The sequence below is a fragment of the Pteropus medius genome, unplaced genomic scaffold (assembly GCF_902729225.1).
Source record: "Pteropus medius unplaced genomic scaffold, Ma_sr-lr_union100, whole genome shotgun sequence".
NCBI classification, from domain to species: Eukaryota; Metazoa; Chordata; class Mammalia; order Chiroptera; family Pteropodidae; genus Pteropus; species Pteropus medius.
This window is the reverse complement of record NW_024355205.1, coordinates 9,859,302-10,003,480: the sequence shown is the minus strand read 5'-3', so window position 1 is coordinate 10,003,480 and position 144,179 is coordinate 9,859,302. Positions and strand designations below refer to the sequence as shown.

At 32.1% G+C, this 144,179-nt stretch overlaps 1 pseudogene; it reads right to left on the bottom strand.

The window, feature by feature from the left end:
* Positions 1-77,429: 77,429 nt before the first annotated feature.
* On the bottom strand, positions 77,430-77,548 carry LOC120599143 (uncharacterized; annotated as a pseudogene).
* Between the last annotated feature and the right edge of the window lie 66,631 nt (positions 77,549-144,179).

Below are 144,179 nucleotides of genomic sequence, written 5' to 3'. Positions count from 1 at the left end.
TTGTCTGCATTTTGTACTCGTTTCCCTTATCTACACAATCCATCTTGGTGAATAAGGAAAGTTCTGTCCTCTTTTATAATAGTATCTGAACTACAGTCATGGAAATCATCTTAAAAAGTCATCTTGTCCTTCTCTTGATCTCTAGGCACCATATATTTGAAATTCTATTTTTAAAAGATTTCCACAATTGCAATGTTCTGGAATCCCTTGGGAACCAATTGAGCAGTCTTTTACATTATCAAAAGCTTCTTTCTTTCTTGCCTTGTTTGCTATTAAAATTAATTTTTGTATGTTATATTTTGCACAAAAATTAAAATAGCTGTTTACCACAATCTGTGGAATAATCCTTTATTGAGTACCATTAATAATGACCTTACAACCAGCTCTTCTGTATACTAAATAATATATAAATCTTTTTAATCTTTCTTGGAATTCTCATTTTCTAACTTTTCAGTCCTTTTTCTTCCTCTATCTTGAACTTTCTTCATCCTTCTTAAGCTCTAAGGTGTGAAACTAAACACGGTAGGCCCTCACCAGTGCTGAATATAATAGAGGGATTACTTTGCTGTTCTTATTTACTCTACTCTTATTTATGCATCCTGTATAACTCTGAGAGGTACAGATAAGATGCAAATGGGTGTCCTGATGCTTATGGTCTTGAATAATTCCATAGCACTTTTTATAAAGATATGGATGTTATACCCAGGAACCCGGGTAGTTTGTACCATAGGTAATTACTTTCTTCTGCGTATCTGTGGCATTCTAAGTTTCACTTAGAATTATTCCTCACTTCCACTGGTAAAGCCATTATTGCAAAAAAAAAAAAAAAAAAAAAAAGTTGTTTGAGACAAATAGAACAGTTTTGTAATTTAAAAGAGAGAAAAGGGGCCACGTTACATCTAACCTATAAAGAGGCTAGCATTTCTTAGGGGTATAAAATACAGTAATACAGAGTTCTGCTTTCCCAAGCTAATGCACACAACCCAATATGCTCTTTATATTTTTCTTTTATATCCTTATCTTGCTTAGTTGTCCTAAATCTTGATAGAAAAAAAATTAGCTTGATAATAGGTTTCATTCACCAATTTCAGTGAAATTTTAAGTAAATAATGTTTCAAATCGAACATGAAATTGTCAAAGGTATAAGTCAGATTTATGCTTGCTTTACTTAACTAAAAATGAAGAGGACTTATTTTTGTTTTTGCTTGTTTTTTATTGTCTTGTTCCATATTGGAAATGGCCGATGAAATTATATATTCACTATCCTATAAAAATATATCAAATACTATTGTGTTAGACGTGCAGTTTAGGTGTCATCTGAAGATTTAAAACAGATTAATACAATCTATGTGTTTTCTCTCTTATTTTCTATTGAAATAGGATATTTTTTAGCCTTTTAATTTAAACAGTTGTTTTCAGTATTATCTCGTTTATTTGCTTCCAAGACTTTTCTTTTTTAATTTCTCCCACTCAGCCCTAAAATTTCATGTCTTTGTTTTAACTCACTTCGATCTGCATACAGTCCAAAGATTCTTGGATATAAATGAAGACCAGAAAACATGTGCAGCCAGTTCTTGTTGCACAGAAGGGTAAACTCACTATCACATTCTTATCATATCATTTCTCAACTCTTTCCCTACAGCTACATTCTCAAATTGGCATATGGGAACTTAGGGAAGTTTCATGAAGACGTTGAATGTTTGAGTTGCATCTTAAAAACATAAATGTCATCTTGCTATTCCCATGCCTTTAGCAAAATCTGTTGCCTCAAGGATAAAATCTACACTCTTTTGTATGCACTTTATAATTTGACCCCATTCTATGCCAAAATATTCTCCTTTTCAGTTTTTCTGCCCTCTTCCACACACATCCCCAATCTTCTATTTTCCAGTTTATGCCACTATCCCCCTTTTGCTCTTAAATAAATGCTGGTAAGGATGAAAAATTATATAATTATCGCTCTATTAAGGTGCAGCTCATATACTTAATGCATTTGTAAAACTTCTCTAAATTTCCTTTCACAGAACTTAATGCATTTGTAAAATTTCTCTAAGTTTCCTTTCACAGAACTTTTCTTCTTTATGTTCCTATAGCAGTTTAAAAAAAAATGTTTTCTATAACAGTTAATGCTTTTATTAGTTTTTTATTGTTATTTAATAACCTTTGCTCTAGAAAATGTGCTTTTAAATGCCAGGACTATATAATCGTTCATTTATTCAACCTTTTGAGAAAGACTAGAAGTCAGGCACTATTTTGTTTGATGTAACACTGATGAAGAAATCAAACAAGGGCCATGTTTTCATGGTTCTTTCATTTTTTTTTTCTTTTGAGAGGCAATGGCACATAAATGAAAAAATAAGTTATTTCAGGTTGTGATATCAAATAAAACAATAATATAACAAAAAAGATTTCAGATTTTGTATAAATTAAGGAAAATGTTTAACAAAATCATATCTAAAGATGTGATTTTTAAGCTGGGACCTGAACGACAAGAATGGCTTAGCTGTATTAAGATATGGGAGAAGAGAGTTCCAGACAGAAGATTAAGTATATACTTTGTGCCAAACAGCAGGAATCAGCATGGTGGTTTGAGAAACTGAAAGAGAGCCAATGTGACTAGAATATAGTAAAGATGGAGGAACATAGAGGTAATATGGGAGAGACAGTCAAGAACCATATGCACTATGTTATTAATAGAAATTCTTCAGTAAATTTTTTTAAATAACAGTATTGTAATTAATATTAATTTAATGTGTTTTAATTGTGTAATAAAGGCTTCTGGATGAAAAGGAAATGGATTATTAGACTTATATCCATAATCTTTAAATATTTCCACCCAATAATGGCCAAAGCACTATTATATATAGTATAATATAGTATACTATGGCATAGTATACTATATCCATATATTATAAGATAGTATATTATATTACATATAGTATAGGATAATATGGTATATTATATATAGTATAGGATAGTATGGTATAGTATACATCAGAGACAACATACTTTTTACACCATAAATTTTAAAAAGTGTCTGAAGCTATACAAAGTGTTACTGCAGACAGTTTAGTTATACACAAAAGGACCTTTGAGTCGAAGGAAGAGATACACTAAAGATGTGGCAACACTGAGTAATTCGTGAATATAAATCTTTGTATGAATATGTTCAAATGTAGGAATTATACATATTTTGTTAGTCTGTATAATATTTGAATATCTGCTACATAGATATTTGATTAAACAAAAATCTATATACCAAATTATGTTTTGTTTCACTTTTGTTTGCTTAAACAATTAATTTTATAAATTTTATAAATCTCAAAGACTTTTTGTTTAATTAGTCTTCACAGTAATGTTAAATAATTTTTACTATTTTTCTATAAAATAGATTTTATATCAACTTCAAAATTTTGTCCATTTTTATTTTTCTTTTATAGAAAAATAATAATTGAGGATGACCTATCATAATTAATAAGCAAAAAATCATGAAATAATACTCTAGAGACAGAAAAATTTAACATTACAAGATTGTTTTCTTTCATGAAGCATTAGGCAGATGGTTGAGATCACTGTGGTTCTTGATGAGTGGGAAGTAGCAAGATCTCTATGCTGTACTACTAACAAACGTCAGCTAACAAGAACATTTTTAGTGGAAAATTTGATACAACTTAACGTTCCACTTTTATGATGAAGTGTTTGTGCTCAAATAATCCTCATTTTGAGATTCTCTGATGATGCCTGATCCATATCAGAGGCTGGGAATACCCTGCAATATTTCATTTGGCTTGTCAACCAAATCTATTCATAAATGAGAATAAATGAGCATGTCAGCATAAGTTATTGTGGTAATTTGTGAAACTGTTAATGAGATATTTTCAAGGATCATAAAAGGGAAGAGCTATGTCATTAAATTACTGCACAATAATTTTGTTTTGATACAGTAAGTGAGCCAATGTTTTATCAAAAACGACACCCTGATGTATCGGTGAACTGAAGATGAACAATTAAATGTTCCAGTGAAAGAGGTCTTATGTTATTCAGAGTTAGTTAAGACTTACAAAGGGATATAGAGTTTTAAAAGTGATTATTTTGAACTAATTGGATATGTTTTTAACTTTTGGAAAGTAATTCACGAATATTTTGAAACAAACCGATAATAAGAACTATCTAAATTTATTTAAAAAAAAGATACACTCATACATTTTACAGTATATCAAGTAGGTGGTGTTCTTGAATATTGACCCAAATATTAACTGTTTACAGAATGGTCAAGGGATAAACAGATCTTACTAGTGACTACATAGGGACAGTCAGATAATTGTGGCTATTAATTTGGACTTTGTAGTGCTCTCCTGTTGGAAAAGGACATGGAGGCAAGAGAAAGTAAAACATGTGAGTTTATCTCAATTTGGGCAGTGTTTAAAAATAAACTGTATAAGCGCTCTAGTAGAAAATAGAGGATGGTGATGTTGGCAGATACCACAGTGCATTCTGTAGGGAGGAGGGAGAAATGGGCTATCGGCACGAAAACAGCCCCACCTGAGTGGAGAGGAGGGAGCATCTGTGGTTTCCTAGACACTGACAATAGCTATATTCTAGAGTTTATGAAGAAACCAGTTAATTAAATGTGTACTCGTCAACTCTTTAGTTTCACCTCTGAGGTATCCAGAGACCCGGTACAATTTTTGTGTGCCTTTAGAAGCATTAATTCATCAAGGTTAGCACATCTCAACAGCAATACAGAAAATATTTACAGCTTCCATATGTGTGTTATGTGCTTTTGAATCAGTTTTGACTCTTGGAGACCATATGAATGTCCACAGTGTGCTGTCCTCAACAGCCCTGCTTAGCTCCTAGAGATTCGCTCTTATGACCTCTTTGATGGAATCAGTACATCACATATTTGGTCTCCCTCTTTTCCTGCTGTCTTTTATTTTTTCTGGCATTATTATCTTCTCCAAAGAACCCTGCCTTCTCAGGATGTTCCCGAAGTAAGATAACTTCAGTTCTGTCACTTTTGCATCCAGCAATATTTTAGGCTTATTTTGCTCCAGGACCCACACATTCATGTTTCTGGAGGTTCAGGGTATGCATAGAGCTTTCCTCCTTTATATTTCAAATAAATCATTTTTTTCTCTATCAGCCTTCTTCACTGTCCTACCTTCTCTGTACACAATAAAGGAATATGAGGGTACGGATGATCTTTGCCTTGATTTTTAATGACACATCTTTGCTCTTGCTGATTTTTTCTAATTCTTGCATTGCTGCCCTTCTAAGTCTCAGCCTTCACTTGATTTCTTGGCTGTAGTCTCCATTTGAATTGATGATTGAACCAAATCTTTAACAATTCCATGGTGTCATTGTCTATGTTAAAGTTACAAACCTTTATTTGTTCTGTGGTCATGATTTTTGTCTTCTTGGTGTTCAAATGCAGTCCTGCTTTGGCACTTAATTCTTTCACTTTCATCAGAAGTCATTTCAATTATTGCTACTTTCTACCAGTACAATGGTGTCATCTGCATATTTAAGTTATTGATTTTTCTTGCATAAATTTTTACTTCTCCTTTCTCTGAGTCTAGCCCTGTTTTTTGTGATATATTCTGTGTACAGTTTAAACAAATAGGGAGATAAAACGCAGCCTCCATGTATAAAGACTTATTAGTGAAAACAAGAAAACATATAGATAGATCTACATGATACATTAATGTAAGAATAGTTCATAAATGCTCTGTAGTTTCATTTTGTCTGCTTTAATGTGCCAAGATAAATTAAGACCTTTCTGAAATCTCTCCTACCTGTGGCTTTTATTTAACTCAATAAGAAGATCATTACTGGCTCTGTTCCCTAATAAAAGTTAGATCAGACCCATAAGGCTTAGAGTTGACTAAATTTAAACCTGAGTGATGAACATACTCATCAATGACTTCCTCAGAAAATGTCTATTGTGTGCTTATTGGTGATAGGGCTTTAGGTAAGAAGCAGGGAGATGCACTTAGGTATAAAAGATTGCCTGCCCTGTAGAACCTATAATTTAAGTTTAGAGATAGGAGACACACATAAAAAGAAAAGTGAGTCATAAATGAGTGCATTAAAATGTGCCATAATTCTTTAGGAAGGACACAGACATAGTGGTATGTAATAGTTAAGAAGGTTTTGTGGAGAGGAATGAATTTGGTAGAGTCATAAAGCAAAGACAGTAATCATTTCAGCATGTTTTATGGTAGTACAAAACTTTTACATATTACTTAATTTACTTGTTACAAGAACCATGAACATTGCTAATTTTTTCATTTTTTAAGCTACTGAACCTCAGGGAATATCATGCTAGAATTGGGAGACAAATTCAAGCTTCCTATTTGTTAGCAATTCTGTTTGTGACACAGTGCTATTCAGTCAGGAACTTAGACCATCAGGTAGACCGTTTATGGGAAAGTTCATTACCAAAATCGTGGAGATAGTGTAATAGTAGAGAGCATGGGCTCTAGAGTTTAAATCCTGCCATTATTCTACTTTAGCTATGTGACCTCTGACACATAACCACACTTCATATATAAATCATGAAGATAATATGACTCATTCATAGGGTGATTGTGAGTATTAAATGAAACAATACCTGCAAAATGCTTTGACTAATATTTAGCCTGTATTAGGCTAATAGTTCTCAAGCTTTGTGTTTTAGGGCCTTTTATAAACTTAAAAAATTATTGTGTACCCTAAATAATTTTTATGTGGGTTATAACTATAATATTTACCACACAAGAATTTAAAGATATTTCTCTATTAAATAGTTAAAAAATTAATAAACCCGTTATAAGCTAAAATAAATACCTTTTTTTAAAAAAAAAAAACTCTTTCAGATGAAAATATTTACATCGTTACATTTTTGTAAATCTCTACTATTTGCCTTACTAAAACGGAGATGGATTATTATGTCTTCTGCATGCAGTCTGTTGTGATATGCTGTTTTTGTAGCAGTATATGGAAAAAAAATGGTCTTACATGAATATGTAATTTGAATAGAGGAATGTTTTCAAGTTTTTTTACATAATAATGAGTTTCTTCTTTGATACTACACCAAAAGTTGACAATATGGTAGTTTCTTAAAGGTTAATTGCAAGATGGAACCTGAAACCATATAAATGAACTTTTTGAACACTGTAATATTAGTGTCTACTGACCTATAATGTACTTTAAATAGATCTTTTACCGATGTATAATTTTATAGCATTGTGAACTGCTCATTTGAAAAAAGTTGATTATCTGAAGTGTGCTGTTCTTCCAAATGTTGACACATTTCATTATGTAATATCAGAAAATCACTTTTATTTATGTCACCACACACATTAGAAAAGTCTTCAATTATTGGAAAGATCTCAAGCTTATGATGATAGATGCATCTTATTTTTGCTTGAAATCTTGAATTTTATTACTAACAAATGATAGTTGTTTTTCTTGAAGTATAAACTTACCTTGTTTATTTTTGAGCAAACTTCTGCCAAATAACCATTTGAGTAATTGTAATTTATATGTCAGTTGTTCTTTCAAATAAAAATGATTTTCCAACTAAAAAGCAGCTAATACCGTTCTCAACTCAAATAATTGCACAACCGATTTTTCTGAGGATGACAATTGTACTTTTGTTTGCAACAAAAGTGCTTATTTTTCCATTTTATCACCTGGAAGGTTAAAAAACACATTTAAACATTGTGATTCAATAAAATTAATTCTTGCTGTTTCATGAATATTCTTAAGTGAATCTGACTCTCCTTTTTTTTTCCCTTTTAACTGTATGTGTGGTGGTACAGATTACAGTAATAGTAGTACAACTTGGTGCAACCTACTTGATGTGTGCTGATAACTAGCAGTTTTCTTCACCATTGGTTTTGCACCTTTGGTGAAAATGGCAAACAGCATTTTAGAACTACAAAAAAAGTTTTGACCTCATGAACCCTATGAAAGTGTCTTGAGGGCCTCCAGGATTTATGACCATATTTTGAGAACCACTGTACTAGCCATTTATATTAGCTTGTATTACTATTAAGAAGAAAGAGCCAAGGTTTGTGCAAAGAATTAGTAGAGGAGATAAATAGAGTGAATGGCAGATTCATGTAGAAAATACACTTGGAGATATAAGAGCCAGACTGTTGAGAGTTGTATTCTAGAAGGGGCTCTGTTGTACTAAAATAAAACAAAACAAACAAAACAAACAAACAAACAAAACAAGACCTAACATTTCAGTTTTTTTTTCAGGCTGTCCCCATGAAGCATAGAAAAATGATTCTATCCAAAAAATGTACAGCAGTCAAATGGATATAGGCATAAAACTAAATAGTCCACATAGTATTTGTGAATTTGAGCTGTTCACTATTGTTCAAGTTACTTTTGTGTATCTAGTTTTTTCAGACTAGATGTACATGCCTTTAAATAATGTATATTCTTTATGGAACCCAGCCTAAAGGGGAACTTAATTATATATACTTACTGAATGATTATTGACTAGGGTGCAAGACATTTTTTTAGTCAAACTCTGTATGTGCTTCAGTAACATAGACCCAGGAAGAGTAATTTTATACTTAATAGATATAATTTTTGAAAGTTATATCTTGGTGGCATTTCTTTTATGTACTTTGAAAAAAGAAGTATTCTCTTATTCTTCTTTATGGTCTCTCATTTTCAATTATATTTATTGGGAAAGGAAAATGCATTAAAGTATTCACCTCCATTAGCTTAATGGTACTGAAACCATCTTTAAAATTTGAGTTAACTTATTTATATAAACTTTATATTTTATAGTAAATCTTCTGGATACATCATCCTCTCATTCAATATTCTTAAGAATCCTAGAAATCTGAGTCTTATCCTCATTTAACTGTCTTTCCTAAATGACCCTCACGCCACAAAGCTGAGACTTGATGATGTAGATTTTCTGATTTTTGTTTAGTCCTAAAACAAATATACTATAGTTACCTTCATCTTATATTAAATTATATAATTTATTACACTACTGTAAACATTAAAAAATGTTAAAATCTTGCCCAAAATATACTTTTTATATTTATATCTGGCATGGTCAAATGACATTGTAAAACTACAGTAAAAATGCTTGCAGCTCAGCCTTTGTTTGCCAGCAGAGGTTGCTCTTAGGTTAGTGATTACCCTTAGATCACATTATGTCAAAAATATTAAGCAGCTGATTGGAAGCTACATTATGTAATTATGCAAAAGTTAGATTTAAATTGAATAATAACTACTTGAGTGACTCTCACATTTGAATCTCTGCATCATCAGAAATTATGCTCTGTATAAAGATACCTCTGTAGCAGAGCAAAAAGTGTCATTCTTGGAATTAAGACAGTTTATGGCTTGCCAGGAGCTGAGAATTACTAATTTAGAAAATCAGAAAGAATTGAGGCTTATCAGGATGGATTACAAAATCATACACTTATTCTAATCATAGCATTTATTTGGTTTTCTTTAAAAAAGTGCAAATCAGTGCACATCTGTTTAAATAAATGTAAAAATACAGGTAATTGCATATTTATGAGAAAAATATTTCATTATAAATATTTTTAAAATTTAAAAAATACTTCTCAATCAGCAGAATGTAGCAATGATGTAGAATAGACTATTTTATTTTTTGATAAGTACATGAATGTACCAAGTTCATTTAATAAAGAATTGTAGAGTTTTAATTCCCTTGTGGTAATTCAGATATATAACATTAATTAGACTAAGTACTTCGTTAAGTGGTATTCTAAAAAATTGTTTTATTTTCTTAGTTTTAAAATGGTAGGAAACATTAACAAATAGAATTGTTATCTTCATTGTTAGAAATTTGAATATTTGAAAAAAGAAAAACTTCCTATAGCAATATGATTTTAAAATTTTTTTGCAAATATGCATTTGTAACCAAGAAATATTTAGGGGGTCAGCAAACTTTTTCTGTAAAGAACCAGACAGTAAATATTTTAAAATTTTCAGTCCATATGTTCTCTGTCATAATTATTTAACTGCCATGTAGCACAAATGCAGTCATAGACCATATGTGAAGGAATGAATGTACCTTTGTTCCAATAAAACTTTATTTACAAAACAGCTAGTGTAACAGATTTGGCTTGTGTGCTGTAGTTTGCCAATCTCTGATCTACATCATATTACAGAAAAAGAAAATGATTTTTATCAATAGAATTTTATTTTGGTCATATGACAGTTATTCTATTTATTATATGTTACAATTTGATGTATTTATTTTCATTATTAATATTTTCCACATAATGCCATTGATTATATACTTTTAATATGCATTTGTTTGCATTTTAGTGTTATTACCCTTTTATAAGTAAAACTATAAATAAATTTAGTTTAATTTTAAAATGACACTAGGAAAAAGATAATGTATATACTATAGTTAAAGCTATTAGAAATTGCAGCTCTCATTTCTTCCCTTTTTCTTTTCTTTTTTTTTGCAGCAGTTTATTTTCCCACAGATAGATCCAAGATTATTTTTGCTGTTTTTTGTTACTTTATGCTAATATATTTTAATAGTATATTAAAATTTGTTTACAAATATTGTGAATATAGACTGTTAAATTAGTTTCCTAGAATGTTAGTACTAAGATATTCTATGAGCATATGGATAAGCATTTTGAACTTCACAGAAGAGTTCTATCTTTATTATTTTATTTTAAAAATATACTATAGTTGTATTGGTGTGGTTTTATAGGGCAAAATATTGATTAAACCATTTTCAACATTGCTTACCCAATTGGCAGACCTGACAAACGTTGATAATATGAAATATCATTTAGAAGACATTGTCCCAATTATGTCTACCATAATATTTACTTCTATGACGTCCTGATTTATTGAGTCCCTTACGAAAATGGAAAAAGATGCAGAAAAGTTTGCTTAATTGTTTAATCTACCAATACTATTTATTGAGCTTTTTAGTTGTATAAGGTGGGAACAAGTTATACAACTTGCCCAAAAATTGAGAAAACAGAATTAGGATTCATAATACTCTGCAACTCCAGTCATCTGTGGCTGATCACATCTCAGTTGAGAAATCATACGGGTCTCTAATATGAATTTGTCTTGGTTAAAAACCATCTGTCTTCCAAATCTATACACTAATCCTACTTTCTTTGCTATTATTATCACATAACTAAAACTTTAAACATATACCTACTACAGTACCAAAAACAATATAAATTTAATACAATAGTATTAAATATATAAATAAAATGGAAATGTACATATACATTTATAAGTACTTTTAAATATTTAAATATAGAAGGCACTGGACTATTTTCCAAAGACATTTCTTAAATATAACATATTTAAGTATATGTTTTAATAATACCTTAGAACCAATAAAATTAAAAGTAAGTTAACCTTTTGAAGTGTTTGTTACTAAGCCTTCTATGCATCATGTAAGAATTTTTATATTCCTTGTAAAGAGTAATTGTTAAGTTAGAATTTACCATATATGAAAAAAGTACAGATATTTTTCCAACACAATATTAGTTCACAACAAAAATTATTAATATTGGACTTTTAAAGTAATTTATGTAAATTCAGAACAGTATAAATGTAAAAAAATTAAAAATTAAAATTTAACTTCTTAAAAACTTCTCTTTGGTAAAATGAATGAAAGTTTTCTTCAAACCCTTTAAGTGATTTACACAGTTATCTTAAAATAGTATTTTTCTATGAGTTATTAATACTTAATCTTGACATGAAAGTAATGAAAATTTATTAAGAAAAATAATAATGTGATTATTTTTGGACTTTTATTTCTTTAGTGGAGAAAACAATGTTATAAATAATTTGTAAAAAAATTTAGATTATGATTGGCTTTTCTAACAGAAAATGAAAATAAAATATTTAAATTTTAGCTTCCTGATTTGAATTCAGGATATGCATAAAAGATATGCACATATTCAAAGATATGTAATTTTAATCAAGAATGTTAATATAGGACATTTTGAATAATATACCTTGATTTCAAATTATGTATATTTAAGTACACATGACATGTCTATTGAAATGGCATTAGTTTTGGTCACATTTAAATCTTACCAGGGATATACATGGTGTTTGGACCCATGGGAGCTGTCAGTAGTTGTATGTTATCTATCTTAGCTATTGGTACAGAGAGTAATATGGAGTAAACTTGAGCTTAGAGCTAAACTTTCTCCATGAACGAATGAGTTAAGCTGTATGCATTATGACGAGTCCATGTCATTTGACAGTACTCAGTACTTAAAAGCCCATCTCAAAATAAAAGTGAGCACTTGGATTTGTCTCCTCAATTCACCATGACAAGAATTTAGCACTATAATATCTTTAGTTTGTATATTTAAGCATTATGATTAGACCAGCTTTCTAAGCTATATCTTATGTGCAGTATTTTATTGAACTGTTAACTAGTGAGAAAATTTTAAAAAATAAATAAATAAAAGAGAGAAAGAAAGAGAGAGAGAAAGAAAAAGGAAGGAAGGAAGGAAGGAAGGAAGGAAGGAAGGAAGGAAGGAAGGAAGGAAGGAAGGAAGGAAGGAAGGAAGGAAGGAAGGAAGGAAGGAAAAGAAAGAAAGAAAAAAAAGAAAAAGAAAGAGTGAGTGGGAAGGACGGAGATAGGAAGGAAATAGGAGAGAGACAGAGACAGAAAGAGAAAGAATGAAATCAGTTAGTAGATTTAAAAGTTAAATAATTTGGAGAGTTTAGGGCTTGGCAACTTAATATCTATCATATTCACAGTTACCTTAATGTATTCTAGTACAGGGCTTGGCATAATAAATATGCAATAAATATTTGTTGATTAAACAAATGATTAAACAATACAGAATAATGTATTCCAAATCCTTATAGAAGATTGTATTTTTTTAAATAAACAATAGTTTTTATTGCATGCTGAGCAATTTTCTAAGCATTTTATTAAAATTAATTCTCCCCCAAATTTAATTAGTTAGGCGCCAGTATTACTCCTATTTTATGATGAGGAATCTGGGTTCCAGGGAGATTGGGTAATTTGTTCAAGATCAAATTTAGACAGACTCTGTCCAGTGGCTGTGTTGTTAATCACATAAATAATTCTCCTTCACATTTAGAACCTTGAAATATCTACCATCTATTTTTTCTGAAAAGTCTATTTAAGATTGTGAGATTGTGTGTTTGGATGCGTGTGCATGGGTGAGTGTGTGTGTGTGTGTGTGTGTGTGTGTGTGTGTGATGGGAAGGGGGTTGGTGTTTATAGGTTCTAACTTCTACCTATATCTCAATACATCTCACCTTCCTTTAGCACAACTGAAGAATACAGTACATTTCGTGGATTGAGTAGTGAATACTAGAGGTAATTCTCTCTCAGTAAGCATTTTACTCTCAAGGGAAAGGATAGATATAGTTAGAAGTGTATCTTCCCAGCATACCATTCTTTTAGTTTTCTTTCTCCTTCACGATACAAATATATTTTCAATATTATAGAATTTATTCCTGAATCAAATCCTATATTTAGATGACATTCAGAATCATTTTTACAACTCTGTACTATCTCCTCATATTGAAATATTGACAGATATTTTAAGAAACAAATATATGAAACAGTAATACATTTATTACAGGGACGATGCATCACTAAAAGAAGATATTCAGTCCTAAGTGCCAACAAATCTATTGCTTTTCTCAAACAATTGATATATTTATATTTTGTACATAATGTAAACTGTGTTCTATTTCTTTCTTTGCCCATCATGATATATTTAAAATTTTCAGCTTTCTAAAAATAACTTCATAAACCTAATGACCTGTAAATATCTGGTATTACTTTCTCTCAGCCTTTATCTGCATTTTCCCTTAGTCCTAATTTTCAGTAAATTAATTGTAAGCATTTGAAAAGTAGTCTTAATTTTTTTATTATAATTTATATTTTCAAAATCAAGTGAATAGATCGTCAGCACTGACAGACTCAGCTTAACTTCCATCAACAAACCTTTCAGAAAAATTCCGCAAGTTATCCAAAGAATTAACATAATGCAAACTATCCAAAAATAAAAACAAAATTAAAAACAAAAACAAGATCTACCAACCCTATGTGACCCAAGGTAACAGAAGACAACCCCCAAACTGCTGAAGAGATTCTCAAACCCAAAACAGATACAGGAAAAGGCCTAAATCCAGAGATCCCTGGAGGAGGAACTAGAAATACAGCCAAGCCACCTATTGGGTTGGCTGCACCTGACAGTCACTCCACATTACCTCTGGCATATGCTGTCCCCTTCACCAAGCCAAGACCCAGCAAGCTGAGGTCTACTGATATGCACAGTAGCCTTAATTTTTAAAGAAACATTGTAAAATAAATAAAATACACAAGGTATTAGAAATAATAAAGTAGTCAAAGCAGTCACTCAATTTCAGAACATTGGAAATAGAGTGCTTTAATAGGCAGATAGATGATGGGGAGTCCAGGAACAGGAAGTGACTGATTGTCTAAGTTAGCAGTAAGGCAGTTGGCCTCAGGATGTCTGTCAGCCAGTTCTTAAAAGATTGGAATATGGGGCAAATTACCAAGACAAGCACTTAAACATGTTGGCATCCAGGTTTAAGAGCTAGTACTTAAGCTAAGGGCAGGTCTAGATGAGAAACCGAAGAGTCAATCTTGATAATTCTCTCACCCTTAACTCCTACACATGTCATCAAGTCATTTGATCCTGTCTAGAAAACCTTTTCAAAAGATTTTTTTATGTCCATCTGCTATGGCACCAGTCTCATCTGGAATACCGCAATGGCCTCATATTGATCTTTCTCCTCCTTTTGTTTTTCCTAATGGAAATCTTCACATCTCAGCCAGAGTTATCTTTTTAAAAACCACTGGAATAAATATGACTATGCCACCCCTACATCCCTTCAGTTGTTTCCAATTTTCATTAAGATGAATTCTGGGGATTGGTTTGTCCACCCTTGTTTTCTACTCCCTGCTTGCTCTAGCCTCTTACTTCACACCACTTTGTTGTTTGTTTGTTCTCAGCACCACTCACCTGTCTCAGATTTCTAGAATGAGTCCTTTTCCTTCTTGCCTAGGGCCATTGCACATAGTGCTTTCTTTCCTCTCTCTCTCCCTCCACCCCTCCCTCCTTCTCTAGCTTGCTGTCTTCCCCCTGCCTCTGTGTCTAGTTAATTCTTTCTCATGTTTTGGATATCATTTCATGTGCCACTTCCTTAGTGATTGATGAATTCTCCCTTGACCTCTCAACCTGGCTCAGAGTTCAAGCTGTATGCTGTCAGAGCACACTGTTCTTCCACTGTGTTAGTTGTGTTTGGAGCCCCAGTACCTAGCAGTCTTGGGCACACAGTAATTCCTTCATAAATTGTTGTTTAATGAAGAAATGAATGACTAGCAGCAAGAATGATTTCATACTGATTTACATGAGGCTGAACTAAATATCTTATATCCTTTCTGGCTAAGGTCAGAAATAGCGTTGGTGGCAGAGTCATAGCTGAGCAGATAACCAGTTTTTTCATGATTCCAGACCTTTGAGGAGAAGAAACGGCCTGATAAATTGCCTCTGTATCCACAATGAGAATCCAAATTGTAGCAGATTTCAGATGTGAGGACTCCATGATTCTGAACTATTATGCCAACATGCTGTCCTAGATAACAGCATTCTAGTTAAAAGAACTTGTACAGCTGATGTCTTTCATACTGTACATGTATAGGATCTTTCTGAAATCTTGTAATGATAGTTTGCTTTAAAATATAGCAAAATTATTCTTGGGTCCCCTTTATTTGAGAGAGGGAGATATCTTGGTCATGGAGACTAAGCAATCTTATGATCATCATTTTTCCTCATCTCCTTCACTTAATTTTGGAAGTTAACCTTTGAAATCATATGATTTTGTTAGAAGAGCAGCTAATGAGGAAGTTTTATCTTTAAAGGCCATTACGGTGGGTATGTTGGATTAATTTCTTTGGTATATTTTGTAGTAATCATGAAATAAGATCAAGTCTCCATTCTTTGATTGGTTCAATGAATGAATCAATCTGTTGATTTTAAGGAAGACCATCATGTTTTAATGAACTTGTTTTTATTATAGAAATCAGAGAAGCTTATAGAGAAAATTTGTAAACTTTAGAACACTAAAGTTTACTCCAGCCATTCAAAAATCACTACAGTTACTTTTCTGACATTTTGCCATGTGTCTTTTAAAGGAAAACTCTTAAGCTAAAGATACAAATTCAGAAAAATATAACCAAAGGATATATAAGATAAAGTAAAAGATAAGACAGCTAACAAAAAGTACCTGAGGCTGTAAACTTACTGCTGCTTTGGCAGAAGCTGTGAGTCAGTCGTACATCTTATATGAGAGATAATTTACTGGGATAGAAATGAAAATTTGTTTTGGTTAATGTGAATGAACTTTATAATATTTATTTTCAGTTAAAAATTGAACTATTTAGTCTAAACTGGCACTATGAAAACTACCATTCATATATATTAGTTTATATTTTACAAGGATATTGGCCATTATGAAAACAAAGTCGGCATAAATACAATTGATATTTGAATTGCTAATTATTATTATCATATAGATCTCATTTTTAAAGTTTTCTACATTATTTGCTATCTGTTTTCAATATTAAAATTCAAGATTGATTCCCATCGTCCTTGATAAAATGCCCTGACCCACTTGCAAGAATAAGAGAAATTGCCACATGTCACTATTTAACCTGATAAGAAAATCATTTATGCGTTTATTGATGAGCGGATATTTACAAAATCAGATTACAAGAAAATATAAGGTAGTATTTATATTTAATTTATTATTTGTTTTTGTTTTGTTCTATTTGTGCTACCTTAATGTTCTAGGTGATAGGCTAGGCAAATTTCACATTGCAAATATTATATGCACATCATAGTACATTCTTAGATATTTGAGATATCTAGGATCTGTAGTATTGGAATCGGAAATGTAACTCACATGTCACAGTCTATTTGCACTGATCATTTTGACAGACGTCTTTCTGAAATGAAAAACCCTCTACCCTGCCTTAGTAAGTAGACAATTCTGAATGTAACTTATACTTTTCTTTGTGATTCTGAGTCCTATCTCCTCTTTTCTAGAGAAAATATCTTTATATTTTTATTCTAAAATGTATTCTTTACCATATCCTTTGAGTTTCACTGCTATAATGATTTCCTCTATGGATAGGAATGACGATTTGTTATTATTGTTTTATTCCTAAATATGTTTGTGTCTTCTTCCTCTTCCTGAATTAATCATTTGCCTAGGCTCTCTACTCTCTTCTAACTATTGTTCACTCTCTACCTTTTTCCTTAAATGCCATATCATCCAATAGGCCTCATGTCTCCATCAAACGATTTAGAGTATCTTTTTATTTATTTATTTATTTATTTATTTTTTTTTTTTTTTTTTTTTTTTTTTTTTTTTTTTTTTTTTTATTTTTTATCTCCCCTGTCTGTCTTTATGTTGAATTTTGAACATCAGGAACAAAATCTGGTAATAGGTATGTTTATACAATACCGTTTATGCTATACAACAGCATATCTTCCGAATAAAAGATTTCATAAATCTTATTACAAGCACAAAATGAACAAAGCTATCGTTGAGTTCATCTATACACTCTTATTGTGTACAATTTGAAAACAAATTATAAATTTTACATCGAAAAGTTCAGGGAAGTTGGAGTACAAGACCCATGTACCTTAAACATGTAAAAAAAATATTTGATGAAGTGGCACATTACTGTCTGCAGCCTTATTTTATGCAATTCATAACATTAAAAGATATTTTAAACAAATATAAAGATTTGTTGAATTTACATGGAAAGGTTTCCCTCTCTTGAACTTAATATAATTATTGTACTCCTTCTTTTTGATGTTAAGATCTTATCACTGTATCCTCAGCTTTCTGAAATTCTGAGCTTTTTGGTCTTATTAACTTGCTATTTAGTTCCTTGGAGAATGATGTGACTGTTTCATGGAATTCATATTCCAATTTGGTTATGACTTTCCCTTATGCAGAGAATCCTAGAGGACAGACCTTCCAACCTGGTGCTGTAGGAAGAATAATAGCGGTATCAATGGAAACCAGAAAGGGAGATGGAAGGCTTCTTTAAATTAAGTTCTAGACATAAGAAACAGACGTATGGTAAACTATTCGACACTAATATCTTGAAAGATGTTAGAGACATATGACAAACACTCAGAAAAGAAGTCAAAATAAATATATTTTAGCATTATCAGCATATAACCATTAATAACAATTAAATCAACAAAAGAAGAAATGTAAAGAAAAAAATACTTTTTTGAGTTTCAGGGTATACCCACTTTGGAGAGAATAGTGAGGAGAGAATGCAGAGAAAAGAGTCAAAAGGTAATGACCTTCAGTCAGGCAAAAAGAACTCTAAAAATGCACAGTGTTAGGCAGAAAGATCTTTTTCAAGGATGAAGAGTTGTCAGTGGTGACAAATACTGCAAAGAACTAAAATTTAGAAAAACTCATTCGATTAGTCAATAGGAAAATAACTTGAAATTTAAAGTGCATGTTCATATATTTGTAGGTGAATAAGGCAAATTGAGGAAATTAAGAAGAGGGAGGGGTTAATAAAATAAAAGTAGGTGGCACAGAACACTAAATTGAGAATTTTGTGGAGAAAAGTTTCTGCTTTTGCCTATTAATGCTGAGTATCTCATTAGTCCCAACACCTGATTTTGCTTCATACAGTATCTTTCTCTTCTTTTTTTTCAAGTCAGTATGTCTGATGTGGGAACTCGGGTCACATGCTTGTTTCCTGGCAGCAATATAGGTTAGAATCATAAAGTAAGAAATTCCTTCCAATACATGAAGTGTGGTCACAGGTGCTGGGGAGCTAAAAATACACAAGCAATATACACTATGACAGTGTGTGATCATTCCTGTTTGAGTGAAGTATAAAGCTCATTTTGAGAAATAGTGTAAAATTGTAAAATGTAGCTGACCAATTCAGGAGAATCTTAAGAATTGAGACTATTTGTCAAAAAACATACTGTCGAGGAAGCAAACAGTGTTATAGTGCATTGTTTTCAGGAGACTAATCTGGCAATAATAAACAGAAGAGAAATAAGAGCAGAATCAAGTAAACTAGTTAAGAGGTTTTTGCAACAGTGAAATCAAAATATCTCATGAGTCCTGTCTTTTCAGTCACGGTGGCAGGAGGATTGAAAAGAGACGGGGGATAGGACAATGACATATATACTGTGTAAGTAGATTTTAAAGCATTGACAACTGATAGGAGAGCAAGTGAAAAAATGGTCTAAAAGTTTAGACTGTTTGCTATGTTAAGTATATGAAAAAAAGGAGAATAAGGTGATAAATTAGATTTTTGTCTTAATTGAGTTTGTGGTGGAACATTCAGGTAGACATTCATTTTGGAGAACAGACATTGGTGAGGAAGGGGTTAAGTGTATGGTAAGGCAAGCATTTTAAAATATAGACGTTGGGATTGAAATTCAGAAGAGATCAAATGATGGAGTAAGAGATAAATACTGTAAATGTAGTTTTGCTGAGTTTGAGAGGATATTACCTGAGAAAGTTCATGCTGAGAGTTGTTATTAAAATGTGCTTATATGAATTGAGAATTTTAAAACATATGGGGTTATGTAAATTTTGGTATTGCTTCCGTGGGAGTATGCAGAGAAACGAAAAAAAAAATGTATGAATTAAATAATGCTTTGCAATAGTGAGTTCTCAGTAAGAGATGAATACCATGTTTTTTTTTAGGGGATTTTGACTTCATCTATTTACATCTTTAATCAGCAATAATTCATGTCCTGGGAGCAGAGAAAAGGCAATAAATTCTAGGGAAATCTGAAATTGGAAATATTTGAGGTGGTGGAAACAAAGGTCATGATGAATGCTGAAGCTGATTATAATTAGAGATTAAAGAAATGAGTAATTTGGCAGGGGTGGCTGATACTAAGAATACAAAGAGCAAATTTAGTACACCTGAAAGAAAGAAAAGATAAAGGTGTATAATAGTGGAGAAAAAGCACCTGATTTGAGATTTTTAAAGGTAAAGAAGTTCTGTATAATGTCCATGCAGATGAAATTATGATGTGAGGCTTGAAGAACATGATACGACTATAGTTTTTCATTTGCTCTTATGTCTCCTTTTTGTTAATTCAATTATATCATCATCTTTCAGATTATACCGTATATAACAGATGTCAAGGAAAGAAATTAATAGGTAAGAGATGGATTGGCAATAGAAAAAATGGGATTGAAAGGATGATAGGGAACATGGAAAAGGGGAAAAATAATCTAGGTGTTCATTTTGTTTTAACCAAAGGAGTCACATATCTGAGGGATCCCAGTGTTTAGTAGATGAGAAGGTTTTAAAACCTCTAGAAGGATCACAACTACCAACCTTGAACTTGAGGCCGAAAGGACAGGCTCAGCTTTCAAATGTGGCAAACACACAAGTTTACAAAAAGTCTTAGAGGTTTAAACAGGATAAAACAGACATGGTGAACATTAAGAAGTTATTGTTTTGCACTTTGGGAATCCACCTTTTCTACCCACATCCCCTTTCGCGATATGCCTCATATTGGAAGCCAATAGGAAGATGAGTTTTAAAAAAATTCTAAGAATGCCTATGTATAAAATCAGGCCAATACGCACATATTTACTAAGGAAATATTTTTTTAATTTAGAATATAAGACATTTATATAAACATATATCTTTATTCAACAATTTATCACCCAATCATCTCCTGTACCTTCATCTCCACCTAGTTATCTAAACATACCCAATTCTACTATTTTCTATTTTCCTAACATTTTCCTTTGTGTAATCTTGAGCGTGAACAACCTGTTCATGCTTTTTTCTCTGCTTGATAGACTCCACATCCTTCTTCTCCCCCATCCTAAATGTTGAAATCATAGATATCATTTATTAAAGCTATTTTATTCATTTTTTTCTGAATTCTTCAGCTAAACATATGTGATATCTCTTCCTCTTGATCCCCACTAGCATTTGTCAATATTTTTATACTTAACATATCTTTAATTTTTATACTTACCATATCCTGATTTTTGTGCACTTTCTTCTCTGCATACTGAATTGTAAATGTATTCATCTTTGTATTCCCTGAAGTGCTTAACATAGAATTTTATAGATAACAAACTCCAATATTTGTTTGAAGATTTGCTATTATAGTGACTATTGTTTTTCATTTGATACTGTCTCCTTTTTATTTATTTAACTATTCTTTCAGATTGTACAATATATTCTCCAATATGTTAACATAATGTCATCCATTTTTTTTTATATGGCTCCATAGCTCAGGGAATGTTTTAAATGCAGTAAAGATAGTCTTTGTTCTCAGTGATAGTTACATTAATTCACTGGGCAATTTACATTTTTCTATTACCTGGGGTGATATTTGATAAAAAGAATTGCAGTAACAATGGTGATAATTGTAGTTTATTTTCCAGAATCTGTAGTACCATTCTCTTAAATGATCTCAAAGACCTATGTGTCTCCTCCAACAAATAGAAATATTTCATAAATCACAAACATCTAAAATTAATTCATAGAATATTTAAAAAGGAGAATATGTTCTTATTAAAGAATGTCATAAACATTTGTAATCTAGTTATGTAATGAGATTTTAAAAACATCTAAAATATTAATTACAATTAAAGGTAAACGGTGTTCCTACAATAAAGTAGTTACTGGAAAATGTTGCAACAAAGAAAATTTTTTCATCTAAAAAATTATTTCTGGAAGAAATAACCTTGGGCAAGTTTTCTTTTTCTCTATGCCTCAGTTTTAATATGATAATAATATTATTTCATAGTGTTTGTATGAGGATTAAATGCAAGATACTTTTAAGAGTTTACAATACTTCCTGGAATATAGTAGGTGCTCAATAATTTTAGATTTGTTTAATGTCTAACTAATTCTTCTTCTTAAATACATATACTTTATATATTTTCATGTATTCAGTCAAGATAGAATCAATTCTTATGACTACAGATCCCTTCTGCTTCCTTAAGATAGTTTGCATACCTATGCTCTGACCAATTATTCATTGATATGATTAACAAATCTAATATTTAGAGAAGAATCTTTTTTCCTCACGACTCTCTCTCAATTTAAAATATAGATAAATTTATACACTTTTTAAAAAATGGAGAAATTAATACTATTTATACACAGGCATATAAATATATTTCTTCATGAATTTTGATGTGATCCAGCATACACTGTCGGGAGGCAGGGGCTTACATTCAGGCTGGTTCAGAAGTTCTTCTGAGTAGCAGAGAAATTGTCGAAGCTCACTGTTCACAGCCTGTTGCAAAGTGCTTCCTGCCCAGCATTCTTTCCTTGCTGTCCAGTACCGCTCAAATGTTTTGACATTACCCTCTGTCAACTCATGAGGTTTCTGAGCACTTTAAAAAATCTCTCACAAAACTTTTAAATGAAATAATGAGGCTACTTAAGAATTTTGAGAGGCCTCCAGATGAAAAATCCTGTGAAAAGGTGTCACAAATTGAGCCAAATGGTTTTCAGCTGCACTGTAAAAAATGACTAACAGATTACCATCCTCATACTTTAAATTAATGAACACTCATTCGGAATAATGGGTGACAATCTGCCAAGATTAAATACAGAAATAAACTGCAACCTTATTGAATAACATAAAGGTTTCATGTTTAAAAACCTAAAATTTTAATTGAAAAAGACAGAGAATAATGCAGACAATGCTGATGTCTAATGCTATCTGAGTTTCAGTTGGACATTAAAGGTGATGTTATTTTGTTTAGTTGTGAAATTTATGTTCACCTTTTCCCACAGTCTATTTACTCTTCATATTAATGTTGAATAACACAACTGATTTTTTTATTTTGCAATAACCAGATTTTAGAATAATTTTTGAGCACTTTTGAAATCCTTTAAATTCCTAAAGATTCTTTTCGGATAACCAAGCATCCCACTGAAAGATGGAGTCACTTTACAGTTGTAGGGGAAATGTTTCTGTATAACACACGTGTTTCTGATAACTTCATTGTTTTAAATTTAAAGGTCCGGTTGAGTCCATATCTAAAGACTGTGTTCATTATTATCTTTGGTGAAAGGTAATGAGGCATGTATAAAGATAGTGATGATGATCATGGCAGCGCTTGCGGCAATAAAAAAATAGCTATGAATAAGGTAGCACTTTTTATCATCTAGAATATGCTAAGTAATTAACACATATGTTTCCATTAATTTAACCAACAATTGGAGTAATTTTATTTTCTGCAGTTTTTAGATAAAATTGAAGCTTAGCAAGGTTAAATTACTGAGTGTAATTTAAACTCAGATCTTTTGGACTCCAAAATGTGTGCTTTTAACCAATGACAGTATACTTCATTATGCATATGAAATGAATGAACACAGTTTGCTTCTCACCGTTTATTCTCTACCTTCAAGTTGCGCAGGACCACCTAAATATTAACTGGTGCTAAATACTTTCAAATACTTTGTTTTTTGTCCTCAACCTTGAGAAATAACTTTTATAATTCCCATTTTATAGGGATTATAAATGCTTTCGAGAATTTAATTAAGCATCTAAATGAAAACTCTATTATAATTTCCTGTAGCAGAAACGATAGAGATGTTAGAGTTCAGGAGACTTACCTTAAAGAGCATCTGGTAAGATATGGACAGTGTTTCATGTCACCACGGACACATATTACTAAAGGTTTTCCTATTGCAAAATATGTACTATCTTTATCTCTTCAGCCTCTTATAACAATTTACTAACTGGTTGCCATTCATTTGCTAAACTAATTACCAGAAATTGTAGGCTTTTCACTATGGTCGCACTCCATTTCCAAAACCAATATGAGTTATTACTCAGGGTAGGTTAGAGTATGTTGAAGAAGCAAATAAAACCCAAATACCAATGGCTTAATATTTTAAATGTTTATTTTTCATGGAGGCATCATCCGATTCATGACAGGTGTCTCTGCTGGGTGTCTCTCCTTCAAGCATTGATTCATGGAGTTAAACTGTTTCCATCTTTTAGCTGTGTTCTTGGAAAAACATGCTTCCAAGTCACCATGGCAGGAAAGAAGGCCAGAAGGTGTTATGGGGTGTTTTAAATGGTTACAACAGTGAATTTCTTACATCTCTCCTGTCTGTATTACACTGGCAGTCACATGGCCGACATAATTGCAGGGCGACTAGGAAATCTAGGGTAGCACATAAGAATAGTCTCTGCTGCAGCCTTTTATTAAATGATCCTGTTGAACTTCAAAATCTGATGAAACCCATAAAAGAACTGTAGTGTTAAGATAACTGGAACAATTTTGGATCTGAAAATCTGTGAGAGCCATTTCGTGACATTTTACTCTGTATGTCAAAGTACACAATAACAATTATGTCCTTCTATGCCACTTAGAAGCTGCAGTTACAAGATTAACCTTTATTAAACTGGCTTTATAAAATCAGGGTCTTGAGCTCAGAAGAGAGGGATCAAGGCAGTTTAGTAAAACAGGAATTAGAAAGTTGGGGGAGCTATGCTATAGATCCAGATCTTACTGTGACCTAACCTGGCACAATAAGTAACCTTTCCATGTCATTGTTGTGACGTATAACATGAGGAGGGTAGCTGATATGTTTGTCTTCTCCAGATGCCCTTCTGTCCCTAGAACTCTACGGCTTCAGCTCTCTAGGATGGCAGGACAGCAGTAGTCAAAGGCATAAACTCTGGTGTCAGAATTCCTTGGTTTTAATTCTGGTTTAGCATTTATTGGCAGTGTGAATTAAACCTTCCATGCACTTCAATCTTCTCATCTACAGAATGTTGCTTCATATGTTTCTTGAGAATATTAAATAATACATGGAAATTAGTATGCCTAGAACATAAATATTTAATAATTTTTGCTGTTATTTTCATCTGAAAAAGATCTCTAAAAGAAAACTTGGTGGTTTGTCAGAAGTAACACAGCTATTTGGGAGCACAACTGGAAATATAATCCTTCGTTTTAGTTTTTTCCATTTCTATTAGGCAACATTACTATGAAAAATTCTAAATATTTCCATAAAATGATCACTTCAGGAGAGATTTTTTTCTATACAGGATATTAAAAATAAGAATGCAATCATTCTCATCTATAGGAAAATGTTATAAGTTTTCCTATAATATGTCTGTGTACCTATAACTGTGGAAACAAAATGTTGAGAGCTTCTGAAAAAAATATTATTGAATGCTTAGTGATAACAGTGTTTTATTTCAGACCAAAATTCATTTTAAAAAATGAGATTTAAAATTGAAATATCCAATCCTGTGCATGGTGGCCTGTAAGGCAGTTACAGAGACTGGATAACAGGATATTTTTCTGATTGTGAATATGGCCTCATTTCTTTGGTTTATTTATTTTTAATTCCAGAGTTTTTATAGTATTTATTGCACATTTAGCTAATAAAATAATTATCACTAATAAAACTTGTCACAATTTAAAGCAAATGTACAGTATTTCTTTTACAAGACTTAAAGAGGAAGAAATTTATTTAATGACAGTTTCTTATGACATATTTTTCATTTGCTTTCAAGTTCAATTTTCAGTTAAGCTCAAGTAAGGGTATTATACTCTCTGGTTCGGACAAGAGAGTGAACTCACACTGCTTATATATGGCAGATCCGGAATTTATTCAAGCCCAAATGTCAAATCCTGGGTCAATTCTGCTGAACATCAGCCTTCCTCTCACTGTCCAAAATAACTAGGGCTTGATGGAATAAAAGAGGCATCCTATGATGAATCTGAAAATGTGGGGTCTGGAAATAGGGGATCTGGCTTTGAGGCTTAGATTCTCTCATTGGTCTCAAAGCTGCTGGAATTTTCCCAAAAAGAGAATGATTGTTCTTTGGACAAGAGTATGTGAATAGCTATATTTGGAAATTGTAAAATATCATGCAGATAATGTTGTTATTATTATTATTATTATTGTTGTTGTTATTGTTATTTTAAATGGAAATATAACTGAAATATGAATTTTCCCCATACAGACATTAGACATAATATACTTTCCTTAACATTATCAGATTTACCTCTCAATTATTAAATTTCACAACTTTTTTATTGTCAATAGTCTACTTCTTTGTAGCATTTAATCTTTAGTTCTTTTCAAAAAATTTCCATCTTTATTGAGATATTATTGACATATGACATACGTAAGTGTAAGTTATACAATATGATGATCGGATACACCTGGATAATTGCAAAATAATTACCACAGAAAGGTTACTTAATGCCTCTATCCCCTCAAGTAATTACAATTTTCTGTGTGTGGTGATAACATTTAAGATCAACTCTCTTCACAACTTTCAAGTATAAAATGAAATATTATTAACTATAGTCACCATCTGTGCATTAGGGCCCCAAATCTTATTTATCTTAGACCTGGGAATTTATTTATTTCTTAAAACTCTTTCATAGTGACTTCTTGATGTCCCTTCTTTCTTTGTTCTCTTCCTGCATAGCCCCAACTCCGACGACCCCTTCTTGGTCTCCTGCAACTTTTTCACACTCCTGCCTGCCAGGCTTGGTTGCTACTTCCAAAGTCTTCTCTTCTACCATCCCTTTAGAATCTTCACATTCGGCTGAGTGTTTGGCTCCTGTCTTCTAGTGGCTTTAACTGACAGTCTCAGGTCAATGACTAAACAGTGTATTTTCAGCCCTACCCTCTCACTTAGAAGCCAGCCTTATATTTCCAACTGACTTTTCACACTCTTCTTCACTCAATTTTTCTTTTCTATTTCTCATCTCACATTAATAGCATAATTGTCATCAGTTTTCAAAGTTAAAAAAATTGTAGTCACTCCTAATTTATGTCTCTCCTTCATTGTTTAAATGTATGTCGTTTTCAAGTTCTATTTATTCTAACTATTGTGTAGATTTGAAACCTCCCCTTCCTTTTCATTCTGACTTCCAATGCCTTGGCTAGGGTCTTCATTGATTCTTGTTGGATCTACCACAGTAGCCTTCTAAATGGCTCTTTGCTTCCAAAGGCTTCAGGGCACAAACAGCATCATTAAAATATAATACATTCTTAAAATATAATATTTACCCCCCAAATACTTCACAATATCTAAAAGTCCCTCTCACAAACCTAGAGACATGATACTTAAAAACTGGGACCCTGTAGTAAGAAAAACTTGGGTTAACAACTGGTGCAATGATTTCACTAGTTGTGTGTGATCTTAAACAAGTTATTTATTTCTATAAAGAGTAGGATCTCCATCTATAAATGGGATCATAGAGAAATGTTATGGCAATTAGAGAAAATATATGCAAAACACAGTGTTGGGAACACAGAAAGTATTCAATAAATGGTAATTAAGATCTGTTCTAAAACATCACTGCCCATCCAACCCAGTAATCTAAGCACCGATAAAACAGATTTTCAGCATTTTTGAATGTCTAGTACTTTCTTATCTATTTGCTCATGCTATTAGTCCTGTCCGGGAATATCCTCTTATATGTTGGTTACTAAATAAATCCCTCCTCATCTATAGAGATTATATATCACTGTTTTTGTGAATCATCCTGTGACACTTAGGCAGCATTTGTTTTGCTCTTATTATGGTTTTTGGTCATTTGAATAAATCACTTGGGTAAGGAGGCACCTCCGCCTTATCTCCCTGGCACCTAGATTATTTATATATTAATTGAATATTTGCTGAATGAATGCAATATAATCTTTCCACAAATGCCTACATTATAGAATTTTGCTCCAAATCAATAACTTTCTTTTTTCTCTCCTAATCTTTTACCAGAATCTAGCACTTTTACCTCTTTTTTTTTGATTCTTTAAGAATTCCTCCCCAAACATTTTACCACATTAAAAAGTTCCAGAAATACTGCCACGAGTATAGGAGAGGGTTTTTATTTGTTTGTCTGTTATTTTTAAATGGCAAAATTGATACTTAAGTGGCAGCAAAGAAGTAGAAAATAGTCACATCAAACATAATAGACAAAAATAATGATTTATTATACAAGACAAATTATTGGTAGAAAGAATATAGGCTTTAAAGACAATCTGCCTAGGCCATTTCTTATAATAGATTTACGAATCTTGGTAAGCTTATTAAAACCTCTTCATTTCAGTTACTCGAATGAGATTAATAATATCTAAATCTAAGGTTAATGTGAAGATTAAATGTAAATATGTAAAGTTACTAAACTACTTAGAACAAAGTAGGCAATCAACAATTAATCTCATCCATATCCTCATTACTTTTACTAAAATGGAAACATTTTCTTCAGATTTATAAAAAACACAAAAATTCAAATAAGCAAAGGATAAGAAGATAACTTGCAAAGGATTCATTAATTAATAAATATAAAAATATAGTGTTTATCTTTTGTAAAAACCGAAAATGTAAATTAAACTTGAGAGACCATTTTATATTCATGAAAGTTACAATATTTTTAAACATATTCTAGAATGGTTTTGATGAATATGGTGTACTAATTTATTGCTGTCTGCACCATAAATGTATATAATCCTTTCACAAAGTGCAACATATTTATACGTAACAAGACCTACAATGATATCTATGACTTTTAGCTTGATGTGTTTCTATCACCTTATTCTCATTAAATCATTTAGTAGAAGTAGAAGGCTATAAACATTAAGCTATTCGTTGTGGCATTATCCAGAATTGGAAAAACTTGATAAAATCAGCCAGAATTCCAATGTTAGAATGATTTAATAAATAAATAATACTGCCATGATTTAATATATAGGAATGTTATTTGAGCATGACATGTAAAACATAACTATTACATAGTCTAGCTCTGTTCAAATAAAATATTATGTAAGCCAAATACAATTTGAATTTTTCTAGTAGCCATTATAAAAGAGATAAAATTAATTTTAGCAATATATTTTATTTAACCAAATATTCTGAATATTTTTATCTCAACTCATAATTAATATAAAAGTCTTATCAATACAAATTTTTTTTGCTACCAAGTCTTTGAAATCTGGTTCATATTTTACACTTACAGCACTTTTGAATATGGACTAACCACTTTTCCAATCTCAATAGCTATATATGACAAACTGCTATGCTTTTGGACAAGGAAGATCATAGGTGTTTTTTAAGAGAAATGGAAATATTGACAATGTAAACACTTATTTCAACTATTAATATGAAATGTTAATTGTTTGTGTGCAAAAGAGTAAAAAGAGGAGAATGAGATTATGACTTTTTGCACCAATTTAAATATTTTCATACTTTCATTGTTTTTTTCAATAAAAAAGTCTTAAGCCATCAAACAAGTGCCTAATTTGTAAACTACAGCCATTCCACCTATGTGCTTTAATAAAAAATGATGGTGAGCTTCAGTTCATATTATGTTCACATTTTAACCTTGTTTCTATGGAATCGGTAAGTCTTTCCAATTCAGAGCTGTTTGGTATGCAAAATAACCTGAGCATTGTCATAGAGAGTAACAAATAAATGACCTTTCTGGATTAAGTCAGTCTGGCAGCCTACTATTTTTCACAGTTCCAACAGTCTATATTTGGTCAATCCTATAAGCAAATAAAGTAGGAAAATGTAGTCAGAACCTTACTGAAAAAATATCTAACATTGTGCCTTGCACATATTAGACACAAAATGCATAATTGTTGAATTTAATTGATTTGTTGCTTCTGTGAATTAAATTGGAGATAGATTTGTTGAAACCTTTTCCTTGGTAGGATTTGCTTTTTTCCTATCTATTTTCACTATGATGCCTCATAAAGAAGGAAAGCCAAGAGACATAGATTATAAAAGCGTTGGAACTTTTGACAGCATTGGAGATGAATACGGAATTATTTAACGTAACCATTTTCCACCTAAACTTTTGTACGTGGATGATATATGTCAGAATTTTTGCATTTTTTTTTACCACTTCGAGGTATGATTTACCTGCTGTTCATATTTAATGTATAAAACTGGATGCGCTTAGGAGTAAGTATACACTCCTAAAACTATCACCACTGTCAATATAGACATGAACATTCCATCAACTCCCAAACTTTCCTCCTGCCCTCTTATTATTTTTATTATTTGTGTGCATGCGTGTCTCTGTGTGTGTGTGTGTGTGTGTGTGTGTGTGTGATAAGAACACAATATAAGTTCTACCCTCTTTTAAGGATATAGTACAGAATTGTTGGTTATAGACACCATGCTATATGATAGATCTCTAGAATGTATTTATTTTGAATAACTAAAACTTCATACCCTTTGACCATCACCTCCTCAGTTCCCCTCTCCACTGTCCATAGTAGCCACCATTCTACTCTTTGCTTCTATGAGTTTGACTACTTTAGATTTCACATGTAAGTGCTTGTCTTTCTGTGTCTGGCTTATTTCACTTAGCATGATGTCCTTCAGGTCCATTCATGCTGTTGCAAATGACAAGATTTACTTTTTTAAAGGCTGAATTATATTTATATTAGCCTTTATAATTAGCCTTTATTATAGATATAATTCACATTACATATATATATATATAAAATTCTCTCTATATAATTACATTTTCTTTATCCATTCATCCATCAGCAGACACTTAGATTGTTTTCCTCTTTTGACTATTGTGAGTAATGCCGCTGTAAGCATGGGAGTGCATGTTCACTGGGAGTGCAGTCTCTTCAAGATTCTAATTTCAGATCCTCTGGATAAATACCCAAAAGTGAAATTGCTGGATCATATGGTAGTTCCATTTTTAAATAGAACTACTTATTTTTATAATTTTAAACTTTTGTATTGCTTTTCATAATAGCTGCAACAATTTACACTCCCACCAGCAGTGTGCTAGGGTTCCCTTTTCTCCACATCCTTGACAACATATCATTTTTTTAAATAACCATTCTAAAAGGTGTGAGGTAATACCTCATTGTGGTTTTGAATTGCATTTCTCTGATGATTAGTGACATTGGGCATCTTTTCATATACCTGTTGCTCATTTGTATGTCTTTTTTTAAATCATTTTTTAATCAGGTTACTTGTTTTGTTTTGTTTTCCTATTGAGTTGGATGAGTTCCTTATTTATTTCGATTATTAACCAATTGTTAAATATATGGTTTGCAAATATTTTCTCCCACTCTGATATTTTCCTTTGCGGTGAAATTTTTTTTTTTTTAGTTTGATGTAATCCCTCTTAATTATTTTTGCTGTTGTTGCTGTGCTTTTGATTTTCTATCCAAATAATAAATAAATAAATAAATAACCATCAAGACCAATGTCAAGGAGCTTTTTCTGTTTTCTTTTAAAAGTTTCACTGTTTCAGAGCTTTAATTCATTTCAAGTTGATTTTGTGTATAGTAAGATATGGGTCCAATTTCATTCTTTTGCATTTAGATATCCAGTTTTCTCAATGCCACTTTTTGAAGTGATTATACTTCTCTCATTTTATATTCATGAGTCTTGGTGGAAGATCAGTTAGCTATGTATGTGTTGTCCTTTGTGAGGTATCTATTTTGCATTGGTCTATATATCTGTTTTTATGCCAACAAAATACTATTTTGAATCTCAATCCTTGGTAATAGAATTTGAAACCCAGAAGTGTTATGTGGTCAGCTTTGTTCTTCTTTCTCAAAATTGCTTCAGCTACTTAGAATCTTTTGTGGTTCTACATGAATTTTAGGATTGTTTTTTTTCTGTTTCTGTGAAAAATGCCATTGGAATTTTGATAAGAATTTTGATAAGGAGTGAATGGAATCTGTAGATCATTTTGGGTAATATGGACATTGTAGCAATATTAATTCTTTCAATCTATGAACATGAAACATCTTTCTTTCTATGTGTGTTTTCTTCAAATTCTTTCGCCAATGATTCTTAGCTTTTAATGTACAGATCTTTTACATTCACAGTTAAATTTATTTTTAAATGCTTATTTTTTGATGCTATTATAAATGGGATTATTTTCTTAATTTCTTTTTTGGACATTTCTTATTAGTATATAGAAATACAACAAATTTTCGTATGTTGATTTTGTATCTTGCAACTTTAATGAATTTCTTTATTAATTCTAACAGTTTTTGAGAGTCTTTTTTTCCTTTTCTCTATATAAAATCACTACATGATGGTATGTAGACAGGGTCAATGCTCCTTGAAATCTTTTTCTCCAGTATTTCCTTGCCCAAAGTCTCCCCCAGAGCCATTTAATACCCTAAGCAGAATGCTCTTTCTTCCTTTTTCCCTCAGGAAGAAATCTCCTGCTCAGATAGTCAGTTGACATTCATTTCCAAACTGCAGAGCCAGAAGCGACCTTAGAACCAGAATTCAATGCAGGATCTAGTCCAATTTATACACTTTAAAGAAGAATAAATAAGTTCCGAGGAAGCAGGGCCAAGGTCAGAAAGCCAGTTAGTGGTGGAGCCAGGTCCATGACCCAGGCCAGGCCAAGCCTCTCCATTTGTTTTCATTATTAGAAATTCACCGTATATATGAGCAACAGGATGATCAACTATTCTGGTTTGCCCGAGACTGAGGGGATTCCCAGAATGTGGACTTCCAGTTTTAAAACCAGGACAGTTTCAGGCAGACCAGGACAAGATGGTCACCTTATGTGACAATCATGGGTTTACCTTGACTCCACACTTGGTTATCTTCTTGACAGACTTAAAATCTGAAACAATGAAAGCCACCAGGTAGATGCTCATCTTCACAATGACATCAAAATGGTCTTCTGAGTCCTTCAGCAACAGTCAAAGATTTAACCTAAAATCAGAATAATTTAAATTATCAACTAATCCAATTATCCAGTACATTGAAACATTTTATAAGGAGACATCCTATCTACCTGGCATAATATTAAAAGTATATGAGATGACAGTTGTATAATATTTTAAAACGTCTCTAATATCTGATTGTAATTTAGGTATTAAGGCCCAATTCTTCTATTCATTTTTTTTATTGAGATATGATTCATATACCATAAAATTCACCATTTTAAAGTACACAATTCACAGATTTTTTATTATATCACTGAGTTGTGCGACCATTACCACTTAATTTCTTTTAAATAATACAGATAACTACAAACTGACTCATATTTGGTACATGAGAATGGATAGTATGAATGAGACAAAGCAAAACTGAGATTGCTGGTTTTGCCAAAATGTAGTCTAATTGTCCTTAAATACAGATATGAGAATTATCTGCAAATGCAATGTCTAATTTATTTTCTATGCTGTGCAAGTAGTAACCAAAACAATAATAATAATATAAAAAATCATTTAATATGCAAACAGACAATTCTATATTCTTATTTCAATTTGGATAACTTTTTTTTCTTGTCTAGTTGCTCTGGTTACTTCCAGTACTATTCTGAATAGGAATGGTGAGAGTGGGCATCCTTGTCATGTTCATATCTTAGAGAAAATGTTTTCTGGTTTTCCCAGTTGAGTATGATGTGAGCTGTGGGTTCATTATATATAGCCTTTATTATGTTGAGGTATATTCTTTCTGTACCTAATTTGTTGAAAGCTTTTTTTTTTTTTTAGCAAAAACAAATGTTGAATTTTGCCAAGTGCTTTTTTGTACCTATTGAAATAATTATATAATTTTATCTTTTATTATGTTAATGTGGTGTATTGATTTGTGAATGATGAACCATCCTTGCATCTCAGGGATAAATTACTGACCAAAGTGCATGATCCTTTTAATATGCTATTGAATTCAGTTTGCTTGAGTATTTTTCGAGTATTTTTACATGTATGTTTATCAGATATATTGGCTTGTAATTTTCTTTTCTTGTAGTGCCCTCGTCTAGATTTGGTATCAGGATAATACTGGTCTCATAAAATGAGTTTAGAAAGGTTTCTTCCTTTCTCCTTGCTGCAAATCCCCTTCCATTTCCCTTGCTCCAAGCTGCCGGTAATTGGACTATGCTGATTCTCTCAGTGTAGTAGGTGGGGTGAGACAGAAGTGAGCCTCCTGGGTAGTGCCTCACAATGCTGTGGAAGCCAGGTACTCACTTAGCTCTCACTACTCTCCATAGGAGAAATCACCGGCTGCATGGTACTGAGCTGTCCCACCTTCATGGAGGGATGACACAGATAAAATGAAACTGTTCTTTTTACCTTCTTCCTGCATCTATTCTTGCATCTTTTGCTCTACTGACATGCTTGAACCTTTCAGCTGGATTCCTGGACTCCCATAAAGTTATTCTTGTCTGTCAGTTGTTCAAATTGTTATTTCTGTGGGATGGGGAGGTTGAGTGAGGCTGGACCTTTCTATTCCACTGTCTTGTGACATTACTCTGAGCATTTCTATGCCTTTCCTATTTTATTAATGATTATTTATTGATTTATTAATGATATATAAAAATATTTTTTAAACTGCAGTATAATTCCTGTTCTGTCAGAATTACATTCCCACATAATTTCAATTTGTTTCTCAAACCAAGTTTCAAACTGCTCGAGAACAGGACCTTTGTTTGTTATTCTTTACAACCTCCAATTACTCCAAATAGGGCTATGCCTAATAAAGTCTTCAAAATGTATTAATCTGATTTGATTTATAATCATTAAAGTAAAAGTTGACAAGATTAAAAAATTATAAACATAAGAATTAAATGTGTTTTTATAGATAATGATATGACACCTTTTAAGTACTTTTATATAATAATTGCGCTATCGAAAATGTCTAATAATGAATAATTATACATTTCGTTAAAGAGAAAAAAATGAAAAAAAGCAAAAAGGTGATGATGCACTGTTATGTCATTTGAAAATGTTAATAAAATCAAATGTGTTTCTTTAGATTTCTTTATAATTCTCTATGTAAAAAAAATCTTTTTATCACAGCAACCGATTTTCAAATGAGCTATGTACCTTCAGACCAAGTCTAACTAATTATTAGTGATATTTAATTCTCTCTCCATTAACCTGCTGCAATGATTCGGATCTTTTGAGTCTCAGTTATAGTACTATTTTCCTCTGCTTCTTTACTGTTCAACACTGCTATGTTAGGTCATCATTCAAAAGAGTACTCACAACTGAGTTTATCTAATCTAAAGCAGATTTAGACTGTAAATAAGAATCTACCACAATTTGTAACACACTCCCTGGTTCCAATTTGATGTGTAAACCACCACAGCTATGGCTGTACAGTTTATTATCATCTATAGTATGCAAAGTCAGAATGTGATTACACTTTTTTTATAAAATATGAGCTGAAAACAACCCAACCTACTAGTTTAGTTATTTCCTAGTGGAAACATATTAGTATATATATTAGTGTGTGTATATATATATATATATATATATATATATATATATATATACACACTAATATATATACTAATATATATACTAATATATATCATACTAATACGTATATATATCTCCATAACATATTGTTATATATGTAGCAATTAATTTCTTAATAACTGACTAAATATTATGGTCTTTTTTTCTTACAACACAATCTTTAGTTTCCCCAAGAGCTATGCTAATTTAGGCAGCTTTTAAAATAGAATCACTTCATTATACTTCTTTTTCAGTTGTCTTGGAAACAACAGAATAACACTAGTAAGATGTTTTCTTCTAGAAATGAAAAATAAAATGTTTTGAAGAAGTTTAAGCTGTTTAAAGATCAAATTTGGAGGACAATATAAACTGGTTAATTGATTATGGATAGTATAACAATGCCTAAGTCATAAAAGATAATGGATAGATAGACAGATGCTGATGAATTTTATTATCGTGGATCTACTGGATTTCTATTCAATTGTTTTAACTGCTGAAACAGATTTTCATATTGGAATTTGTCAAATACTGTATGCATTGCAATATTAGCAGAACTTTAAAAGAAATTTCTAAATTCCCTATGGCAATGAAGCGTCTATTCTAATAGACCTCGTAATGTAAAGTTTTGCTTAGTGCATGACCTGCATAACTTGCTGAATTTCCTTGCCTGGATCCCTAGTAATGGTGTTTCAGTTCTGCTCTTTGAAAATCAAGTGCTATATCTTAAAATACAGGGAATTAAATGATAATTCTTTTTAAAAAAATATTTTATTATTAGTTTCAAGTATACAGTACATTGGTTAGACATTTATATAGTTTATGAAAAGATCTCCCTAATTGCTCTTTCTCTCCTCTGCTCTCCACCTAGCCATTACAGTAATGCTGACTGCATTCTCTATGCCATGCTCCCATTCCCGTGACCATCTACCAGCTACTAATATGTACTTCTTTAACCCTTCACTCCCTTGTCCTAGCCCCCAACCCTCCTCCCCTCTGGCTGTTCTTTATAGAAAACAACCAGGGGTCAGAAAACATACAAATCTGAATGATGCAACTTCAGATTTTTGCCTCTCAAAGTTACATACTTTGAGAACATAGTTCCAATATCTGGCTTTGGTCTGATCTAGTAGCTTTTTTCTTTGGTTTCCTCAGAACCAATATCTATACATACATTCTCGGAGGATACTGAAGCTTCCTGAATATTCCCACTTCTCAAGATACAAGGTAATTAAAAACCCTATAAACTTAAATTTTTAGAAAATATATGTATCTCCCAGGGTTTGATCCTAGGTCATACATTCTTCCCTATCAACTTTTTCCCTCTAGGTGACCTAATATCATCTATATTAAATACTTTTCAGCCTTCATTTCTCTTCTCACCTTCAAATTTATATATCTAAACATCTATTTGATTTCTCCACTTGGGTCTCAAAACATAATTATAAATCGTCTTCCTGTCATCCTCCCATTTCCCTTTTCTGGTCTTCCACATCAATACATAGCATCACATCCACTCTACTGATTAAACTAATCTAAACATTATCATTAATTTTCTTTCTCTCAGCTCCCATACCTTACTCATCAGCAAATTCTGTTATTTCTTTCCAAAATACACCTCATTTGCATTGCTACTACTCTAGTCCAAGAAATCTTCATGCATCTAGGCTAATGCAATAGTCTATTTAATGGTTTGTCTGTTTCTACTCTTGCTCCCTAATTAGCCATTCTGCACACAACAGCCAGAGTGATCTTTTAAAATTCATGACATCCTTCTGCTCTAAACCCTCCAATGGCTTCTCACTGCACTTGGACTGAAATCCAAGCTCCATACAATCCTCTACATCAGGGATCCCCAACCAATGGGCCACAGACCAGTACAGATCTGTGTCCTGTTAAGAATCAGGCCTCACAGCAGGAGGTGAGCATCAGAGAAGCAAAGGAAGCTTCAGCTTTATTTGCAGCCGCTCCCCAGCACTGGCATCACCTCCTCAGCTCCACCTCAGATCATCAGGCATTAGATTCTCATAGTAGCACCAGTTCCTGGTGCCAAAAAGGTTGGGGACCACTGTTCTACATGATATAGTCACTGCCTCCCTCTTCAGTTGTATTGCTTACCCTTTTACCTCCTCACTGCCTTTGCTCTAGCCACAGAAGGATGCCTGGAAAACATCAAACTTAACTCCCACCCTTGAAGCTTTGCTACTTTTCCCTACTTGGAGCATTCTCACCTCTGATCTTCACATGTATGCGTCATTCTCTTTTTTATTCAGGTCTCAGCCCAGATGTCATCTTCTCAGAGAGACCATCCCTGACAATCCATCTAAAACTCTGTTTTCTCTATTTTATCTAGATAGATTTATTTCATACATAGCACTCATCATTACTTCAATTTATATTACTTGCATATTGTTTTTCTCTCCTTTAAAATATAAACTCCATTTGAACAGTGAGCTTTTCTGCCCTTTCATGACTCTATCTATCTCTTACTCCTAGGATAATTAAAACATATTAGGTATTTATCTGAGGAAGATATGGATGAGAGGGAGAAGGAGACGGGGGGAAGAGAGTTTGATAGTTTATGTGAAATTTGATATTGAAGTGATTAACATTTAATCCACATTCTTCTTAATCGGGTTTAGATAAATGCTAGTCTAAAAGATTCTTAGGCATAAAAATATTCTTTAGGCAAATGAGTTTGAAAGATTCTATTAGAGATTTGTAAAATTTTTTAGTTGATTATTCTGTAAAGTTTTGCAGTAAGGAAATTTATTTAATTGTATTTAATCAAATAAATTTCAAATTTAGTTAGCCTGGGAAAGATTTTTTTCCCCCTTTGATATATTAACCTCTGGAAATATTACTCTAAATCAAAATAGTATCCCACTTGGAAAATAATTAAAGTAACAATAGATTAATATCTTTTTTCAAAGATGTTTAAAATAAAGCCTCAAAAAATAAGAAAAAATAAAAAATAATAAATAAATAATAAGAAAAATATATTTGTTTTTGAGAATTTGATAGGAAATTAGAAATACTGCATTAAGAGAAGAGAAAAAAATACACTAAAGAGAAAATTTAACATAGAGCAGGTAAGTAACCAAGAATAGAAATCCACAAAACAAGAACAATAGCAAAAATAACAAAGAAAAAAATGGATCATTTCAAATAGTTCCAGATTTAGAAGGGTATTATTGGGAAATTTTGAAAAAAAACTAATGTAGTCAGGAAAAAAGCATAATTATTAAACTTGTTATTTAGAAAGTCTATAAAAAAATAAATGGGATAGCATGAAAATGAATATCATGGTTCCAGTTAGGAAAAGTGATATAAAACCAGAAATTTAAAGTTAACTCAAGGTAGATTAAAGAGATTTAATTGGGAGGAATAAGTCTATGAAGTGTATATTTAACTACAATAAAAAGGATAGTTTTTAAAGCTGCTATTTAAAAAAATCTGATTTCAGCAATATAAAATTTTACCAATGCAGCTGTAGAGCTTTGAACGTTCATCATATATTTATCTTTGCTTGAAGGCTTAGATGAAGAGCAAATGTGTATGTTAAAGAAAAGTTTGTTGTGGATAAGAAATGTATTTTAACTCCCCAAAGGAATATATATATACATGTATATATATAATGGTTTTATATATATATATATATATATATATATATATATACACACACACACACACACACACACACACACACACACACACATATTTAAATTCCCATGTCCTATATACCTATCCTCAGAATCAGTTATATTTTAAGCCTTATTCCTGGAAGCACTGCAGATGTCAGATGAATTTAGAAAGCCAAAGAGTACCTCTGGGAATGACATGGCAGCAACTGAAATAGTATTTGGCCAAATTAAGAGTGTATGTCAAGGATGCCAAAAATCACAGTAACTTGGCAGGTATGCAGCTATGATTTGATTGTATGATCATTACTGGTTTCTCTACTGAAAAACGATTGGCTGTTTATGCAGGGAAATGGAGCCCATGATTTAGGCCCATTATCTCTCTGTTTTAATGTCAGTAGTAGCTGTTTGGGGATTGTACCTACTCACAAAATAGGATTTCTCAAGAAAACCATTAAAAAAAAAAGCTTTCAACAAGTTATAACTCCATTAAAAACAAAAAAAAATGGGAAAATATCAATTTAGGGATTATTTTTGGCTACAGATTTTAATGTTCAGAATGGTGTTTATATTCTGGATTACTTATGTATTTCTTTCTTTCTAGTACCAAACAGAATGGCTTGATCTTAGTGTTTCCTGAGGAATATTTCTACTTTATGTTTATTCTTCTGTAAGATAATAACATAATTATTGTTTTAAATAATTTTCTCCGTGTTTTCATGATTCCTGGATCTCTGCTTTCTCATCTGCATACTGGTCTTGTAGTAAGTGTTGCAATTTAGAAAAAAATCAACTTTCATAGTTCTTAAAATTCCAAATTGGTCAAAGTCATCCAAGTGCCTGAAAATGCAGCACGTGTTCTTAGACTTGGGAGAGTTAATAGTATGTATAAATAGTCTCTTTCTCTAAACCTACATTATTGTTCTCCTAATGGATAGTGCTCAGTGGACTACATTATATTTTAAAGTGGGAAAATGTGCTATTTTGAAAGTGATGGAAGATTTCTATTTCATCATTTGAGGAAGAATTTGATACTAAAGACATTACTTCAACTTATAAATGCATTATCCTGAAAAAAATCAAGATACTAATTTCGTTTTTGTAAGTTTTAGATGTAATCAAAAAATCTCATTACTCATACCCATATATAATGGAAAAAAACATTAAACTTGACTTGTGTTTATATCTTACCTCTTCCAAGTAGAGTCTATTTAGTCAAGCCACTTATCTTAAATTTAGTTCTTTGATTAATAATATAAGTCTAATAACCCCTAACTATAAAATAGTGTTATCTGCAAAGAAATTCAAAGAATTATTACTCTCATCATTGTCACTTCATTACCAATTTGCATCATTACGATTATAATCAAATTTAGAGAAGTGCATGGAAGATTCCAGAACTCCCATGCTCACAATAATACATATAAATCTTAACTCACTATTTATGGGATTACAAGGCAGTATTCAGAATTAATATACCATTAAGCAACAAATATATCTTTAACTATTTTTTTTATCTATTCTATATTTATACTTGTCAAAATTTCTAAATAGCTCCTTTGGACAAATAAAAAAAGGTACAAATTATAAAATTTGAAAGATGCAAATGTTTGATTTGAATAAAATAAATTATTGCATGCTTCTAGGCTGTATTATGACCAAGCTGAAATCATAGAACAGGTTTTGGGCAATCACAAAAAATTGATGCTTTATACTGAAATTTAATCTCTACATTATGTCTTATGCAATATGGTTATATCAGTTATAGAACTAGACAAAGAAATTACATTTGCTAGAGTTATTATAATAAAATAATACTTATACGAAATGAATTATAACATAAAAATTAGTTTTGATAAGAATACTTTATGCCATTTGTGCTGGACAATGATAATGTAAGGTAAAATTAGATTATTAAATAATCTAGAAATTCTCTAATAGAATACACAAATGCAGTGTTCCTGACAGATTTAGTGATCAGCATTTTTGAGGGCCAGCTGTCAATTCTAGGAAGCAAAACATATAAAGAAACAAAAAAAAGCACACACATTTGGCAAATTAAACTGTAAATCTTCTGTCATTCTTTATCAGTTTAATTTTTGTGTTGTATGTTTTCTGAGTTTTGCATTGGTTTTGTGTGTTTTTGTATATCCATTAAAAACATATAACATGCTGTAATATAAATAACTAGGCTTGGATAGTCTGTGGATAGTCTGGTCTTTCATTCATCCATTCATTCACTGAGCAAAAATGTCTGAGTATCTATTTTCAATTGACAATATAAAAACAAAAATAAATGTCATGCTCTGTATCTCTCTCTCTCTCTCTCTCTCACACACACACACACACACACACACACACACTCAGAACATATACAGTATGAGACAAAGAAAAGTGTAATTTTAACTTTGAGACATAAACAAGGAAGTCATTAGAGAGGAAAATCTGTCATAGGTTTCTTCAACTAGATTTTGAAGCCTAACAAGAGGATTTCCAAGCACTTAAGACAGAGTTGTTTACTCCGGGAGGAAAAAAAGATCATATGCAAAAGCAGAGAGGAGGAACATATGGCCCGAGATGAGTGAGGTGGGACAAGATGTATGATGAAGACAAAGGGAGAAACTGAACTATGGAATACATTGTATTTCCATTTAAAGAGTTTGGAGTTTAGGCTATGGCAAATATAGCAGCCTTGATGTTAATATAACATGTGAATAACAAAATCAGATTTTCCATTTTGAAAATTCATATGAGAGCAGTAGGTATCATGAATTGAGTAGAGGTAGAGATATGAACTAGGAGATTACCACCTAGTTTTACAAGGCATAATGAGAACCTAAACTAAGTTAAGTGAAGATAAACAAGAAAATATGGTGGGAAAAACATGGTAGGATATGGTAGTAGTCTATTGCATGTGAAGTCAGGACAGTGAGAGAGAAAGAAAACTTCAAGGTGGTTTTATGATGGCAGGTTTGGATAGTAAGCATATGTAATCTTTTTTATCCAAATCTTTTTTATCCAAATCAATTTTCAAAACTTCTGAAAAATGAAAGGAGGTTCTAAAATAATAAAACTTTTATAATATTAACATTTATTTCTTAATGAATTTGTTGGGTTTTATATTAGTCAATAGATAAAATGCTTCCATTCAAAAGCTATTTTTAAAAATAAAATTATTTATATAAAAAAATGTGTACCTGTAGGCCAGAAATATTTTAATAGAGAAAACTCTTCTGTTTTTTTTCTGTTAGTTGTAAGCTCAATAAATGATCATCTTTATTCTGTGATTTTATTTATATGCTAAATAAATGAATTTTTTTATTCTGTGATTTTTATTGAAACAAAAATTTTAGCACAAATGATTTCACTAGTACTGCCTTTTTACTTTTATTTCAAGTAACCTTTTCAACAAACATTTTTATCTAACAAAATTCATCAAATAAGATGTCCCTATTATTCTTTTCTATGTCTAGTTGAACTTAGATGCTGCGAAAAACAAATTCTTTCTCAATTTCATTCTGTTTTGATAGAGATTTTTAATTTATTCAATTAAAGAAAAGAGAAGCTTCAAAAGATTTTCTCGGAACAAGTTATTCTGTAGTTCAACTATAGATTTTCCGAAATAAATAATGTATCATTTTAGAGCTTTTATCATCTGATTTTCCAAGTTCCTTTTTTGTTTCATTTTTTTTTCTGTATAAAAAATTATTTTTTCTATTTCAAGTTTTGGTTTCAATAATTTCAATTTTCTAAAAGTGTGGAAGTTGACCGTTTTTTGACAATTTAAAAATTTTGAAAAAAAGTGACCAAAATTTAGAAAACCTTTTCACAACATAGTTCAATACCATTGTAGGCACTTAAATTGTTTATAATGTTGATTTCTAAAGGCTAAACATTTGTATAAATTTATTGACGATGAGCAGCAAAGAGAGACAGTGAGAAAAGACTCAATGTATGTGTTTGTGTATGTAAAAATGTTATAGTATACAGGTAGGTCTATTAGATTGGTAAAATAGTACAGATTTGGGGGATATAATTATTAATTTTATATCTATCCAACCAATTCCAAATATATTTAGTCTCCAAATATTTTCTTAATTCAAAAAGAATATTGTCTTTACTATGACTTTATGATCTACAAATGTTTCCATTTTTTCTTTAAAAGTATATCATTTCAATTCTTAAATTTGGAATTTTAAATATGTTGGAATCATAACTACGGTAATCTCAGGTTTTTCACCATAGAACAATTAGCTTCCAAAGCTTTACTTAAAGTCTATGAATTAGATGAGAATATAGCTCTATTGGATTTAATCTTAATGACTTTCTATTTGAAACAACTGTTAAGACTAATTTAAACCACTCATCATTTGATCATTTGCAAAGTTTTTCTTTGGAAAATAAAGCTAACTCATGAAAAGTTGTTGCCATGCTTTTTGTACATACAATCACAGGAAAACTTGTGATTGAAAGAGAGTGAAATTCATTAGAATAGTCAACTAATCTAAAAGAAAAGTCACATTTCACAGAGTGACATGTAAACCTGCTTTTAATAACTGTATTAATTAAATCATGATGTATTGGGATGGATTTTTTTTTTTTAATTTTAAACTAAATGTTTTTGCTTTTCCTGCAGATTTATGATTTTTTCATGTGGTTTATGGTATCACCGTGCCCCACATATGGTGGATGATAACAAATATATTGTGGATGTAATAGATTTTTTATTAAATTTCTATTTCTTGAATTGTTTTTGGTTCTTTACTGCAAAATAGTTTATTGCAAAATGAAAGTTCTAGCAACCAGTGAAATAATTGGTTGTAAATATTCAGCATAAACTATAAGATAAAATCACTATAACAAGTGTATTGAAGTTGCTTCATATTCTATTGCAGAACCCCTTAGTCTCTCTTTTATACATATACTTCTTATACACTTAACCTATACTCACTCACATTAAAACAATGCCCACTAAATGGACAGTTAACAAATTTGTGAAGTTCCCAGACCGTGAGACAGGACATGTACAACAGAGTGGGACACCAAATGGCCTGCAAGAGCAATCATGTCAAATACTTTCACCATCACTTGAAATTAGAAAGAAGTACCTTTTAATGTGTATTGTTTATGTCTAAGAACACTTTGCTTTTATCATGCATATAATACCACATGTAGTTAACTTGTCTCTGAAAAGGATAAGGAAAAGATAGAAGTGTTACAACTAGTCTCTTTTGTTTCCCAGATTAATTACATGTTAAAGTGAGTAGTCTACTTAATTGGTTCTCACACACTACTAGATCACAGCATAACAGAACCTAGAAGCAAAAAAAAAAAAAAGTGATTTACCAAACCCAGATTATTTTAAGGCAATTATTAATAATACTTCTTAAAAATGGAAAATATGTTGAAAAGGTATGACAAATATTAAACTAAATAGGATGCAGGAACAAGATAAACTAATACTAGCTTAAGCTAACCAACAGGTAAAGTCACCCAGGATGTGGGTGACTGGCCCATTAACTGATCTAGGGAAGAAAGAGATACTTTTAAGTGGTGATGCTGAGTTTAACTTAGGCATGATCAATTATTGATGACTGTAGTACATCCAGGTGGCAGGCAGTGCCCAGGAGATATCCGGAAACATTACTTCGGAGTACAGGAAAGTGGTGAAAGGTGGAAATACAAAATTGGAAGTTTTGGGCATATGGATAGTAGTTGAAACCTGTGAGATGGAAGATTACATAAGACATTTTCAGCACTAATATTTGTTGAGCATTTTATTGGCAGTTTCTGGGAATAGGACCAATAGCCTTTGTCTCGATGTTGACAACAAAGAAGAGAACACAATGTTATTACTTTACTCTAAGTGACTTGTGTATTAGTTTCCTATAGCGACTGTAACAAATTATCACACACATGGTGGTTTAAAACAACAGAGATTTATTCTCTAACATTTCTCTTGATGCTGTAAATCCACAATAAGTATCACTAGGCCTGAATGAAGGTGTTGGCACAACTACATTTCCTCTGGGTATTCTCAGGGTGAATTTGTTTCTTGCCTCTTCCAGCTTCTGGAGGCTGCTGACATTTCTTGGCACATGGCCATATCACTCCAGTGTCTGCTTCTGTCATCACATTGTTTACTTATCATCTTCTTCTGTGGTAAAATCTCCCTCTTCTTCCCTCTTATAAGAATACCTGTGATTGCATTTAAAGCCAACTGTGATAATCTAGGATAATCTTCCCAAGATCTTTAATCACATCTAAAAAGGCCTTTGGTGTCATATAAGTTAGCATTCACAGTTTTCAGGGTTTGGGATGTAGTTATCTTTGTGGAGGAGGATATTATCTGCCTACCACAACTTGTGTCAAACCAATCAACATCAGTCTGTGAATTAATCATGTTATCTCTATCATCACCCATGAATTTGGAAGACTTGGTACAAAAAAAGTAATGTAAAATAGTTCATAATTTTTATTGATTGTGAATAAAAATATTTTAGATGTATTGAATTAAATAAAATATTATTAAAATAATTTTACTTTTTAATTTTTTTAATATGGCTACTAGAAAATTTATAATTGCATATGAAATTAATATTACATTTCTATTAGCACTTTTCTAGAATATCCGTGACTCTAAATCTTTTGATTTTCTAGAGAAATTGATTTCTTTTACAAATAAATAATTAAAATTCCTGAAAGCTGCACACTAAATTAATTAAAAGCTCAATTTTATTCTATAGATGTTCTTTGCTCCTTTGTAACCATATTTATTCAAACTGTTTACTACTACTTTTCTCCATTTAACAGCAACAAACGAAAAGCACTTCATATGAAATTACTGACCACCCTGTGCTCCTTCAGACTCCATTAACCTTGAATCTAGGCACCTGAGAGGCAAAGCAAACCACACAGAGGTGGAGGTGCTCACTCCCAGCCCTGATGAAGCGTCTCACAGAGGCAGTCCTGCATGGTGAGTACCGGCTCAACTGGCAATCTCTTAGAACTGAGAGGAAATAATCTAATTTTGAGGACTTTGACATATTTTTTCAAAAGAAGTCAGATTCTAAATGGAGAAGAGTGGTGAGGAAATAAGTGGGAAATGTTTATGATGGGGAGGGATCCAAGAGGAACTTGTGGGAATGGAGGAGTATTCCAGGAAAGGACATTTGAGATTTGAGAGGAGACCTGTATGTAGGTCTGAGGGAGGGTTGGAGACTAGTGATCAGGAGAAAACAGGAGGATCTCAGCCAGTGAAGGTCTGTTGAGAGGGAGAAAACAAAAACACAGTTTACCAAACCTCTACTGTGTGCTGGGTAACTTCCTATATGTTATTCAGAATACATTTATAATATTTATTTTTACAGGCCAAAAATTTGAGGTACAGAAAGATGGAATGATTTTACCAACATAGCAGTTAAGTATCAAGGACAAATTCAGGATCTATTGACTAGTGGGTGAATATTCTTTTAAGAGTGTTAAAGCTGGATTAGAAGGTGAATCTGCAAGAGTAGAAAACATGGCAAGTGATTTGAGAAAATTTGGGTCATTTCAATGATTGAACTCTATGTGTGGTTGGGGTTGAGGGAGAGGAGGAAGCTGCAGGAACACACCATATCTATAGGGTGCAGGAAAAAATGGGATATTGGTTGGCTTTTTAACTAGTCAAGGTTTTGAACTTGACTATTTCCCTAATATCCCATTGTATTTCCGGTAAGTATAGACCTTCAGATTTTTAGATATGAGTTTATAAGAAATATAAGCATATTTAAACTTCAACCTTTCATAGATCTGAGAGAAATAGTCAAAAGACCAGTTCGAGGTTTTTTTTTTTAGTTCATCTGTAAAATGAAGGTATTAAAAAGACTACTGTAGCTCATAATTACTGTATATAATTTAAGGGTACCATAACGCCACCTCAACCTCCAGCATTCCCAGTTTTGTACTTCCAACTTATGCTATGGTCATGAGAAATCATTTCATTTTTATTTTACCCAGAACCTTCAAGGACTCAACATCCTTTCTTCAAATATTAGCTTTCCCTTCACTTTAGTGGACTCTTCCAACCATGTATTCTGAGATAAGTTATTTCATTGATGCCCTTGTCTGGCATACTTTTGGTCTCTATTCACTTGAGCATCTAATCTACAGTACATATAAGTAGATGACAGAGTAGCTGTTGGAGATGAGAGGAGAGGAGGAAAAGTCTACGCTCCAACAGACTTGACTCTTCATAAACTTATGAAGTCTAAATATAACTTTCATGCTTGCTGCTCTTTGGCCATATCCTTTCATTAACTGCCCAGACCTTTCCCATTCTGATTTCTCAATAACCTCCTTTATTTCTAGTTGTTACTCTTGACCCTTATTCAGCCAAAATCAAGACACTTGGTCTAGGCTCTCGCATTTCATCTCCTCATTTCCATTGATTACTATCTCTACATGTAGATCTTGTCATCTTTCCCTGAGGTCTGAGGGGAAAAAGATGCTGTGAAGTGAATATTGTTAAGCTCTATCTCAAATCCTTTTTTGTTTTCTTAAAAAGGTAGCTGTCATTATTTACTTTTCGTCTGTTATCTTTAATTACTCTTTTTCTAATGACTCTTCTTTATGTCCTGGTCATGGCTAACATTTTTAAGTTTGGGTAAATAAGAAAAATAATATATCATTATTTTTTAAATTGACCTTTCTGAATTATGTGATTGAAATTTTAATTGTTTTGCAGTTATTTCATTTTCTAGCCTATGAATGTCATTTAGATATTTCTTCTGTTTATAAATTAGTATACATTTTGCAATTTTTAAAAACTGGTTATGAGTTAATATTAAGCATTTGTCTGCCATGTTTGTGACAAGTGCTTTTCAATGTGTCTTATCAATGTCCAGGAAATGGCAGAAATTTGAATGATTTAATTTTATGTATCATATTGATCACTATTTCCCTTTGCGATAGCTTTAAATGCTTCTATACTTAGAATGTCACTTGCTTTTTATATTTCAGATTAATATATACTTATATATTTTTATAATGTCTCTATTGTATTTTACTCCTTTCAAGTTTTGAATTCATATAGAATTATTTTACTCTTTCTCGTATTACCAATTTATCACAGGTCATCAAAACAGCAAATCATCTTTAACTTGTCCAGTTTAATACCGACTCCAAGCCATTAATTTTAAAGGTATAATTTCCCAAAATTAAATAAAATTTGACAACCTTACTGATTTATTCTATTAGACAATAAGCATAGTAACGATAAAAATTATGTCATATTTGTATTCTTAGAACATAGTATAAACTTTAATGTATTTGTTAAGATTATGCATAATCTAATATAGGCTTTCAACAAATGTTTACTGATTTGGATTACAAATTGAGTTATCATTTTAAGTCAATATCATGTTAATTATTTTATTAATATAATGTTTTGCAAGGTCTTTTTAAAACTACACTTTTAACCAAGCCAACTTATATGTCATTCAATCATCCTCATTTCTTACTTCTAGATTCTTTCTTTTTTCTATCCAACTTCAAATATTGTTGACATAGTTTCCTCTCTGTTCCTTATTCTAGAAATCAGCTGCCTAATTTCAAAGAGCTTTCATTTACCCAGTGTCTCATACTTTCTGACCATTTTGGATGACCGCTCATCTTCAGTCTCTAGGACTTACTTTCTGCATGATCTTTTCTATAGGACTGGCCTTATCCATTCACAGATATGACAGCCTTCATTCTCATTAACTGCAGTAAGAAGAACACAAAGACATAGTTGCTTGGTTAATTGTTTATTGACCATATATTTTATTTTATGAGAATCATTTTGGATAATACTAGCTCTAGCAAAGACCAGAGTGTTCAAGGATTCCTAATAGGAAATTAAGCAGATTGCTTTTGTTAATAGAACTCCATAGCTGATACATAAATTGTCTTTAAAAAAGCAGAAGAAAAGAGAATGGCAATGGAATAAAAGCAGACAAATGCCCTGGTATTGTTTTTCTTAATATTGGAAAACAGATTCCTGAGTAGTCAGATGATCATACTTTCTGAAAGGATGTAGATTATGTTCATAGTTTAAAACTTTTTGAAGCAGATATAGAGGATGGAGAAGAGGCACAAACAAAACTGAATGCAAAAACTGAACAAGACAATTGTATGACTATCTTAATAAAATTAAGCACCTAGGTTGCTTCCATAATTTTTTTTTAAAAAGTAGACTTGAAGAAGAAAAAGGTATACATGTTGTTTTAAGTCTAGTGAGAAGAAAAATAACAAGTCAAGTACTCATTAAAAACTATGTGGGTGAGCCATAAAACAAGGTTTGAAAAAACACCTGGGAGTGTGAGACTTCACAGTTTTGCCTAAGGCCACCTCTATTCATTTCCATCCATGTACCAAGCAAATAAAAGTAATGTGGAAATAATTTCCTATCTTGTATAACTCCATAGATTCTCATTTTGTAAAACTATACCATAATTTTTTTGTAGGAACTATAACATAATTTTAATGTTTAATAAGAAGAAAGTTATAGATTTATGTCTCTCTATGTTTCATTAAAATAATATTAACTGATATTTATTAAATACTCAATGTATGTCAAACACTATGCTAAGTTCCTAAATCATGTTTGAAATTATCTTCACAGAAACCCTATAAGGTACTACAAGTGTGATACACATTTTACAGATAGGGAAACTGAGGTTTAAGGAGATGAGATAACCGGTTAAGGTCACATAAATATAAATAGCAGAACTGGGAATTGAACCTAGGAATCTGATCACAGAGCTACTATAGAAGAAAACACCAATATTAAGTCACACAAAATCGAATTTCCAATATTAGTAATATCAAAATTACTAGTTGTGTTAAGAATATTTGTGTCCCTCATCACTTCAGTTTACAAGCTTACTCTTTCATCTATGGATTTAGTAATTGTATTTACAAAATATATTACATATTTGTTGCACTAATAAGTGGTATATTGATAACAATTTACATTTTTATTTATGATTCGGGGTTCTGACAAGTCATTTAAAATGATGGAAGTGATGTAGTTCATTGAATTAAATCTAAGCATAAAAGGTCATATTCTCTTTCTGGATCTCATGAATAAAACCATAACCCTTTCAATAACCTTCTTTATTGTAAATGCAGGAACTAATAAGCAATATGTAATTGAGAATCTTTGTGAAGAATATTGAATTAAGACTGAGACAGCTGCCTTCTGCAGTTTGTCTTAGTAGTAATACTTGATAATTCCAAATTTTAAAGGGTAGATTATTTAAATATAATTCTATTCTTTTTGTCCTTTGAAGATTTTGAATAAAAGAGAGGGCATGGGAGAGAACGGAATGTATTAAAGGTGAGGCAAGTTTATGGGGATGATAAGGTTTTAACAAAGGAGAAGGGCAGATTTTATCAGGAAAGTAAATTTAAAAATTGCTCAGGGAGGAAATGCGTAAAAAGAAAGTAGGTAATGACAAAACAGTTTTGTTAGTTTACTTTTGTTACACTAATTTTGACATGCCAGCTAGGAGTAACCTTACAATTAACCTATGCTCCCTTGCTGCTATTCACAAACCTTCTAGATGGCCTTAAGGCTAAAGATTGCTTCTAATCATCTGAGACTGGGGAAAAGAGCCTATTGTAGTCCCTTTGAGGATACGATTCAGTTTGAAAAAGAAACCCTAAGAAAATCTTACTTGATGTTTTCCTTTTTTTTTTTTTTTTTTAGCGTGGTAACATACACATAACATTATATGTACTATCATAATCATTTTTAAGTGTACAGTTCAGTGGTATTAAATATAGTCATAGTGTTGTGTTATGCAAACATCACCACCATCCAATTAATCTACATAACTCTTTTCATCTTGAAAAAGGGAAACTCTATGCTTATTAAACAATAACTCTCCATTCCACTTTCCCCTACCCTCTGGGAACCACCATTGTACTTTCTGTTTCTAAGTCTACCCACTTTCAATACTTAACATTAGTGGAATCATGCAGTATTTACCTTTTTATGACTGGAGTATTTCATTTAGCATAACAGCTTCAAGATTAATCCATGCTACAGACGTATTTCAAAACTTCCTTTCTTTCTAAGGTTGAATAATATTCCATTGTATATATTACCATAATTTGCTTATCTATTTGTCCAATAATGGTCACCTGGGTTGCTTCTATGTTTTAACTATTGTGAATAATGCTACTACGAACATGGGTGTACAAATATCTTTTAGATACTGCTTTCAATTCTGTTGTATATATATCCAGAAGTATAATTGTTGAATCATATAGTAATTCTATTTTTAATATTTTTGAGGAACCACCATATTGTTTTTCACAGTGGCTTTACCATTTTACATTCCTACCAATAATGCAAAAAGGTTTCAACACCACATCATCACCGATACTTACTTTCTTTTTTTTTTCAATAATAGTCATCTAATGAGTATGAAGTAGTATCTCATTGTAGTATGATTTGCATTTTCCTAATTGTTAATTTGAACATCTTTTCACGTACTCATTGGCCATTTGTATATCTTCTTTTGAGAAATGTATATTTCAAGCTTTTGTTCATTTTTAAATGAATTGTTTGTTTTGTTGTTAACTTTTAGAAGTTCTCTATATATTCTGGATATCAGTCTCATCAGATATCTGATTTGCAAATATTTTCTATTATTCTGTGGCTTTTCTTTTTACTCTGTTAATGGTGTCTTTCTATGCACATTTTAAAAAATTTTCCTAAAATCCAATTTATCTATTTTTTCATTTGTTGCCTGTGCCTTTAGTGTCAAGAAATTATTGCCAAATCCAATGTCATTAAGCTTTTATTCTATATTTTCCTCTAAGAGTTTTATAGTTTTTCTTTTACATTTAGGTTTTTGATTCATTTTAAGTTAATTTTTCTATGATGTTAGTTAAGGGTTCAAGTTTATTCTTTTACGTGTGAATATCCAGTCTTCCCAACACTTTATTGAAAAGACCATGCTTTCCCTATTGAATGGTTTTGGCACCTTGTCAAAAAACATATATATGAGGGTTTATTTCTGGGATTCACTATTCTATTTCATTAGTTTATATTGTCTTAAGAATACTGAGTCTTCCAAGTCATAAACATGGATGCATTTCCAGTTATTTATATCTCTTTTAATGTTTTTCAGTAACATTTCACAGTTCTATTTTACAAGTCTTTCACCTCCTCGCTTAAATTAATTTCTACTCATTTTATTCGTTGTGATGCTATTATAAATATAACTTTTTTTGTAATTTCCTTTTCAGATTGTTTATTGTTATATATAGAAATGCAACTGATTCTTGTATATTGACTTTATATTCTACCACTTCACTGAACTCACTTATTAATTTTAATAGTTTTTTTCCTGTAAAATCTTTAGAATTTTCTACATATAAGATTATAGGAATCATTTCACTTCTTTTCAAATTTGGATGCCTTTTTTTCCCTTGTCTAATTGCTCTGACTAGAACTTCCAGTATTACGTTGAATAGAAGTGGCTAAAGTGGGCATCCTTGTCTTGTCACTGATCCTTGCAGAAAAGATTTCAGTATTTTATAATTGAGTGTGGTGTTTTTTTGGGTTCTCCTTATATGGCTTCTATTATATTGAGGTGATTTCCTTCTCTTCCTAGTTTGTTGAGTGTTTTTATTATGATAGAGTATTGAAATTTTTAAGTGCTTTTTCTGCATACAATGATATAATTGTGTTTGTTTTTTTTTCCTTTCTGCTAGTGTGGTGTATTACATTGATTTTTCATATGTTGAACTATTCTTGCATTCCGTTAATAAATCCCACTTGGTCATGTTGTATAATCCATTTAATATAGTGCTGATTTGATTTAGTAGTAATTTGTAGAGTACTTTAATATCCATGTTCATAAAGAATATTAGGCCATAGTTTTCTTTGTTGTAGTATCTTTGTTTGGCTTTGGTATTAGGGCAATTCTGGCCTCATAGAATGAGTTAGGAAGTGTTCAAATTTTTTTTTTTGAAAAGTTTGAGAAGGATTAGTACAGTAGTCCTCCCTCATTTGAAGTTTTGTTTTCCCCAATTTCAGTTACCTGCCGTTAATCGTGGTCTGAAAATATTAAATGGAAAATTCTAGAAATCAAAAATTTGTATGTTTTAAATTGTACACTGTTCTGAGTAGCTCGATAAAATCTTCCATTATCTCACTGTGTCCCACCCAGGACATGAATCATCCCTTTGTCCAGCATATCCACGTTATAAATACTACCTGCCATTAGTCACTTAGTAAAAATCTTGGTTATCAGATCAGTCAGTTATTAGAGAGAGAGGGACCCCACATTCACATAACTTTTATTACAGTATATTGTTATAATTGTTCTATTTTATTATTAGTTATTATTGTTATTCTCTTACTATGCCTAACATGTTAAACTTTCATGGATATGTACATATAGGAAAATAACATAGTATATATAAGGTTTGGTACTATCCAAGGTTTCAGACATCCACTGGGGATTTTGAAACATATCCCCCACAGTTAAGGGGGCACTATTGTATTCGTTTTTCAAATATTTGGTAGAATTCACGAGTGAAGTCATCAAATCTTGGGGGGCGGTTTGTGTGTGTGAGGAGAATTTTGATAAATGATTCAGTCTCTTTACTAGGTATAGGTTCATTCAGATTTTCTACATATTCGTGATTTAGATTTGGAAGGTTTTGTGTTTCTAGAAATTTGTTCATTTAATCGAAGTTATTCAATTGGTTGATACACGATTGTTCATGGTACTTTCTTATGATTCTTCTTATTTCTGTAGAATTGGTAGTACTGTTCCCACTTTCATTTTTTATTCTATAATTTGAATAGTCTCTTTTAAATCCCTCTAACTAATGATTTGCCAATTTTGTTTATCTCATCAAAGAAAACTTTTGGTTATATTGACTTCTCTTGTTTTTCTGTTTCCTGTTTTGTTTATTTCTGCTTTAATCTTTATTATATTCTTCCTTCTGGTAGCTTTCAGTTTAGTTTGTTCTTTTTTTCCAGTTCCTTAAGTGTAAAGTTTTGAGATCTTGTTTTTATATTATGTTTTACATTGTATTTTTTTTATTTCAACTTTATTGGGGTATACTTGACATATAAAATTGTAAGATATTTAAAGTGTACATTGGGATGATTTGATATGCATATACATTGTGAAAGGATTCCCTCCATCTGGTTAATTAATGCATCATCATCTCATATATTTATATATATTTGTGTGTGTGTGTGAGAACATTTAAGTTCTACTCCCTTACCAAATATCAGTTATGCAATACAGTGCTATAAACTATGTTCATTACATTTTACATTAGACTCTTAGACAGTATTTATCTTATAAATACTGAAAGTTTGTACCCTTTTACCAAGTTCTCCCTATTTTACCCACCCCTTATTTGTTTTTTAAGTATTTATAAATTTTTCCCTTACTATTGCTTTCACTATGTTTCATAAGTTTTGGTATGTTGTATTTATGCTTCCATTTGTCCCTAAGTATTTTCTAAAATCTCCGATAATTTCTTCATTGATTCATTGATAGTTTAGAGTGGGCTATTTTTTAATTTCCACAAATTTGTGAATTTTCCAGTTTTACTACTATTGTTGAATTTTAACTTCATTCTTCATGGTTAGAGAAGGTACTTTATATAATATCTGCCTTTATAAATCTGTTGAGACTCAATCCGTAGCCTAGTATATGGTCTATCCTAGAAAATGTTTGAGAAGAATGTGTATGCTACTGTTGGGTAGAGTGTTCTGTGTATATCTATTAAATAAAGTAGTTTATTGTGTTGTTTAAGTCTTCTGTTTCTTACTGTCTTCTGTCTGGTTATTCTATCCACTATTGAGAGTGAGGTATTGAAGTCTTTAACTATTATAGACCTTCTGTTTCTCCCTTCAGTTCTATCTATTTTTGCTTCATATATTTTGAGAGTCTCAGGTGCATAACTGTTTATAATTTCCGTATCTTGTTGCTATTTTGAACATTTTATTAATATATAATATGCTTCTTTGTTTCTTGTAACCTTTTTGATTTAAAGTCTATTTTGTCTCATATTAAGATAGCCACTTCTGCTTCGGTTATTATTTGCATGGAATATCTTTCCCACTCATTTTATTTGTGTCTTTGGATCAAATGAGTGTCCCTTATAGACAGTAGATAGTTTAATCCTGTGTTTTAGCCATTCTAGCCATCTCTCTGTTTTTATTGGAGAATTAATCAATTTACTTTCATAGTAATCTATGATAAGAAAAGACCTCTACCATTTTACTATTTGCTTTCTATATGTCTAATAGATTTTTGTCCCTCATTTCCTACATCACTGTTTTCTTTTGTGTTTAGGCAATGTTTTTTTATGGTGAAATGTTTAAATTTCTTTCTGATTTCCTTTTGTGCATATTCTATAGCTATTTTCTTTTTGGTTACTATGGGGAATACATTTAACATTCTAAAGTGATAACACTCTAATTTGAATTTATAGCAGCCAAACTTTAACAACATACAAAAACTGCTCCTTTACAGTTCTTTCCCCACCCATTTTAGTTATCGGTATCACAAAATTGCATCTCTATACTTTGTGTGCCTCCAAAATAAACTAACAATTCTCTTAAATGAATAGTTTTTAAAATTATATTGAAAATAAAATGTAGAATTACAAACCAAATTTACAGTAATACTAACTTTTAGACTAATATTTTGTATTAGTCTCTTAAGTTGTGTATAAAACAAAAAGTGAGGTTACAAACCATTGTTACAATCTTACTAGCTTTTATAATTTTCTGTGTTTACAATTATTTAGATATTTATTTCTTCATGTGGCTTCGAGCTATTGTCTAATGTCCTTTAATTTCACCCTTTAAGATTCCCTTGAACATTTCTTGCAGGGCAGGCCTAGTAATAATGAACAACCTCAGCTTTTGAATATATAGGAGTGCCTTAATTTTGCTTTACCCTTACAGGACAATTTACCAGATACAGGATTTTTTGGTCGACAGTTTTTTTTTTTTCCCTCAGCATTTTGAATATACTGGCCCACTACCTTCCTGCCTCTAAAATTTCTGATGAGGAATGTGTTCATGTTCATACTAAGGATCTTTAGTATGTGATGAGCCATCTCTCTCTTGCCGCTTTAAAGATTCTCTCTTATATTTGACTTTGGAAAGTTGATTAATATGTATCCTGATGGGAGTCTTGTTGAGTTCCTTCCGCTTGGAGTTCGTTGAACATTTTGGATATTTTTATTCATGTCTTCTATCAAGTTTGAGAATTTTTCAGCCATTATTTCTTCAAATATTTTCAATGCTCATTTCGATTGCTCTTATTTTGGGGGGACTCTTTTAATGCATATGTTGGTACATCTGATGGTGTCCCACAGATCCTGTAGGCTCTAGTCACTTTTCATTATTTTTTTTCTGCTTCTCAGACTCGATTTTCATCATCTTATCTTCAAGTTTGTTAGTCTTTGCTTTCTCAAATCTGACTTTGAATGCCTCTAGTGAATTTTTTATTTTAGCCATTATACTTTCCAGCTCTAAAATTTCTTTTTGTTTCCTTTTTAGGTTGTCTGTCTCTTTACTGATATTTTCATTTTGTTCATACATCATTTTTTTTTCTTTCTCTACATATTCCTTTATTTTTTCAATGTCTTTAAGACAATTGTTTTAAAGTCTTTTTCTAGTAGATCTGCTATCAAGTCTTTTTCAAGGACAGTTTCTGCTATTTTTTTTTCTTCGAATGGTACATACTTTTCTGTTTCTTTGTGTGCTATGTGACTTTTTCATTGTTGAAAACTGGACATTTAAATCTGATAATGTGATAACTCTGAAGATTAGATTCTCCTGCTTCCTCGGAGTTTGCTATTTTCTGTTTGTTTTTTACTATAGCCTGTCTCTGTGCTAAGAATCACCCTAAGGTGGAAACTAAAGTTCTTCTCAGATCTCCTATGAATCTATGCCTTTCCCTGTGCATGCACAGTCATTTTCTAATTTACTCCATATGTGCAGTCTTGCCTCCGAAAAAGGAATAATGAATGGGAAATAAAGAGTACCATCCCTTTCAGTCCCCCGGAAGTCACTTGAGCCTGAGAGTAGGGCTTTCAATGACGTGAGTAGGAACAACTCACATCAGAGATTTATCTGAATCTCTGAGACTAAAAGCAGCAATCAGTGATCAGAGCAGAAATTTCCAATATTTAGAGGACAAAGTACTCTTTTCTCTCTTTCTTTTCTCTGCTTTGGATCCTGCAAGCTGTGTGCAGGCTGTTCCAGCAACATCTACACAGCTGGCTGCCATGGAGCTGGGTGTGCAGGCTGCATAACTGCTATTGCACTAAAAGGTGAAATTAGCTGAAATTAACCAATTTACCCTCCAAGGCTTTCCCTGTTGCAAGCTTTTAGTAGAACTCAGTGTTCCAAACTAATTGCACAAGATTGATTTTGTATCATTTTTGTCTAAATGGGGATATCAATTCCTGGTGCTTTCTACTCTTCTCTCTTCCCAGAATCCACCTTGCTTGATGTTTTAAAATAGCAACAGACTTACTTCAGCTACCACAGTATGGAGAATGTTTAATTGAATTAATATTAATTAAAATATAATTATATTTATATGCTCAAGAATACTTATCATATCAGTAAAGGGATTTTTTTAAATCTTATTTACTTAAAATTCACATTTCTTTTACCAATAATAGATGGAATAATGCATTATTCTAATCAATGAAAAAGAAAAAATTTGTAATGAAGAAAATATTGAGTATGAATACCAAGCCTGAAATTTCATCTTTTCTTCTTTCTATAAGATATCAACTTATCACTGAAGTTCGATTAATGTAGATTAAGAAACATTTAGACATTTGGCAGTTTCCTCTGTTAATCATTATTCAGTTACATCAAACATAATCGCTTTTACCAAGTTTGCTCCTTCAGTCATTTCCTATTGAGATATAGAACAGTGCCATTTATCCTAATGGGCTTAGAAGATTTTAATCCTAAATTAGAAACAATGACAGTCTCAGCCTCTGTTATCATATTGATAGGTTGCCAACTTTGCAATCTATAGAAGACATTTTAAAGGTATGTTTATTTTCCATTTATTTATTCATCATGCATTGAATTACTAAAACATTTGGTAAGTGCCAGTTATGAATAAGGTACATCTTGAAGAATGATGGATGTAGAAGAGATCAAGCCATGATATATGCCTTCAAGGAACTTTTAGACCAATAGTGAGAAAAGAACTTGGCAAAAAAAATAAATAAATAAATAAAGTTTATTGAGGAATCACCTGGTTTTCTGTTAGACATCAGTAGAAAACTCAATAAAGGATAAAAAGAACAGGCTGTCAGCTTTAATATAGGGTCAGAAAAAGACTCCATAAAGGAAGCGATAGTAGGTGTCTTAAAAGATGGGACAGCCTGACAGGGAAAGGGGTTGATGAATTAAAAAGCAACATGAGGAGCTCACGTTCTAAGAAGAGGGATTGAAATGGGTCAAGACAAAGAATCAAATCACATGGCATAATCAGAGAACTGTAAGTCACTTGGAATGGCCATTAGTTTAGGTTATGAAAGGAATCATGGAAAATACTATGACTGGAGAGGTAGGCAGAGCCCAGGTCATGGCAAACCTTGATAATAAGCTAAAGTGTTTGAGTTCATTGTAGAGATAAATTAAAGATTTTATACATGGAAATAGAATAAACATATTTGCAGTTCAGAAAACATTCAATTCCTAAAGCACTCTAGGAACTGTGAAATGCTTATGTGTGAAGATTTATATATATATATATATATATATATATATATATATATATATATATATATATATGTCAGAGAGTCAAATTATGACATTATTATACAACCTAAGAGCTTAGAATGGCCTGTTTGTTTCTTCCTTGTGATTCAACACTTGTCTTGTATGGAACTAGTGTCTGACCCTGTTTTGGTTATGACTTTCTAGATGTTTTCTTCTACTAGTTATATCTGTTTCTAGTGCAAAGAAAAGTTGACTTTTGAGACTAGTTATACATTTAACAATTTTTAAAGAACTTTCTCAGTTTTCCTTCTTTATAGAATGAGAATGACTCAACTCAATGTGTTGAGTTAGATATTTTAAACTTGAAGTTGTTTATCTTTTTTAAAGGTATTTTTGTGATTTGTTTTAAAAAAACGAAGTGTCATCTAACTGTCATGATATTAAAAATCTTAATTTTGACAATGTTAAAAATCAAAAACGTGTAGTCTTAAGCCTTACTTCTCCCCAGTAATTCCCCTCTCCATAAGCAATGACTTTATTTTTCCTATTTCCTGATATTTAAATACATATTTCTAAATGATTTGTTTTATTGGCATTTCTTATTTTTAATTTATAAATTAAAGTTTCTTCTTAATTCACTGCCCTGATGGCTTAGGATTTAGTGCTATCATGATGTCTTTTCTAGTATAGTCTTCTAATATTAGTAAAATCAATCATCAGCTTTCACAAAAATGGCTTCAATATAGGCCATTTCACATCTCAGTAGTTTACTATAAGAATATTTTTTCTATATATTCCTTTCCTGAATCAATTTTCATTTATATCATGTTCTCTTTAAATTTATTTTTGATTTTTTAAAATATTTAATAATATCACCTACTAATTAGTGTCCCTATTTCTTATAAGCTTATTTCTTTTTGCCTCCATTTTCTAATTGTAGTCTGAGTTAGTGGCTATCTTGTCATCTTGGCTCATTGCCTCACTTTTTTCTCTGGTGAGATCTATTATTTCCTGAATCTTATATCTTGATTTGACTCACTGATTGATTAGTTAATCAATACCCCCTTGTTTCTCTGGAGCATATCTTTAAATACACACTTAAGAAAAGGTACATGGAAGGATTTTTTCATGAGTTCATATGTGTCTGATTATATTTTATGATTTTTTATGCCTTATGTCTGAATATATTTTATTCTACCTTAAAATTTGATTTAAGTTTTATTTAGATATTGAAAATTATTTCTCCCCTCATAACTTCAGTAACTCTTAGAGTCATGTGGCTAGTGAAAAACCTGATGCTATTTTAAATCAAACCTTTCTTGTTTTCGACCTATTTTTCTCTGAGTTTAGGTTCCTCTCATTATTTCTGGTATTCTGATCATAATAATGTGCCTTGATGTATGATGTGGCCTTTCCAAGCCAGATATTTATGAAGTTCTTGAACAGTTTATTCTGTTAACTTCTTTAATAATGTCTTTCAATTTCCATTTTCTATTTTTTTCCAGAACTTTATTTAATCATACATTGAGCCTCCTGGATCAGTCTTTTAGGTCTCTCATCTTTCCTCTTATCTTCTTTTTTCTCTCATTTACTTATTTATTTATTGCTATGAAATATATAATACAGACAGAAATTAAAAGTGTATATCTCTGTAGTTTAAATTATAATAATATTTTTATAATAATCTCCCAAGTTAAGAATTAGAACATTACGAATTAACATAGAAGCTTTTGATATTTCACTTAAGAATGACATGCACTCTAGGTTAAAGACGTTTGTACCTATTTTTAGCTGAGGGATTTTTTTTCCTCTTTTCTGTAGGTATTCTGTTGGAAAGATATTTTTCTCCTTTATTATGCTAAAATAGTTAATTTTCTAATATTAAAACACTACTGTTTTCGTGGGACAAATCCAACATGGTCATTTTTATATATTGTCCTTGGTTTAGCAAATATTTTGCATAGGATCGTTGCTTTCATGGGTGTGATTGATTTGTAAAATTTTTTTTCTACTATGTTTAAGTTTGAAAACAAGTTAAGGTGTGTTCCCTTTGAGCCAATTCTCTGAAAGCCTTTAACATTGTGTGGTAATTTTGTGCCGTGTCAATTCAGTTAAACTGTGACTATGCTCCCCCAGAACTCCCTTCCCTTTCTACTTCCATGAAAGAGTAGGTCATGAGAGAAATTTGTGTGAATTTGAAAAGAGAAATTAAGTAGCAACACTACTCACTGAAGGTTAGTGTAGAATACAAGGCACCATTGTAGCTTGCACATATTTTCACTGATTCACTTGCTTACTTTGTTGGGCCCTCTGCTCTTCTAGCTTCTCTACTTTGGCCTCCTTCAGCGAGCATCTCTGCCTCAAGTCAGATGTGTGATTAGGTGGCACTAGCTCCTTCTGTAGGAGCTCAAAGGGGGAATGAGATAGACATGGATTCTCGATTGTCCTTGTGTGTTCCAGTTTGTCCTCATGGGTTCCAGATATCCTTGCTCTCCTCTACTTCATGTCCAACTGTTATCTTCCCAATTACCAACTATATAGATTAAAAGGACTTCAGGGCCACGACAAGATGTAGAGGTAAGAGCTTTTCTTCCATAGGCTTTGTTTTTTTTCTTTAACAGACTCTGTTTTTTAGAGAATTTTTAGGTTTATGGCAAAATTAAGTAGAAGGTACAGAGATTTCCCAAATATTCCCTGCCCGCCCCCCGCCCACGTGCATAGATAGTGTTGCTCATTTTCATCTTCTTCTACAGTTGTGTAAGAACTGATTCCAGAGTCTTCTCCATGGATATTGCAGCCAGTGCAGTCATTCAGGGACCCACACTAGAAGGGAACTCATGTTCAATCATTGTCATTTCGAAATTCATAATAATTTTATCTTTGAATATGTGTTGTGTAAATAAATTCTGATGGGACAATGGAGAATGAGCCAAGCACTTGGAACCTTAACTAACAGGAGAACCTGAATTCCTGAGAGGAATTCTTGGCTGTCTACCCCTGACCCCTGCCCAGTGATTGCTGCTGTCCTCTAGAGCTAGCAGGCCACTGGGCATGAGTGTAGGAAGGATTGAGGTCAGGCACATGCACCCCAAGCATCAAGTCACAGGGCTGGGCCCTGGTGCTTGTGAGTGTTTGCTCTCACCCATAAGTTTTCCCTTGCCCAGAGGAGTATGATATTACATAGTAAATAAAAATAAAAATATCACAATAGCTAGAGAGAGAGAGGGGGGAGAGAGGAGAGAGAGAGGAAGAAAAGACTTTTTTCCTTGCTTTTTAAACAAGAGGCTCTGCATTTTAATTTTGTACTGTGTCCTCCAAGTTATTTAGATGGACCGTTTAATTCCTATAATTAATCTCTTATTCCTTGTTACTCTTAGTTTTTCTGCTTCTCGGATTAAACCTTAACTGTTAAACAGTGGAATGAACCATTTCCTGAATGTTGCTAGACCCACTTGTAATATGTTTGGGCTTATATCTTCATTGTATGAAAACATTTAGCTGATTATATTTTTTAATGCTTATAATCATTCAGGATTTTAATTTATTGTCAAGTCAGAATTGAGAAATTATATTCTTCTAAGAATTGTTTAATTTCATCTAACTTTTCAAATATATTGGTGTAAACTTGTTCTTGAACTTTACTTAGCTGATTAATCTCTATGGCATCTGTGGTTTTGTCCCTTTTGCTGTTTCTGTTTTGTTTGAATTAATCTTGCCAATGAATCATCTGCTTACTAGTCTTTTTAAAAACCAACTTTTATCATTGCTGACCTTTTCATTATATGTTTGCTTTCTTTCTTTCTTTTTTTTTAAATTTCTGTTCTTATCTCTTTGCTTCTATATTCTTTGAGGTTATTCTCCTGCTGTAATTTTTTAGGTTAGAAAATTTAGTAACTTGGAGCTTTATTTTTTTTTACTACTGTAAGAATATAAGGATTAGATTTAACTTTAAATGCACATTTTTAAAATCAAATGTATCTGAGTATATTTACATAAAATAAAATTCATCCTCCTGAAGTATAAAGTTTGTTCTGTTTTGACAAATATGTACATCCATATAACCATCACCCCAATCAATGCTGAGAGCCTTTCCATCACCCCAGATAGTTTGCTCATGTTCTTTTATATTCAACACTTTCCCCAGCCCTAGGCAACCACTTTTATTGACTTTTCATTATTACAGGTAATTTTTAGTACTTTAAAATTTTGTACAAGTGTGAACATACAGAATGTATTAGGTGGGAGGGACAGTTGCTAAACCCGACTTAACCATTCTAATACATGCACAAACTTGGAAGTACAAGGGAGTTAATACTTCACAGGTCTTTTTTTTTTTTTTTTTTTTTTTTTAAGGATCTTGACCAATAGGGACAGCAGTTGGTAAGTAAATACTTCCCTTTTCCATTCCTGGGGTAGATAATTAGGAGAAAAATATAAAATTAAATAAAATTTATAATTGCCAACAGCATCAAGCCCAGGTGTCTACCTCAGCTGCCATCTCGGGATTGGGTTTCCCTCTTTGTTTCACTCTTCACTGTTCCATTTAATTCCTTTGGAAATATTTTCCAAAATAAACTACTCCATGCAAACCTCTATTTCAGGCTTTTCTTTTTTGGCCAAACTATGCTAAGACAAAGTATATTAATGGAAGTGCTAAGGCATAACCACACAAGAAAATTATAAGAGCCCTCACACTTTTCAAAACACCTAGAGAGTGTTACACCAACACTGAAAACCATTGCTTCACATGGATAGTTCTAGGAATGGTATTTGCAAAGAAAATATATGTTTTTCCTACCTGTTATATATGCTGTACAAAGTATGTACTTTAAATCAAATTTATTAATTTTGCTGCTCAAATTCAAATTGTTCATATTGGAGTGTCACAACAGTGGTGTTAGTCTCATCATTTTAGAAACATGTAGAAGAAATATGTATTTTAGTGATTACACTTATGGTGGGCGCACTGTTGTTATTTTGTCAGTAGAGGAATCCAGGGATGCTAAATATTATTGCAGCGCCTACAAGAGTATCCAACAATAGGCAGTGGGCTACATGACTGAACCTAGGTCCTAACTTTCTTTTATATGCACAAAGTATTTAACCAGTATTTTATACTACACTGAGTTTTACAATTACCATGAAAATTAAAGGAAGATAAAATCAACACTTAGGAAGCATAGTAGAGTCGGAAATAACTGGGTCTTCGATGAACTCAGTAAAGGCTAAATCAATTGATTTAAAAAATTGCTCTCATTTGTACACTGACTATGTGCACTAATACATTTCCTCATCAGTTAAGCCCATTTGAGGTTTTTCGTTTGTTTGTTTTTTAATATATGCAGCCAGAAGCAACCTAAAAGTTTGACAAAGGATATTTATTATTATCTATATTATGTTGTTATTGTTAGCATGAATGATACCCCCATTATATAATCCATTCGTAAAATATAAAAGAAAACCTTAATGTCGCTACATTTGTTTTAAATCTAAGCCCTCTAATAAATGTTCTAAACAAAGTACAATCAATTTTATTTTCCAGTTATATAATTATACACCCACCAATAATTATTCACCATTTTCAAAAACTATATTTGAAGTGAGTATTGAATTTATCAAATGCTTATTGAGCATTTAGATTATGACATTACTTTTAAAAGAGCCTTTATATTTATCTCATTTTAAAATCATCGTGCATTCTGGGGCATTGCCTAATTCAGTTGATAGCTTTCTATTTGCTATTTTTAAAATCTGTTTTTAAAAGGGAGTCCTAAATGATTTCCTTTTTGTACTATCTTTGTAACACTTGGTAATGGATTAAATTAGTTTCCATGATTTTCTACACCATAGAAAGTTTAAGTGGCATCTGAATTTTCAAAATTAACAGCTGAATTATTTTCTATTATAATTTTTAAAAAGTATCCTTCTTATTTCTCCTGATTTTATTATCCTATATCTATTTCTTAATTTTATTTAATTTTATATTTTTCTCCTAATTATAATTGTCAAAATTTTGTGCATACTCTTACTTTATTTGAAAGACTCTGCTCTTGAATATTTTTACCAGTTCTTTTTTTTTAAATCTTTTAACTTCTGCTATTATTTCACTATTTCTATACAAAATACAGTTCACGTTATATTACTATTTTAACATCATTCTTAATTGGTATATATTGTCTGAATCTTACCATAATCTGCGATTTGCTTATTTTGAATTATTTATGCTATTTTAAATTTCCCATTTTTTTGCTATTATATATAACATTGTGATAAATATCATCATAAATACTTCCTCGTGAATTTCTTTGACCATTTCCTGAGGATAAATTCTATAAGAAAAATTACTAGGCTAAACACTTCCTTTCTTTTTCCAGCTTTGTTAGGCATTGGCAAATTAATTGCCTCTTACAAGGTTTGTACAATATGCATTAGTATTCATTCATAAGTTTGCTTTTGAAGCATATGGAAATAGATTTAGATAATATTTTATCTTTTTCCAACTATCACTATTATTAAAAATGTAAATAGGACTAGGTGATTCTATACTCTCTTTTTGCAGTTTAAAACATGAAAAAAAAATCAAAGATATTTAGTTTTAGAATTCTCTTAATTTACTTAAAGACAGCAGATATGAAAATAATACATTTCTATAGAGATTTTGGTGCTATCTACAGAAGAAATCATTTAAATGATTTAACACTAAGTTACAAACTTTGAACTCTGACTTTTCTATAAATTATACTTTTACTTTATTATATAAATAGGGGAAGGGCAACTTATCTGGAGTTATTAATGCTTTCACTGAGGCAAGTGAAAGAATATCAATGGGAAGAGGCAGAATCAGGCACTTCTTTCCTGACTTTCAGTTTCTTTTCTTGTCAAATTCTCTGTACTCTTCAAGGACACTCTAACAGCAGAAAAGCATATTTCAACACAATTTAGAACAACAAAACAAGTCTTCTGGCCTGCCCTGACATAGGCCTCCAGGTCTGCATATTGAAATGGTTGCTTAAAATTAGAGAACATAATTTTATATTAAGACCCTTACCTGTTTATATTTTTTGTAATCTGAAAAAAGAGATGGGAAAATACCTGTGTTCAAATTTGTATTCGATGCCTATTAATTTAATAACTTTGGGAAAGCTAATTAATATCTCTAAGTCTCAGAAACATTAAATGATATTTTTGAAATGTTAAATGAAAATTTATATAATTTTTAATCTATTGTTTATTACTTATATAAATATATTTTTGTTGTTCAATTGACATGCCTGTGTGGTATGTATGTGTTTTTACACACAAGTTAATAGGTTCCAGAAGCATAAGCATATGCAGTAGCCATTTTTTCTGAAGGAGAGAACTTATTAAAAGGAAACTTGGATACAAATTTCAGGTCTACCGTTTATTAGCTCATGACCTTGGATAAGTTATTTAATTGCTCTTCTGTTTTATGACCACCTATCTTCTTTCTTTCTACTGGCCAGTTGAAGAACTTACTTGGGTAAAGGGAGTTTTATTCCTGGAGGAGATTCGTTATCTCTTCCAAATCTTTTATTACACCCCAGCTAACCATTTCATTATGCACACTGCTAAGGTTAGAGAAAGGGTGTCCAACAGCAAAAACCTCTTCTGTCCTTCAGTGTCATTACTATTCATGCAGTATATCATTTACATTCATACTAAACTACTACTTAATTTTTTTCTTCTGTCTGTCAATGCTGGTATAACAATGATATGACTTTTTTTTTTTAATTGTGTACCAATCTGCTTAAAACATATGTCATACTATTCCTATAAAACAATAGGTGAACGAATTCCCCAGAGACATCTGTATCGAATCAAGAACTCCCTGGAGCTATGAATATTTTTTGTTTTATTCAGTAGTTTTGTTTTGTTTTGTTTTGTTTTTTCCCTTCATAACCTTTACTTGGGAAGATTTTGTATTGAATTCACAAGCAGGCTTATTCGGATTTTCCCAACACAACAGTGGAAATAAAATAAAACATAGTCAGCATACTGTCTATCCAGCTACAGTAATGTCTGTGAATGTGGCATTTGCATGCCTGACAGATGTTTGCCTATGTAATTATTTAGAATTGTATTTTCCATTGCTTTCTATAATGCTTATCATCAGGAAGCCAAGGGCTGAAAATTTAACTCTGAATACATTTTCACTAAGAAAGTATAATAAATAAATAATATGATGTTTATTTCTGTTATCATCAATTATGTCTGATTGTGACATCAAATGCCTCTCAGGTTGACCTCCTGACTCTCCATCATCATCTAAAGATGAGTCCTTTACATTCTTCCTCCAAAAATCATCATGCCCTTTAAAATCTTGTATTCTTCTTCAGTAAATTACATTTTATATATAAACAGTATTTTTTACTCTCAAACTGTTGTTTATTACTTATGTAAATATGTTTTCACTGTTCAATTGTTATAATTTTCTAACTGAAAAAGTATTTGGATATGTTGGTTTGAGATAGAATCCATCATATTTTCGCATTAAAATTAGTGAAGATACACACTTATATATACATATATATACACACATACCTATGTGTATGTGTATATACACACAATTTTCAGGAAGTAATAAAACTTGTCAACTAAAAACTGGCTAGAAATTTATTCTTCAGGGATTCATAAGCCAATATAACTTCTATTGTCTAAAAATATAACTTCCTTGTTGAATATCATAAATGAACTTTTACATTAAAATGAGAGAGAGAGAAAGAGAGAGGGAGGGAGGGAGGAAGGGAGAGAGAGAGAGCAGCTTTTGGAGAGTAAAGCTAACCAGTACAGCCCAGGAAAATTAAATCAGGACAGATCAAGGTAGCCAGAAGTGACAGACATTTTGCCACACTTTTTGAAGTCGTTTTGGTATAGACACATTTCTATTGGACTAGGAAGCATGAATGATTCAAACCCAATCATGAGACCCCTTAGAGACTTTTTCAAACTTTTTAGATCATGACCCACATAAAAAATACATTTTACATTGGAATCCATCATACATAGACATACATCATATATGTTCACACATAATTGAAAGAAAACATTCACTAAACAGTTCTACACTTAATACATGCAATGTACTCTGTTATTTCCTCTTTCCTTCAACATTATTTTTAAAATATACTGGACATGATTCAGTTAACTGATTTTATTTTAACAACTCCAGTTTATAAGACATTTCCCGGAAGCCACTCTAGTGTTCAGATCAGAAACCGTTTTAGGATCAGTCATACAAATGATTGCTATTTTTTTGATGTTTTGCAGATCCCAGAATGGATTGATGAAACTAACTGATAATCTTCTGTTTGCGTGGACACTTAGGAGTTGACTTCAGCTGAGTCACTAAGGGACATATTGTGGTTGAATTCAAACCTGAAAAACAGGACTTCATAAATAGGATTCAATAACTGTCATTCTCTAATGACTATACTTCTGGCCAGAGGAGGAAGATGGCCAGAAGTATAGTCATTAGAGAATGACAGTTATTGAATCCTAACTTCCAAGTGCTTCTTTCCTGGGTATCAATTAGGTTAGCCAGAAGAGTTCCTGATGGACATATGCAGCCAAGGGAAGCCACACATCATCACCTGAGTTATCAAAAAGGAATTCTACCCTGCACATAGAAAGAGAGAATGTAAAAAGTCAGTGTTGGGTCACCAGTGTAATTGGTCCCTGGCCATCAAGAATGGACATTTGTTTCCTTCTTCATGGAATACTGCAGAGATTTGACTCTGTAAAAAGAAGACAGGGAAAAAGGTTTGCATATGTGTATTCAATGCTTTATTCCTCCCTGTGGCCACAAAGGAGAATTTTGCCATGTCTATTCAATCTTTTCTATCTTTCATTTTTTTTCTCTACCACCAAGTACTGTTGTCAGCTTGCTTCATCACACGAAGGGCTGCCATGAAGAGAGCTGGAGAGCTGCACCTTATCTTGATTAGCTCCAGGCCATGTCTACATGGTAGAGTAGTAGCTGAACTTGTACCGAAGGTATTAGTGAGAGAAAATCATTATCCTCATCATCACAATCGAACAGAGAAGGGGGAAAGGAGCTAGAGAGATACAAGTCATGTATCTCTCTAAATGCTAAAGGTGGATTGGGAAAATGTTCTTTTGAGGTTATTTTGAGAGGAAGGGAGAATTTTGAGGCAACTCTATCCTGTTGATGAAAGCAAGAAAAGAAGACAAAAAAAATTTGACATGTTGCCCTGCATTTTAAGAAATATCTTTATTGGTGTTTTCTTCAGAAGTTGCATTAAAGATTTCAATTGCTTTCAATCATATTTTGGTTACCAAATGGTTGTTGCATTATTATTTTTGTAGTAGTAGCAGTAGTAATAGTAATAAAATAATAATAATTGCTGCTAATATTACTATTATTATTTTGAGAATACTACACGCCAGGACTTACCTACAAACTGATAGGAGTTAACTACAAACTGAAAAGTAAAAGTGTTAAAATCTTATATAGTTAATTTTTTGTATATTGTGTAATACCTAGGATTCTTCTTTAACCTACCTGTAGATCTCAACTCACATTTTAAAATTGCTGATAAAGGAAGGGGTTTAGAATATTAGTAAACCTAAATATAGCATCGGAATAAATTCAAAGAAGCTAAATTCATTTTTTTGAAAACACATTTTTAAATGAGTCATTTCATTTTTCTCTTAGTAAGAATATAATTCAAAGTTCTAAAAGCAGTATACAGTGACACTTAACAACTCTTGGAAAAGATTAAGGCTCAAATCTTAAAGCACCAAAGCAGACAGCCATGAAGGTTTAGATATATTTCTGTTTTATGAAGTTTTCTTTTTAATCTCTCAGTAGTTTCTAGCATTATTAGACATATTTTACTATATCGACTCCATCAAAAAGAGAAGATAGAGAATATGAATGGAGATCACTTTTCTTGTGGATTATATTTGACATGATATATTATGGTGTTTTGAATATCCAGTTTTATGTATCTCTGTTGAGAAATGGAAATCTTTATTTTGTCTTTTTTTATATGATTTATAACACTATTGAGTTCAGAAATTGCACTCGACTCAATACTATTCCTCATCTGTTTCTCAATTTAAAAATAACGACCAAAACAAAATAAAAATCAATAACTTTTTAAAAAATGAATTAGATATAGCCCTCCCTCTCATATAAGAAGAAAAATGGAAAGCATTTTCTTTATACAAATATCATCTTACCAGGGAGAACCATGCTCTAGGGTACTGGTTTGGTAGATACCAAGATTTTGTTCAGTATCAACATTCTTAGTTGTGACACCTTAACGTTAACAAAAATCTTACTCTGGTGCCATATGTTGAAGTGAAATTACATTAGAGTGGAGAATTGTTCTTCCTCCTTTGAGGCATTCTGTGATAGTTTCTCAAAGACTGTTCTGTGGACTATCTACATTAATTACTTGTTAAATTCTTCAGTACCACCCCTAATCTTACTAATAAAGAAACTTCAGGAGTTAGAACTCAGAACCTACAGTTTTTTAAAAAGTGCCTCTTGAGTAAAATATACTGGCCTGTGTTTCAGAATAAATCCATATTCCATAGAAATCTTTACCTTAATAGTTTAAGTAACTAGATTAACAATCAAGAATGCTGTAGTTAATAATAGTAAACTTACAATTAATATTAGGTAGGATTAAAATTATACATTTAATTCGATTTGAAAAATCTTAATATTTTAAGAAATTAACATTTTCTTATCATTCAGAAATACTTATTACTTTGAATATTTAATAGGAATTGGGAATCTAGCTAAAATTAAAAAATATATATAATGCATGATATTAAAATTTAATATTTAAAAATAAACAATCTAGTGATATATATTCCAAAGTAGGTTAGTTTTTAATGTCCTTTATATAAGATTTGTGTCAAAGAATTTATTTTTAAAGAGATGATAAAGTTTATCAGATATTACAGGTAGAAGAAGGCTTAGGAATCCACTAGCCCCAAACTTCCACTTTACTGATGAGAAAAATGAAGCCTTCAAGGCAGCAGAGTTAAGACCAGCACTTTGCTCTCCAGGGCATTTTTGGTTACTGTTTTCTGATTTGTTATACATGTGCCTGTCAAATCAGGGAGAGGACGTGGCTAATAGCAATGACTTTGAAATCAGAGAGATCTGGACTTGAACTCTAATTTATTTTTGTATCATTTAAAAAATTATTTAATTCCCTGGGTCTCTGTTCCATAGCACGTTGGGGAAAATAGAACCTACCTCATTAGATGGATATAAATATTAAATGAAACACAAAATATCACATATATAACCCATTATTGCTATCTGCCTTATATATGTCTACGTAGATTTATATTTATAAATGTTTATAGTTTGAATTAAATATTTTATATAGGTAATGCATTCAAATAGTTTAAAAAATTAAAGCGATATGCCCCTATGAGTTTCCTTCCCCTTACAAATAAATAAGCCACATTTATTTATATTTGTATCTGCTTCTAGATTTTCTTTTTGCAAATACTAGCATGTACAAATTAATATCTATTCATTTTTTTCATATTAATGATGATCACACTGTTTTATACATTTTGTTTTGTTTTGTTTTAACCGAACATTATATCTTGGAGGTCAGTCCATGTCAAATACAGAGAATGTTTTCATTTCTTTTTTACAAAAAACAATAATAATAGTAAACATTTTTATGATAAGTAGCATGCGTGAGGCATTCTTTTAAGTGTTTTAAGTGTTTTACATATATTAAGACATGTAATAACATATTCTACAAATGTGTATTTGTTTCATCCTTCTTAATTGATGAAGAAGCCATATTCATGAATCTTATCCCAAACCTCAGAAATATCAAAGAGTAAAGTAGAGATTTGAACCCATTGATCTCGCCATAATTCGTGCTCTTAAATTTTACACTGTAAAGTATCTAGGCTTTATAATATCTCAGTCTATAGATGAACCATAATTAATTTTTTATTCAGTACTTGACTAATGCAAAATCATGTTGCTTCCAAGCTTTTCTTTTTATGAGAACCAATGCTGCAGTAAATCACCTTGGACAGAAAAATATGCAAAAGATAACTATAGGATAACTTTGTAGAAGTCAAATTACTTGGTGAAACTGTAAATGCCTTTGTAATTTTGATAGATGTTACCAAATTACGCTCTTTAGTGATTTTTAATATTTAGTTCCACTAGCAATGTATGAGAGTTTATTTCCCATAGCCCTGCTAACAGAGCGTGTTGCCACACATTTAGATTTTATCCCAAAATAGGACAAAAAATGCTATCTCACTGTAAGGTTAAGGTTAATTTGTTAATTTTTCTTATTAGGAATTTGGTCGAGAATCCATTTTTTCAGACCAATTTGTATTTCCTTTTTTGTTCATAACTTTTGCCAATTTTTAGAAATTGTGCTGTTGGTCTTGTTTTTTTTAAAATACATATCTGGGAATTATTTTTTATGTATTCAGGAGAGTGACCTTTGAGTACAATGTAATTTGAATTTTTTTCCAGGTTTTTATTTTTTAAAGTATATCTTATTTTTTGGAACAGTTTTATTTACAGAAAAACTGATAAGATAGTACAAGTTCTCAGGTATCTTGTACCTACTTTTCTTTATTATTAATAACATATTAGTATGGTACAGTTATTACAATTACTGAACTAATATTTTCTTCAGATTTCCTTATTTTTTTGTTTGTTCGTTTGCTTGGTTTGTTTCATTTTCGTTTTTCTGCTTCAAAATCCTATCCAAGCTACCACATCACATTCAGTCATCAGGTCTCTTCAGGCTCTCTCTTAGTTACTTCAGCTGCTATAACAAAATACTATAGACTGGCTTGCTTAACCAAAAGACATTTCTTTCTCATAGTTCTGGAGGCTAGAAGTCTGAATTAAGGATGCCAGTACAGGGGTTCTTCGTGAGAGCTCTTTTTCTGGTTATACCTTTACATGGCCTTCCCTTGGTGCATATACTCGGAGAGAGAGCTGTCTCCTGTGGCTTTCTCCTTTTTTAAGGACATTTATCCCATCATAGAAGCTCTACTCTCACGACTTCAATTAAAACTAAGGTCCCACCTCCAAATACCATCACATTGGGGATTAAGAGGCTTCAACATGTATATTTGGGAGGACACAGTCCATAGCAGATTCTTCTTAACTGTGAAACTTTGTCAGATTTTTTTGTTTTTGTTGACTCTGATAGTTTTGAGTTCTGTTCAGATATTTTGTAGGATGTTCCTTTATTAGAATTCACTGTTTTTTTTTTTTTTAACGCCTACAGCACCTGGTATGCTTAGGTGGTCTCTCATACTAAACAGGCCCGACCCTGCTTAGCATCCGAGATCAGACGAGATTGGGCACGTTCAAGGTGGCATGGCCATAGACTGATTTTTTTTTTGTTTGTTTGTTTTAATAATTAGACTGAGATTATAGGTTTGGGGAGAAAAACTGCAGAGGCAAAGTGCCATTTTCATCATATTATGTCAAGAGTACATACTGTCACATAATTTATCACTGTTGATGTTGACCTTGATCACCTGGCCAAGGTAGTGTTTGTAGATTTCTCCATTTTAAAGTTACTCTCCTACTGTACCCCCTTTCCTTACTGTATTCTTTGGGAAGAAGCCATGGAGAGTTATGCTCCTCCTACTAGAGTGGACTATCGTTGTAACTTACTTGGACTCATTCTGCTTGAGAGATGTATTTATTATCCTTCCTTTCTGTATTTATTAATTTATATCCGTATAGAATCATACAATTTTTGTGCTTTTGATTATAATCCAATGATATTTTTTATATTTTGTTCTTCAAAAACGTCATCCATTGGGAGCTCTTTCATTTAGTTCCTGTGTCTTTTAACCCCATCAATGTATAATTGGTTCATTTGAACGATTCCTCACTTTCTAGCACTATAAGATGCACTAGCCATTACTTCAGAGTCTTGGTTTCTTTTATTATGTAATGATATTAGAAACCAGGATCTAGATACTGCATGTTTTTTACTAGGGGTTGTTATTGACTTTAGCCTTCTCAGCTGACAGAGGAAGAAAATATATGTGTGCCTACTACCTCCTGTGTGTGTGCGTAATTTCTTTATGTAACAATTCATATCTACAAATTAATTAAACATGACTTCATATAGATGTCTCTAACTTTATTTCTACATGTATCATTCTAGCCCCTTTCCTTGACTAGCCATAAAGCCCCACTCTAACATTGAAAAATCTGGCTTCTACAATCTGACATCCATTTACTTAATTACTCAATTCTAATTTAGAAGTATCAAAATTATTAACTAGAACCCCCATAAGAACTAAAGTACGGTGTGTATGTGCAGTCCTTTTGCCTTTAGTTTTACAGATTCAACTCATTTCCAGAGTTACTTAGATCAGCACTTTTCTCCTTGTCTCCTTGAGTGAGGTAGTTTCATACATTTGTAATACAGTTAGATTCTCTTGTCTTCCTTCCTGGTATTTTTTTAAATTTGCATATATTAAAGTTCAGCTTCATGCTTTAAAGTTTGATGTGTTTTGGCAAATACATAATTCTACATCCAACATTATAGTATTATACAGAATATTATCACTGTCTAAAAAATTTTGTGAGCTACATCTATTTAATCTTCTCAGGACTCCTAGAAACCACTGATCTTATTGTCTCTACAGTTTTGCATTTTTCAAAAGTTTATATAATTGGAATCATATAGTAGTTAGCTTTTTTAGACTTGCTTTTGTCATTTAACAATATACACTTAAGGTTCATCCTTTTTTGTGTGTGATAGATCACTGATAGATCACTTGTATTTTATTGCTGAGTAATGTTCTATTGTATAGATGCACCACTGTTTAACTATTCACCTATTTTTGCTGATTATGAATAAAGTATCTATAAACATTTGTGTGCAGGTTTTTACATAGACATTAAATAAATTTGGTAAATATCTGAGAGAATGATTGTTAAATCATATAGCAAATATTTGTAAGAAACTGCTAAATTGTTTTCCAAAGTCAGTATACCAATTTTAGTTCCCACCAGCAATGAAAAGAGTTGTTCCAAAACCTTGCTAGCATTTGGCATTGTCAAATAATTGCATTTTAGTCATTCTATTAAGTGTGTAGTTGTGTCTTACTGTAGTATTTTGCAATTTCTTAATCAGAAATGATGTTGAATATCTTTTCATATATTTATTTGCCAATGATATATCTTCTTTGATGGGATGACCGTTTAGATATTTTGCCCATTATTTCAATTGGGTTGTTCTCTATTATTGAGTTTTAAGAGTTTATATGTTTTAGATAACAGTTATTTATCAGATATTTGTTTTGTAGATATTTTCTTCCAGTCTGTGGCTTTTCTTTCCATTCCCTTAACAGTGTCTTTTACAGAGCAGTTTTTAGTTTCATTAAAGTCCAACTTTCTGACTTTTCTACATTTATGGATCATGGTTTTTGTGTCGTAGTGAAAAATCCATTGCCAAACTGAAGATACCTAGATTTTCTCCTGAGTATCAAAATAACAGTAGTTCAGAATATATGATATAGTAATTTCCATGAGATGCTGAGACTGATACCCCCATTTTATAAGATGAAATAACAATCTTTGTGATTTTCTTGGGATCCTCTAGAAAAACTCAAAGATAGTTTTAGCTGTGAAAGATGACCTAAAATGTTTAGCTTAGTTTAGTTTTTAACTTAGGATTGATCTTGGGGAGGAAAAATCAAAAGAATTATCAAAAAGACTTGATCATTTAATGAAGTTAGACTCCTAGATGCCTCAGAAACTATACCTATTTAATCAAAATGATAAAATGTTTTAAAATAAACATAGAACAAAATAGCAATATTATAAAGAACTCTAGTCTTCCACAAAGGAGAAACTTTGTTCTCTCTGTCTTCATTTGTTATATTTATTTAAAGTAATCAAGGGTATGATAAAGTTAACACAAAGTAGAGAAAATTATTCTAGAGAACTGAAATATGTCTAACTGGGCAAATTACAAAGAAGGTAAAGAGTAATTTTTAACATTCTGTATTAAAAACTCTAAGACTATTTTATCATTTTAACAGAGATATAGTCAAATATAATATTTGGCAGTAAAGGATATAGGCTTTTATTTCTTATGAATAAATATATCAAAAAAGAGCAATCTTTGGCAAAATGTTAATACATTTTATTGCTTCTTTTCAGACCTTAATATATGCAGGTATTATAAACTAAGACAAATAAAAATTCCCTTTCTGAAAACGAAGAACTTTTATGAACTATCCTAGCTTTGTGTTTCATTAACCTCTTTCACATTCTGGACTGCAGGCAATTTAAGACAAAACTATTCTCTTTTTATCTTGATGAACAAAAGCATATTCCATTACTTTGCCTCCACGTTAATGTGTCACTGCCACCATTGTCCCATGTATAGTCTCAACTACCTGTGTAACTGTCCTCTATTTCATACATCAAACTAAGAAGTAGATAATTGAAATCTCTCGTATATAAGCATTTTATTAGATCAGTAAACCTGACTCAGTGACCCATACCAGGCAATTGACACCATTTTAAAGTTGCAAACATGAACTCACTTGTTATCATAACCCAAAGATAAAGCCATTTGATAACATATAAAAGTAACAAAAACTATATAAATTTAAAATGTTGCCTAGTAATCAGTGCTTCAATATTTAATCATACTCTGAAATTAATATTTTGACAATTATCTATAGTTTTAAGTTACCTAAGAATCTTGAAATTTATGGTTAGCTTGACATATAAACATTATTACTGTTATAAAAATGACTACTATGATTTGATTTAGTAAAATACAAATTTATTTTTTATATTAAATATTATTTAAAAGTAATATTAGCTTATTTGAGTAATAAGCCAATATAAGAAGTTTAGGTAGTTCAGATTAACTAGTCTCTTCATGAAATAGCAAGCCTAAATCTTTCAAAAATAAAATATATGTTTATATTATACCTATACTGATAAACCCAAGCCAAAAACAGAGTTGTTATTTATACTTTTAAATGCAAAGTATTAAAAGAGCCTGATTTGTTCTAAGATTCACTTTAATTATGTCATTTGAATTTTTAAAATGTTTCTGAGATAGTAATTTCTATAAGAATTTTTTTTAACATGTATAACATTCTTAAAATATTAGAAGTACACTTTCCTTATATTCTGTGAATTTCAGGAACATTACATTTATGTATATTTATCTTTAGAAAACAGTCACAGCAGAGCTACTTTAAGAAACCTAATCGTCTAATTTATTTTAATGCCCTCTGGTGGTAGGAAAAGATGTCATTCTCACTCCAGGAAAGGTAAAAGATTTCTGAATTGCAGACAGATAAAGAGCTTATAATTTTAGTTTTACATCAGTCATATGTCAGAAGTAAACCATAAACACAAAACTCAACAGTTCAGATATCAAAAAGCTATTTCCCTTCCCAAAGGACACAGTATTCTTAAGAGATCTGAGTTTATAAGTAGATAAACATTTAAGAAAACTAGCAAAACATTGTTCATCTCTCACTCAGCAGAAGAAAGATGATCATCAGCCATCTGACAAAGATTATTTATTTATTTATTTATTTATTTATTTATTTATCTATCTATTTTTAGGTGAGGCAACCCTTGGTTGACCTCACATTGTAAGGACCTTGTCAGCTTACGATCTCTTATTTTTTTAATTTTTTACGCCTACGGCACTTGGTCTTCCTAAGTGGTCTCCCATCCAAGTACTAACCAGAACCGACCCTGCTTAGCTTCTGAGATCAGACTGGATAGGGCTTGTTCAGGGTGGCATGGCCATAGACTGACAGAGATCTTTTGATGGTCAAACCATAAAACCAAATTCCCAATTACTACAGCCATCAGTGAGAACAACTTATCAGCTCTGCACAAATCAGACACAAACACAAAGCACAAATTTCCCAGGAAAAAAAAATTAAAAACACAACTAGGGAGTCAGGAAATATAAAGTTTTGGGCTTCACTCTGAGAGTTAAAAAAGACTTCTTGGACTTATGCCATCTCATGAAGTACAATTTTCTGATAATGCAATTTTTCCTGGCTTTGTCAGGTAAGTTTACTTGGGTATCAAAGTAAATGACCTCCACAATTGTTAAAGGTTATAAACCATGATTCTCATACAAATATAAAATAAACAGGTATCAAAGATTTTATTCAACTCAGTGAAGGAACCAATACCACTATAAAGCCATACCAAGGAACATTTAAGAAGATAACAATTTTAGGTAATTATAACATAAATTTGCTGGGTTTGATTCAAGCTGGTTAATGTCTATGATCTAATAAACTTGGGGGGATCTTTTTTAACAGAAAAAATATTATCTGAATTTCTGCCAATGAAAAATTTACAGATTAAGCTCAGATTCTTTAAAGTTATAAAAGAGCCCAATAAAGAGAAACTCTAGAAAGTCAAGCCCAGTGCTGCACTGAAGAACATCTAATAATCTCCATGTTTTGTGCAGTTTTCTTCACTAGGATCTTTCTGTTTCAGATTGTCCTTTTTCCATTGTTTATTTTCTTGTTTTATGGTGTTATCTTAGATCTCACCGAATGTGGTAATTAGAATTTTTTATGTTATCTTTGTATTCTGAAGTTTTTCTGTGTCTTCTACTGTCACTTTTTCTATTTTTCATATTTATTGCCATTTATTTTCTTGATTTGTTTTTTCCCCCTTTGGTTCCAATGATCCTTGATTCTTCATTCACATTGATGGGTAAAATATATTGATATGTATAAGGGACTACCAATGTTTTTTTTTTTTTATTGTAACATTAGGGGTTATCTCCTTAATAGACCTCATTTTTGCATTGGATGGTGACGGTTCTGTGTATGTGGATTGTACATTCTGACAGTCAAGGTTTTCTGTAGAATGCATGAACAACAAGAAGGCAGTTAAGAAAGTAACACCATTTCCAAATGAAAGTGGTTTTGTGAGATGTTATTTTTTAATGTCATTCTTCCCTGAATGTCTTTGTTTTCTTTTTATTTTAGAATTTATTGCAAATTGATGAAGTAGCTTAATTCTGCTCTTCTTTTCTCTTAAGTCTCAGATCTCTAACCAAGGGTCCTTGCAGACAAAGAGCCCTCTCCTTCTATGGAGGGTTAGTCCTTAGGGCAAAGTTCACTCCTTCTTGCTGGTTGGTTTAAGAAGGGAAAACAAGCCAAGGCCCAACTTGATAAGCTGCTCTTAGTGCTATAATTCCTCAGTCTCCTGCTCCGTGTATTTGTTGATTTTGAGGTTGTAGCTGCCCCAAAACTCCCTCCGAAAGTACAGTGCATACCTTGTTTTACTCAGGCTAAGATTTTACTTTTGCTATTTCTCTATCATTTGATTATGTATGTCTTGTATCTTTCACATCCTCTAATGAGAGTTCTCCTTTTCCCAGGGCTATTGTGGTTTTGTTATTTTTTAACTTAATATTATTTTTATAATATCTTTTTGTCATTTAAGTTCAAAATTTAGAATGAAAGGTAGGAAAACATTTGTGCTTAGTCTGTCATTTTTAACCAGAATTTAATCTGCTATAACCTAACACTTATTTTTATTTTGATTACAGACTGTATGAATTATACTGAAATAAAGTTGTTAAATGAATTTGAATCACAGAAGCACATGTTTTGTAATAATATGTTATTTTTCCTACATGAATATCTTTAGAATCCATGTAAGATGTGTTGAGAGGAAAAAAAAAAAAACCTTTTTTCCTTCTTCCTACTTGGGCCCAGTGTTCTGGGGTCTGAAAATTAATTGGAAATAAGCAGATTAACAGGAGAAAAAGACAACGTTTATTTATAACTGCACTCAAGAGTTGCTCCCACTAAATAACTAGAAATAAGAATTTGTATACCAAAATTAACAAAACTAGAGAGGGGCACTTAGGGTTTCAATGAGAAGATATGAAAGGTTCTGTTGGGCTTTTCTGATGCTAATTGGAATGGGTAATCTGTCTCCATGACAGCTGAATTCACAGGAAACTTTTTCTGAGGGAAGTTAAGTTTAGGAGCTCTGATTTAGTTAGAAAAAAGAAGTTTAGATAAAATTTATGCATCTTCTGTAGCTTAAATATTTTCACTTTGCAATGATCTTTACACCAGCTCCTAGAATCAAACTGGGACCCTACATTTCCCCATTTGAAACTTCCCTATAAGTTTTGCAGAAAAAAGAAAATATATTGACTGGTGTGGAGAGAGATTTAGGTTAGAAATTGTGAGGTAAGAAATCTGCAGTAGGGGTAAAAGAGCTTTGGCTAAAACAAGGATGAATAAGCGGAAAAAGACAAATCTAAGGCTATTGCTGCATATCCCATTGAACCAATCTCCCAGTCTTGAGAATAAGTAGATCAGTCTAGGTAAATGGTTGTGTCCCATTTAAGGAGGTGGTGGTGCAGGAGAGAACCTGGCACACGTCAAAGTTAGACTCTTATATAATGGGTGCAATCAAGCATATAATGAGGGACATTTATAAGGAAACAAAAAAATTAAGAAAAAAGCAATCACTGGAGCTTACTATAAACCTAGTTTTGAGTCCAAAGTGTAGATAGTTTAGAAGACTCTAGCTGTAAGACTCAGTGTCTTTACATGATGGCATGAGGACAGCAATGGCAATCTTGTGGATTTCCTGGTTTATAGTTTGTGTCTTTGGTGATGGCATAGACATCAGTGTTATAGTCATAGTTATTTTCAGGAGCAGAGCATGGAAAATACAGGTGTTTGGTGAACTCCCGGAGTGGTCCTAACTGTTGTGATAAATCCTTTGACGTTTATGTCAAGTTGTCTAGCTTCAGCTTGCAGGGCTTTGGGAAAACAGTGACTACTGTACAGATTAGAATCTCAATAAAGATCTGGGCAGTCAGTTTTTAGTCCTCAGTGATACCAAATCAGGAGGGTGGGAGAAAAATTGGAAACGTTAATTATTGACAAATCAATTACTGACAAATGCTAAAGATAGTGGGATCCAGTTTACAAAGAGGTGAAAAATAGCTCAGAGACAATGAATAGGACCAGAATCTGATAAGCCACATGGTGGGTTACAGTTTTCCATTGAGACATAAAATTTACCTCTGTAATAACTCCCATTTTGATTGAAGATAATCAAAGTAAGATAGTTTTTATTTATAACTAAGTCTAGTCTTATTAAATTTGGGCTAATTATTTATATAAGTATAGCACGAATAGTAATTGACCATATACACTTATTTTTAAGTTTGCTGTACTGGAAACACAGAGACTTTCTATACAGAGCCTCAAATTGTACTTTTACAAGCCAATCAAGAACTCATCATTATATTTCACCCACAGTACCTATAGATTTGGGTGAATTTCTCCCTTCTCAAGGTCTCCCCAAAATATCCAAAGTTTCCTGGGCCTGCTAGGAAGTGACCTCCCTTGCCTGTGAGGCTCAGAACTCTTATATGCCAAATATCAGACCAGTTTTTCCAAAGAAGGCTTTGCAAACATTAGCTCATAAAGTTAGTCTTAGTTCCTTAAAATTGTCTAGTCACATCTGATTCTGTATACATCATTCTCAACTATGACATCCCAGTTAAATCCTTGATGTGCTGTTATAAGAAGAATAAATTTTCACTGAATTTATGCAAATAACTATACTGCCATGTAAGAATACCTAATGAAAATACTTAATGAATTCTGGAGGGATCAGGAAGGAAAAGAAGTTAAATGTTTTATTTCTGTGTACAAAAGTATAATCTAAATTTCTAAAAGTTACAGATAGTTTAAGAGAGATGAGAAAAGGGCCTTTTTAAATATGAAAATAGAACATTAAAGAACAAGAAATGTTCTAAAAAAGTTCATAAAAACTGTAATAACTATTACTTCATTTAACCCCATGTAATTAATTCTGATTCTTAATCTTGGGCTCATAAACACATCAGCTTCTCCACTAGAATTCTAGAAATCCTTACTCAGCCCAGCGGTATAATTTCAGAATTCTTAATACTATCAGAAACATATATCTCAGAGTACCTGTCCTTTCCTTGGGTCTCTGAGATAGTCACTTTTGTTGAAGATGAAGCATTCTGGTTTGTAGCTGATTGCAAAAAGTTTCAAGAAAGCATCAGAGTAAAAATGATAACCTCTGTAGATGACGAGAGACTTAAAATAGCTGTAGGTAAAGATCTGAACAGAGTTCATTAAAATACTATAATTGACAAGGAAATTTGGTTGTTTCTGTGATGTACAACATTTTAAGTAATAAGAATAATCAATGATAACATTATACCACTATTTCCTACTCTCAGACAAAGCAGCATAAGAATATATTATGGACAGCAAGAGCATTAAAATTTTTCTAGTAATTTTATATAATTCCTGATATATTTATACTGATAACACTTATCCATACAAATATAACTTAAGGAAGGTTAAGCATCTCTTCTTATTTGATAATGTTTTTCATGCCAGTCAACATATCAAATAAACCTAATTTTTTAAAAAAACTCCTCTCTTTTTACAAGTGAAAGAACAAACTCTTTGACACTTTTAAGGGCCTTATGGGAAACCTCAAAATCAGCTCAAGACTAATATTTTATTTAGGATTTGATGTTGGAAATGCAAAATATCAAACATTGTCAAAATGTCAAAAGTTTTGAACACTTGATTAAATAGGATCACAGCTCACTATAAAACAATTCTTAGTTATCTATTAAACCAAAGCGACAAAAGATTTAGACAGGGTAAGTAGGAGGTAACATGACTGTAGAACAAACAAAAACACTTAAATCTTTTAACAGAAAACTTATTTCTGTTAAATAATGGAGGACATGGTAAAGATAACAGAAAGATAACAGAAATCATTCTAATAAGATATGTAATTTTTCTTTCTTAGGCAGATTACTCAAAAGGTAAAGAATAATCTTTTATTCTCTTATTAAGGGCAGACCAATTGTCTTTTTATGAGAGAGAACACCAAACTCAAGTTTTGCATCTTACATTCTTGGTATTAAAGCTCATTTTAAAACTTTATTAAAAATCCATTCAATCTCAGCTATATTGACTACACAATATAGTCTTTACCCACCCCTCCCCTAGCTTTCTTCCTTTCCTTACCGTAGACCCTTTACAACTTCCTATATCTATTCAGGTTTTTGTTCTATACTTTCTTTTTTCTCATTTTGGAACAAACTTTATACAACCGCTAAACACCTACCTTAGCACAAAATCATTTTTTTGTGTGATGGTTAATTTTATTTGTTAACTTGACCGTGATTAGACATTATTTCTGAGTGTGTCTATGAGGGTATTTCTAGATGAGATTAGCACTTGAATTGGTGGATTGGATAAAACAGACAGTCTTCTCCAAGGTGATGGGACAACATCCGATCCATTTAGAGCTTGAATAAAACAAAATGGCAAAGTAAGAACAAGTTCACTCTCTTTGCCAGACTGATGGGCTGAGACAAGAGTGTTCTCCAGCACTCTTACTGGAACTTAGAGCATGGGCTCTCCTGGGTCTCAGAACTGCACCATTGGCTTTCCTGGGTTTCCAACCTGTAAATGGTAGATCGTGAGGTTTCTCAGCCTTTATAATTGTAAAAGCCAATCTTTTATAATAAATTTATAAGATATATATAAAATATATTTTTTATATATATACATATATGTATATTTATGTGCGCTATGTGTGTGTGTGTGTGTGTGTGTGTGTGTGTGTGTGTATAATCTGTGATTGGAGGTTAGGTTGGGGGATTCTATGGAAAGTAACTTCACAGGCTGTTCTGATCATAAATTCCTGACTGGGCAAGTCATGGTGGGTAGTCAAGGCCCAAGCATAAAAAGATAAAACTTTTTACTAAAAGGTTTATCTTTGCCTTAAGCAAGCTCTATCCATTGTTTGTAGGCATCTAGGTTAACACACCTTTGAAATAAACTATAACCACCCTCTAGAGAGCTCATAATCTTGCTAACTGTCCTCCTTTCTCTCAGTTCCATGTGATCTTCCTTACGTTCCCTCCTTAATTTCAAATGCATAAAAGAAGCTGCAAAATTGTTATTCTCAGGAGCATTTAAGATCTTGCTCCCTGACATCTATTGTCAGTGTGGCTCTAATAAACTCATATAAAAATTATCTACACATTTGGACATTTCTTGCATTGACACAACGTCTGCCCCCCAACCCCAGCCAAGGCAGGCACAAATTAGAGAACACTCTCTCTGGATCTAAATCCAATCTTAGGAAACAAAATTGAGATAGAACAAGAACCTCATCCAATTTTATTGGTGATTCACAAACTCACCATCCTGAGAGGCAGGGTAGAACAGGCGTATAGGACTTATGCCTATGTTCTACCCTGATTCTCTTTATAATAAACAACACAAAAGACAGAGACTAACAGAACATAATGACTACATACAACAAAAGTCACAACATCCAAATAACTAGCTCTAACCAAAAGTTTTCTACTGTAAATTTTAAAAACCCCTTCTGGAAAAGGAGGAAAAGAGAGGCTCTTAACTGTTCTTGCTTAACTAGACTCCAAGCAGAAATCCAGGAGTCTAGCTAGTAAAAGCAGTTTAGCTTTGCTGGATTGATCAGAGGTCCTGGGATGGCAGCAGGAATCTCTGGAACTAGCAGGGAATCCCAACCATTCTACTCTATCTAGTCAACAAAACTGTTGGAGAGAACTTTTCCTCTTCCAACTTGGGTTCAGTGATGGATGCCTGCAAATTAACTGACAATACACTATTAACAGGAGAAGAGACAAAGTTTATTCACAGTGACATATGGGAGGTGCTCAGTAATAAGTAAGTTTATGAACGGCCAGAGATAAAGGTTTATATACAAAACTTAACAAAAGATAGGTTTAGGGCATCAATGGGCAGCAAAGGTTCTATTGGGCTTTTTTTGATGCTAAAGATAATGGACATTCTATCTCCATAGAAGCTGAATTCATAGGAAACTCCCTCAGGGGAGGATTAATGGCAGCCGTGCTTTCAGGAGGCTCTGTTGGAGAAATTCAGATAACATTTCTTTGTTCATCTTCTGTAGCTCAAATGTTTTCCCTTGATAATAATCTTTACACCAACTCTGGAGTTCCAGTGGCTCTCCACAGGTGCTTTATGTAACAGCTCTGAAATATTTAGTTAAGTTGTGTTAAATTTAAACAATGAAAACAAAAGAGTGTAAATTCTGGGACAGAGATGAGAATTGAAAACAAAATCAATTGCTCAGGATATAACAGAAAAAATAGTAAATTGTTAGAAATATATGAATACATTTTAAGAAAATTTCTTCCAGTACTCTTTTTCTCAGTTTATCTGGAAATGTGGAATACTGATAAATATAAATGAATTGGATGTTAGCTAATTTTTAACAAGAGAAATATAAGTAATACATCATAATTTTTGAATGCTTGATTTAAAAGCATGTTTTACAAGAAAATTTACAAAATTTTAATAAAGCTTAATTCTTAAGAAGAGAATGAATACCGTGATAAGAATTTGAGTTTGACTCTTTCTGTTCATATTCTATTATGAGTAATACACTTGGCAGGATATCTGGATATATACCTATTATTGTTATTATTGTTATAATATGAAATCTGTAACTTGAAAAATAATGAGAAAACAATTTCAAATAAGGTAGTACATGTATTTTTCTGTAAAGACAATTTCCTGATAATGTACTAAAGTTTAGTAATCTGATTTTTCCCTTAATTACACTTGCCTAAATTTACTATTATTTTCCAAAAGTCTGAAACTTAAGAGGCGGGAAAGTATTAAAGTGTCCTCTCAAACATACACGACAAACCACCATAGGTAATGTAACTACTCAAACCCATATCTGTCAGCTGAGTTTTATTTCTGGTACTGAGAAAACAGTCATAGTTTCTCCTTATAAAGACATTATTGGAATGGTGTGCTTACTTTGCGCTTGTGTTAATGTTAAAATATGGAACACATCTTCCCTGTTAGCACATTTTACTTCAACTTACACTTCTTAATTTTCTTTTCAGACTTGTATTCATAAAATTGAAGATTTACTGAATTAAAACACAATGCTGACTGGCACTGAATCTCTTGAAGATGTAATAGTTGAAAGGAAAGGAGAATGAGGTGAGAAGGATGAGGAAGATGGAGTGATGCCAGGGAAAATAAAATGCTCATTTAACTCAGGAGCATGTGAAAGTGAAAGTGGTGAATAAAGGATAAAGAGAAGTTGCAAATATTTTAGAGTTTAACACAACCTGAAAGAATTCTAACAATAAAGGAAATGTGACTTTCTTCTCTTTCTATCCATCTTCATCTGGTGTTTCCTCTGTGGTTTGCCTTGCCCTGCGTTTTTAAAGGGAAATTGGACCGTATCACTCTCTCCTTCACTTTCCCCTGTCTTTAGAACTTACAGAGGCAGCACTTGTTGTCATCGACAGCCACATTATTGTCTTTCTTATCAGATGCTTTTGGTAATTTCTTTTTTAAATTCATAGTCTCTACATCTGTAGCTTCCTTTTTTTGCTCTTTGCAATAAGTTACAAAACAACATAACATTTCTTTTCCCTCCTTTCTTTCCAATTGTTTCCTTTCTCTTTGTCCTGACCACTACTCATTCTGACATTTTGTGCAATTTTGTGCCACAAATATCTCTGACTTACGTACTTCTCTCTTCCTTGTCGCACTCTTTGGATATTTTATTGCTGGAAAAAATACTACCTCTCCTGATTACTCGTTCTTTTCAATCAAACCACTTTAGTAAGTATTTGGAAATATTTCATAATGTCTATTAGGGTAATATTAAAAGATAATTTTCAGATAAATGTAAAATGGACTGTTGTGTCTGCTAACTGCCATGAGATGGATTTCCTCATGTGCTAGGTAACATTTAGCTATGAGCAGTATTTGTGAGAGTCCCAGGGGCTAACAGTTTTAAGTCCCTTGGTTTCTAGTTTCTACATGCTGTGTAAGGAGAGGTTCTAATGATTGTTTTGAGCTAAAGTCAATCAAGACTCTTCAGGGTCAAGAGAAACTCTGCCTTCCCTTAACTACCTAGAAGAGATTGACTGAAGGGCCTTGCCCATAATGAGATTATTACCTATATGTATGGCAGGGCAAATCACTGATTACCAAACATGTGCTCTCCCTGCAGTGACCTTCCGAAGCCCTAAGGTGCCTTACCTCATCCCTAGCTCAGCATGTCTTATATGCCGGAGTTTCCATTTTGGTCTCTGAACCTCTCATGTGTGTTGAGTGTCTTATTCACATGTGCAAATGTGGAGAGGGGAAAAAAGAAGTTCTTTACAGGGTTCTTTACAATCTGCTCATAAATTCTTAATTGGCAGGTCACAGCCCAGGCATATAATTTTTTAGTAAAAGGTTTATCTTTGCCTTAAGCAAGCGCTGCCCATTTTTTCTAAGTATCTAAGTTAACACACCTTCGGTATAAGCCATAACCATCCTCAAGAGAGCACATAATCTTGCTGATTATCTTTTCTCCGAACTCCATGTACTCTTCTTTATGTTCCCTCCTTAATTTCAGATGTGTAAAAGAAATTCCAAAACTGTTATTCTTAGGAGCATTTGAGATCTTGCTCCCTGGCATATGTTTTCAGTTTGGCTCAAATAAATTCTTATACAAATTCTCTATAGGTTTAGACTTTTCTTACTTCAACATTTATTTGGTATAGTTGGCAAGATTCTGAAGAAGCTCACCCAGGAACACCCTGCCGACCTGGACCTGGTGCAAGGTACAAGCAAGGGCTCATTGCAACCCACTGGCTTCTCGCTCTACATTGGGTGAAGTTGGGTGAGTATTATCTCTTAGATGAGAATCACAGGCCATGACTTCATTTCAGCTGTTCTTAGAAAATCCTCAAGGTGGGTAAAGGTTAATATAATCCAGAAAGGAAAACACAAATGGGTTGCTGCTTTTAATTCCTGATTTTTAATTAGATTACTTTCTGAGAGTCTGAACACAGACTGAACTCTCTCTAGCTCTGCAAGAGAAAGGATACTTGCTTCTCCAACCCGAATAGCCAATGGGATGACAGTAGTTGTACAGACCCCAAGTTTAGAGTAGTGGAGATGGGCACCCAAAGTCCAATCTAATGGGATCCTCCAGGGGAGAAGGGCAGGGTGCCCTGGAATGTGTTCACCCTGAGAGAGGGAGGGGATTGAGAAAAAGGGGTCCTTGCCTTGGAAAGCATCGAGGTTCCGGCAGCATTAGGTAAGCTCTCATTGGCCCTTGTATTTGTAGGAGACTAAGAATCTTTATGGGGTTGCCTGAGGAAAAATTTCTTCTAGAGTGTAAAGCAGTCCTATAGGGACTGCATTTAGCTCGTCTGGAGACGTGGGTGTAAATGTTGTTTTTTCCTAGAAATTTGTTCAGACTCTACAGATCTCAAAATTAACATGGGAAATCGTGACTCTGAGGACAGCAAGCCCATGATAGTCAGCTTTCCATTAATGCTAAGATGGATAAAACGAGAATTTTTTAAATTAATTTTTGTGTGCACAATTAGAAAAAGCCGACTATAAAATAGGCAGAATTAATGAAAAGAAAAATATTAGAGACTGTTTCAGAAGTTAAAAGGCCTTCTCCTCTAAGCTAAAATGAAACTATGTAAAAGAATGTACAAAAAAAGAGACAGAAAGTATTTAGATAAATAGATCAACCTATGATGTCATTTAGGTGTCAACCTAATTCTTTGAAGTATTAAAAATGACTGTCCTTATTTTTAAAAGGGAAGGGTCATTTAGAACTTGACTTATTAAGGACAGATAAATTGTAAATGTCTCCAGGGTAAAATGTGGATCCAAATGTTCTTTTATAAAGCAGTGAATTTTTCTCATGGCTAAAGGTCTCTTTGTATATTTCTGTATTTGAGTCTATATATATATGTTGTAAATGTGAGATAATTTTCTACCTCCAGATGGTATTGTTAAAGTTAATTTAAAGGCAAGTACTTATAAGGATTGTGTATGCTAACATTCTCAGAAATATAGAAACTAACTCAAATGCTTTGCAAGTTTACATGATCTAAGATTAATCCTTGGTAAGTAAAAGCTAGTTTAAGTTTCTTGGTTTAAGCAAAACAGAAATGTCTTTATTTTGCCTGGGTTTTATAAAAATAAGCCATGTAATAAATGACTTTTATGTTTATGGAAAATTTTTCTAGAGGTTATAAAATGTCCAAACTAAAGAATAATAATAGACTACTTCTTAGTTTTCATTAGACATTGAGGCTTTAAGAGTTAAAATCTTAATATATATAAGAATATATTTGCAGTGTTTCAGAAGGGCTCTCAGAATATCTCAAAAGATTTGAAATTGCATGGGAAACATTGTAAAATAAGTTATGAAAAATTCTAGAGTGTATTGTATGTGTAAACAGTTGTAAGTTAAACGAATAGTTAGGGCAGTGGGAAACCCAATACCACTACATAGTTCTTCCCTGCTCCCCTGGCTTCCCATTTTTTGGTTTTGCATTCCTTCATGCATCACAGTGCATTTAAACTGAACTTAGATGAAGGATCTTAAGAGCTGACATTACTGACAGGAGACATCTTACACTATTGCCAAGGTCTGATAGAGTCACTTTGAGAAAATGCCAAGTTTGTAACTGCTTTCTTTCACAGCAAGATCCCAGGAGACAAAGACTTTAAAAATCATTGACTGCCACCTGGAGATTTTGTTTATTAGAAATGACATCAAATAAAAGAAACTTTCCAACCTGTTGGAAGGGACCTTATCAGGCACCTAACCACAAATGAACATCTACTCCTGTCCAGAGACATCAACGACTACTTGAGATCAAGAAACTGCCAACGGCAGAGATGGACAGATATCCCAAGACATCGATAAGGCATGTAAACATGTGAATTGATTTTCAACTCAGAGTCCATTTTGTCTTTACCTGTCTGCTAATAATGTTAGTCATAATAATAGTTATATCTGTTCCTTGGGTTTTTCTATATAGTCCAACTGTTCAAGATCACTGAACATGTATAAGATAACTGTTAATACTTTTTTCATTGGCTTATCTAAATATTATAGTAGGTGGCAAATACAGAAAAATGAGACAGAAGGCAAAACTCAAGTCATGATAGTTCATAGATATAAATGATCCAAAGTGTTTATTTTTTCCACAGCAAAGGCCATAAGACCTGATTGCCTTTCATTTACCTGTCCTTCTATTTGGGGGAAAATGTGGCCTCAACTCAGATCCTATGGTTACAGTATTGCCCCATCCTCAAGATGACGTCAATACTGAGAATTCTTAGGAATGAGCCTTCCTAGCGCTGTGAGACCATACTACACGACCAAAAGTTTGTCATCAATGAATCCTTTGGATTGATTTATGACCAAAAAAGGGGAACTGTGGGCAAAAAAAGGGGGTTCTATGGAAAATAACCTCATAGGGTGATCTGATCATAAATTCGTAACTAGGCAGCTCATGGTGGGTAGTCAAGCCCCAGGCATATAATTTCTTTAGTAAAGGGTATACCTTTGCCTTAAGCAAGCTCTGTCCACATTGTTTCTGTGCATCTAGGTTAATACACCTTTGAAATAAGCCATAACCACTCTCAAGAAAGCATATGATCTTATTAACTATTCTGTAATCCAGTACCCACATTGTTTTCTCCTATCTCCATGTAATCTATCTTATGTTCCCTTAATTTCAAATGCATAAAAGAAGCTATAAAACTATATTCTCAGGAGCACTTGAGATCTTGCTCCCTGGCATATATTATCAGTTTGGCTCAAATAAACTTTTCCTACATCAATATGGGGTTCCCATATATATGTATGTAATTGGTCATTTTCTCTTGCTAATCTGTCTCACATCTATTTAATTATCAGGCCAGCCAGAAAAAACCTCAAGGGTAAAGGAAAGTTTCTTATCCCCAAAGCAGAAAGTCCTGAATAAGTAGCTAAGTTATCACTGATATTTTAGGTTAGCTTTTAAAATTTTTCATGGAAACACTTACTGTGATTAATGTAGTTGGATTTATCTTTATCTGTTTTTAAGTAACTTTTAAATTCTCTTCCTCACAACAAAAACTGATTTATGATTAAAACATTTCATTTATCAAAACATTTACATTAAATCTTCATACATTCCAAATTCCCTTTTCATTTTAAAATCATATAACCTTGTTTAAAATCACAACTAATTGTTTCAAAAATTGATAATCCTATTTTAAATATAGAATAATATCCTTTCACATATTAACTACCTTAAATCATCCCAGATCTTATTAATTTTTCTAAAAATAATTAGAAGTAATTTAAGAAAAATGTTACTTTTTCGAAAGAAAAAAGGACAAAACAAAAATATATCATAGACTTAAGAATGTTAGAGCTGGAAAATTCTGCCTTAAAAATCTTTGTTATTTCATTTCAAGTTCAAGTATGTAATAATTCCACCATTATTGAACTTTTAAAGAGAGTCTATCCATTGCATGAGTCTTGTTTTTAAATTTGACATCTTTAAGACAACTAAACATTATTTCACAAAAGCTGTTTGTGAAAATTCAAATTATTTATATTTACATTACTTTTAAGTATGAACATATGTAGTATATGTATATATATCTTTACATGTGAAATTATACTGAAAAAAGTTTAGATTTTTAAACTGAACTAGATAATTTAACCTTAATATTTGGAAAATATGTTTTAGAGCTTCCTTCAAAATTAATTATGATATTGTGGGGGAAGAAGAAATTTTCTTCTACCTTCGAGGTTCTTTTGGCTGGTCTAGTAATCAAATAAACAAGGGACAGATTAGCACGAGAAAATAACCAAATTTAATTCATACGTATATATGAGAACCTGCATATATGAGAGAGTAAGAGACCCTACATGCGGGAAAGGGAGATTTAGGTATATAAGACATTCTGAGCTAGGGATGAGGTAATGCACTTTGGGGGCTTCAAAGGGTCATTGCAGGCTGATGAGAGGTATTTAGTAAATAAAAGTTTGCCAGGCCATATAGTGGGTCAAAAAGAGATTATTGCTGACAATATCTTATTATGGTCAAGGCCCCTTATTCAAGTTCTCCTAAGTAGTTAAAGAGAGGGGCAGAAGTTTCTTTTGAGCCCAAGCTAAAGTTACTCTTAGCTCGAAACATTCGTCATTCTGCAAAGCACTTCTTGGGGTGACTTTTTCTGAATTCCCACAACATCATGAATACATTTAAGTATTATAAAATATATCAGCTGATTGCTTCTTAACTGTGAATTCTATTCTGAAATTCTTACATGAACCAAATTAATACTCCTCTGTAGTAGAACAGTGCTTGGCATAAAGTGTACACACACATGTTCATCAAATAAGCAAGCAAATAAACAAATGCTTTCCCACTGTAACTATATATATAGTTATATATATGGCCTAGAAGGGAAAAATAGAAGATAAACTGATTTTAAATGATAATTTCTCTCTGAACTAGTTTAGGATGATAATACATTCTACTTTATGAGGAATAGTCCTGCTTTATACTTGCTTTACTATAACTATTAATATCATCTTTCACTCTCTAAAATGACCTAGGGTGGGCAAGTAAATTATATGGTTCTTCTACGTATATTTAAGTGTGTATGCGAGAGAGAATAGAGAAACGTCCAGCTTGCTTTATTATATTCATTTCTTTCCTGGACCCTAAACTAAATGACTTTCCTATATGGATATGACCAGTTTCTACCTCAAAATATCACTTTGGTTGCAAAAACCTAATGCCAAAATTTTCATATAACTTGTTTGATTCAAGGTCATTGAATGACGATTTCTGTTTGAATTACATGATCAGATAAACTAATTTACCTTCTAGTGAAATGGAAAGGGGAAAAGGTAAGTTTTAAAGCACTGCATTAAAATCATATATGGGATGTCTGCTTATTTATGACCATCACCAGAGTGGCTTCTTATTGACATCAGTAATGAAATAATGTGTGAGAAAGTGATTTGTAACATAAAATTTCACAAAATGAAAATTAGGTGACAATAGTAGTTATTACAGCTATTTACTAAATATGGCCCGCTTTCTCACTTCTGGACATACAGAATTGTCCTTTGTTGCCCCTTTGAAGCTAAACAAATGGTCAAAGCAGAAACTTTACAAGCCAGCCCATGATTTTCCATCTTTTTTTTTTTTTTCCGTGAAATCTTAAATCAAGATTAAGCTTTTGTGTGACCATGGCTGCTAAATATCCGAAGGGAGGGGAATCCCTGCTGTCCTATATGTAGTGTGAATGAAAAATCAGTTTTTACATTAAGACGCTGAGATCTTAATGTACTTTGTTACTATAACATAACCTAGCCTAACCCCACCTATGTGAATTGCTAAAATAACCTTCTCAAGTAGTACTTATCAGCTTTCTGCGAAAAACAATTGCACTATTTGCTATTAGAGCTGTGTACCATTTCCCAGCCCCTCCCAGCACCTTGACCTGCTACGCTGCTGAAGGTAGATGGCCACTAGTATGTTTTGACTACATGACCTGCAATCCTTTTATGAGGAAAAAAGTCATGGAATTTTAGAGCTAGGAGAGATTTTAGGGATTAGTAGTTCAACTCCACCATTTAAATAGGTCACATAGAAAAGCATAACCTAAATAGATTCTGGTGGTCACTCATGTGAACTCAGCCAAGGTACTTAATCTTTCTGACTTTATTTTCCTTAACTGCAAAAATACTGATAATCACACCTTCCCATCATGTTTGTTTAAAACATAGAGTGAGTATACTTAAATGAACCAATCAGATATTGTGTTCATGTTAGGTAGCTAGTCAGACATGCATGACAGGGAAACAAAGGAATAGGGGCCCAGCCTAGAAACCACCCATAGAATACCCCAATGGTAGCAGAATTCTGGGTAAAGTACATGTGCACTAGGCAAAGAGTTACATAGCAGCCAAATGTCAATCAAAATGACCTCGCTTGCCAATCACCTAGGAATGCCTTTGGAACCGCCCATCATGGCCCAAATATAATACAGACATTCCTACTTCTGGGATCTTTTTTTGTGGTGATCGTTGTTGGTTGTTGTTACAGTGCTCTGTTACAGCTCTTCGCTAAAACCATGTGCCTCCTTGGGGCATACTTTGTCTTTCTAAAATATACTTAATAAATCTTTTCTAAACCTCATTGACCTGTGATTCTTTACTGTGTCAATGAGGAATAACTGAGGAAAAATGCTAACTACACCTCTGCTCCATTATTCCCTGCCCCATACCACTGGGACAACACCAAAGTTCAAGTCTCCCCCAGCAGTGACAGTCGCAAGACTTCTATGTATCCCTTGGTTCCTTACAGCCTTCTTCAGGTTAGACTGGTCAAGAAATGCAGAACTAGGACTTAAAAATAACGTTTATAAAGAGCTTGACAATTTTATTTTTATATCTATCGACTATTTCATTCAAACTTCACAACCAACTTGTTATTCAGGCGGAGTAAGAATTATTATTATATCTATTTCACAATAGTCATCTGAGACTCAGAAAGGCTTTGATTTATCCAGGATCATCCTGTTAGTGTGTAGCAGAGTTAGAGCTCGCACCAATGGCCTCTGACTTGAACATCACATTCTTTCTTTTCTACCACCTCGAAGCGTAAACTTGGTACTATGGACTTACTAGCCAGAGATTTTTCACTGCAAATAACCTTTGTAAAAGAGAGTATTTCTGATTTTCACAATATTCAATCCACAATAATAATGGTTAACAAAATATTGAATAATAATATGTTTTAGAGTATATTTATTGGAGAAAAAAAATCAAAATAAATTGCTATGTAGTAAAGAATTTGGCCTTTTTTCCCCATTTCTTGAGAGATAACCTCTAAATCCTTGGGATTTTCTTAGTGATTGTAATGTCTTTGTTATTTACAGCGGACTCTGAGGACAATTTTATGCTAAGGAGGTGACCGGTGGGTGACTCCTAGATAGTTTGTCCTAATGAGATGACTCGGGATAGGGGCTGGCCAAGCCAGAAAGACCAATCACTTAATTATAAGGTTGGGAGTTTTGAGCCAGGTGGTATCAGCCCAGTCTCTGGGTAGGTGAGAGTAACTGGAGATAGAATTTAACTTTATAGCAAGAATTAAATCAAATATAAGAAAATCCCAATAAAAACTCTGGGAACTAAGGCTCAGGTGAGTTTCCTTGGTTGACAATAATCTGGGTATTATTACACATGAATATGCCAGGAGGGTGTACATGTCTTGATCCCATGGGGAGAGGACAATGAAAGCTTCTTATTTGGGATCCTCCATGCATTTCCCTATGTATTTATTCTTTTAGCTGGTTCTGATTTGTATCTTTTTGCTGTAAGAAACCTGCAATCATAACTATAGCACTTTCCTGAGTTTATAAGTCATTCTATTCAATTATTGAACCTGAAGGGGAGTGGAAAACCCTGAATATATAGTCAGCTAGTTAGAAGGGTGGGTGCCTTGAGGACTCCTGAATTTGCAGGTGGTATCAGAAATGAGGGCATTCTTTTGGAGGAGTGTGTCCTTAATGTATGTAGTTTGGTCCAACTCTGGGTAATTGGTGCCAGAAGTTATTTCATAACCATACTTCAAAATCAAGAATATGTATGCGTAAATATATATGTATACATGTATATATAATGTAGGAAGTACTTTTTGTCTTATCCTTTGACTCTTAGATAAAGATAAATAACATTTGGAGTTACCTCATTTTTTTAAAGTTTTAAGTTATTTTTACATTAAATAATCAAGGATATTTCCAAATCTTAGAATTCCTGTTTTGATTTTTTTCAAAAATTTTGTAAAGCTAATATATGTTATTCTCAATGTTCTTAAACCAATTATTTTATTTATTTTATGTAATATAGTTTTAAAAACCTAAGATATTGTTATCTGAAAGAAATATGACAAAATGTTAATATTTTTCTCTCTGGGGAAGAACATATGTTTCATTATATTGCCTCTATCTTTCTGCATGTGTGTATTATTTTCTTAGGTGTATCTGTTTAATAATAATTTTTCTTCATTCCTTGGCAATGCTAAATAAATAAGTCATTCGAATAATTGAAAATACAAAATCAGAGCACCGCAGAAATTTGCAAATGATACAATTCAGGGCTTTCTCTCAATTTGTGGAGAGCTGGAGTTAAGCAGTCTATGATTGCATAGGTGTCTTTTTCAATCTCTTGGACAATACAAATACATTTTCTACCAGAAGCACATTCTCTTGGTAATTTGCTCTGCAGAACTGGTATCTCACTAGATGCAATGTTATTTTGCCTGCATCGTTGCTGATTAGCAATCTTGCCATGTTTTCTGCCCCGTCATTACCTGCCAACTCCATAATAAGAAAAAGGCTGCCATTCAGTTTCTCAGTTGATGAAACGCTTTATTTTTATATAACTTAAAAATGTTGGAATTTGGTTTTTGATGAATTCATCTATCTCTGTGCTTTGCACCAATAACTTTAATAAAATTTGAATAATACAATCTGAAATTCACGACTAATAAAACTGTTCATCTTGAAAGTACATTAGTATTAGCATTAAATTTTTCTTTTGATAATAAAACATAATTTATATAAAGATTACTTTTTAGTTATGATTTAAAGAACATCAACTTTATGCCAAGCAATGTACTAAGTAGTCTTCATATCTTTTCCTATTTCTTTTTCAAAATCTCTACCAAAGAGACAGCAAATTAGAGGTTACGGGAGGGAAGGATGAGAAGGTAGACAGGGATAAAAGGGGTCAAATATTTGGTAACAGAAGGAAATCTGACTTTGGGTGGTGAACACACAATGCAATGTATATACAACATACTGTTGAATTGTACACTTGAAACATTCGATTTTATTAATCGTCATCCAATAATTTTTAATAAAAAATATATAAATAAAATATAAACGAAGCACATGTGCATGTTGGATGGTAAAAAATATCTCTACCAAGGAAATAGAATCTGATGCAACTTGCACTGAGATAAAAACCTCACCAGAGAAAGAGTATTGTCTACTTCCTCAATGACATATCTAAAGAGCCTAAAATAATACTGGAGGACATAGTAGACTCAATAAATAGTAGTTGAATAAATGAATGGTTTTAACTATTGTGTGAACTGAAATTAAAATTTAACTTATCCACATCATACGACTTATAAACCTATGGCAATAATTTCAATGAATATTTTCTCTTAGTTATGTCACGATATTAATTGTACAACAATTACTCATATAACAATCATGTATTCACTAACTGAAAACTATATTTCAGAACATTTTTATTATTCTGGAGTTGGCAGAAAGCATGGCAAAATTTATGACCAACCAGAAATAATGAAAGTATTATACTGTGGTACCTGCCAGATGATGATTCCACAGAGATATTTGTGTATTTTTGCTCCACGATGTATCTAAAGCCCATAGAACAAGGACTACTAGCACATAGTTGGCACTCTGATCAACCCGTATTTGTTGGATAACTGACTTCTGTTTTCTATGTGAATGTTAAGATTAACAGAATTATGGTACTTCAAAGTTAAAGCCACAATTAAAATGTTTTTTTTCCTTTATACCGTGTAACGCTTTTCGGTACTCTTTTCTATATTTATTTGATCTTGAGAATAATTGCAAATATGCATAAAGCAAATGTGATTGTTATCTTTCAATAAATGTGCATGCTAAATTGTCTAAGATCAAATGAATTTTCTAAGAATATAGAATTAACTGAATAATTATTAATAAATTCTTTTTAATAAAAGAGGGCTTTTGGGAAATTTTCATAATTTTAAATAATTATCCAAGGGCCATAAACATCAATACCTCCTTTCATGAAAAGAATGTATAAAAAATAGTATACCAAAATACCCAATTCTTTGCAGTAAACAGATACAAAAGTGAAATTTCATGGCGTCATGAATTTGCCTTTCTCGACTGTTAAAACCACTTGAAAACAAATTCTGTGTACTGCTAAGTTAGTTCTCTGATTCAAGAATACTCCAGCACTAATTATTAATAGATTCTCTTATTTAAAAAATGAATAGAAATGAGCTAATCTTCAATAAATTTTAGGGTTTTTTTTCTTAGTCCAAAACTAAAAATTATTATTCATTTTATTTATTACTCAAAACATGGTACCCAGAACTCTTGCTCTTGTAAATTAGGGTTAGTTGAAAATTATGTCCCAAGTCCATTGTTGGTAATACTTGGTTAAACAAAATTATTTTGTTGGTTTTTCATTTAGTTTTGATTTGCTTTGTTTTAAATGTAGCACACCTTAGACTATTTAATGTACCAATGTAGAGTGTGACTTTCTAAAAGTAGTACTTCACTAAGCAGTATTTCCCTAATCTATTTGAACTTGAAAAAGTTTCTTCCTTATAGAATATCTTGTGGGTTACAGTTCTGTGGATCATTCTTCTGAATTAGTGGTCTTACTGGTTTCTATGATACATGCTTCCTCCACTGTTTTTAATTTTATTTTATTGTACTAAGAACACAATGTGAGATTTACCCTCTTAACAAATTTTTATGTGTATAATCCAATATTGTTAACTCTAGAGACAATGTTGTGGAGTAGATTGCTAGAGTTAATTAATTTTATGTAATTGAACTTTATGCCCATGGATTAGAAACTCTCTGTTCCCCACCCCAGCCCCTAGAAACCAGCATTCTACTTTTTGATTCTATGAGTTTATTTTAGATATCTCATGTAAGTTGAATCATGCCGCATTTGTCCTTCTGAGACTGACTTGTGTCACTTAGTGTGATATCCTCCAGGTTTATCCACATATTGTTACATATGGAAAGATTTTCTTTTATTAGGATGAATAATATTACATTGTATATATATACCGCATTTTCCTTATCTATTCATCTGTCAGTGGTCATGTAGATTGTTTCCACATCTTGGCTATTGTGACTAGTGCTTCAATAAACATTAGAGTGCTAATATCTCTTTGACAACCTGATTTTAATTCTTTTGGATAAATACCCACAAATGGGATTGCTACATTATGTAGTAGTTCTATTTTTAATTTTTGAGAAAACATCATACTGTTTACTGTAGCAGCTGCATCAATTTCCATTCCTACATGAAATTACAAATTCTTCTAAATCTTACCTAGCATATTTTATATGTATATATATTTTATATTTTATATATATATATATATATATATATATATATATATATAAAACAGGTGTGAAGTGAAAATCATTGTAGTTTTTATTTCATTTTACATTTCCTTAATGATTAATGACATTGAATATCTTTTCATATACCTGTTGGGCAGTTGTATGTATTCTTTGAAGAAATGTCTATTCAAGTCTTTAGACCATTTTAAAATCATGTTATTTGTATTTTTGCTGTTTAGCTGTATGATATCTTTATATATTTGATACGAACCCTTTACCTGCTAATCTGTAATTTATAAATATTTTCTCTCATTCTGTAGGTTGCCTTTTTTTTCACTCTGTTGGTTGTTTTCTTTCTTTTGTAAAAGCCTCTTAGTTTGATGCAGTCTCACTTGTTTATTTTTGCTTTTGTCATCTGTGGTTTTTGTGTCATATCAATGAAATAATCACCAAGACCAACGTCATGAACCTTATTCTTTTAGTAGTTTTACAGTTTCAAGTCTTATGTTTAAGTTTTTAACTTATTTTGAGTTTATTTTTATGTGTGGTATAAGATAGGGATCTAATTCATTCTTTTGCATATCAATGTCCAGTTTTCCCAGCACATTTGTTGACGAGATTATCCTTTCTGCATGTATGTTCTTGATACCCTTGTTGAAAATCAGTTGACTTTATAGTTGACTCAGACTTATTTCTGGGCTCTCTGTTCTGGTGGTCCATATGTCTGTATTTATGCCAGTACCATACTGTTTTAATTACAATAGCTTTGTAGTATATTTTGAAATCAAGGATTATGATGCCTTCAGCTTTATTCTTTTTCAAGATTATTTTGATTATTAAGCGTCTTTTGTAATTTATGTTTTCTTTTCAATTTTGTAAACTCTGCCATTGGGATTTTGGTAGGGACTGTACTGAATCTGTAAATTGCTTTGTGCATTACAGACATTTTAACAATGTTAAGTCTTTCAGTCCACGCACACAGGATGTTTTCTCATTTGTTTGTATCTTCTTTATTTTTCACTTTTTTTTAGTTTTCAGTATATAAACATTTCACCTCCTTAGTTAAGTTTATTAATACATATTTTATTATTTTGGTGCTATTATGAATGAGATTACTTCCCTAATTTGTTTTATATAATTCATTTTTAGTGTATAGAAATTCAAGTGATTTTTTTATGCTGACTTTGTATCTTACAGCTTTACTGAATTTGTTTATTAGATCTAACAGGTTTTTTATGGAGATTTTAGGGTTTTCTTTATATAAAACTATGTTGTGTAGAAACAGGAACATTTTACTTCCTTTCTGATTTGGATACCTTTTATCTCTTTTTTCTTGCCTGATTGCTCTGCCTAGACTTCCAGCACTATGTTGAATAGAATTGATTGGAGTGGGGCATCCTTGATTTGATTCTGATCTTAGAGAAAGAGTTTTAAGTTTTTTAACCATTGTGTATGATATTAGCTGTAATTTTTCATACACAGACTTTATTATGTTGAGATAATTTCTTCTATTTATAGTTTGTTGAATTTTTATCATGAAAGAGTATTGAGTGCTGTCAACTTCTTTTTCTGCATCTATTGAGATGATCATGTAATTTTTATCATTCATTCCATTAAAGTGGGTATTACATTAATTTACTTCCATATATGGAACAATTTTTGCATCCCAGGTACATACCTCACATGGTGATGGTATATGATACTTTTAATATTCCACTGAATGTGGTTGCTAGTATTTTATTGAGGATTTTTGTATTATGTTCATGAGTGATACTGGCCTATAGTTTTCTTTTCTTGTGGTGTCTTTGTTTGACTTTAATGAGATCGAAAGTGTCCATCTTTTTCTCTGTTGAAGGGACATGGGGACATGGTTGTAAAATGTTAACCAATACAAGGACGTTATGACAAAGAAAAAAGTTACTTCAACAAAATGAAAAAGAAAAAAGCAGATGACATTGGATATGAGAGGCAACATAAGTTATAAAAACGACATAGAAGATAGTAGATTATAAAGGATATCTGTCGATTTTAGATTTGGAAGATACTTTTTTTTGAGTCATAATGTTTGGAGAATGTCTGATTATGTTTCTTTCCCTATAGATCCCATCCCACAGCTCGATTTACATTGGATACTTATTCACATGATCTTAGATTTTAAATGCTGTTTAACGGTCTTACACTTTTAGAAAATGTATAAATAAAACAAAGACAAGAAGTATAACTACAAACTGGTACATAAATACTAGACATTAATTTGTGTAAGTAGTTATTGTATACTTAAATGTACATGAATTTGTATATATGCAATACCTATACATGTTTAAAGTTTACGAATACAAAAATTGAGAAGTGAAGATTAGGTAAGAAGAAGTTGGAAAAAGCATAAACATTCCATATACTTTCTCGGTTACCCCCCAAGGTTTCCCCAAAGGCTGCAAAGCTATAATTTATGTCTGGTTCTCCATAGGCAGAACTGCAATGGGAAATTTTAGGCTTATGATTTTTTTAAAGGGATATTTGCAGGAAAAATCAGTAAGAGAATGAGAGAAGCAGGATAGGGAAGAGGAAGGAAATGTGCAAAATGTTGTTTTAGATGTTGTATAATCCCTTAGGAACTTTGAAGAATAAATGGCAAGATGGTCTGCCATTATTGGGATCAGGGAGCAGGGATTTTGTATGTGTCCAGCATTCTAGTTTGTCATTGACTATGTATTGCAGCATTGAGGGAGGGAGAGGGGCCCCAGTTTACTCCTAGTTACTCTTAGGAAAGTTAATGTGTGGTTAATTTTAGACATCGACATGACTGGGCCCCTGAGTGCCCAGACATTTGGCCCAACATTATTCTGGATGTGTCTGTGGGGTGTTTGTGGATGAGATTAACATTTGCATCAATAGAGTAAAGCAAATTGTCCTCCTCAATGTGTGTGTGTATGTATGTATATATATGCGTGTGTATGTGTGTGTGTGTGTTTATACATATATATATAATATATATATATTATATATATATATACATGTATATATCCTATTGCTTCTGTTTCTCTGAAAACTCTAATACATTGATAGATGGATTCCATAACATAAATGAAATCCTTCAGGAAATGTAAGTCATTTGGCAGAATTACCTCAGGGAGCTGTAAAAGCCATTCCAAGATATTTGGGTGGGAGCAACAACTTCTGCTATAAATATACATTCTGCTTTTATTAATGGATTCATGTCATGTTAGGCTGTCTTATATGTTATTATATCTGAAGGATATGTATGTATAATATGTGTACACACACATCTTTTAAATATTCTAGAAAACTACCCATATATAATGTATAAATAGCATCTCTATCTAGCCTTTTTCTCCCAACCGATACTCTAGCAATATTTGTGAAGGTTAAAGTTTTGTATATACACTAAGACAAAAATCTTGACTCTCACATTTAACTTACAGTAAACATTGTTTCTGATTAATTTTATGCTTTTAGCTCATAATTTATTCTAAAGTAATTTTAGGGTTTTAAATTTGCTTAATTTTCATGTAAGTTCCTTACCTTTTACTCTCAGCAAAGCTATTCCCTATGCCAAATTACTGCAGTGTTCTTCTTGGAGACTTAGATCTCCAAAACTTTCAGAAAGACATATAAAAATGCCATAGATAATCTAAAATATGATCACTCTATCAATTAAAGCTAAAACACTTATGTCTTAGCAAAGATCGAGGTACTTGGTTGCTTAGTATTGAGAATCAAAAACTACAATCATAACAGTTTCAGGACTGGAAATTTCTTAAAATTCATCTTGTCAATATACCTTTTCTCCTTACAAGTTAACTGAGGAAGAGAATAATACAAAGTCAACTGAGGAATATAGGATACATGTGAGATAACTTTTTACTTTACATTTTTAACACCTTGATCAGCAATTATTTTTAGAGTGCAGTATAAAGTCATTTATATACAATACATTTTTAATGTTGAAATCTTATTGCTCATGACTCTAAATTCAACTCAGAAAATGCCTCAGATGCAATTTTCTAGTAAATGTTTTATTAAAAGGAATGTATCCTTTATAGAGAGCAGACTATCATGATCAAAATATAGCCATGGTTTTTTAAATAGTTTATCATTACAAAATTTTAAAATAATAATGTTGATGACAACAACAACATCAACAACATAGGTGTGTTGGCATATTTCATCCCCAGATAATCCCATGAGGTCAGTACTTTATTATCCCTATTTTACATATAAGCAAACTGGAATCTGACCACAGTCACTCTAGCTCACAAAATTGTCTTCTCAATCACTATGTTCTTCTGTAGAATAAATATACTCTGAACACCTAACTTCTATTTAAAACAGTTGAATGCACATTTAAACAATTTTCACACACATTTGCCAGAGACTTATGAACTTATGAGTACTATTTCACTGCTTTTCTTGTTTTGTTTTCTTTTCCGTGAATATCAGTGGACAGTTAGTAGATGTAATTTCATGATCAAGTGGAAAATCATGTGCTTCAACACTAGATCAGTTTTTGAGTAATGCAGTTTTCTATTTGAATATGAAAATGATGATCCTGATCCATTGTCAAAGGCCATATGTGTGAGTTGATTTTGGAGTTAATGAGGGATTACATTGACTATAACAATCATTCTTAGAAGAAAGTCTATGGTGCAGAAGTCCAAGGGGGGTGAGCCTTGGCTTTATTTTCTGCTTTGTAAGTAGCCATCTGGCTTTAACCAAGTTATTTAACTCTGAGAATCATTTTCCTCGCCTTAAAATGAGGAAATTGGAGTTTGACCTAGATAGACTTGCAGATTCCCTCTAGGACTATTCTAACATTCTATGATTCTGTGAACTCAGTCTCATTAGTGGTGATTAATAGTCAAAATTATGCCCAAATGAAATATATTAGGTTGCTTTTTATATGTGACTGATACTGTTGGATTTGAGATTCCCATTTTTAATTTCCATTTGAATGTACTCTTTTTTCCTGCTCTATGTTCTTTCAGAAACCTTTGCTGTTAGAAAAGAACCAAAGCACATGAAATAAATAGAATTAGTTCTTTGAATATTTTAAAATTATTTAACAGGCTAAACTACAAAGATGTTAGAATAAGTAAAATGTCTAAATTTCAAAAACAAACATAAGATCAGCCAGTCTATCAGTTGTTCCCTGCCTGAACTGGAATGACAAATAAAATACATTATCATACCTTATCCATGTAGACAAGTTATGTAATGTGTCAAGAGAGAAGAATGACTTTAGACCTGCCCTCTGGAAAAGATACCCTTACTTGACATTCTTTATGGTGATCCTTGAACAGTGTGCCTGAGTAGTTGGAAGCCGGCTACAATTGGAAAACACTGAATTAGTGGGAGGTAAGGGAGATATCTGCAACAGCTGAAGCAAAATGAACTTTTCTGCCGAGAAAAGCAGCTTAGTTACAACCCTCTGAGCTTAGACGTCAATCCATCTGCAAGCAGGACAAGTGTGGGTGATATATGGAAAGGATATTTTAGAATCTGCTTAAGCTTGCCAATCTGGAGATTCGCCCAGGAAAGAGAGCCTCAGAAAAATGGTGGAAACAAGCAAATTTTATTATATTTATGCAGAACTTAAGAGCCATAGAAACTAATTGGACAGACTCCCATTGCTAAGCAGATAAAAATTTCATCATTAATAATTACTATGACAGAAAACTCTTTTATGTTTCTTTTTTCTCTATTATCTGTTGCAGTGATTAAATAAGTTTGTAGAATAATTTTATGTGATATCACGATGGAAAAAATACTTCTCTCACATGTCTTTATAAAGCTAAACTTGCTCTCTTGTAACTTGCTGACTCTATTAAATCAGTTTCAGATATCACTATACTCTTAAATAGAAGTGGTAGTAACATATCTTTCAGAAGTATTTCATGTTGAATACTCAAGAAAATCACAAAAGCCAAATGCTTTCTTCCTTTTAAATGAGGGTATGTTTAATATCTTGAATTATGCAAAATGTCTGTGACACTAAATAATAATAATATACTTTTTCTTTAATATGAACAGAATCTTTTTGTCAGCAAAGTGAAACACCTTTTATTAAAAATAATATTAATGCTCATTGGCTGTGTGTATTATTGTCCTTTGCAGACATCAGTGAATCACTATGATTTATTCCAAATTAGATATTTTTTAATGAAAATGTGTCACATAGAGAAGTTAAACCATTTCTAGTAATATTGTAACAGCTTCAAAAAGAGACACTTTGGTTTTAGTAAAAGAGAAGCATATGATTCTTGGGGTCAGTTCCAGAGAGCTATAGTTTTAATGTGTTGAATCAGTACAAGTGATGGCGTGAATGATTTGATTTTACAGTAGCAACTTAATTGAAAAGAAGGAGACATTTTTATTCAGGGACTTAGCCAACATTTCATAACAAAGTTACAAAGAATTATAATTTGCCAAAAAAGTTTTCAGATAACTTATTTTTTATAAAAAATGAACTTTAGGGTATAGTGATTAAGTTTATAGGCAATAAAATAGTTTTCAGTTAGTGAAAGTACTCTAAATGGAGTATGAGTAATCATATTTACTTTTGCAAAAATATTTAATATTTCACTATTGAGATGGTCATTCTAACAAAACCTTATTTATTTAAAAGTACTAGGTTCTAGCATCTCAAATTATAATGCTGTTTTAGGACAGGTAGATAAATAGGACAGGGTATATTTATTAACAATTGAAGTATTAAAATAATAATGGAATTCATAGAACCCCAAATAGGATAAAATTTACCAAAAGTTTAATTGGCCTTTGCATTTTGGGAATGTATTGGTATTGATGCATTTTAAAAGACTGGTGATAACACTATGTGTCCAAGTATCATAGATCACTGTTGATGACCAGATAGCAATTATTACTGCACGTTGTCAGTGAAGATATTGTTTTAGATCCCAGGATGGTGTAGCATGGCATAAATTCTGACCAGTTATAAGAAATTTAAAGAAGCTACATTCAAATTAAAAGTGATATTTAAGAAATAGGCTCACAGATAAAATGTTAGAAAAGATCTTGTTTTACTGTGACTTGGCATCCTTAAACCCTCTCTAAGCATAGTTTCGTCTTTATTCTTTTTACAGAGTGATATAATACATGCTTTGTTTGGGGGGATATCATATTTTCCAGATTTTGCAGTTAGAAATAGATTTGTTGTAGAGAATACATTATTTAGTTTTGGTAGCTCCAATTCGAACTGTAATTGAAGAATTGCGTCATTATTTGTTGAATGGCTGACATTTGGCAACTAGTATTGCTAAGATTAAAAGCTCTGTGAGGGCTGAAGTGGTGTCTGCCTGTGACCCACAGCCTCAGCCCCTTGTATAGGGCCTTAACACAGTAAGCAATCACTTAAGGAATTGCTCCTTAATTCAGTGACTGCGTAGGCCCATAACTAGTACCTGGGAGGGAAAGGAATTAAAGTCCAAGCCACTAACTTCATGTTCAATGCTTTAGGGACTGCTTTGAATCTGTAAGTGACAGGATACAAGCATCAAATTCATAGGTGTATTTCTCAGTGAATTCAAACACTGCTACTGAATAAACTATGTTTATAGTGAGTAGCTTGACCAAATAACTTGATCAGTTCTTGTGACATGATTTCATGGTTTGCTATTTATGGAAATGCCTTTAAGTTACAATTTATACTGCATATCATGATTCTAGAGAGTTCATGGCTAGGGCCACTGCTTCAGTTTTCAGAAGGAAAATTAGATTTTTCATGAAAACTTACTTTTCCATAGAGTTCATACCCTCAGCTCTAGGTGAAAATGCCTGTTTTATTCTAAAAGAAAAATCTTGGACCAAATATGAGCAAAATTCAGCCATTTCTTATCTCCAACTCTGAATCATCTGTTGACCATTTGGACCAGAAATTAAGAAATTATCTTAAAGATTCTCTAAACTCCTTTTCCGTTCTGATTTTATATGAAATTAATTGTAATCAAGTTATGTACATTTTATTTCTTTTAATTCTTAAAACAGTTCAATTAAATAGATATTGCCATCCCAATTTGAAATGAGAAAAATGAGACAGAGAGGAAATTCAAACGTACATCTTCCCGACTTAACAATTTTAAGCAATTATTCTGCAGTAAAATAAAGATGACAATAAGTATACTACTGCTCATAGTATTTTACGAACATCAGATATAGTAGAAAATATTGTGATCAATGTGATCTGTAAGCTAAAAAGTAATGTATGCAGCACAAGCCATTATTAGTGTCATTTAATCCAGGCTTCAGAGTACTGCAACTGGGGAAAAACATCCTGAGTTGATATGAAATCCTACAAATATAAAAAATATAAAAATTATGTCTGCTACAAAATTATAGGAGGTCTGAAATATTTGGGACTTAAATTTTATGATTATATGATGTTTGATTCTTTAAATGGTGTGATCTTTTCAGAATATAACTATATTATTAGCACTGTGTAGGTGAAACTGCATTTTGGGAGGCCTGGATAAGCATTCTAATTCTACCTTGGAGGAGAAGGCCAATCAGCGTGTATCACTCCTCATAGCGCTTCGTCTGAGAAACAGGATCGTATCTGTGGCCCTACATTTGTGTGTGTTTTTTTGTCTGTGTACATTTCCCTATATATTTAGAAAAATTGATACCAAAAAAAGAATCCAAGATTGAATTGAATTTCCTCGTATTCCTGGCAACTAAGAGATAGGACATTTGACCAAGTGAAATGAACCTCCACAATGCTTCAGTTCGGCAGAGAAAAAAAACAAAAAACAAAAAACAAAAAACAAAAAACAGAAGAAGCAGGCTTTTCGAGGAAGTCATACCTGGTGAATATGGTAGAGCTTAATATAAACACAGAGTCTGAGAGGTAATTGTGACAGAGTTGCTGAGAATAGAGTTCCATGTTCACAATTTACAATGCCTGTGCTGGAGTCAAGCCTGTGAGTAGTTTAGTGATGTGGTTTGGGTATTATTTCTGGCAACATAACCTCCAGCAAATTTTCTGGCTCTCTTGAAACTCTGATGCTAATTTATATCGTTTCATAAAGTCATCCTCCGTTTTCACTTAGTTTGTTCTGTTCTTGACGCTAATAAACCTGACTTAAAGTAAGCCTATTTCATATAGCAGTCTTGTGTTAGACAGAATAATTATCCCCCGAAGATGTGCAAGTCCTAATCCTTGGAGCCTGTGAATATATGAAAGGAATTTTGCAGATGTGATTACTATTACAGACCTTGGAATGGAGAGGGTATCTTGGATTATCCAGGTGGACTGGGTCTAATCCCACAGATCTTTAAAACAGAGACCTTTATCTGCCTAGATCCAGAGAGAAAGATACAGAGAAATGTGACAGAAGAAGACGGAGGAAGAATTTTAAGTTTGAGAATGAATCTATTTGCTGTTGCTGGCTTTGAAGATGAAAGAAGATGAATCCATGAGCCAAAAAATGCAAGCAATCTCCAGAACCCTGGGAATGGCCCTCAGCTGACAATCAGCAAGGGAATACGGACCTTAGCCCTACTTCTGAATGAAACTGAGTTCTAATAACATAAATGACCAAGAAAACAGAATCTACTCTAGAGCCCACTAGAGTTCTGACATACAACTGTAAAATAATAAATTTGTAGAGTTTAAAGCCACTAAGTTTGTGGTTACAGAAAACTAGTACAAGGCTAGAACAAATTCAGTACTTCATGGAGCAGTGTATGATCAGGAACGTTTTCAGCATTTGTATAGAGCCAGAAAAGTTAAGTCAGTCTCTGGAAACACAGATAAGATGGAGAGTCAGATTCGTAGTTATAAAGTACAAAGTTTATAATAATCTATTCTTGTATAGTCTATTATCAATCATTAGGTATGCTGTTGGATGACAGAGACAGTACTCAGTTCACCAATGTTTTATCATTTATGCCTCGATTCTTGTTATAACCAGATTCATGTACTTGACCTTTCTTTGCTGTGGATCCTGCCATATTCTGTTCCTATCAGTCATTCTTTTGTTTCCTGCCTTGAACCTGGCCACAGCTTTACTACCTGTCCCTTTGATTATGACATAATCCAGTCCCAGCTTGACTATGATTTTGATTCTTCTCCTCCAGGCCACTTTGTTCCATTGTCTGCTCCAACCTCTCATATAAAACTCTTATCTTGACCTCTGAGCCCAGATTATAACTCAGAAAGATCTCTGTGCTTAATGTCAAGAGACAAAGTAATGTCCAAAAATAAGTAGTGATATTGGAATACGGCAAAATTCAAAGAGATAATATGAAATGCAAGACAATGATTGAAACAGAAGATATTGAAATTAGTGCTGGTGATATTGAACATTTAAATTGTAATATTTCTACTTTTCTATATATAAAATTTAGATAATAAAAGCACTTCATATATTGCTGACAATGCTGAATAAAATAATATAGTTAAAGTTCTTAGTAGTTTCTGGAACACAGTAAGTGCTTTATAAATAATACCTGTTTTTATTGCTATAGGGTATATATGCTAGTGCACTTTGTGTATACAGAAAGCATACTGAGAAGGGAAAAGGAAGGTGTGTCTTTTTTTATTTTTTTCTCTAAACTGAACTGTTGTATTTGTGAAATTTTTTGTTTTGAAATATATCTGATTATCAACATTTATGTAATAAATCTAAATATCAATATTCAGTTAATTTTTAAGCAGCATAAAATTAGTATGAAGGACCTTTAAGAATGAGACTCAGCTTAATTAAAAATCAGTAATCGAAAGCCTTCTTTTTCAAAGTATGGTCTGTGAGAGTGTGTTTGAATGCAAAATCTCAGTCTCCACCTGAGGCCTTCTAAGTCAGAATCTGCATTTTAATAAGATGCTCAGGACTGATCAAAAGCACAAAGAAAAATAACTGGAAAGGTAGCCAAATTAAAATTTTAAACTACTTAAAGTTATCACTACAATAAAACTATTTTTATACCTTTTCTATTTTGTTTCATCATTTATAAAATAGGGGACAATATATTACCTGTTCATAGGGTTAAAAGATTTAATGACCTGTATCATTATTGATTAGATAATACATGCAAAGCTTTCTGTAAGTTGTCTGGCCAGTAATAATGCTTATGAGACACAGAAAAAAACTGCACTATCTCTCTTATATGTGGAATCTAAAAAATAACAGAAACAGATTGTAGAACACTGGTTATCAGCAGCAGGTAGAACAGGGAAATGGGTCAGAGTACAAAGAGGCAGTTATATAGAATATGTAAGTCTAGAGAACTAATATACAGCATGATGATTGTAGTTAATTATACTGTACTGAATACAGGAAATTTGCTAAGATAGGCGATGTCAGGTGCTCTCATCACAAAAACAAAAACGGTAACTACAGAAATAAACGATATGTTAATTAGTTTGACTAATAATCATTTCAATATATATCAAATCATCAAGCTATACATCTTAAATATATAAAATTGTTATTTTAAAATTAATATGAAATTTTTAAAAAGATTTGTATTCTATTTGGAACATAGTGAGTTTTTACTAAATGTGCTAGGTCAAGTATCGCTTTAAACTAGAAATAAGTAAAACTATGAAATTGGAATCTATTCTAAATATCACAGAAACTGCTGTGGAATTTTCCAACAACAATGGAAGTTTTTACTGTTTAAAACTGAAATTTTACAAATGTAAATGGATGTTTAACATGTCAAATTGGTATTTTAGCTTGAATAGGAAATTTAAAAACTATATATTTTTTTATTACATTTCCCCAAATAGACTTCATTGGAAAAAATTTAGTGAGAGAAATGATAATATTAAAATGTGCACAAGTTATCACTTGAATAATATAGAATAGCCAGACTAAAGTGGTATTATAAATATTTAGGAATATTTTCTGTTAGACCAAAGGCTCTGTGAAATTATACTTAATAAAAGTAACTTAAAATAAGAAAAATAATTGGAACAAAGGGAGGTATAGCCACACACTGAATACCAATGACAAAATCGAATACTTTTTAAAGGCAATTTTCAGTGCACAAAATATAACAAATACTTAAGAATTAAATTTGTCTAAACCAGATGTGATGGTTAACTTTAAGAACCCTGGCTTATATGCCCACCAAGAACTCTACCCAGACAGTTTTAAGTATCACTGAGTGATAAGTGAATAGATGTAGTGTTTTCTTGAATTGGAAGACCGGACATGGTCAAATTGTCCACGTATTTTTAAACAGATAAACTGCAACCTGAGTAAAAACTTCAGTGGGCATTTTTGTGAAGACTGACAAGCTGATTCTAAAATTCATAAAGAAATGCCATGAGCCAAGATTAGACAAAACGTTCTTGATAAATAATAATATTGTTGGAGGACTTTCAGTCAGTCTCTTTACAATTTAACAGTAAATAAGGAGCAGTATTACTAAAGCAAAGTCAGATACGTCGATCAGTGAAATAGAAGAGAGAGCCCATATACTCATGGATACTTGATTTATGGAATTACTGAAGAATAGTGGAGAGAGGATGATCTTTTTTTAATAAATCAACTGAATAGCAATTTGATAAAAAAAAATGAAACTTGACCCGTATATCACAACATACACCCAAATCAATCCCAGGTGGATTTTAATACCTAAATATGACATGCAGGAAGAATAGGCAAAAAATAATAGGGTTGAATATCTTCATGATATTTGGAGAGGGAAGAATTTATTAACTAGTACCCAAAATAGCATTAATTATAAAACCAAAAAATGATAAATTTAACTATATTAAATTAAGAACATCTGTTTAAAATAAAACTATTAAAAACATAAGACAAAATAGAAAAATATTTTCTCACATGTAACTGACAAGGGTGTGTGTGTGTGTGTGTGTGTGTGTGTGTGTGCATGTGTGTATTTTCCACCTAATAGGAAAATAAACAAGGGGCATGAAGAGATACTTTATCAAAATTTTCTATAGGAAGCATATTTCTAAGTCCATTCAGATCCTGCTTCTATACATATCCTCTGTTTAACTCAAATAAACTCATAAAAATTCTCAAAAAATATCCTATAAAAGTGTATAATTTACTAATTTAAAAGGTGCATAATTCACTTATATTCAGGAGAATACAAGTAAAGTCTTTCATAAGTTACAATTTTTAATCTATCAGAATGGGTAAAATTTAAAGAACTAGAATACAAAATATTAGAGAATATATGAAGCATCAAGAATTATCAAATGCTCCTAGTGGGAGAGTAAATTGGTACCAACATCTGGGAAAACAATTTAGTATTATCTACTAATTTTACAGATTTGCATACCTCATGGTCCAGCAATTTTACTTCTGGGCATAATCAATGAAAGGCATGCACAGAAAGACTCTATAAGAATGTTCATAGCTGCCCTCAAACAACAGTATCTATACAGCAGTGAAAATGAATGATCAAGGACCATAAAAGAAGTTAGACACCAAAGAAATATATACTGCATTATTCCATTTATTAAAAATTATAACAATGGTAAATTTAAACTATAGTTTGATATAAGTGAAGTGATTACCTCTGGTGAAGAGGGAAATGGTTAGGATGGGGAAGATACAGAAAGAAGCTTCGCTGGTTGTGGTTTGTTTCTTGACTTAGATGATTTTTACATGGTTGTTCTCTGTTATAATTTGTTGCATTAACAGCTTGTTTCGTATACTTCTCTATATATGTATTATAATTTATAATATAAATATTTAAAAATTTTGATTGTTAATATAATAGAAATATTTTTTAAAATAAGAAGTTTGGTTACAAAGTTTAAGGAAGCCTACCTGTGTAGAAAGTGTACCAATCTATTTGCTTCATTGGGTGTTGCATTTGTTTGTGTATATAGAAACCCATAGTAATGATCTCATTTATGCCCACCTGGCAGCACCCCAACTCTTTCAGGCCAGTAGAGGTTATTTAGAAAATTATTCTTTCAAGTGAATTAACTCAGCCAAATAGATTTGTATAGCCTTTCCTGCCAAATGTAACTGATAAAGCTGACTCTACATTTAGGATTAGACAATGGAGGCTGACTTGTTTGAAAAATTGAATTTTGTCTGCCAAAAAAGGAAAACAATGCCATTAAAAAAAAATCAAACACAATGACGATCACTTTTATTTCGGAGAAATTATGTATAGGGCTGGAGTGAATCTCCCCCCGCTCCCTGCACATCTTTTATATGAACTATTGTCAGATGACATTCACTCCTGCACAGCTATATTAATATTATGTTGAAAATAAGTTCCTCAGAAATGTAAGATATGTTACTCTGTTCAGGAATTGGGTACTGTATCAAGACATATGAAACCTAAGTAGATTTATTGTTCTAATGCCAGTTAAATTGGCAGCCTGTGTCTAACATTATGAACTTTCTAAAAATTCTGTCTGTTATATCTGTACTATTGAATGAAGTACAATACGGGGTTGGGCAACAATCTGGTCAAGTGACTCACTACAAAGATCTACAATGAAGATGATAACAAATTACTCTCCTAATTGAAATAAGCACAGAATCTACGCATTTCAAAAGTAAAAATCAACTAAATCAAACAAATATTTGTTTAGAATTTTTGTTTATTTGTTTATCATTTAAAAATAAACCTAGGCTTTAAATTGATTTTCATTTAAAATAATTTAATGCTAACTTGTTTTAGAGAGAATTTATTCTTTCAATCATTAAATAAATATAAGTAAGTACTAGTATGGTTTGTTATTTAATATGCTACAGAACAATTTTACTTCAGATATTATGGAAACTGAGATAATGAAGAAATAGAGTTTCAGGCCAGGGTTCCAATTACTTTGGTGTATAATCACTTTAAGTATTTGAGAATTTCATAGGTGTTCAAAAGACCTTCTAGAATCCACATATATAAAAAAAATTTTTTTTCAAGGAATTCTAAGGATTTTCTAAAGCTTTTATTGCAACAATTAATCAAGATGGAGTGGGTTATCAATGGCACACAGAGAAATCCAAAATATTAGAAAAAGAAGCTTACAGCAATACTGATATTGAAAAGAAGTCAAACCACTGCAGTAACCCCCAGGCGATGCACCAAAGTTTAAGTGAGAAGGATATAAGGCAAATATAAAAATGGATGAAAAATTTCCTCCAATGATCATTTGAAGCAGTGGCCATAAAAGTTCCAGACTATATATATATATATATATATATATATATATATATATATATATATATATAGTCTGGAACATTTTTTTTCTAGCAGAGTAACTTTTCATTTATTTATTTTTGTCCTCTCAAATACATTTAAAAAATAACATTTTAGACACAGAATCACAAATACACACAAGACAAAGCAGTAGTGCCTGCTTGTTTCACGAAGGGTTTTCCCTTAATTCCTTCAGCTGCTTTGCATATACATTTAAAGACATATATATATATGTATATACATATATATATATGTCTTTAAATGTCTTTAAAATGCTTATATATGTATAAGCATTATATATATATAAGCATTTTATATAATGCTTATATATATATATATATATATATATAATGGTTATACATATATAAGCATTTTAAAGACATTTAAAGAAGGCAAACAAGACATTTCTGTCCAAAGATATTTTGCCTTCCCTACACCAAAACCTTCTAAATAAGTATATATTAAATTGTGTGTGTGCAAGCCATAAAATATAAATAAAACAGAGTTAGTATTACCATTTGCAGACATCTTTATTGTTCAGGGGCTTTTGAAACTTGAATTTCTGTCAAATACTTTGTTTCTCTGGTTCTTTGGTGTATTAACATGTATTTATGCTTCAATAGTAGTTCATTATCTGAATCTGATTTTGCTTAAGACCTTTGCCTGAAAGTGAAGGAGACTCTATGTCATTGACCAATGAGTAAACTGCTACCACTTTCCACATTTGCTCTCACCATCCTCACTTTGGGTCTCTATGTTGCTTTAAGTCATTTTGTTCCAAAAGTGAGAAACAAGATTTGACTATGAAGATGGGGAGATACTTTGAGGAACCATCCAGGAAGTTGGCTATGACTAAAAGCAGACACGAATATGAGAATATAAGAAGTAGTTTGATTCTGGAAATCAGAATACTTGAGGTGACTGATAAAGTATAGATCATCCTGGATTTTAAATAAAGTAGATCTCGACCTCTAAGTACCCAGGATATTATTTTTTGGATCAAGAGTTGTAGTAGATGATGAGTGACTCATCACTTCTAAGAAATATACAAATAAAAGAAGTTCTTCTGTTAAAAGAACTCAATATGCATACTTGATGTCCCAAACTAACATGACTCTATAGATGTATTTTTTAAATTGAGTCAAATATTGTATTAACAAACAGCAAAATAATTTAGTTTAGTTTTGTTGTTTTTTATTATAGTAAAATCATAATGTAAAATTTACTAACTTAACTATTTTTAAGTATACAGTGTTAACCATATGCATATTGTTATGCAATGGATCTCTAGAACTTTTTCATTTTGCAAAACTGAAACTCTTTACCCATGGAACAATTCCTCTTTTGCCCTTCCCCTCAGCCCCTGGCAACTACCATTTTTTTACTTTCTAAGAGTTTGACCACTTTACATACTTTATATATGTAGAATTATATAGTTTCATCTTCTTGTAACTGGTTTATTTCACTCAGAATAACGTCCTCAAGTTTCATCCATATTGTAACATGTGACAGAATTCCCTTAATTTTTAAGGTAGAATAATATTCCATTGTGTCTATATACCACATTCTCTTTATCCATTAATTCATTTATCCATTAATTCATTTATTTGCTGCCACCTCTTGGCTAATGTGAATAATGCTGTAAGGAACTTGAGTATGCAATGTTTGCTTTTTTAAAGGAGTTTTCTCTTACTAATTGTGTGTTCTTTGAGATAAGTACATCATGTTGGGAGATTTCAGTAAGATAGACTTCAGTGGAGCAGAGTATGGGATAGACAAGTAAAAAGAGCAAGTTATTTATAATTTTAGTAGAAGAACAAGGATTATCAGGGGAAAAAAAACAACATGAGAGGGTGTAATTGAAGATGAAAAATTTTATAGAAGATGAAAAAGTAGATAATTTAAGTAAAAATATTAAGGTTTGAGTTTTAAGTTTGCACTGAAAGAGAAAAACTACTTCCTTTGAAATGGGACAAAGGAGTACATTTGAGTATATAAGTATATGTTTTTATATAAAGGATTTCATGCCTACAATCCTCTATATTCTTTCTGAAATAGAAGGCTAAATTATCTGTTTAAAATAAGGGTCACAGACTGTTGAGGAACATAAGAGAATGAAGCAATTTTCACTGAACAGAATTGGAGAGGGAACGGTTAAAAGACAGTTAAAATGTTCTCAAGCAGCTTGTATGACCCTACCAAAGATAGAGAGCATACATATTTGCAGCGTACTGACCTGTGTAATTTTCTCCAAGGGCTCTCAGTGGTTTAGTTGCTGACAGAAGTCTTGGCTGTTTCAAAATTGATTTATTCTTTCCTTTTTACTCATTTAAATGTGTACTGAGAGTATATTATTTTCCAGGCTCTGGGTTTTGCACATGACATGCCCAATACAAACAGTAGAACCCATGTATATCAGTAAGGGTTCAACTGGGGAAATAGAACCAGTGGGAAAAATCACAAGCAGCATGGAACTTCATGGGCACAGGTTGAAGCTCTCATCCGCAAGAGAATTTCTTTTCTCTTTTATGGAAATCTCAGACCTACTTTAAAGGCCTTCCACGGAATTCAGCCAAGCCAACCCAGTTTATTGCAGATGATCTTCCTTATTTAATGCCAACTGATTAAGAATTGGCAAAATGCCTTCACAGCAAAACCTAGATTAGTGTTTGACTGAAACACGAGGGACAATAGCCCAGCCAAGTTGACATATCAAAATGTCATACCACCCTTAACAAATTTATTTTCTAGTTCGGAGTAAGATAGGTAGACAGCCACATGCATGAGTTTGGAAGGGATCTTCCCCCAGTTAAGCTTCGCGGTGACTGCAGCCATAAATCACTGAGCTAAGCATATACGAATTCCTGAGCCAAAGAACTGTGCGATAGTCAACATGTTAAAAAATTTGGAGAAATTTATTAACAAATAAAAGGGGAAACATCTTTAGTATGGCAGATTTGAGTACAGTGTTTATTGGGAGATTTTCTATAATCAGAAACTTGAATACAAGAAGAAAATTAAAACCCCTCAATTCGGAGAGCAACCCAGGATAAAATACTGCTAAGGAAATACTGTATCTACTTTATTTACTTTAAAATTTTATCTTTTTAGATCCCAAGGCATTTTTTAAAATATCTTTCAGGTTCTCTTTCCTCAGTCACTTACTTAGCTGTGTGAAAGAGTAATGGAGACTAGGAATGCGACATTGATATGAAAAAAGAACAAATAATTATCAGATTAACAACAGCAATGCACTTTAACACAACATAAGAAAGTATATCTTATATAATGTAGTTTTTCTATATCAAGGTTCTGATTATAAAAATCAATTCTCACTCACAAAGAGCTTTTATCATGGGATCAAGAGTAATTATAGTTGATTTCCAGTCAGAATAGCTAAGACATTTCAACTGGACTTCAAATGTTCATATAAACTTCATTGTTTATATAGGAAAGTAATCAGTTTGATTACTCTTTACCAAGATCACTGTTTGAAAAGTTAGCTTTCTGAAAGTATTGGTATGTGTATATTTCAAGAGCATTAAATTAAGAAAGTAGAAATTATATGATTTGTCAGTTCCTTATGCTAGTAAGATTTGAAGGTGAATTAGATTTTATAAAACATATTGAATGAACTATATATTTTCACCATATCTTTAAGGCACTTCAATTGTATGAAGAGAAAAAAAATCATTTTAATTTTCTGTCTCCGAAATGCAATTTTATTCCTGGGCTGATTCAGCAAGTAGACATAATTTGGGCATTTGTAGTTTCAAGATATGGTTTAATATAAGAATAAAAGTCCTTGTGGGAAATTTGTGTTTGTGGATTTCAGTTTATGTTGAACAATTTGAAAGTATAAGGACTACTTGTAAACCTGAGAAAAAGGCAAACATTTGGAAGTGAACTAACTAAAGGTTTAAATCCACAACAGAATGGAAAACCTCTGCTCATATGATTTATATATACTTGCCTGTGATATTACTCTTAAGCACAGAAATAGCATCACATCACCTAATTCAAGAAACTTCCATGTCTAGGGTCAATGCCAGTGAAGACTGGATGATTTGCGGGGTGGCAATGCTGATGGTAGGACTAACAGAATTTTGAGATTAATTCATTTCTGGCAGCCCTTAAAGGGGCAACTCATAAATGTTATATATAATATAATTTTTATTTATAATACAATAAAAGTTTAGTCTGTAGTGATAATCATACAAGTATCTTGATTTTTTAAATTGTATAACCTTTTATTGTGAAATGTATTAGTTTTATGTATTGTGTCCCATACTAACATTCATAGTAGACAGTAGCAGATCTACTTAATTGAGGATTACATCATAATTGGTGCCATATAATAAACATTTCAATTCAATTGCCCTTTATGACTAGTGACCAGAAAAGGTTGCTTAGGAGTAGAAATTTAAGACAAAAATTTACCAGTGTGAAAACCTTAGGCTAAACATGGTAGGGCAAATGGGTAAATTAATTTTATTAATGTGGATTAGTTACTGCAAATTAATTAATGTTTAGAGCATATTTTAAGATTAAAAATAAAAATGTTACATAAGATTACTCAATTTTCATATATTTGTAGCATGTACTTAAAAATATTCAAATTTTGTTTGATGATAATGATCACAATTTTATATATTTCAGTATTAGGGTGTATCTAGAAGTTAACAATATCATAATCTATCGTGAAATGCAGTAAGTGTATCCAGTGGTTATAGGAGTAAAAATTGTAACTTAATATAATATTCTTTTTCATAGTTGATACTTTGTCTATAACTGTTTTAAAGCATTTTTTGTCATTTCTCTGATCATAATTTTGTTGTTGTTGTTGCTGGGGTAGAATTTTCTTTAGTTTTGAGTGAAATTCACCATTTGGGAATAGATGTTGAGCAGAAAGATTAAAGTAGCACTTTAAGTCATTGAGAGAAACTGTAATATTATTTAGAAAAAACATTTTAAGAGATGAAAGGTTTATATAAAATAAAATTATTTCTACAGTTAAAATAAAGTAAGAATTGTGCTTCCAGAGATTACTGCATAAATTTTAGTTGAAAGGAATTTCCCTGTGGTTTAGTGTTATTAAATTATATGAGTTATGAGCTTTTGCATTTTCTTTGGAGTCATCTATCATTGGCCATGTCACACATGGAATTCGGTGGTATTATGTGCCGGGGCATAGTGTGTTCCTTGGGCCCACTCTTCTACGTTGTGAGACTCACAGACCATACTCACAGTGATTCCTAATCTAAAAATATAATAGTAATAATAAGCATTGCTTTTAAAGAAATAGGGTTCTTTTGTATCATCTTCCTTGAGTATGTGAAATGTTGTATCTTTCAAATTTCATTAATTTTGAAAGTGAGTCAATCTTCTCTGAAGATTTAATTTTAGTAGTTTCCTAATTTTCTGTAGTAATTTCTTGTGTTTACTGATCCAGAATGTTTAATGGAAAATATTTAGTTCTGGGATTTTATGGCTTTGGACTGAACCACTGAGTGTGGGATATATTTAGTGTGAAGTAAAACATTAAAGAATAAAATTTAAAAAAAAAAACAAGTCACTCACAGATAATACATCAAAATTCTCTGGCTATCACAATTTCTTACCTACCTACAATTTTGCCTCACAGAGTAACAGAGGATTCTGCAGGGTTCTTTTTATTTCCTATTGAAACATCACAAATAACAATTTATTATGTAATTGTTATTGTGTTTATATTTATTATTAAATTAAACAACTGTTATTTTTAAAAAGTCTCAGGGACAAGCAACAATAGATGTAGGGTTTCAGTTTTTAGTAGTTCATTATATAAATCTCATCCTCAATTTCATCCCACAAATGCACACATTCAGTTCAGATTCCCCTGGATTGGTGAGTTACCAGAAGGACCATCTATTAAAGATGACTTTAGTCATGTTTTGGTAGAATGTTTCTAGGAAATTACCAGGTTTAATAGATCATTTTACTTGTGTAAGAGATACTTGTGTAAGGTGATCATTTCTATTTTGTGTGTGGTCTGAAAATTGTGCTTACCAGTTGGCATTTTCCAGTCATGCCATCTCAAGCCTTCATGCAAATTAGTTTTTATTTCTTGTGTTCAGGATATCTTGCTATTGTCCTTCAGTCTGGTGACAGCAGCTATAAATGTTTCTTTGCATAAGACTACACTTCTATAATAGGTTTTGTTGAAATTTTTGATAGAAATTTTCTGTATGTATCTTATAAACTTTCTTTCATTTTCTTTCTTCATAATCTGTTTCCATTAAGTGATTTTCTATTATAATTGAAATCATTATTACAATTATCGCTATTTTGAATTATAATAATTGTTTCATCTTGCAACTACAAAATATGTAACTCATGATTATTCAATCACAAATTACTATTAACATAACATTTTATATACCACCAGACCAGTAGTTACCTATATGACCTCAAGTGAGACACTTATTCTGCTTTTTGTTTACCTGCCCCTGTTTCATCTTCTTTCTCTTTTTCCAGTAGCTTTCCAAGGATGTTTTTCTTTGCAATGCTGTCTTACCAAATATGTGAAATATTTTTCTTAGAGGAGAGTTTATATATGCAAATATCTGGATCAGTTTTTTTAATATTATATTTTAATTACTATTGAGACTCTATAACATAAATGCTTTCGTATTATGTATTTTAGCAGTCAAGTAAGAATGTAAATTATAATATTTCATTGTTCCTTCATTATTGTATTATTGTATGTTTTACTATATTGTTAAGAATTTTAGTTTTGGGATATATTTGTATTAGTTACACTCTTAATAGATAACTCGAAGAAATATCCACACACAAATAGAAACAGAAACAAAACTTTTGAAATCTGAATAAAAAATATAATTCATCTTAATAGTCAGGTATTAAAGAGTATCTAAAGAAGATTGTTTCTTACATTTGTATTATATGAGTATAAATCTAATTGGAAAAGGAAAACTCTTAAAACATTCTGTGAACATGTTGACTCATCTGCAGAAGTTTTGAAATAATCAATTTCAACTCTAATAATCAATTTCAACTCTAATAATCAATTTCAACTCTAATAATCAATTATTACTATTTATTAGTATGAGTAACTACTAAAGCAGTTTGTATAAAGTTATTTTGTAGAGTAAAGCAATAGTATTGCATATCCTTTTCCAAAGAATATCATCTTCTTTTTCACTTAAATTTAATAGGAAATATGGCTCTTTGAAGAATAACTTGATTTTAAGTTTATGTCAAATAAAGGCAGCTTTCTTGTTTTGCAAAAATTGAATCTTTGATCTTTCCAATTACGATTCATTGTAGCTCCATATAAATATGCTATGAACTAGATATTAACAAGGTAAAGAAAGTTTGATGTTGCATAGGTTGTTTTTTAACATCAACTTGCTAAAGATAAAATTTCTTTGTAATATATATTTTAAAACCATGTCATTAAAAATGAACTAAAATATCCTAGGGATAAAAGTAGTCTTTAGACGTCATTATCCAGTTTCCAGAAAGTACAGCAATTAAATCATCTCTGACAGATTGGCATATTTTCTACTTTTACAGACCTCTAGAGAGAAAGGTTCTATATTTTTAACAATTCTCACTGTGAGAAATGTTTAATTATTCCTAACTTAAAATGCTCATGTTTAAATTTCACATGATGATGGTGATGATGATGATTATTATAATTATTATTTTGGTTCTGGCTTCAGTAGATCTGAAGAACAACTTTTTTTCCATTCTGTACTGATAATGTTTCATATATATGAAATTATTGTTATATCTAAGATTTCTCATTTCTATATTAAATCCTTATTATTTCATTGCCATCTTCAATTTTTCTATGAGAAATTGTTATCCTTTGCAGATTGACTTCTATTTTGCTGATAGTATAGATATGATATAAATTAATATATATCATATCTATAAATTTCAACCTGTTTATCTGTTATCATCTCATTAGAAATCAGCTAGACAAATTGTTACCAAGTTTGAAGAGTACATTTTGGGTGGGATATTTTCAAAACTGGCAGTTAGCATACCCCAATTTGGGTTTTTGGAATTCAAAGACACCATTAAAAGAGGCAATCATCTTTAACAGCATTGAAAAATGAACCTAAGTTCTCATCAAGTTTAGTGAATATATTTGGAATGATGTGAATTATATTATGTGCTAGGTGAAGTCTAGAAGCACTTCAAAAGTCAGGCATTCACCTGAACAGCTGAACATGAGATGCTATAAGAAACCTCTTATACTTAATGCAGAGAGACAATGTGTATTAAAATGTCATGACCATTATCTCAGGAGTGAGGTGGTGTTATTGACTGGGGAAGAGTAAGAGGAAGCCTGCTGAGAAGCTGAAAATATTCTGAAATTTGTCTTGTGGTTAATAAGGGCATATGAATAAATATGTAAAAATTTACTTAAGTGTTTACTTACGGTTTAGGCCTTTTGCTGTTAGCCATACATCAGTTCAAAAGAATAAAAGATCATGGATAGAGAAAATAAATAGGGGTTTGAAATCTGAATCAAAGTCGCAAAGGTAGATGCTCAAAATTGCAGGTGCTGATTTTCAACTGCACTGTTTACAATAGTGGAACTCTTGGTAGCACATTGTAGGGTAAATAGGCTTAAAGATCTGTTCATGTAATCATAGCTAATGATTTTTCAGAGTAATAACAACCCAGCTAGTATATGCATGTGTGTGATTGCATTGGTATAGATTTATGTATGCCTTTTATTGTTGTAAAAATTATTATGTTTATTGCAAACAAGAAATTATAGAAAAGAATTAAGTTAAATTAAAAACAACATAAGTGAGTTCAAAATCATATTCAACAAAGCATTGCTCCAACATATTTCTTAATCTATTTGCTTGAAAGCATCAATCTACGCTCCAAATTTCCTCACAACTGCCACTGGGGAAATATTTGGTATATTGGATTAAGAAATAATTTATCTTTGTAGGTATTATTTTTAATAAAGTCTTGGAATATACAGCCTGTTATTTTCTTAGGGATCAGAGTTTTGTTCACATTATTAAAATGAGATAAAATAGGATTATACTTATAGGTGAAATTAAGAGAACAGAGTACCGTATTAATATTTCTTTCAGCTTTATCAAGGCATATTTGACAAAATTGTAATATATTTAAATGTACATGATGATTTGATAAATATATATATATTTTTCTTTATCTAGTCATCCATTGGTGGACACTAAGATAGTTTTTATACCATGGCTATTGTGAATAATGTTACAATGAACATGGGAGCATCAAGATAATGATTTCATTTCCTTTGGATATATAGCTAAAAGTGGATTAACTGGGTCATATGTTTATTCCAATTTTAATTTCTTGAGGAATCTCCATATGGTTTGTCACAATGAACTAGTTCACATTCCCACCAATAGTACACAAGGGTTCCTTTTTTCCACATCCTCACCAAAATTATCTCTTGTCTTTTAGATAATGGACATTCTCACAGGTATGAGGTAATCTCTCAGTTTGGTTTTGAATTGTATTTCTCTGGTGTTTAGTGATGTCGAGCAACTTTTCATGTATGTGTATGTCTTCTTTGGAAACATGTCTATTCAGATCCTTTACCTGAAATGAAATTGAGTTGTTCATTTTTCTATTGAGTTGTGTGAGTTATTTGTATATATTAGATATTAACCCCTTATTGGATATGTGGTTCGAAAATGTTTTTCCCATTCCATAACTTGCCTTTTCATTTTGCTGATGGTTTCCTTGCTGAGAAGAAGCTTTTTAGTTTGATTTAGCCCTACTTGTTTATTTTTGCTTTTGTTGCCATTGCTCTAGGTGTCAAATCCAAAAAAATAATTGCCGAGAGCAATGACAAGAAGTTTTTTCCCTGTTTTCTTCTATAAGTTATGATTTCAGGTCTTACATTTAAGTCTTTAACCTATTTTGGGTTGATTTTGTGTATATAGTGTAAGATAGAGAGTCCAATTTTATTATTTTGCCTGTAGATACCCAGTTATCCTAATACTATTTATTGAAGAGAATATTCTTTCCCCGTTGTATATTCTTAGCTCCTTTGTCAGAAATTAATCACCACATATATGTGAGTTTCTTTCTAAGTGCTCTAATCTGTTCCATTGATCTCTGTGTCTGTTTTTATGTCAATACCATTCTCTTTTGATTACTATAGCTTTGTAATATTGTTTGAAATCAGGAAATGTGATACTGCCACCTTTATTCTTTACAGGATTGACTTGTCTAATTAGGGTTTTTTGAGGTTCAATTTAATTTTAGAATTTTTTTAATTGACTTATAATTGATATATAATATATTAGTTTTAAGTGTACAACATAACAATTTGATATTTATATACAAGGAGAAATGATCACCAAAATAAATCTAGTTAACATTAGTTAGAACTTTTTTTTTGTGATGAGAACTTTTAAGGTTTACTTTGTAAGCAACTCTTAAATATTCACTACAATATTATTGACTATAGTAACCATGCTGTTTATTACCTCCTTATAAATTGTTTATTTTGTAACTGTGTACTTGGACTCCCTTCACCCATTTTGCCTAAGCCCAGCCCCACTCTCCTCAGGCAACCACCATTCTGTTCTCTGAATCTATAAGTTTGGGGTTCATTTATTTTTTTAAGGATATCACATATAAGTGAAATCATATGATATTGCCTTTCTCTTACTGACTTATTTCACTCAGCATAATAATTCCAGGGTCTATCCATGTTGTCAGAAGTGGCAAGATTTTATTGTTTTTTATGATTGAGCAGTATTCTGTTGTGTGTGTGTGTGTGAGTGTGTGTTTATTACAAGTTCTTTATCCATTGATCCATTGATAGACACTTAGTTTGTTTCCATATCTTGACTATTGTAAATAATGGTGCATTGCATGTATCTTTTAGAATAAGTGTTTTTGAGAATTTTTTTTTTACATTTCTATGAAAAACACCATTGGAATTTTGACAGAGCTTGCATTGAATCTTCGGATCACTTTGGGCAGTATGGACATTTTAAAAATATTGTCTTTCAATCCATGAACATGGAATATCTTTCTATTTATTTATGTCTTCTCTAATTTATTTTATAAAATTTGTAATATTTTACAGTGTACAGAATTTCTATCACCTTGATTGAATTTAGTCCTAAGTGTTTTAATTTTTTTCATTCTATAGTAAATGAATAAATTCCTGGAAACACACAACCTATCCAAACTGAATTATGAAGAAATAGAAAATCTGAATAAACCTATAATTAAGAAGGCCATTGAATCTGTAATCAAAAATCTCCCAACAAAATACTATTTTATATCCTGAAATAATCTGATCCCTGAAACTCCTAATTTTGGGTATTATTTTGGACTCTTGGTGAAAGAATTGGCAACTCAGACTAGTTTATATGCATACACAAAATAGTATTCATTATAGGGATTTTAACTAAATCACTAAAAAATTTACTAAGAATTTCACAAAGTTAAAGGAAGTGGACTGATAAACCTCAGAACTTGAAGCATGTGTCTCTGTGGAGATTAGTGGAAGAAACCGTGAGCATTCTCTTCACATTTCTACTTCTCATCCTTATCGATTTGCTTTCTCCAGAAAGCTCTCCATTGCATATCACCCTGCATGATGGAGTACAAGTAGCCTCATTAGAGAAATGTAATTGAAAATTCAACAAGATACCACCATTATTTGGAATGGTAAACAAACAAATGAAAAAAAAAAATGCCTAAGAATTTTAATTGCTGAGCAATTGGAACTCTCTGGGAGGAATGGAAAAATGCACAGCCAAGAAGGAAAACAATTGGTTCTTCTACATATAGAAAAAAAAAAAATCATATTTACCTATAACCCAGGAACTTCACTTCTAGGTACTTACTCAACATATATGAAAACAGAATGTCCACACAATGACTTGGACTAATGTTTACAGTAGCTTTTTTCAACAGCAATAAGATAATAATACATAAAACCGTATGACTGAATCTCAAAAGCATCATGTTTAGTGAAAGATAATTTGTAGCTGGATAAAATTAAATCTAGTGTTAGATTTTACATATGAATATATCCATCCCTATCAAATCTGATCAAAGTGATAGACTAAGATCCATATTGTGTTCCCACCCCCCTTTTTCTCACAACTGTGAATATTCCGGCTTCCATATTAATTTCCAAAATTTATGCACCGATTTTTCATTATAGAGTTGAATGTTGTGGCTGGTACTAAGAGAATGTCATCTATATTCAAAATTTATTTTTTCTTTCTCTTTCTGCTCAACCCTTACTTCTGTAAACTTTTTTCTTCTCTAATATGTCTTCGTTCCATTAGCCCAGAAATCTTTTTCTATCTCAATGGCCTCCAAATAAGAAAACCCATTGGGTTAAAAACATGATCTTAGTATTTCTATTTATTCTTTCTAAGAGTAAGAAATATATTTATACATATCGATATTTAGTATTGCAAGAATTGACACTAGTGCTTTTTCTTGAGACATTTATCAGATTACTGAGCACGATAGCCTTAGTAAACAAGGTAATCTGAAGGAAAAGTGAGCATTTTACAATAAAATGTGGTTGATTTGCTTTTAGTGAGCTTTCCTAATAATAATATTTATAAATGTTATTATCTTAAATAATAAAATTATTCTAATGTTTAGCAATGAGATAGATCAAGACCATGACATTCATCTGAACACACAGATGTTTGCTGGTATTTAGATGTTTAGATGTTTGCTGGTGAAATGTATCAAAACATATTTTGAGTTTAAAAATTAGCTAGTAATTTACAAATGAAAAATTTAAATATATGCTATTCTATCACAGAAAATGATTTTTATTGTATAAAAACTAGAAAATATTATTTAAAAAATAAACACAATTCATCCTTTCAGTGTAAAAGTGGAGTTTTAATGAGTACAAAAGTAAGTACTTTTTTAGGAAAAAAAGTGCTGTACAGAGTTTCGAATGTGAAAGTTTAGAAAATTTTCTTTCACCATGAAATTTATTGGAGAAAGGTGAGCATGTTACCTATAAAAAACTGACCTGTTTAAAATGGCATTCGAGATTTTTTAACTTTTAAAATAATCATCCAAAAGAATTTTGTTAAGTGTGCTTTAAGAAAATATTTCTTTAAAATATTAAATAAAGTCTATTACAGTACAATAACAACTGATTGAAATCATCGAGGATGAAGAGAAGAGTTTTCAATCAAATTTCCATAGATATTTGCATAGTTGGTGGTTAAGATTTTTAATGGCTGAATGATTTTTTTTAAACTTTCCCCTTTTAAGAATCTCTAAAATATGTTTTGTACATTTTCAGAGTATAAAAAATAATCACTTAGAAATTCCTAAAAGAATGTCAGGGATAAATTAACAAGAATTAATATGTGTACAAAAATTATCTTTTTAAATTTATATTTTGTTGGAAATATGTATAAGTTAAACATCACTTTGATGTTATTATATTTATAAACCATGCTATTATAAAATTGCATATTATTTTATGTCCTTCAATATGCATAGTACTAGTCTAATAAATGGAATAAATTAACATTAAATTATCTACCTTCTAGCTGAGGTCTATGTGCAAAGTTATTAAATAGAAACCTATCACTTTCCCCTTCCAACAGTTCCTAAACTGTTGGCATAAATTAGAAAAATAAACGATATTGGAAAAATATGTTAGAATAAAAAGAAGAATTGCTTATTTTTCTCCAATATTTTTCCCACATTTTTGGATGTGTTATTATTTCTTCTGCTTATAAATTCTTCTGGGGGTTCTCTATACTGTTGCATTAAGCTATATCTATGGTTTTTTTTAGAGAATAAAATGTGGGAATTCAAATAGGGTTGCATCACTGCATTGCGTAAAATGTTAAGTATTTAAGAGAAGGATTTTAGCCAAGGACTTTCTCCTATAATTGGGCAGATATTTCTCTCATTTATAGTGAATGCCCTATTATAGTCTTTATCTTCATGTTCTAAAACACTAACACTCTTTTTGGCTTGGCAACATTCTCTTTTATTTGTCTTTAGTTTCAGTAATTGTGCTCATACCTATCTGTAAAACACATCTCATTTGATTATTAGACCAAATCAGTCTGTTTGTGTACAGAACCCCGAGGGACTAGAATGTAATCCCTGAGTACTTAACATTTCTGTGAGTCAGGAGCAAAGCTAAAGTAAATTGATGATCAGAGGCACCAATGCCTAAAATCGTGGGTAGAGCTGACAGATACACTCTTTGTTCTATTAAAAGCCTGTAGACACATTGTTTTTCCTCAATAACCTCCAAGAGAGACTGAGAGTGAACACAACACAAATGCCAATAGCAGCATTTTAGCCATTAGCAAGAGTGTATTGATGGCCTCCAATTAATTCTTAAAAATTCTAAATTTAAATGAATGTTGCTCAGCTGGAATTTGTACTTCGCTTATTTTGAAATAAAAAGACAGCATGAATTCTCTCTATGGCTGTCTTCACTGCACAGTCTCATTTGTGTGCTTTTGATTTTCCTTTTTCAGATTCTCTAACAATTATCTGAAAGAGAGAAAATTGTCTTATTTGCTAATATTCAGTTCCATTTCCTGTGTTTGTATCGTGTTTGGATTTTTTTGTACGTCTATATTCATATTTACTCAATCTTTTTCTCCTCCTAAATTGGTAAGGAGTCAGGACTGATGATGACTCATCAGAAAGTGCATGGTAGTGGGTTGACATTTACTATACATGTGAAAGGTAACTAAAGTAAACACCGGCTACAAAATTCAATAGAGGCAAAGCAAGAAAAGGGAGTTAAGAGGAAAAATCAAGTTTTTAGGGAGCTATGTGTGGCTAGGGTTAGAATATATGAAAAAAAAAAGAAAAGGTAAGTTTGGAAGCAGTCCACCACCTTGGAGGCAAGTGAATATAGAACCTTTTTATGCCATATTCATAGTCAATGCGTGTGTCATAATGAGACCAGCTCAGTGACATTTGGAGTTTATTTTCAACTAGCTTCCATAATACTTTAGATTGTTTTTCAAATCAAGCTGGAGGTCAGAGATGGTTCCTTTTGTTTTTATTTTTAAATGATATGCAGTTATTAATACATGTTAATATATAACAGGCTGTTACCCTGTTTTAACTATTTCCCAGAAGTATATATAGGTATTGACTGGCAGTGCTACTCTATCTCTTCACAGATAAGTGAATCATAGTACCTTACTTCAATTCCAGATTCCTCCCATGTTCTTCCAGAATGGATTTGATGTTGTATTGCTAGATGGATGTGAAAATAGACTCTTGTCATTCAGATTTGAAAAATCTGTGGACTTTCTTTTTACTTCCTGGTAACTAGTGTCTCAGGGCAGTGCTAACTGTAATCTCAAGTCACAGACCAATATTGGTTAATGCCACAAGGGGTGCATCCTCCTCTCGCCATTGTGCCAGAATTTGGGGTTTATGTGGTCCCTACTTTGAGTTCCTGGATCTGGGCCCCAGTCTTGAATCTAGTGAACTAGCTCTTTCTCGGTCTCTGTATTTAGCTGGTGATCAGATTTTTCAGCTTCGTACCAGTTTAACTTTAGGACTGTCAGCTGCTTTCCCAAGAGTCTCAGTTTGTCTAATTTTGTACAATATTAATCATGACTACAGCAAAGACAATTGGCCAAATTCCACAATAAATGAAATTAAGCAAAATTAAAGGGGGAACAGTGTTTTCCATAGCTCCCCCACACCCTCATTTTCCTAGTTTTCACATTTCTCTGTAGTTTTACAGTTACATCTTAAAGATAGGCCTTCTCTACTTTGAGGGAAAGTGACCACTGCAAGCAGCAAATTCAGGTTTGCACATTTAGGATCCTAGGAGGAAGCAGAAAGAAAGCTTCTCTCCACCAGAACCTGAAAATCAATCCAGTAAAGAACGGTAGCTCCTGGGGCACATGCTCATATATGGATAATTAACTAGGTGTAAAAAACTTAAGTCAAATGCACATTGCTGTGGTCAACAAGAAAGGATGAGACTGGTATCAGAAAAAGGAGATGGGAAAATTTTCCAGACAAATAAAAAGCAATATGCTTGACTTTTCTCGGGATTTTTAAAAATTGCATTATTGAATAACTATTCCTTAGATTTAGCTCTCTTCCCACCTCACCTTAAGTGGCATAATGTATCGATTCTCTACTGAGGGGTAAATCAGTGATCAAAGGACTGCATCTAGGATTTTGGTGACAAACTGTTAGACTAAGAATCAAAATACCCAGGCCCCAGCACTAGTTTATTAGAAACTCAGTGTGAGACCTTGGAATAGTATCTTAAGCTATTTGTAACTCAGTTTTCTTAACCTTAAAATGGAATAATGAAAATACTATCCTACAGAGTTAATTTGAAGACTAAATTAGGAAACATTTTGATTTCTTAGAATAGTGCCTGGCATATAGTAAAAGTGGTATAAGTATTAGTAATAATAATAATAATAATATTGTCTTTAGACTCAATTATCTTATCCGCAAAATCAGAGGTATACTGTAGATGAGAGTCTCACACTCAAATGCTTACATGGCCTGGATATATAACAGAAATTATTGTATGAGGAGATGGAAGTACTTAAGGCACGTGAAGACTAGGGCATGTAGCTCATCAGCAGGTGAAAGTTACTACCCGCCCTTCGTTGATTCCTGGTGTGAATGTAGTCCCATTCCGATCAGATCTTTTCATTTTCCGAGGGGGCTAGATAAGGATTTTTATGTTAAATATCTAAATTTTAAAATTTGGATTTTAACATAAATTTAAAAAATGTTAAACATTTTGCAAGTCAAATACAGCATATCTGTAGCCAATCAGTCTGAAAGTTCTTCCTAACTCTGCTTAACAGGAGGTAAGGATTCTGTCATCCATCTGATTTTTAAAATAGATAACTCATAACTGACTTGTTTGATTCTGGCCCACAATTAATTTTTATGTAAACCCTGGCTTACATTTGAAAGGCTAAAAATTAAGCTAAAGATTGTACAAAACCTGTGCATAATTCTCCTACTCTTATCTGACAGAATTCAGACCCTAATGTGTCACTCCTGCATTGCCCTTGCTCATAAATTATTTCAGTTTTATTTTTAATTAGAAAAACATTCAACCAGAAGTTATCAAAGTGATTTCGTTTGAGTCAGGAAAGATGTACCAATTAAACTTTAAGCAAAATCGTGCAACAGTATTTGCTTTCAATTAATAAGGACAATAGAATTCAAAACATTTATTTTCCTAATCATGGAGGTGAGTGAAAATGATATTTAGGACAAACTCTACAAAAAATAAGGAAAGAAAGGAGAAAGGAAAGAAGGAAGGAAGATAAAAGAAATTATGTCTTATTTTGAAGCCCCAGATATGTAGTTTAAGTTATCAGTGAGTCGATGAATTTAATTTCATATTTGCAGTTAAATATTCAAGACTTATATTCTTAACTTGAAAGACTCACATTTGTAGTTGGGGGATTTCCCCCTAGGTATTGGAAATTCTGTTTTTTTTTGACAATCAACTGTGTCAGCATATTTATTTGGTTTATTGAGAATATAAGTGTTTAACTACAATAAGATGATATTTCACTTCTAGTCAAATGGCTAATTTTAAAAATATTGACAGCATTGAATTTTGGTAAAGATGCGAAATGTCTGGAATTCTGATATATCGCTGGCAGCTGCTTAAAATTGATTAACTACTTTGCCTTTTAAGTACTTTCCTTTTAAAGTACACATACGTCTAGCCTATGACCTAGCAATTCCACTTCAATTTATTTATCCAAGAGATATATAAACACATGTACGTAAGAAGCCTTATACAAAAAGGTTCAAAGCAGATTTTTTCATAATGGCCCCAAACTGTGAACAACACAAATGTTCATCCATTAGCAAATGGATAAATAAATGCTACATATGTTTACAGTGGACTACTATTTAGTAATAAACAAAAAGGATGGATTTCTAATATATACCATAACCTGGATGATTCTTAGAAAACATTATGTTAAATGAAAGAAGCCATTCACAAAAGTATACATATTGTATATTTGCATTGCACAAAGTTCAAAAATAGGCAAAACACATTTGCAATGGAGAAATTAGAAAACTGTTATCCAAGACTGGGGAGATTGATTGGAAAAGGGACTAAATTGACTTTCTGGAATGATGCAAATGTTCTTTTTCTTTATTGAGATGATAGCTTCATAGGTACTTACATTTATCAAAACACATTGAATTGTATACTTCAGATCTATGCATTTAAGTGTATGTTAAATTTATCTCAATAAATTAGTAAATATATATATATTTGTCTTATAAGATAATTGACAAAAATATTTCTGTCTATTATTTTCAATCATCTTATTATTGTGCCCAGATATTTGGTCAAATATTATTCTGAGTGTATAATAAAGGTGTTTTTTGATGCGATTAATATTTGAATCAGTGGACTTACAGATTACCCTACCTCATATGATGGGCTTCAGCCAATGGATTGAAGATTTGAATAGAAAAAAAAGCTGAGTAAGAGGGAAATCCTCCTGCCTGACTTTTTGAGCTGAAATATTGTTCTTTTTAGGCCTTTGGACTGAGATAGAAACATTGGTTCTTCTTGGGCTTTGAGACTGCCAGCCTTTGGACTAGAACTTAACAGCATCAGCTCTTCTGGTTCTCAGACCTTTGGACTTAGATTGAAACTACACATTAGCTCCCTTGAGTCTCCAGCTTGCTGTCTGCATATCTTGGGACACCTAGGCTTCCGCAATTGTATGAGCCAATTCCTTATAATAGCCCTCTCTCTCTCTCTCCTCCCCCCTATATATATATACACATACATATATAAATACATACATACATATATATGTATATATATATGTATGTGTATATATGTATATGTATATGTATGTATGTGTGTATATATATATGTATTTCTCAGTGTTTATATATAATACAATTATGCATTTATATTTTTAGTCAATTCACTTAATTTTGGGTTTGCTAATATGGATCCATATTCAAAAAAATTGGTTTTGCTTAATGATCATATTTTGTTTGGTCATATACCATTAATAGCATAAAAGAGATTGTATTCCATACTTTTATATCAGACAACTGATTACTTAGTCTTGTTTCCTGGCCACTCTTCTGGAAGTATTAGTCTACTTGCAAGCTAATTTCCTCTGTTACTTTGCTTAAGAATTTTAATCTTAGAATTAAATCTCTTTTAATTAACCCTTAGCTGCACAGTTCTCAGCATCATTTTCTTAGTCATTATCATCATTAACTTCACCATTATCAGAGAGACAGTTTAGCTTAGTGGTTAAGAAGATAGACTTTGCTTCCAGAATTACTAAATGTTTGACTTTAGTTAACCTCTCTATAGTTTCAATTGCTGTGGAAATAGTACCTTTCTCTTATTGTTGTTAGCATGAAATAACTTAATGTATTTTAAGTACTTGCAAATGTCTGTAAGAGTACTAGACATAAAGTGACATTATCATTATTACAAACAAAACTTTGTATATTGACACATTGTCTTTATAACCATAATTTAGCATATATTATCTGTCTATTGTAAGCTTTCATGACTTTAAGGGGGGAAAAGAAAGAAGAGACAAGCTTTTTAGTTTTATGAGACTTACCACCTAATGCTTAGACATTTATATGTAAACCACAAATTAATTAATCAAAGTCACATTATAAAATATATATTGTATCTGAGGTTAGAATATAAAGTATTGAGAAATATGAATTTAGTCTTAAATACCTTCTCTTAAAGCATAATAATTTAGAGCAAAAAGATGTACCCAGAAATGTTAAAATTTTCCATTGTTATATAAATACAAGATTTATATAACATATTTTTATCATTATGTACTTTTATAACAATTATTTTGTAATCTAAAAATCCCATTCTAAATGGAGAAGAAACTGAAGACCAACAAAACTGACTAAATTAGTAGCAGAACAAAGACCAAAATCTAATTTGGCTGACTGCCAGTTAGTATTCTTTGGCTGAAATTTTGCAGAAATCTAGGAACTAAAGAACTAGTGGGATGAATATGAGTTAAATTGGAAAAGAGTGGAGTTTCACTTCAGATCATTTGAGGGAGAGACATGGTTAAAATGAAGGAATAATTGTATGATCTTGCCTGTGATAGCTGTTATCTTAATTTTAGACCTAAAAATACATTAATCAAAAATGATGTTGCTAATTTCTTGGTCTAGGTTTTCTTCTACTATACTCCTCAAATTATAACTTGTTTTCACTGAACTAATGTAGAGTTCATCTTTACTTACATCTTCTAACTTTCCTCATGAGGTTGTGGATAGAGTCCACTCCCCAGGAAAATCCAGTTCCTTCAACTGTACACTGAACCTCTGGCCCTTTCTTTCTCAAAGATTTTGTATTCACCCCATCACCACCACTTTTTTCTTCACCATTAACATCTCTTTCTCCTAAATCATTTCTATCATCATGCAAATATTTTCTATCTTTAGAAGACTTCCCTTGAACTTCTATATCTTTCCAGCTTCTACTATATTTCATAGCTCCTTTCAGCAGTAAACTTTCTCAAAAAAGTCATCTATTGTCACTGTTCTCACTTTCACTCTATCTCTTGTTACCCCTCCTCATTCTGATTTTTATCTTTTACCTCCTTTGTCATTGCTTATGCCGGGGTTATCAGTGACCTCTAGCAGATGTCATATCTAGTGCTCACTTTTATAGGCTCAATTTAATAGATATCTTAATGGAATCTAATGTTACTGACCTTGCTTGATATGCTTTACTTATTGTGGTAGACTATGTTTTTCAAACATGGCTGCACCAGTATTTCTCAAATGCTTTTTCAAAAAAGTGGCATTGAGAGATAGCATTTATATATTTTTTCCTTCCATTAAGAGATGGAGTCTACCCTTCACCTTCAGTGTATCTTTGAAGGTCGTTGACTCATAAAATGTGGATTTAATGTTGCATGGCTGATGAGAGTAGATAATAAAAGGTGATGTGGCTTCCACCTGGCTCTCTCTGTTCTGACATATACCTTGGGAGCCTTGAGCTAATATATAAGAAGTCCAGTTACCTTGAAGTCATTGTTCTGGAGCAATGATATTGAGGCAACTACATAATGATAGAGCAAGATGCTCGAGAAATCTCAGCTGTGCCTCCTCCCAGCTATGAGTCTCTACAGTATGGGCACCAGACACATGAGTGAGAAAGCAAGCTCTCACCTGATTTTAGCTTGTTACTCCCAAATGCCCCAGCTGATATTTAGTAAAATGGAGTAGAGTAAAGCCCTTCTCAGGTTGGTGATTAGTAGAAAAAAGAAAAATTAGAGCCTAAGTTTTGGAGTGTTTTTATTACACAGCCATAGTAACTGGAACACTTGTTTTAACTTCTATAATAATAGGCATTTTGTATTTCCCCCACCTTCACTAGTCGCTCTTTCAAATTCTCATTCATTGACTCCTATGAAAACTCTAAAATTAGAGTTTTCCAGAATCTGGGATGCCTATTCTTTTCTACATACGCTGTCTGAATTGCTTTATTTCATCAAAGCCCATGGCATTTTTATTTGGATAACCTCTTCTCTACCATATTGCATTTCTATCTCTGGATCCTCTGAATTCTAGGCATATATATGAAATGGCCTACTTAACATCAACACTTGGATATTTAATAAGAGATCAAGCTTAACACATACAAAGCTTGTCTCTTGATCTTTTCTCTCTGTAAAACAGAACATAAAACTTGTTTACTCCTAGTGTTCCTCATCTCTGAAAATAGGATTACAATTCATATAATTTCTTAAGCACAAAACCTGGAAATAAACTTTGATTATTTCTCTCAGTGTCTGTATCTTCTATTTCCACTGATTATACTTGAATGATGTAGCTCCAAACTTTTCTTCATCTCTACTTCTTCTCCCTAGTGGAAGCTGCCATCATATCTTTCCTAAACTATGGAAATAACCTCTTTAATAGTCTCCCTCTTCCAGTCTTTACACACATTAGTTTATTTTCTACATGGTAGCCAGAGAAATCTTTTTCCATTAAAATCAGATTCCATTCCAAAAATAGTTCAAAACTATAATATGGTTTCTCATATGGGCAAATTTTATTTTCCAAAGATGTCTCCCACATTCTGATCTTCTAATGTGACTTGACATTTCTACCACTTAAAGATGGGAAGTTATGGAACAATTATTCCATAATGTGAATGGCACAATTATTCCAGTAACACTATAATTGATAAAATCAGATAAAACCATGCCTTGTTCTCTTGGACACTTGCTTTTAAACCCAGACCCCATGCCTGAATTAAACCCATGTGGTCTGTAGAGAGGCCCATATGGGGAGGAACTAAGGCCCTCAGCCTGAGCTAAGTTCCCAGCCAAGTACAAGTGTTAATTTTCCAGCCATGTGAGGGAGCCATCTTGACATCTAGAACAGAGATGGGCAATCTACACCAAGCCCTGATGAGATTGTAGAGTTATGAGCAAAGGAAATTGTTGATGTTTTAAGTCACTAAGTTTTGGGGAAGTTTCTTTTTTTAATGTAGTGATAAAAAACTAACATAGATTTTGGTACCTGAAAGTAGAATGCTGCTATAAAATCCTAAAACATGTAGCATTGGCTTTAAGACAGGGCCTATGAGAAAGCTAAAAGGCTTGGCAAAATGTTAACAAATGCATACGAATCTCGAGTCTGTTTTTGACAGCTCAAAGAAATATAAGAAAAGTGGAATTGGAAAATGCTTGTAGTGAAGGAAATTTTGGCAACAATATTACCTGAAGTAACATGGAAGACAGGAAATGTTTCAATGAACTCAGTGATCAAGCAAAGTGTTGGGAAAACTGAATAGATACATGCAAACAGATGATTTTTTTTATGTGTAGTTACATACAGGAATTTTCAGGAAAGATATTTAAAGCATCATCTGTGTTTTTTTTCATTGACTGTGATATAATGTAAGAAGAATGGAATGAGCTAAAACTAAACTCTTAAATAATTCAGAACTTTCTTAGTTTCATAATATATCTGTTTCTCTTCCTAAATCTCTCTAGGTGGCAAATGATGCTCAAATTAAGAACTGACTTAAGGGCGATGATCGATTGTACTGGATTTCAGAATTGATATGGACCAGTGACTACTGTGTTCCATTTCTTTTCTTGCCATTTTGCATGAGAGTGTCTATAGCAGTTATTCAATCCCTATTCCACAATTTTATTTTGAGTATTTAGAGACCTAGAAAAATTATCTCTTTAAGTCACATGTGTCACATGTCATCACATTGTTTGAAAGTGTGCTCAAAGAGCTGTATGTAACTGCATATAAAGAGTATCATCTATTTGCATGTATCTATCCAGTTTACTCACCACTTGTTGAAGAGACTATCCTTACTCCAGTGTATATTTTTATTCCTTTGTCATAGATTAGTTGACCATACAAGTGAGAGTATATTTCTGGGCTGTCTATTCTGTTCCAGATCTATGTGTCTGTTTTTTGCCAGTACCATAATGTTTTGATTACTTATGCTTTGTAGTGTAGTTTGAGATCAGGGAGCATGATACCTTCAACTTTGTACTTCTTTCTCAGGATTGCTTTGGCTATTTGGAGTCTTTTGTGGTTTCATGTAATTTTTAGTAATATTTGTACTAGTTCCAAGAAGAATGATGTTGGTAGGAAATGCTTTGAATCTATAAATTGCTTTGGATAATACGGTCATTTTCACAATATTAACCCTTCCAATTCATGAGCACAGTCTATCCTTCCATTTATTTATGTCCTTTCCAATTTATTTCTTCAATGTCTTATACGATATATAAAAATTGAGTTAAACATTTAAATAGAAGGCCTGACACCATAAAATTCCTATAATAAAACATAAGAAATTAACTGACATCGGTCTAAGTAATATCTTTTTGGACACATCTCTTTGAGCAAGGGAAGCAAAAGCAAAAATAAACATATGGGACTACATTAAAGTTTCTGTACAGTGAAGGAAATCTTCAGCAAAATGAAAAGGCACCCCACTGAGTAAGAGAACATATTTGCAAATGATGCGTCCAATAAGGAGTTGATATCCAAAATATATAAAAATCTTAAGCAATTTCATACCAAAAAAATAAATAATCTAATGGAAAAATGGGCAGAGGACATGAAAAGACAATTCTTCAAAGAAGACATGTAGGTAACCAACAGACAGAGCAAAAGATGTTCCACATCATTAATCATCGGGGAAGTGCAAATCAAAACTACAATGAGATACCACCTCACACCTGTCAGAAGACTATTATCAAAAAGTTAACAAGGGAGGAAAAAAAGTGAATTTTCATCTGATGCTGCATGAAAGTTTGCTGATTTGTGAGCAAGATAAATTAATATTGTAGGTTATGCCACTAAGTTTTTCGAGTGGTTTGTTACACAGAATAGACAATTGATATAACATTGAACATAGAATAAAAAATACCTACCCTGTCCTGTAAGGCCCTGTATGATCTAATTTCTACTTATTTCTCAGCCTCATGTCAAACCATTCTCCACTGTGCTCACTTAGGTCCAATCACACTGAGTTTTCTAAAATCTAGCTAGTTCCTGTTTTTAGACTTTTTCACTGTCACTCTCCTGCTAAAAATACTTTTTCTCCAGATCTTGTAATTCAAGTTGAAAGTTATGGATTACCAAAAACTCCAGCCTATTTCCCTATTTACTTTTGTTCTGTCTGTCTGTCTGCCTGTCTATCATCTATCTTTCATCTTATTTTTCCCACTACTAGACCAAGTTCTATGAGAAGAGAAACATTGTTCTTTTTGTTTTCTATGTCCATTACCTAGAACAATGCTTTGCTTATAGCAAGTACTCCACAAGTTATTTATTGAGTGAATGGACCAATGGAAATAAATATTAATTCTGTTTTACACCATAGAGCAAAATGGAAATCTTATTTAATACAATATATATTTTCTAGGAAAAATTATGCTTTCTTTTTTTATTAAATTCATAAATTGACTTATAAAAATGTTCCTGTCTTGTGATATTGTACAAAATAAGTTGATTACTATACCACCTGAATCATCCTATGTTTCTCATATCAATAAATAGAATAAAATAAAATTTTCAGATAAAGCTTGACGGATTTTATTTAGTTATTTGATTTTTTCTATTGATATCAATATATTACTTCCTGTAAAACAAGAAAATATATAATTCTGAAATTTTTCTTTTTAGTGTCATGTTTGGAGCTTAATGTTAAGCTATTTAAAAATTATTTTCCAGAGAGAGAACATGTATAGGTAATAGTCAATAAAAGAAAAGATACCAGTTCCAGGAATTTGAGATAAGGATCCTTGGCATAATAGTGATATAATTTTTCATCTAATCAATGTGTAAAATAGGAAAATGATTTTAATTTACTTGGTTGGAATTTACATCTTTGCAGTCCAAAGGCTGGATAACTGAATGCACAAATATTGTTAGAACAATCCTTCTTACCAAGAATTAGCCACCTCTTCAGAGTCCCACAATAAGAATAACCTTAGTGATTTTCTACATAGGGTGGAGCAGTTGTCTAAAGCCTTATAAGCGTCTATTCTGAAATAGAGGATCTATTTATATCATAACCTAATGTTTGCAGCTTGCAACTTTCTCAGTGTTCCTTGGGATTTCCTTAGATATATCCTTACTGAAAGAAGTACACCAAGTCCTTTAGGTTTGAGAAGTATGAAGAGCAAGTCACAGCTGTAGGCCAGTAGACAGTCTTCTACTCTGACCATCCACATGTCTGTTCTGAACAACATTTACTGTTGGCTCTTATACAAGAATCTCTCGGGATTGGTAGTTGTAGACTCTAATTGACTATTATTTCTTGTTTATTTTCTTACTCTTTTGATAAGAGTGAGGCTGAGACTTCAATAGATTTTGCACTTACGTCTTATTCTATTAGCAAAATCATAATTCAATTCCACTTAAGTACAAACACAGCAACAGCAATCATTACTTAATTCTAATTCCTAACTCACTGTAAATAAGCCTTTACTAACCAGTTTCCAATGCACATAAATAATAACATATGTTTCGCTTATCTCAGTGCCTAACTCTCCCTGATGAGCAAAAATATTATATTTACTTGTGCTTATCTTGCAGTTTCACAAGATGCCCCATTAATTTCCTTACTGTTCCCTTAAGCTGTTATGTACAGTCACTTTCCCCATCACTTGCTTCCCACTGTTGGCTTCTTATTTTTTCTTTAGACTTCTGCTTGGCCTTTTTCCTCTATTAGTGACAGGTCCTTTGGTAATTTAGCTTCCTTCACTTTTCTTACCTTCAGATAATCTCGTAGCATCTTTTATCATTCTCCACATATATTATTTGCCTCATGCCATATTATATTTGTAAAATACATAAAATATTTGTAGTATTTTTATTTTATAGATGATGAAACTGAAGTATGGGAGATAAAAGACTCCCCGGAGACTATGATTTGTGGGCCTTGTAGTAGGTTTAATGGGAGGAAAGTGGAGGTTAAGTGCCAGAATAGAGAAGTTAAAGAGAGCTCAGATGAGTGATAGAGACATAAGAAGGAGGGAGTTAAATGGTCCAGGGCATAAAATGACTTGAGGAACAGTAGAAATAAAAAGAGAGAAAGACTTTACAATTGGTGCTTCCTCTGTTCTGATAACTTCATAGTGTATATTAGTTTGAAATCTCTATCACCTCATCACATATGGACAGATGAAAGAAACACACAGAGCATATATCTCTTTCTAAAGCTTCCGAAATTCACAAAATTCCTAAGATGTTGAGAAAAAAAATAGTATGAACATCTTTAGTTTTATATCAGTTATTGACATTTTTATCTCTCTAAATATATTTTATAAATTTAATTTATTATTTAACCCTATCTACCTAACATGATAGTATTCTGCTGATATATCCTTTTTATTAAATAGTAATAACACATATTTTAGTGGCCTAAAATTATGCATTTATTATACTGATTTAGGAAGAAAAGTGACTTCAATAAAGATCATGGTCCCTAATATTATCACCTTCATGATAATATCATCAACATAGATTTAAGGATGCTATTATTACATTTTATTGAAATTTATCAGTCTTCTCTAGTCCTCTCTGTTAGCCTCACGGCTGGATCTCTGTATAATCTTTTCTTCTTGTTTCCAAGGCCAATGTGAACAGCTGCAGAGTTTGTATATGATGGAAATCAAAGGGATGTCCCCGGCATTCTGAAGTGCACAAGTTGTGAAGGTATATCTAATGGCCCCGAATCAGACCCATATAGCAGAATTTCTATTAGGTCCCTCGGCAGAACATACTCTAATAACTACAGAGAGAAAACAAACCTATACCTACTAATAAATAAAATTTATTTGATGGGTGTCTACAATGAGGCAATTTGTGTTATAAATGTTTGGAACTCAAAAGTGAATAGCACAGACCCAGCCTCACTTTCATGAAGTTTAGATTCTAATATAGGGAGAAGCAGATAATAATAAAATAAAAATAGACAGAAGAAAGCATTGGGGAGTAATAGTAATATGAAGGAAAATAAAGCAGGATAATAGGATAGACAGACTAAAATGCTGTTTTAGAAAAAATAAAACGCTTGTTAGGAGTGGCGATAAAAGAAGAAAAGCTACTCTGTAAGAGGCTATATGAACAGAAATCTGAATAAAGTGGACAAGTAAGCCTTCCATGCAAGTATGTGGAAGAATAGTACTTTGAGATGGGAGAGCAGCAAGTGCAAATGTCCTGAGACAAGAGTGTGCTCAAAGTACTTAAGGAAGAGCAAGGGAAACATTGTGGCTAGAGAGAAATAAGCAAGTAACAGAATGGTAGGAAATGAAGACACAGAGAAAGTAAGAGATAAGGCCAAGTAGTGGCTTATGAGCAAAATAAGACTGAAGAACTTATTCTACATATCATGGGAAATTATTGAAAGGTTTTGCGCTGAGAAGTAACATTATCTAATTTGCCACTTGAAAGTATCATTCTTGCAGCTATGTGAAGAAGAGATTAAGTGATGCGAGACAGTAAGCAATGAGGCAAGTTAGGAGGCTACAGAAACTGTCCACATTAGCTATGATGATGACTTCAATAGTATTGGTGGTAGTAGTGGTGGAGGTAAGGAGAAGAGTGAAAATGAGAACATATGTTCAAGGTAGCTCTGATTATCTTTGCTGTGACTGCTTATCACTGAGAGATTAGGTATGAGGTTTAAGAGAAAAAGGATGAAATGTGATTGCAATGTTTTAATCCTGAGCAACTAGAGAAGTGGTGGTGCCATTTTCTTTCATAGGGAACATTGGAAAACAAGAAAGTTGAGGGCAAAACATAGTAGGAATTAAGAGACTATGTTTAGAATGTTGACTTGAGGTGCCTAAAGACATCCAGTTAGAGATTATTGTGGTTCGTATTGGGTCAATTGAGCTAATCAGGAATTATGTTTCCCCCAATTCCCTTCCCTGTATAGTTCTAGGTAGGTCTTGACAGACATTTTGCATAAGGTTTGGAAAGCAGTAGTGAAGCAGCAATTATATTCTTTTTATTCCCAGAAGGATAATGCAGGGAATGAGGTTTGTTTGAAGTGCACACATGTGGTCACATATAAGCCGACTCACCTTGCTGGTGTGAAGCAGCATCCAACTCTCAGAAACTTAAGGAATATAAAAAAGAAAACAAATATCTAGCACTGGTGACTTATTTCTCACTGTTTTTATTATAATGGATAGATAAATAGTGAGATTGAAGCATATTATTAAATAATGTGACAAGAGATTGAACTTATAATTGAAGAAGAATCCTTGCCCAGAAAGAATAACAAATACCATTACACAAAGCTCCCTTTGTTCCTGGAGGCTAGCAGGTGCTGGCAGTGCCATTAAGAGGCTGCAGAGTAAGATCTGCTGCAGTTTTGCCGGGCCTGTTAAAAATAGCCCTAGGCCAGACACATGCCATCCATCAGAATTAAGTGGATCACTCAGCACCTGCTTTCTGTACCCCGTCTTCTGTTACTCCATGTGTTTTCCCAGATAATGACTAGTCCTTGGATCTTGCTTCTAGGTATAACAGTGATCTCTTCCCAGGGAAAAGGTAACGATCCCTGGAACAAGATATTCAAGCGGGGCATATATTTATCATCTCAGGCTTGAGCTTCCATTACTAATAATAGTTATCTTGGCTTGAGTTTTCATTCTGTGCCAAGTTCTTGCAACATATATTCCAGATTTTATCTCATTTAATCCTGACAACAGTGGTATTAGACAAGGCTAGTATTATTTCCATTTTGTAAATGAATAAATTTAGTTGTAAAAAAAATAAGTACTTTTTTAAGGTCTCACAGTAAATGGCAATGTGATAAAGACTCAGTCAGGTGCTACCTGCCCCCAATGACTGGCCTCCTTACTATATTAAATTGCTCTCATGGGCTAAGATAAGCTTGCACAAAGCTTCTTTCTAGCAGAGATTTCTGGGACTGTATGACTGGTTACTTTGAAAGTGAGCTCTGTTTTGGGCCCTATATTCTTTGAAAATTTGAAGAGAAGGATAGAACCTGCAATAACTCTTGTGATGTTTCAAAGGAAATAGCAGGTTTCTGTTTTGAAATAGATAACAGATATATCTTTAAGACAGTCTCTTTTATTCCAGAAGAATCACTTGAATGAACCATATAACTGGGTAAATAAAAAGCTGACTCCACTATCAAAAAACTATTCCAGACTCTTTATATAAGCAGTAAAAATGTTATGTATAATAATGGAAAATATGGTCACTTTGGTACATCTCTGCAGACTAATATCTTCTGATTTTTTTTTGTTAATGGAATGTGACTTGACTGTTTGAGAAAACAACAGCTTGTCCCGTGGAGACTTCTGAGTGCTTGCTGATGGAAAATGAGAGGCTGAATACCAAAAGGCAAAGATGTTTTCCTGAGAGTCCTTCTGGGGCCCCAAGTCGAAGCAGTGGTGCAAAAGTGAAGTACGGAGCTGGAGCAACAATACCTGGAACAAAAAGGCTAAAGGTACAATCTACCAGGAAGATAGCATCATCATAAGCATGTATGTACTGAAAAAACATAGCCACAATCATATAGAACAAAACTATTAGAAATAGAATTTTATAAAAT